The sequence below is a fragment of the Adiantum capillus-veneris genome, chromosome 9 (genome assembly GCF_014529385.1).
Source record: "Adiantum capillus-veneris isolate H3 chromosome 9, ASM1452938v2, whole genome shotgun sequence".
NCBI lineage: Eukaryota > Viridiplantae > Streptophyta > Polypodiopsida > Polypodiales > Pteridaceae > Adiantum > Adiantum capillus-veneris.
Window position 1 is genome coordinate 55,888,892 of NC_140939.1, and position 144,179 is coordinate 56,033,070.

The 144,179-nt window shown below is 45.0% G+C and overlaps 2 protein-coding genes and 2 pseudogenes across 7 annotated transcripts in view; 3 read left to right on the forward strand and 1 right to left on the reverse strand.

The window, feature by feature from the left end:
• Positions 1-10,431: 10,431 nt before the first annotated feature.
• Positions 10,432-95,470, forward strand: LOC147450509 (filament-like plant protein 4). Of its 6 annotated transcripts, none has more exons than XM_086519733.1 (8): positions 10,432-10,549; positions 11,416-11,509; positions 11,969-12,034; positions 85,411-85,557; positions 85,823-85,997; positions 86,098-88,456; positions 88,973-89,033; positions 94,463-95,470. In XM_086519733.1, the coding sequence occupies exons 4-8, from the start codon at positions 85,447-85,449 to the stop codon at positions 95,081-95,083; spliced, it is 3,327 nt and encodes a 1,108-aa protein (XP_086375859.1). In that variant the 5' UTR covers positions 10,432-10,549; positions 11,416-11,509; positions 11,969-12,034; positions 85,411-85,446; the 3' UTR covers positions 95,084-95,470. The 6 variants fall into 6 exon arrangements, with proteins under 6 accessions (XP_086375859.1, XP_086375857.1, XP_086375856.1 ...); XM_086519731.1 differs by lacking the exon at positions 10,432-10,549 and adding an exon at positions 10,556-10,774 and having other exon boundaries at positions 11,400-11,509; XM_086519730.1 differs by lacking the exon at positions 10,432-10,549 and adding an exon at positions 10,556-10,774.
• A 15,566-nt stretch (positions 95,471-111,036) lies between these two features.
• On the forward strand, positions 111,037-112,792 carry LOC147450510 (uncharacterized; annotated as a pseudogene).
• A 107-nt stretch (positions 112,793-112,899) lies between these two features.
• LOC147450511 (uncharacterized) lies at positions 112,900-114,676 on the forward strand (annotated as a pseudogene).
• Positions 114,677-134,785: 20,109 nt separating this feature from the next.
• The window catches only part of LOC147450512 (uncharacterized), an 11,007-nt gene continuing 1,613 nt past the window's right edge, over positions 134,786-144,179 (reverse strand). The window contains exons 2-4 of the mRNA XM_086519736.1: positions 136,251-137,135; positions 135,318-135,686; positions 134,786-135,231 (exon numbers count right to left, since the gene is read on the reverse strand). Of these exons, the coding sequence (XP_086375862.1) occupies positions 135,384-135,686; positions 136,251-137,135 (1,188 nt within the window). The 3' untranslated portion in view covers positions 134,786-135,231; positions 135,318-135,383. The remainder of the gene's footprint in view (positions 135,232-135,317; positions 135,687-136,250; positions 137,136-144,179) is intronic.

A 144,179-nucleotide genomic window follows, 5' to 3' on the forward strand; every position in this document is an offset into this window, starting at 1 on the left:
AAGGCAGGTGACCTTCAAGGTGTCAAGGCTGAAATGATTAAATGGACAAGTAAGAAAACACGATATTGGATATGCGATATGTTTAACCTTGCACTTCAGTATGGCATGCCTCATGATTGGAGTGCAAATTGGATCAAACCTTTGCACAAAGGAGGAGATGTAAACAATGTGAACAACTATCGCACTATAATGGTTGGTTCTTTGATGGCAAAGTTATTTGGATGTATCATGGAGATGAAGATAAGTGAATGGGCTGAAAAGAATGGCAAACGTGCGCTTGGCCAAGCAGGTTTTCGAAAGCATCATAGCACTATTGATCACCTTGTCACTCTTCGAGTTCTTATGGAAGCGTCTCGATTGAAAGGAAAAAAGTTGTATTGTTGCTTTGTGGATTTCAAGAAAGCTTTTGACATGGTACCGCGAGGAAATCTTTGGAGACGTATGCAAAGCCTTCAAGTGCCGAGAGAATTTATGCATGCAGTCTTTCGCATCTACCAAAAAGTGATATGTCGATTACGTATGGGAGATGGAATTTCAGAATTTTTTGCAAGCACTATTGGTGTCAAACAAGGATGCCCACTTTCCCCAACCCTCTTTGGGCTACTCATTGATGAATTGGAATACATGGTTCTTGATTTTATGCAGCAAGAAGGCATAGAAGAGGTTAAGATTGGAAATGCGGTGATCATGCTTTTGCTTTATGCCGATGATGTAGTGCTCTTGGCACATACCTTAGAAGATGCACAAAAGCTTATGAGTGTCTTGGAACGCTTTTGCCTACATAGCGGGCTGATCGTGAATGGATCCAAAACCAAGGTTATGCTTGTAAAGACCCTCAATGACGAAAATCCATGCATTGTATACAACAATGAGAAACTTGAAGTGGTAGATCACTTCAAGTACCTTGGCCTTGAGGTTCCATCCAATCATAAATGGAAGGATTGTGCAATGCGTCGCTTGGAAGCCGGAAAGAGGGCTTATTATGCATTTGAGAACATGTGCAATGCAGGAGAGATCAAGTGTTGGGCTCTCAAAAAGTACCTCTTTGACACATTGGTGACACCGGTGCTTCTTTATGGAGTGGAGGTGTGGGGTGGAAGCATCGGGAAGTCTACTTGGAAAGAGTTTGAGAATGTCCAAAAGCGTTTTCTCACCAACTTTCTCCAAGTCAAGACACAAACACCCTACATGCTCTTACTTCTTGAGTCCGGATCGCTTCCCATTGAGGTCTTGGGCATGGAAAGGGTTGTGGAGTACATGCGTAAGACACAATGTAGCCCTTTGCATCGACTTCCTAGAATCGCATATGAAGCAAGTCAAAAGGTTCAAAAGACATGCAAGAGCAAAATACTAAGTTCGGGGTGGATGCTTGATATCAAGAAATGGTTTGGAAGATGGGATGCATGTCACTTGGTCAAGGATGCGTCGATCGACTCCCAAGTTAATGAGGCCTTCTTACAACGCCAATGTATCATGGCTTGGGAGAAATCTGGGGGTTCTCGCTTCAGCTATTACACCACACACGTTGCCCCAAACTACAAATCTCTCTTCTTCTCGCAACGAGATAACCGAACCCCTTCCTACATCCTTGAGCCCATCCCGTTGAGTGCGATCCGCACCATTGCCTCCATTCGTCTTAGCTCCCATTCTCTACGCTGCGAGACAGGACGTTGGGGCACTGGCGAGGAGTGTCATCGACTTTGCACCTTATGCCCTCGTCAAGTGCGAGAGAGTGAGTACCACACACTACTTGAGTGCTCAGCTTTTGACCACATTAGGTCCTCTTTTCCCCATATATTCAGCCATGAGCTCTCCCTACATACCTTCCTCTCCCAACCACGATGTGGACTCTCTATTGCGACGCTCATTTCAGCCATTTTTGAGCATCGAGAGTCACTTATGAACTCCACTCACACCACGTGACATGTTCATTTGGTCCCATAGGTCATATTTGACCTCCCAGGACGATAATAGAACTATCTATCTATCTATCTATCTATCTCTCTCTCTCTCTCTCTCTCTCTCTCTATGCGTGTGTGTGTGTGTGTGTGTGCGTGCACATGCACCGCATTCACGAACTCACAATTTGTATCATAGCGAATGGTGGTCTCAAAGAGCATGACGGTGTCGAGAGCTTTGAGGTGGTAGCTTGTTCGCTCTCGATGGTGGAGAGATCAAGAAAGCTCCCACTATATAGCATGGCTCCTAGACCTTTGCCCTAGTTGGACTCCCTTTCCACACTGCCTAGCCCGACCGTGCCCTTGTCTAGTCCAGCCTTGCCGTTGTCCTAACATTACTCCCCCCTTAAAGAAGAGTTTTTGTCCTCGAAAACAAAAGTGGGGAACTTCTTCTTAAGAGCACTAATGTTTTCCCAAGTGGCGCCTTCCTCAAGTCGATCTTTCCGCTTGATTAAGGCTTGTTGACGTACATGATGACGCGTACGTAAATCATGATAGTCAAGAATGCGTTCAGGTTCATGCGATAAGGTAGGAGGTTCAACAAAATCAACCAAAATATGCTGGTCAATGACATTGTCGTCCCCATGTGACCGCTTACGTAAACGGCTTACATGAAACCCGGATGAATACGAGAATATGTAGGTAGCAATAATTTATAGGCACGATCACCTACTCGCTTGAGTATTTTGAAAGGCCCACAATATCGTGGGGATAATTTAGGTGTTGGCCCAGTTTTCAGACTTTCTGAATGTTCTGGCACACGTAAAAATACTTCCTCCCCTTCCTCAAAGGTAACTTGCCAACGTTTCTCATCAGCGTACTTCTTATACCGATTACTGCGCTTGTCGGACATTCTGACGAGCGAGTTTCAACATATCCATGTGGTCTTGGAGAAAATCCTTAACCTGTTGGAGCTTTTCGGTTGCCAACCCCAAAGTAACAGGTGACCTAGGTTGAAACCCATACATGAGCATGAAAGAACTAAATCCAGTTGTGACATGCTTAGCACTATTATAGGCAAACTCGAGAATAAGTAAATATTACTGTTTCTTGCTAATGTATGCTCTTAGCATATCCTCTAGCACTTGGTTAACTAGTTCAGTCTAACCATTTGTTTCTAGATGATCGGTTGTACTGAGGTTTAGTTGTGTACCCAATTGTTTGAAAACACAACCCTCCAAAAATGATTGTTAAACTTGGGATCACGATCATTGACAATGTTACTTGGCAAACCATACAACTTGTATAGATTGTCCACAAATAACTTGGCTAGTTCTGGAGTCTTAACCGTTATTTTGGTTGGAATAAACTTACATAGTTTAGTCAACCGGTCGACCACCCATACAGAGTCATGACCTCGTACAGTGGTTGGTAAACCCACAATAAAGTCCATAGAGATGCTTTCCCATTTTCCATTGGGAATCTCCAAAGGATGAAAGAGTCCTCCTGCTTTCAGGTGCTCTGCTTTGTTAACTTGACATTTTTGGCAATGCAAGACATAAGCTTGAACAAAGCCATGTAAAACTAGCCATGTAAAACTGTCGCCGTACGAGAGCGTAAGTCTTTCTAATACTCGGGTGCCCTGCACTTGGACTATCATGACATTCATAAAGAATTTGGCATCAGTTGTCTGTGTCCGTTGGTACACAAACTCTCCCCTTATGGAGTAGGTACCCATTGTCGATGGTGAAATGCTTCCATCGTTGTAGTTCATCACTCAATAGAGGAGAACTATGTGTGGAGGTTAACGTTACACTACTCTCATTGGAGTGAGAAGGATCCCTCATTTGTACATGGCTCCACACTTTGGAATATGCTTCATCATGCTCATATTTGCCCTTTAGAGAATCCAAAAATTCACTACGAAGTTCCGTGAACAAGAGAGAATTGATCTCCGACATGCGACTTAGAGCGTCAGCCACCACATTGTATCGTCCTTTACGATATCGGAGCTTGGCGTCATATTCTTGAAGAATCTCGCTCCACCTGGCTTTCCAACCCTTCAAATCCGTTTGTTGTGCGAACCATTTTATGCTTTCATGGTCAAACACAATCTCAAACTGAGCACCATACAAATAATGCCGCCATGTTTTTAAGGCAGACACTATTGCATAGAGTTCGCGCTCATAAGCAGAGTAGTTCTGTTGAGCTGCATCAAGATTCTTACTTTCAAATGCAATTGGCTGTCCGTCTTGTAACAGGACTGCTCCACTAGCACGATCACTGGCATCCATTTTCAAAACGAATGGTTTTAAAGAATCTACAAAAGCTAGTATTGGAGCTGTGGCTAATGCATCCTTGAGCGTATCGAAACTGTGCTGTTGAGCGGGTCCCCACTGAAAAGCTTTCCCTTTGCCTTTTAGTTGGTCCGTCATGGGAACATCAATATTAGCATAGTTCTTAACGAACCTTCGATAAAAACCTGCAAATCCTAAAAAATATGTAACTCCTACACATTTTTAGGAGAAAGCCACTGCCGGATTGTATCTACTTTGGATTGATCTATATATAGCCCATTAGCTGAAATAACATGCCCAAGATAGTGAATTTCTTCTTTCAGAAAATCACACTTAGATTCCTTGGCATATAATTTTGTTGTTCGTAACAATTCGAACACCTGTCTCAGATGTTGTAAGTGTTCTTCTTCAGAAGCACTGTAGACTAGAGTGTCATCAAGAAGAACGATGACAAATTTGCCCAAATACAGCTTCAAGACACTATCCATAAGTGTCATGAATGTTGCGAGTGCATTGGTTAACCCAAAGAGCATAACCAAAAATTTGTAGTGTCCAAACCTTGTTCGGAATGCAGTTTTGGGTATATTAGCAAGTCCAATACAGACTTGGTGATAACCTGAACACAAGTCTATTTTCATAAAAATACGAGCATGAGTGAGTTTGTCGAACAACTCATCCACACGTGGCAATGGGTACTTGTTCTTTACCGTAACCGCATTTAAGCCACGGTAGTCTACGCACGTGCACATATTGCCGTCTTTTTTCTCCCCTAATAGGATAGGAGAAGCCCATGGTGAAGAATTGGGTTGGATAAACCCTCTGCTAAGGTAGTCAGCAAGTTGACGTTCCACCTTAGCAGCTTCAGAGTAACTCATATGGTAGGGCGGTTTACTAACAGGTTTACTGCCTGCAACCACATCGATGCTATGTTGCACCGATCGTGTCGGAGGTAATCCTAGTGGAAAATCATTAGGAAAAACATCATGAAATTCCTTTAATAAATTTTGTAACTCACTAGCAAATTTTGCTTGTTTGGAAGTAGCCATTGGTGGAAGAGATGAGAGAGAAGCATGCGGCGTTGAGGAATGTTCAACAGATTCAATGTTAGAGAGAAAATGAGACAATGAGTAACACAATAAAACTTGATCTATTTCATTATCTGAAACGAGCTGCATAAGCTCAGCTGTACATATCAATGGTGAAGAAGGTACATCTTTCTCTCCTAATAACAACACATGTGCGCCATGGGATTCAAACATCAAGCTGTTGTGCTCATAGCTACGCTTCAGTGATGGTCCTAGGCTATGCAACCACTCCCTACCAAGGACCACGTCTGTCCTCTCCATGTTCATAACCTGAAAATCCAAGGATATGGAGTAGCCTTGTACTTCCAACGGAACAGCTCGGACTTGAGTATCCCAGATTTCCGTATCACGTCCATTCATCGTTGCTACCTTGTAGCGGTGGGTACTTGGAGTTTGAGGCAATTTGAGTTTTTTCACCAATCCGTAATTGATAAAATTGTGAGTAGCACCGTCATCTACCAAGATGCGCACCTTGTGCCCTTGCAGAGATCCGTGCATACGTACTATCTCATGTGGTCCGAAGGTCTGTTGCCACATGAAAGATATGAGACAACATTCATGCACCACCTCGGTGTGTGTTACTTCCATTGTAGAGAATCGTGAGGAAGACTCAAGAGGCAGCAGTTGCACCATGTGCACTGCTTTCTCCTTACCATGAGCAGCAGATTTCCCCTTGGGACAATTCTTTCTGCCATGACCGCTTCCTAAACATTGAAAACATAATTTCTCTTTCTTAGCTTTGTCAAAGTCCTCAGGAGAGAGAGGACCTCTGGACCCCTTGGGTTTTTTAGATGCTTCTGAATTGGCTACTATAAATTTCCTTTTATTGTGCCCATGCTGTGTGCGTGTATTACCATGTGTATTAGCAGGCACATGATTATGATGTGATTTTCTTTCATCTGGATCATCGTGAATATGTGCTTTCACTATGGCTTCCTCAAGTGTTTTAGGGTCTTGGGTCTTGACGTGGTTCTTAAGATCTGGTGTCAGACCATGTATAAACCCCCGTACTTGCTGAAAGGTATCTAAGCCTTCCAACTTGAGGATAACATCCCGATAGTGAGATATATATTCAAGTAATGATGGGTATTGACGCATGGAACGCGTGTCCCAAGCCGTCCAATTCCGATCTGCCTCATTTGTAGGCAAGAATTCTTTGCGAAACATAGTTTCAAAAGTTGCCCAACTCTGTGGTATGATATTCTTCTCCTTGAGAGACATACACCATTTGTAGGCCTTGCCTTTCAGAGTTAAACTTGTTTGTAGTGCTCTGACTGCGTCCGGAGTACGCCGTAAGGCGTGAATTCCATCCCACTTGCTGAGAAAGATATTCACTGCATTCTTATTGCGGTCTCGGTTTTCTCCCTTAAAAGTCGGTGGTTTGGTGTTTTTCAACAACTCATCCACCTCTTTTGCAGTGAGAGTGTGCAAAGCATCGGCAGGTGGACCTTGTCCATGATCAGAAGGGCCTTGCCCCTTTGTAGCAACGTGCTCATGCACGTGCATGTCAACAGGACCCTTGGACTGCTGTTGCATTAATTGGATCACTAACGTGGATAATTTAGTGACGTTTTCATTTAAAGATTTATAATTTCCTTCCACGACTGATATGCGTGTTTGAAGTGCACGAAATTCTTGAATATCAAGCAGTTGATAAGTGTCGTCACCTGCCGTAGCGTCAGGGGCACTCTCCGTGAGAGCATCCGGCCACGAGCCATCATTGGCAAGATCAGGCGTAGTTTGCTCGAAATCAAAAGTCATATTGATATCTGAATCCATGGCGACAAAGTGCAGTGAAAGGAACAACAAGAAAAATACATGATGTCGACAATATGTTCCGTAGATGTAGGATGTACCGCAACCGGTAAATACCGATAAAGAATCCCGTTGATATCGGTAATTAGCCTTGCTAATTTCGTTTGTGCTCCAATTGCCGCTGAGGATGCAATCTTGCTCCGGGTTCCAAGAAAACAATCCAATAGTGTAGGTGTGTTTGCCTTGAGCACCCGTACTGCACTGGTCTATGTATTTTGGATAATTTGAAGACAACTTGAATGAAGTTACGAAAAAATAATATGTAGTATACGCAGCAAAACTAGCAACTTTCCCTTTGTATTTCCTAGCCTTGCCCTTGAGCCACGGACTGCCTTGGCTTGTCGGTATGCCAAGCCTTGCCTGAAGTTTCACAAGAGGGAGGGGGGGGAGGGGGGGGGGGGGGGGGGGGGGGTTACCCTACTGTGGCTACCGTCCCTTGTTTGTGAAAAAACTTAGGGTGCCCACTAACCCAAAGGGTTGGGTGCCCACTGAGTATGAAAAAGAAAACCTGCACGTCGATGGCTGCTTCACCGTTAGCGCGCGGTGCAAGAACCGTTAATCCCGCCTTGGGTGTGGCTTGAAACCACCTGCCACAGTGACACGAAATGCTCAGAAGGCCCTCGCGATGCCGTCAAGCCCGAGAGGGGGGGATTCGGCACAAGTCAGGTTTCGGCCCTTCTCCTCGCTAGTGGTGTTGCCCACCCCATCCGACTTTGTCGTCCTCTTCATAGGGGATGAGCTCCATGCTGCTCTTGACCCCGACATGCAAAGCATGCAAAGCTTTGTGTGGCTCTCCAACACCACGCCTGTCCTTTCCCAAAAATAGGAACCTTGCTCTTGATACCAATGTTAGACAAGGGAAACTAGAACCTTGGAGTCCACCTCCCAACCACCCACTATATAACATGGCTCCTAGCCCTTTGCCCTAGTTGGACTCCCTTTCCACACTGCCTAGCCCGGCCGTGCCCTTGTCTAGTCCGGCCTTGCCGTTGTCCTGACATTTACTTTTCATTTGAATATTTATTGATCACAACACAAATTATAAGCATGATGCTAATTTAAATTTGGTTTTTAGGATATCAAAGTTGAGTTGCTTGCATCATTATTTGGGGACATAGTTTAAGCATTTTGATTGAAGAATTGCTTTCTATTAGACAGAGTAGATTCTTTGTAGATTTGATCTTGTTGATTCCATATACGTGGCTATACATATGAAATTAGGTTCGAAAATAGGACACATGATTGTGGTGATTAATTTGTGAGTAAATTTTTTCACGGTAAGCATGGGATGTCAAAAAAAAGATCTTTTGCTGCTTGAGCGGCACTAGATGCCTTGGTTTATTTTATCCAAAGGGGAGTAAACGTTGCTAAATTTGTATGCTTTTTCAGGCTCGGATTGGATCAATTGTTTTGATGAATATGTTTTGCTTATGCACATCTTGATTTAGCCACTTCTAGTGGTTGTGTTGATTATAGATAAACTTTTCATAACTATAACTACGTATGTTTTCATCAAACATCTTGTAGTTGATTTGAGTGTTGGAGAGTAGTCTGCCACCTCTATCTGCATTAATAGTTAGAGCACATCCATATTTGGACGGAATCCAACTTTTCATGCTTAAACAAAGCACATTGAGGTGCATTCCCATTATATCAGGAAGAGACTCTCTTGAGGAGAGATCACCATGGCTTGTGTGCCAATAGAGAACAACCTTGGTGATCTCTTTGCAAAGGCTTTTCTTTGTGAAGTTTGAAGCCTTTTATAAAGCTTTTGGCTTACTCTCCTTTGCAAATAGTCTTTTGATTACGTACGGATCTTGTTCATGGTGACACTCCCAGGGAGGATTCCTTACCATATTAAGTAATGATGTGTGTAAACATACTTGTAATCATTGAGGCTTTTATTCTCTTATTAGAATATCATTGGATTTATAAAACAAGCCTTAAGAAGGGAGCTAGGAGTACATTTAACACCGACTTAAATTTGCTTTGATATTTTAGCTTGTAAAGGAGCACTTTCATTTAAGAGCCTCACATGGTCCATTTCATTCAATTGTTTTAGAATGCCAAAGTAACCCTTCACTGAAAATTCTTTGATATTTTAATTTGAGAAAAAGCACTTTCATTTAAGAGCCTCACATGCTCCATCTCCTTAGATTGTTTTAGGATGCAAAAGTGACCCTTGACCTTTTTATTTCCCATGCATTATATATACACTATGGCTAACTTATAGTACTGCATGTTGTGTGCCCTTGAGCTTCTCCTTCTCCAAGCTTTGTGTGTGCATTCTTGCAACCCTAAACGCAATATGATTAGGAGGGTGTACGTAAAACAATGCCCTTGCTCTATATGTATTTCTTAACATGCCATTTAAGCTTGTCTTACACATGCTATGATGCTAGACTCATCACCCAAGTGGAGTTTGTGATTAACGTTGTTTAAGATGTATATGCACAATAGAAAAATTAATAAATAACTCTTTTTCCTTGTTGACGACTAATTGATGAATCATTTTGATTCCTTATAGGAAAACATATGTTTCAATTGAGTTGTTGAAATTGCATGCCCACTACATGACATATGAGATCAATATCTCTACATGGTACTAGGATTGACAAAAAGAGTGCTTCTTATGGTTCCTTTGACTTACCTTTATTACATGTGATTGCATACTTCAAAGGGTTTCAAATAATCGCAACTCACATTGATGTTGCGTTTCTCTCGCTTTCGAGAATGTGTGGAATGGAAAGAGAGGCCACCATCCGATACAATGGTCATTTCCATGTGCGAAATTGCTCCTACTAAACTAGTCTTGAAGACAACCAATGGTGGCCACACTTCGTGGTCTCTTTCTGTCTCTTGTAAAGGCTAGAATATATGGAGTGAGGATGAGGGTATTGCTACCCTTAGGATTTAGGGCATGGTCACGCGAGGCTTAGTTATCTGTAAGTCTCGACAGGCCTGACGATGGCAGGCATGACAGGTCAGAAGGCGATGGGCAAATGCGTGTAGTGAGAGAGAGGGTGAAGAGAGAAACAAGGGGCTGACCGGCAAGAGACGGGCCAACTATGTTGAATTTCCAGCTATGCTGAAAATGGCATAGTTAGCCTACGAAGCCGGTGGACTCCTGCAAAAAGCTGTTTCGCGTCAACGGTTGTCGGCTCAGCCTACTGAAAACTAAGCCTCGCGTGACCACAGCCTTAGGAATGTGTCGTGGGCTAGGCTATTGGTCTTGACTCTGCAGCCTATTGACTATCCCATGGGGACCAGCATTAAGATCATGTCTGAACGCTTCGTCTCTACTCTAAACAGCCGTGAAGGAGACTTGAGTCACTCCACTCACTCGAGAGAAAGAGAGAGCGCGAGAGATGGTGGAGCCCTCGTTCACAACCACCAACAAAAGGGTGGTCGCCGCTGGTCGGGGGAAAGTACACAGCCTCCACAGCAAGCTTTTGTAAGGAGTTTCTTCATCGCCCACACACAGAGAGAGAGAGAGAGAGAGAGAGAGAGAGAGAGAGAGAGAGAGGTGGCCGCATGCTTTTGTGAGAGAGAATGCCTTGCGGCGGCTTGCGCTGTGTATGTGAAAAAGAGAGCTCACTACTTACTTAGTAAGTCTCTGTGTCAGCGTGCTGCGGCAGCTCCCGCAATGCCAAGCCCGAATCTTTCAGCTGTCTACAAGGTGCATTTTCGTTCTGCTTTCTCCTGCGGTTTCTTTGAGCCTTTTCCAATCGTCTGTTGTCTCGAAAGGAGAAAGTTGTGGAGGGTCGATCCATCTTTGATTTGTGTGCAGCTGAATGAGGACCTCTACTTAATGTGGGAGTTTGCTGAACTTATTCGTGGAATTTGCGCGCGCACACACACACACACACACACACACACACACACACAGAGAGAGAGAGAGAGAGAGAGAGAGAGAGAGAGAGAGAGAGAGAGAGAGAGAGAGAGAGAGAGAGAGAGAGAGAGAGAACAACTGCATTCACAAGCAGCATTGTTTCCGGGTTCTTTGGGGCGTTCCAAATTTGCAGCACTCATAGATGACTTTGTTGCTTTCCAGCAGACGGTTTCGCTTGGGGGTTCGGATCTCTTGAGAGATCCTATAACACCATTTTTGCACGTTTATTTGCTTTGTCCATGCTAATATCTTTGCCAACCGTTTGCTTCATTTGGAACGGGCAACATTTCTTCTTGCCAATTTTCTGCAATAATGGCACAGGGTGTAGGCACATGCACAAGAGGATTATTTGGGTTAAGGACAGTAATTTTATGCATCAATTTCTCCTTTCAGCTCACCCAGTTTATATCAGTGTTCTCCAATGACAGGACAGGGTGTATGTGATTCAATGTGAAGGAGCAGTTGAGCTAAGCCAGTCTTTTTTGGACTCAATGCAGCATCAATCTTCCTGAGACAAGGCACGTGCTGGGCTTTTTGGCCTGTCCAAGTACCAAAGATATCTTACCTCTTTCTTTTCTGTGTATAAAAAATCATTTCGTTATGAGAAAGTTAGGTGATCTCCAGTTAACCGTTGGCTATATAATTTCGTTATTTCAAAACCTTGTTCTACGTATCGCACAGTCTGCATTACATTTCCAATCTCCGCTCAAAGCCTAGGCACAAGCGAGCTTGAAAAAACGCAGCTGAGGCTTTGGCGCTCGACCGCAGCGTCCGTTTTTCTCTCTAAATTCGCAGCGTCTGTCATGCTAGAAACGTTGGAAATGGTGGTACTAGCTCACTGTGCTGGTGACACCTCTTGTGGGGGTTATGGAGTTGCTTGTGGCTTGCTTCGAGTAGGAGATGCACTAATGCTCATGAACTTACCCAAAGCAACATAATAGGGGGCTAATCTTTACACGGTCTTGCTTAAATTGCAGGAAGCTGCATGTATTTCTTCACTGTCAAGGAAAAATGCATGATTCAAGGTCAACCAGACGTCTACACCTGGTGAGTATTTACTTATACTTTCTTATAAATTAACAATTGCTGGCTGAAGGGTAATGTAACTGCTATTTTAGCCTATGCTATTGTAGCCTATTGTTCAAATATGTGATGGCCCGAGATAAGGTACTCCAGCAAAGCCTAAGAGAATGTAGCTTGATGTGAAAGAGATCTTTTGAAACAGCCAGCAAATTGAAACATAGAAGTGAGTCAATGCCACATGTAGACCTTCTATGTGTGTCATCTGGACATGCTACTATTACTTTAGAGCTAAGGGAAGTCTTGAAAACTAGGGGATCTTGGTTTGGCACTCTTGCAAAGTTGTTCAAAGGCAATGGATCCATCAGATAGAAGATATCTACCTTGCATAACCCTCTGGCAATTTCTAACCTCTTAGAATTGAGTTCTAGGGGAGCAGCAGCTTGGTCAACTCTTTCTGGCCCTCTCACATCTCTTGGGTATTTTCTCTCCCTCTCTCTCTGTCACAAACTAGTGACGTGGCTGGCCCCCGGACACACCCTCAGGCACACTATCGTGCCATGGCACGTGCATAATGTGAAAATAAGAATATCTACTCACTTTTAATGTTTATGATATGTGGGACCAAATGCGACAATATACATAGTGTGATATATGCGAAAATAGATGCCACGGTTGGAGTCATATACATACCTTGTTGGGCGGACGAGGCCCTAGACATGGCACTATGCCATGCTTTTTCACATAAATATATGCCTATTTTGCTTTAGGAATGTACAATTGTCAAGTGTATCGAAGTGGCACGCTCGTTTTGCCTAGAAAGTTCAATGCGGACAATCTCGGCCAAAAATAGCAGGTTACGTGCGCGGACGTAAAAGACGTGTCCAAAGTGATTACCAAGTGGGAAAACGAGGTTCAAGATCAAATTTGAGCCCAATGGGATTTTTCCACAAATTTAGGGATTTTTTCCACCTCGTTTGGGCTTTTTACAGATGAAAAGGGTTATTTTTGGTAAAAAATGGCTAAAAATGGCCTTAACATGGTAAAAAATAGCTCAAAATGCCACATCAACGATGGTGTCGTCGTTGCCTAAGTTGTGTGGGAAATTTTAGAGCCAAGAATGAGCTCATTTGGGCACATGAGCAAGGAGATGTAGCCATTCCTTTACAGGGTGCTAGTGCAGTCCCGTACCGATTCCACTACATGGTTGAGGTTGTGAGACCTCCAATTAGGGTTTTCCCTCCTCAAATAACTACTTGGGCTTCTCCAATAAAGTACTGAAGCTTCCATGAAATGGTCACGACGAAGAATCGAAGCGTATATTTAGGGTTTTTTAACAGGTTGAATGAGCACGGCATTTGTGCAATTGGGAGCGAGGCTACATCTAATCTTCACACACACAAGAATTTTGCGTTGATCTTGGTTCATTTTCAAAGTGGAGATTTCATGGCTGGAGTTTTGTTCTTTTTTAGTGTGTTTTTGGCTTCAAATCTTCTACGTCTTGCTTGATTTTGCTACAAATCCTCATAGTCAGAGGCTCGACGCTTTCCTAGTCGCACTGCGCACTTCTTGACACATTTTTGGTGAACCCGACGGGAAGTAGGCTAGGGTGAGGGTTCAAAAGCTTCATTGAAGGTCTCAAAACAAATGTTTAAAGCTTTGGAGCAACAAGAGCGACAGGGGGTTTGGTTTGATCCAGTCACAATGCAAATGTTTCAAGCTTTTGCAGTGTTTATGCAGCAGCAGCAAGCTGCGGAAAGGATGGAGCTTTCCTCAACCAAAGCGCTTCAATCTGTGGTGAAGAAAATGGACCAATTTAAAGGAAAAGATGTAACAAAGTGTCTTTGTGGATATGTAAAGGAGATGGAGCTTCACCGAGTGCCCGAAGCAGAGATGGTGCAAAGTTTTGAACTTGCTGTGGTTCCTGAGATCAGAGAGCATGTAAGGGGAATTAGAAATGAGCATGGGGCAACTTGGGAAGCATTCAAATTAGCCTTAAAAGAAGAGTATTTCATGGAAGACTCCGAAAGGATGACAAAGAGGACATTTTTAGAGTGGGTAGTTAGGCCAAAAGAGGGTCTTTCGCCTACGGAACTGCTAAGGGGATTTGAACGCCGATATGATCAATTGTCAAGGACTGAAAAGGCTACGCTAAACTCGGAGAAGACATAGCTCTTTTTGCAGGCCGCAGGTAAAGAGATTTAAGAGAACTTAGAGCTACTACTTGAGGATAAAGATGCAGAACAAGGCTTAAAGACTAATTGGAATGAAGTTGAAGATGCCATTTTGCTGCTAACTAAGGGACAACGACGAAGAGACAAGATGATAGTCAACCCTACTCTAAGTCCCAAGTGTTCCCGAGAGTCCTATAAAGCCTGTTATCGTGGTTTTAAAGAGTGACAAGTCCATTCTAGATGATATTGTCAAGGGAATGCAAGAGCTCAAGTTAAAACTTATAAGGCTAGAAGAAAAGGGGTAACCATCAAGACAATCTACAAGGCAAAGACCTCAAAACAAACAAGGCTTTGTAAATAGATGCATATGGTGCGATAGTACTGACATGGAAGGAGGGATTGTGAAAGTTATAAAGACGCTCTGACAAAGGAGCTTGTTTTCTTCAAAGTTGGCAAAAATCCACTTAAGTGAAACAGGTAAGCTCTTGGGGACAAACTTTGGCAAAGGCAGGATGAAGAAACTAGTTGAGGACATGGCTACTAGCCATGCCATCTCAATGGTTGAGGCAGCCGCCTATGGATTAAAGGTGGATTCTATTAAGAAAAAGGGATCAGTCAAGGTTGGAGAAGAGGAATCTAATGGTATTGGAGAGCTATCACCATGCGCTATAGAATCTGCTATGAAGGGTAAAATGACTACAGAGGTTTTACATGAAGCTGGAGACTGTAGTCGGCTAGAAACAGGTTGGAACGACCCTGTAGATTCTTTGTTAGTGCATGCGTACATTGCCAAATGTCAAGCAAATGAGGCCATTGTAGAAGAGAAACGTAGGCTGGAGAATGGGGATGAAGGGCCTTCAAAGCGGGCCACGAGGAGTGGAGGTAGAAATGATAGTGCCTCCTAGATCTCCTTCCTCGTAATAGATGCCTGTCTCCGAAGTGCCTATGCAGGAAGCCTCTAAAGAAAAGAAGAAAGAAGCAACGAAAGCTAAAGCAAAGGGTCCGGCCTACAAGCTATAATTCGACATAGAGGCAACGACAGATCTCAAAAAGGTTTTGGAAGAGAGAATTCTAAACAGTAAGGTGGAATTTACCTTGGGTGAGGTCCTTGGTATAGCAAAGCGGGAATTCCACGAAGAAATTATTGATATCATAAAGAGGAAGCGACAGTCTCTTACTGAATGTGTCCATGTACAGGGTGAAGGAGAGACTTTAAATGCACAGGGAGTACAAGTCTATGGCGAACAAAGTGATGAAACTATTGTTGGATGCTACAAGTTTAGGGGAGCAGTAAAACACGTTCGCTTCTTGGATGATGAAGATGAAGTCGAGACCACTCACAAGAGTTACTACTTAGGCAAGAGCAACTACTGAGACCTTGGTAAAAGTGGGAGACTTAGAAGAGCCATACATTGCATTGATAGATCATGGGTCAAAGATTAACCTCATGTCAAAGAGTCTTTATCAAAAAGAAAAATGGCCAATTGATATAAATCATGGATGGACGATTCGTGCAGCAAACAACTCATCAGGGGAGCTGTACGGAGTTTGTCCAAATGTTAAGGTGACTATAGGGGATGTGAAAGATGACCAAAATTTCTTTGTATAGGAGATGTCCACATACCTTTTTATCCTTGGGCAGCAATACATCACTGCTACTCGCATGGAAACCAAGGTAATGGACGATGGGTCAGCTTATGCTAGGATAAGGAGCAGGGATGGGAAGCGTTCTGTACAATTCCTTACTGTTTGTGTGGACCATGAAAAGAACCGTGAAAGTCTTAGAGAGCAACCCTTGCCAAAGACAAATAAAGAATTGAAGGACTACAGGGATACGAGGGGTTTTGGCCATGTACCATTGTAGAGCGGGATTACAGTGGTACAAGAAGAGAAAGGTTCTCGCATGATGTATATGCAAAGGAAACATTTTCTACAGGTCTTATAGGATATCAGACTATGGATCTATCGCTTTTATAGAGTGTGAGGACTTAAAGCGGGGTGAACGACGACATGTAAATAGTGTACAAAGAGGTTTGAAGATGAATGGTTTGCTAGAAGATGATGAATGCATTGCAGGTGTGTTTGATGAGTGTTTGTTTGTGGATACTATGCAAGATTTGGAGTCTTTAGTGGATTGCAATTTGCGTATGGGAAGTGAGGTCGTGAAAGTATGCTCAATAGAAATGTACAAGGTCATTGAGGATTTAAAAAATGCTCAAGGTGTTGATGTACGAGTGGAGACTAAGTATAAGTCTGTGGCAAAGAAAGTGAAACCAGTGGCATTACTTCTACCAAAAGATTGCACAAATAAGATGGAGCAAGCTGCTTTGCAACCTAGCCTTCGTGGCCCAAGTAAGATTGGACACAAGTTCACATAGAATTCCTTGAATGAGTTAAAGGTTGGTTGCGAGAACAGTTTGACAAAAGCTGAAAAGATATGCTTTAAAGGCATGCTTGCCAAACATGGAAAAGCTTTTGCATTTGCGCCTTATGAGATAGGGTGTGTTGATCCATCCATTGTTGCTCCAATGGTGATTTTCACTATCCCTCATATACCTTGGAACTTGAGGCCTATTCCTGTTCCAAAGGTTCATTTGTCAAAACTCATTGAGTTGCATAATGAAAAGATAAAGATGGGTATTTTGGAGCCTTCTTGTGCTCCATATTCAAACAGGTGGTTCACAGTTCCGAAGAAAAATGGTTCTTTACGCTTTATTCAGGATATGCAACCTGTAAATAAGGTGACAATCAGAAATGTGGGTATAGGACCAGTTGTCGATGAGTTTGCAGAGGCATTTGCAGGAAGGGCAATATATTCTATGGGAGATTTGTACTCAGGGTATGATCAGTTCCAACTAGCAATGGAAAGCAGAGACCTGACTACCATGAGGACACCCTTGGGTTTAGTAAGAATATGCACCTTACCTCAGGGGGCAACTAATTCAGTTGCACATATGATGAATGGTATGAACAAAGTCCTACGTGACTTCATACCGCAAACTACAATGCCTTTCCTTGATAATGTGCCAATCAAAGGATGTGATGTAAACGATATAGATGTGGCTATGGACTCGAGGGGGTGCCGCAAATATGTGGCAAACCATATCAATGATTGTGATAATATCTTGTTAAGGTTGGAAGAGGTGAACCTTACCTTGTCTGGCCAAAAGTTAGTGTTTGGTGTGAATGAAGTTCTTATTGTGGGACATATGTGCGGGCCATATGGTAGATGGCCTTGTCAAACAAAGATTGATGTAATTCAAAGAATGAAAGAGACATGTATTAATGTAACTGAGGTTCGAAGGTTCTTGGGTGCATGTGTGTTCTATGTTATTTGGATTCGACATTATGCGCTTGTGGTAGAACCTTTGTATCAACTTTTGAGAAAGAACCAAAAGTTTCAATGGAAAGAAATGCATACCCATGCCATGAGAAAATTAAAGAAGTTGCTGCTTTATGTCTCCAACTTTGAGGAAAGCAAACTATGAATGTGGAAGATATGTAATTGTGACAGTGGATACTAGCCCCACAGGAATTGGATGGGCGATTGGGCAAGACAATGATGATGGCAAGCGATATGTGGTGAGATTTGGAGCAAAAGTCCTAAGTGCTCGTCAACGCAACTATCCACAGGTAAAAAGAGAGTTATGGGGAGTAGTCACAGCTTTGAAATGTGAAAGAGTATTTGATAGGGGCAAATGTAATAGTGGAGACTGATTGTCTACCCCTTCTTGGAATGATCACAAGCTGCTCAACTCTCGACATTGCTATGTTGAGATGGATTGCCTACATAAAGTCCTCGAATCCAAAATTTAAGCAGATTGCAGGGAAAGATAATCCAATTGCGGATATGCTTTCAAGAGCAAGGTATGAAAATGAAGTAGACATGGTTTATCGAGGGCGATGATGTAGGCACACAGTTCTATAGTATCTCTCATGCCAAGGGTATCATGTTTGCCTGTCAAATGTACTTGAGTCATTTACAGAGGACCTATATCAAGGTGACTGGTTGCTCATTGGACGCTATCTGAGCACTTTGACAAGGCAAGAAGGGTGGTGTAACAGACTTGGACACTCCAAGTCAAGAATCAACCGCGACAGCTTGTTTTGAAGTGGTTATTTGGTGCTGTCGCGGTTGATTCTTGACTTGGAGTGTCCAAGTCTGTTACAGGTGGAGTGATCAAGAGTTCAAAAGAATACGGAGAAAGGTCTATGGATACTTTTTGAAAGATGGGTACTTATGGAAGCGTCCAAAACAAAGAAATGGAATGCCGATGAGAGTCGTGAATGATAAGGACGCTCAAAATGAGCTTATGAAAAGTTTCATGAGAGTCGTTACGTTGAACATAGAGGTGTATGGGCCACCTTTACTAATGTGGGTATGTATAAAGATGTATCTCACTTTGTGGAGTCCTGTGAAACCTGTCAAATGTATTAAAATGTACGTCATCGTGATGGGTTGCACCCTACTTACCCATTGGCCATGCATTACAAGTGGGTAGTAGATCTCGTTACAATGCCATTGGGCTTATGGCAAATGAGGTACATACTGCTTACACGGGAAGATTTAACCAACCAAGTTGAAGGTCATGCTCTAAGAACGAAAAGCACAGAAGGGGTATGTAAGCTTCTCTTGGATGATGTAATTAGCCGTTATGGCTGTGTTGGGAAAATAACAGCGGACAGGGGTTAGTTGGATGCTGACAAAGCAAGGGAGTTTTTCTCTAGGTTGGGCATTAAACTTGCTCTCACTACTACTGCATATAATCTTGAGGGAAATGGTAAATCAGAGCGTGGGCATCCTCCTATTATTAAAGCTTTGGCTAAGGCCTACAAAGGTAAAATGGGAGAGTGGCCTAGGTTATTGCCTTATGCTTTATGGGCTGATCGTACAACTCATAGCTCAGTTACTGGTTATATGCCTTTTGAGTTGATGTATGGTCAGAAACCTATAATGTCAATCGAGGATGTAATTCCCACATGGAATGTATTGCCTTGGGAAGATGGAATGAGTAGGGAAGACCTTGCTTTGTGCATACAACAATTAGAAAGAAGGCCTCAAGATATCGAGAATGCAATAGCACTATTAAAAGGTGCAAGGTTAAAGAATAAAGACAGATTTGATAAGAGGCATAGACTCAGACCTAAAGCTATTGAGGAAGGTGATTGGGTGTTGGTGTATGACAGTAGTCTTGACAACCAGCATTCAACAATAAGAAAGCTTTCAAAGAGATGGTTTGGTCCTTATGTGGTTCAGCATGTACATGGGAATGCGACTTACACCTTGCATGAATTAGATGGGGCAAAAATGAAGATTCCCATCGCAGGGAAAAGAATCAAGTTATTCAAAAGAAGAGGTGATACAGATCCCTTTGATTCATAGGAAAGTTAGAATGAAGGCTCTGATGAAAATTTTATGGATGTGGATGAAGAACAAGAGGATGATGTGCTAGATTTTGTTGTGAGTGATGATGAAATCGACATGTATATGGACTTAAATGAAGACTGAACTTGCTGCAAAAAGATATGTGTGGCACATGCCGGAGGATGTGCAGGGTTTCGAGGGGGTGGATGTCGTGCCATGGCACGTGCATAATGTGAAAATAAGAATATCTACCCACTCTTAATGTTTATGATGTGTGGGACCAAATGCTACAATGTACATAGTGTGATATATGCGAAAATAGATGCCACGGTTGGAGTCATGTACATACCTTGTCGGGCGGACGAGGCCCTAGACGTGGCACTATGGCATGCTTTTTCACATAAATATATGCCTATTTTGCTTTAGAAGTGTACAAATGTCACGTGAATTGAAGTGGTACGCTCGTTTTGCCTAGAAAGTTCAATGCGGACAATCTCGGCCAAAAATAGCAGGTTTCGTGTGCGGACGTAAAAGATGTGTCCAAAGTGCTTCCCAAGTAGGAAAATGAGGTTCAAGATGAAATTTGAGGCCAATGGGATTTTTCCACAAATTTAGGGATTTTTCCCAGCTCGTTTGGGCTTTTTACGGACAAAAAGGAGGTATTTTTGGGTAAAAAATGGCTATGAATGGCCTCAACATGGTCAAAAATAGCCTAAGAATAGCTCAAAATGCCACATCATCGACGGTGCCATCGTTGCCTAAGTTGTGTGGGAAATTTTAGAGCCAAGAATGAGCTCATTTGGGCACATGAGCAAGGAGATACAACCATTCCTTTACAGGGTGCTAGTGCAGTCCCGTGCTGCTTCCACTATATGGTTGAGGCTGTGAGGCCTCCAATTAGGGTTTCCCCTCCTCAAATAACTACTTGGGCTTCTCCAATAAAGCACTGAAGCTTCCATGAAATGGTCACGACGAAGAATCAAAGCGTATATTTAGGGTTTTTAACAGGTTGAATGAGCACTGCATCTGTGCAATTGGGAGCGAGGCTACACCTAATCTTTACACACAAGAATTTTGAGTTGATATTGGTTCATTTTCAAAGTGGAGATTTCATGGCTGCAATTTTATTCTTTTTTAGTGTGTTTTTGGCTTCAATCTTCTACGTCTTGCTTGATTTTGCTATGAATCCTCACAGTCATAGGCCCGACGCTTTCCTAGTCGCACTGCGCACTTCTTGACAACGCTGCCCAGATATTGCGCCGACAGGCTGACATGTGGCACTGTACGAACGCCGCAATTTTTGCTGACTGCTCCGCAAAACGCGCTGGGCTGTTGACGTGGCAGAATGTACGGAATTCTGTAATTCGCGCTAGCTGCTTTACATTGGTAGATTTTGGGGATAATTGCTTTTGAGCTATAAAGCTTTTGAATTAGAGATTTTTGGGGCTCTGCTTTTGGGCATCCCTTGTAACCTTTATAATGAACCCAAGGGGGCTCACTCTGCAAAGCATCTGGACGCAGTCTGAGAGCGAGCACCCGCAAGAGTTGTACTATGCTCAAAGATTAATATAAAAAGAAATACCGAAAGGGACGTCAGTCTTTGGGGCCAATATCTCTAGGCACGGAACTACACCGGGCCGTGTCGACTCAAGTGTGAATGGTGAACTGTTTTGAAGTGAATATCTGCTGTGTCGGGTAGAAACTTGACTTGGGTGTTCAAGTTTGTTATAGTGGCATCAGAGCATAGAAAGATTTTTCTTCTATAGAGGATCCGATCCTTTTTGCAGCGCACACAGCTTTTGGGAAAGAATCTTCGTGTCCCGACCCCGGACTTATTAGCCACTCCCACCCTTCATACATCGCGCATCGGACGCACTCCTGTCTTCATCGCTCTGTCTTACAGGGCATAAAGTCATAAAAAATCCCAGATTACACATGGGTTCTCGTGAAGGATCTAACAGAGATGACACCTCTCAGTACGAAGGCAAAGAAAAGTTGAAAATTCGGCACGGGAACTGAAGAAAAGAATGAAGATTTGGGCATTATTTTTTTTCGGACAAGTTTGCCAAAAAGGAGTACATACGTCAACTGCAGATTGACATATGTGTGAACAGATTGATTAAGTACTCCAGGGACCCGAGATTGGAGAAACATCTGAAGAATTACCCGATTGATAAGATTTACTCGAGATGGCGTGTGGCCATTGCTTCTCCTCTCAGGTAGGAAGGAAAGCGAAAAGACAGACGAGTGCAGAAAAGTGGAACCTGTACTCACAGAAAGACATGGACAAGCACTCTTGAAAAGAAGCACTTCTACAGAGCCAACCAATATGACTTCTTCGAAGACAAGAGCAAGAAAACAAAAGAATTTAAAGAAGGTGGAAAGTCGATTAAATTTGAATCCTTTTGTGGGTTCCGAGATGCTCAAACATGGTGGTCCACTCTTCTTCTGAGGAAGGAAGCTCCAGTGACATGGTTGAAATTCAAAAGGCTCTTTATTTTCTTCTTGGCTGACTCGGGAGTATGAACGAGATATACAAACTGCTTGGAATCATCTTCGGATGACCAAGGGAGATTCTTTGGATGCTCATTGCGAGAGATTTTGGAGCTCTTTTCTACAAGCCTCTTCATTTAAGAAGGTCTCGCTTAAAGAACAGATTGAGCGGTTTTGCTGCGGACTTCCTATAGAGATCCGAGACTACTGTTTGGAACACAAGTCAAATTCTATTCAAGAGTTGATGGGTCATGCGAAACGGGGTTTTGCGATACATTCGGGAAATTGACTTATCCCACTGATGAGATCTTGACTCAGAGAACCCAACAGACCTCTCACAATGAAAATAGAAAGAGAAAGAGTTCCCATGACAAAGAAAAGAAAGATACACTGTCAAAGTCGACAATGCGGAAGCATAGAGACCAAGGGGAGTGAGCACGAGAGAGAGAGAGAACGAGAGAGTCTCCTGAACCAATCAACCTTGGCTATGAATAATTGAATGTGTATACAATGGAGGCAAGGGGTTGTTTATATAGCACCCTCAATAAATTGCCCTACCCAAGACTTTGACAAATAAGTAAGATAAATACCTAAAAGCCAAACTAAATAATGGGATCACATTGGGTAGTTTACTTGAGATGCCTAAACTTTAACACCCTCTGTGCAGCTCATAGTGGACATCAATAGTGAGACCAAGTCGATGAAGAAGCTACCATGGACCATAGTTACCTGGAACGCGGAACAGCGTAACCGCGAAACGTTTCAAGGCCGAAACGTCTCACCCTGAAACGCTACGTTTCACCACGAAATGTTTCAGTCCAAACGAGAGCACAGTGAAACGTGAGAGCGAAACGTGCGTTTAGCGACTTTGAAACTAAAACTATGGTAACCTGTTGTTAGTGAAACGGCTTGTGTTTCACTTGGTGAGCGAAACGTTTCAAGGCCCGAAACGTTTCACCTGTCCTGCCTGTCAAAACGCGTTTCATGGTGACATTGACGCGGAACAGGAATGGCAACGGGATCCCCCGCGGAACTGGGGAACGATGAGGGGTCTGGAACGGGAACGGCGCGGAACGGGAGGCATAAAAACACCCAAATAATGCAATTTTAAGCTCTGTGTGATTGAATAATAGTAGTGTCAGAGTACTTTGACTCTAATACTCACAAAAAGCTTGATTTGAAGACCACTCAACCTTACTATGGCCAACGTGTGTCGTATAGACTTGAGAGCTTGAGGGGGAAGGGATGTAGAGAGAGAGAGAGAGAGAGAGAGAGAGAGAGAGAGAGAGAGAGAGAGAGAGAGAGAGAGAGAGAGAGAGAGAGAGAGAGAGAGAGAGCGCTTAAAAGTGGGAGACTCGACTCTCGAGAGAGCTTGAGAGAGAGGGGGAAAGGGAGAGAGCCTTGTCGACTCTACAGTCTAGAGTCTAGACTAATGAGGCTAGAGCTTGAGAGTCAAGACTCGAGACTCGAGAGGGTAGAGCTTGAGCTTTGACCCTTGAAAGCTTGTGTGCACTGTGAAGGTAAGGGGTGGAGGGAAGGGCATTTAAGAAGGGGGAGCCTCACAAGATAAAGCTCAAATATCTGAAAATCTGCCATTTCCAGCCGTTCCGGTACCAAATCCCCCTGCAGAACGTCTGGCCGTTCCGGGCCATGAAAACCCTCTGGAATGCCGTTCCGGCATTCCCAGCCCACAGGGGGGCGTTCCCTTGTAACTCTGCCATGGACACCCCAACACCGGCTGGGATACTGGTTACTCCGTGGTGTTACTCTCCTCAACTTTGTACCTGAAAGGGAATGCCATCTTGAGCATCTGTTGCCTTTGTAGAAACTTTGAACCAGTAATCCCCATTTGTGAACTATGAACACATCACATCCAAAATATAAAACTCCAAGATAATGAACTGTTGGAACACATCTTGGCCATAATCTGACCAACAACAATGGATTGGTGCACTCATCCATAGTGTTTTAGACGTTTGATTGGTTCCCTGCCAGATGCATGTGCATTGAACTCCGACCTATAGGTCCAAACACCAATAACTTGAACTCCAACACAAGGGTCCAAATTAATTATAGGGAGCATGTGGTTGCCCCTCTCTGCCACTCACAAGTCTTTCTCTGGTTGAAGCTAGTGGTGACACCGATTTTCATGTGTAAGGTGCAGCGGAAGTAAATGCTGAACTTTGCTCAAGATGAGTGCTCCGAAGTGTGCTCAAGGGTTCCTTTTACTTACGGAAGGGAGAGCCTTCCGTTCCTTATGTGAGAGAATGCAAATGGTCACAAACAAAGTGGATAAACACTGTGAATGAAGGTGCTGAGACTGAGAGATAGAGAGAGAAGAATACGACACCAGAATGATACGACACCAGAATGTTGTTAAACCCTCCTCCGAAGTAGTGTAACAAGGAACAGGGCGAACACAGCCCAAACGTTTCGAAACGGCGTTCCGCACGAGTCTCATTCCCGAAACGGAAAGGCGATCTGTTGCGGCGGGGATCTGTTGCGAGAAGGTGAGATCTGCGAGGTTTGGGGGCTGCAGTACGGAGTCTGACTGTTGAAAACTGAAAACGCTGATGCACTAGATGGTTCTGTCGCCGGGAATGTGCAAAACGCTGAGGTTGGTCTGCAATGCAAACGCGTTGGGCTGATCTGCTGCTTGATACAAAAACGCTAGGGAGTCTGCTATGATGTGCTGTCGCCAGGCTTCATTTGCAACTGCAAAACGCTGGGCTGATCTGCAAATGCTGGAAACACTGGCTTCTTTGGTGGCTGAAAACGCTAGGTTGCTTGCCGGGGGAGTCTTGTTGAGAAGGTGCTCTGTTGGACACTTGGTCCCTGCTGCCTCTTCTGCTAGAAAGTGCTAGCGCTAGGTTTTCTTATATATTGGCTTGGCTAAATTGCCCTACCCAGTTTCCCAACAAAGTCACTTATTAATAATAAGTGAAAAAGGGCTAAAATAGGGAAAATAGGTCTGTGCACTGTAAAAATGCTCCTGATGGGTTCCGATGGTAATCTGATGCTCATGCTGTGTGCAACCAGAGGATATGCATCTACTCTAAGTGCCTGGACATGCACGGTCTGTGAACAGACTCACAAAAAAGCCAAAACACTTCCTAAGCTAGGCTAACTGAACCCTTGTCATGATGTCACGTGACACATCCAACCCTATGTGTCCGTGGACAAGCTACAGCATAACAGGGTTCAGTCAGCCCAGTCAGTCTAGCTTAGAAGTATCTGGCACTTTTTGTGAGTCTATTCGTAGACCATGCATGCCCAGTCACTGAGTGTAGATGCATATCCTCTAGTTGCACACAGCATGATCATCAGTATTCCCATCAGAATCCATTAGAATCAGTTAGGGGATTTTTCCAGTGCATTTAGCCTATTTTACCTATTTTTGGCATTTTTCACTTATTATTTTTAAGTGACTTTCCAACAAAAGTAGGTAGGGCAATTTTGCTAAGAAAATATACAAGCAAACCCAAGTTAGCACTTTCTGGCAGAAGAGGCAGGAGGAGCTCCCCACTCAACAGGCATCTTCTCTGCAAGAACCCCAAGCCTGGCGTTTTCCTCTCCCACTGTCTTGGCGTTTTTGGTCTTCATCATCGCCTACAATAAGCCCTAGCGTTTCCAGATTGGTGTCGCCCACAGTCTCTCTAGCCCATGGTGTTTTCAGATTTGCTCCATTGCCAGCACCCTCACAGTTTCAGGGTTTTCACTAACGCTACACAGGTGAACCAGCTTTTTCATTTTCAGCCATTAACAAAGTCAGTGCAGCAGCGTTTTCAGCCTTGAAGACGACAACAGATTCAGCCCTAGTGACTTGCAGAAGATCCCCATTTTCAGCCCTCAAAAACGCATCGAAAACAGTCCCAGATTTTCAGCCATAGTGTGTTTATGGACAACAGTTAGAAGACCACAGATTTCAGCCCTAAAGTCGTCAAAGTCGTCACCATCGTCGTCACCGACATAGTTCCAAGTTGCATCAGTCCATTGCATCGTCATTGTACCACTTTGTGCAATCAATAAGTAGACCACTCTCGCCGACGAGAGTGGGGCCTTCGGAGGAGGGTTTTACAACGTCTCTGGTGTCGTATCTCTCTTCTCTCTATCTTTCAGTCTCATCCACTTGCACGCACAGTGTCCATTCACTTTGTTTGTGATCATAGCACTTTCCATTAAGAACGGAAGGCTCTCCCTTCCATAAGAACTAAAAGGAACCTTGAGCACAGTTCGGAGCACTCATCTTGAGCAAAGCGCAAACAATCATTCCGCTGCACCTAACATTGGTATCAGAGCTTTGGCAGTGTTCTGTATCACTCAAGGAAAGAACCACAACATCACAAGAATTTGTTTTGCTTGTTGCGGTCGCACGAACCCAAGTTCGCTTGGACGTGTCAATTCCTAATCATGTTTTTGAAGAGTGACAGGAATCCCAAGAAAGAAGGGCTTGTCCAACCTCCCCTTGTGTCTCTTTTCACTCATTGAGAGCGGACCGTGCACTTAGTGGCCGGCCAATCGACGTGAGGTGGGAAAAAGAAACCTTGTTGTGAGCGCGCAAGGCCGCCAAGGGGTGCGCCCGCAGAAAGGAGTAGAACTCGGGTGAAGAGAAGATCTTTCTCAAACACGGTTTGCAAGCGAAAGAAAACCTCAAGAACCTCAAGACCGTCAAGAACCCAAGTTCCTCGTGGACTTCAGAACCAAAGATCATAGTGTATGGTCGTCACCCGAAGCGGAATGGATACTTCGCATACAGGTGATGAGCATGAGAGAGGCTACGAAGAATTTTCCCCACCTGGAGACTTTTTCGACCCTCCCTCTTCGCCATCTACGCCACCAAGTGTACCAAACCCTATGGAGGCAATGGTCAAGCAGATGATGGCCATGATGGACAAACAAGAAGCAAATCGCCTTGCTAAGGACCGCGAGCAAGAAGAAAATTGCCTTGCTTTAGAACGCGAGCGCGACTCACGCAAAGAAAGAAAACAACAACGAAAGGCGGAAGAGGCTGCACGAAGCGCGGCCTTGGAGATTGAGCGTGAGGCTCAACGAGAACTACGCACTCAAGAATTGATACGACAAGTACTTGCCTCGGAGTCCGACCCACCCAAAGATCGTGGGAGTTCATCAAGTGGTGCAAGCCACGACGCGGATTCCAACCATCGAGTCACAGAGAAGTTGACTTTCAGTAAGTATGATGGTAAGATGGATGCTACGATTATTCATTCTTGGTTGCATCAATTTAATGCTTATTTTGCAACAACTAAGAAGACAGGAAATAGCAAAGTTTTGACGGTAGCTATGTACCTTGCAGGTGATGCCATTAATTGGTACCACGCATGGCAAGAGGCACAGTTAGCCGCGCACCTAGAGGAAGCCGACGAATTCACGCCTCTTTCCTTCAATTGGACTGATTTCTAAGACAAGCTCAAGGCGCGGTTTATGCCACCTCAGTTCCTTGCATGATTGAAGGACGATTGGCGCTCTCAAGAAAAATGGTATGCCAGTCATGTCTTTTTCTAATCGTGTTTTGCAGCTAGGCACTCAATTACGCAAGTCGGATAATGAGCGTAAAGAGGCTTTTCTCTTTGGAGTGGACGAGTATATCAAGTACGATGTCGAGGTGGTCGATCCAATCGATCTCAACAAGGCGGTAGCGATTGCTCTCGCACAGGAGATGAAGCACAACAAGGGAAAGCCTAAGGAGAACAAGACTTCCACAAGTACCTCGCAAACTTCTCAGAACCCTCAGAACGGTAAGACTGGTAAGAATGGTAACTCTTCTAACCAATCTTCCAACAGCCTATCAAAAAAGAATTCTTCCAATGAATCTAAGGGTAAGGCTAACACAATTGCTAAACCTAAGCTTACTCCAGATAAAAAAGTAGCACAAGGAATTGTAGGAGGATACATCACGTCGGAAGAGCAAATCACTTATTCTAAGGAAGTTCGTTGTTTTCATTGTCACATTAAAGGTCACATAAAAAGAACATGTCCTAAGCTTGAATCTAAAGAATCCACATAACCCACTTCCTCTGTCAATGCAATAAATGATAACACGAGTGTACCCCAAGTTTCTCATGACTCTCCCATTGATGATTCTCTCATTAAATGTTATGGTCGTACGTCGGGGTAGCGTTTTGTCATATTATTTGACCCAGGTAGTATGCATGATGTGATCATCCCTCTCTTGTTGAGAGAGCCCGCCTCGAAGTTAGTCCGAGATCTCCTATCGAGGTCTCTGGCTTTGTTCCTGGTATGGACGCTCTCATCACGGAGGAGTGCCTTGATGTGTTTTTTGCAATTCAACAAGCTGCCTTTACTAGAAGATTTGTTGTTTCTCTTCTCTCAAGATGTGATATGATTTTGGGCATTCAATGGTTTCGTGATAATAACCCTCTCATTGACTTTGAGGCTATAATGTCACAAAGTGATGACGTGGCGGACAGTAGAAACCCTAATTTCTGCCAGAAACCCTAAAATTCCTACAAATCCTAATTTTTGCCATAAACCCTAATTTCCGGAAATCGCGGAGGCGGATTATTATTTAAAAAATAAAATAAAATGATACGGCACAGAAAGAACAGAATGATAAAAACGACGACAGGTCTGAGAGTTCGAGAGCAGTTGAGGAATGTGGCAGAAAAGGCAGATAGAAAAGCAGAACTGGTACCACATGACGTGGGACTTGCACCGAATCTAATGAATGAAAGTACAAACTATGCCGCTTTCGAGGCAAACTGAAGGATCAGGAAGCTCTTTTGAAGGAGCCAAGGTCAACTTCTTTTCACTTGGAATTGGCGGCTCGATTTGGAGCTACGCCCGACAGACTGCCGCCACAGGCAGAGGTAGTTCGATTGGCACCCGGATGGGATGTTGCCATTACACCGAGCATTGGAAAACTTCGTTTGCAATGACAGGGGTGTTCAGGGCACGTGAGTGACGTTCTACTCGGGATCCCTTGGTACCACAAGAACTACGCCGTGGTTGACTACCGGGCCGAGAAAGCGACTTTGATAAATGAAGGGCTTAGAGATTGTGCTTGATGAACTTCAGTTTTCTTACTCATTCTTTTGGGAGAACTGAACGATGGATAAAGGTTGAATATGTTTTGACTTGAAGAAAAGAACGCCAAGATTTTTTTTTCTCCACGCTCATGCCGATTGCTTTTGAGAGGGCCTGAAGATTATACCATTGATCTGATATCTGGAAGCACGCCACCGAATCGGCCACCTTATCGTGTGAGCCGAGTACAGAATGAAAAGATTATGAACTCAGTGAAAGACCTCTTGGAAAAGGGTCTTGTCTAGCCTAGTACTTCACCGTATTGCTCTCCAGTGTTGTTGGTTTTGAAGAAAGACGGATCTTGTAGAATGTGCATCGATTATAGCACTCTCAACGAAATCACCATCAAGAACAGATTTCCGATTCCTAGGATCGATAATATACTCGACAGGTTACAGTGATCCTCGTGCTTTAGCAGGATTGACTTGAAGAGTGGATATCATCAGATCAGGATAGCGCCAGGAGATGTCTACAAGACAGTTTTTCGGACGACTTTTTGGTTATTTGAGTTTTTGGTGATGCCTTTTGGCTTAACCAATGCTCCTGCGACATTTAACCGGATGATGGATAGGATTTTTCGAGAGTACAGGCTATTTGTTGGCACTTTCTTTGACGACATCATTGTTTTCTCCAAGAATGAGGCAGAACACAGAGATCATCTGCTTCAAGTCTTTCAGGCATTACGAGATCACACATTAGTGATTAATGCTAAGAAAAGTGAAATTTTCCTACCAGAGATACACTTTTTGGAACACATTGTGTCAACAGCACAGCAGGAGTGCAAATGGACCCGGCCAAGATAGAGACTATCCGTGATTGGCCCGATTTGAGGAATGTCCATGAAGTTAGAAGCTTCTTGGGACTGTTTTCGTACTACAGGCGGTTCATACGAAAGTTTGCAGAGGTTGCTTTCCCTTTGCATACCTTGACACAGAAAGGAGTACCTTTTTCGTGGGGACCCACAGAGGTGACTGCCTTTCGGACATTGAAAGAGAAATTCACTACAGGACCAGATTTGACTTTGTCGGACTTGCAGAAGTCATTTGAAGTATTTTGTGATGCTTGTGGTTGTAGTCTGGGTGCGGTCTTGATGCAAGAAGGCCATGTCATAGCTTACGAGAGCCGTTTGTTCTCTAGGCCGGAGATGACAACACAGATGTATGGGAAAGAGCTTTTGGCGGTTATCCACGCTCTTACTCAGTGGCGGCATTACCTACTCGGAGCGGATTTTACTGTCTTTACAGACCATCAGAGTTTGCGCTACTTCTTGTCACAGAAGCAACTTTCGGAAAAGCAGATGCGGTGGGTGAACATCTTGTCACAGTTCCACTTCCAGATTGTCCATGTGCAGGGACAGAAGAATGTGGTGGCAGATGCTTTGTCTCGGAAACCGTTGGTTTTGGCTATTTCCGCGATACATCATGGGAGCTTCGAGGATATGGTCGATCAGTGTGCCACAGATACAGATTTTGCAGATATTTTCACACGGATATGGGATGGGGAGATAGTAGCTGGATACTCCCTTCGGGAAGGCTACTTGATGAAAAAGACTATGTTGTGCGTTACATAGTCGTTGAGGGAAAAGGTTATGACTGATTGCCACTGTCCACCTTTTACGGGTCACCGCGGCATTGCTACCACCATGAAAGGGGTAGAGAGAGATTTCTTTTGGCGGAGACTGAAGAAGGATGTGGTAGAGTTTGTGCGCAGTTGCTTGGTATGCCAGAAGGTCAAGTTTGACAGGCATAAGGCACAGGGATTGTTACAGCCTTTACCCATACCCACCCGTCCCTGGGAAAATATTGAAATGGATTTCATTTTTTTTGATCTCCCGAGAATACAGAATGATCACGATGATTTTCCGATTACATGGCACGCTTGAGACGATTGTCTCCGACAGAGACCCCAGATTTATGAGTTTGTTTTGGAAGGCAATTTGGGAGAACATTGGCACGCGGTTGCAGTTCTCGTCATCGTTCCACTTGCAGACTGACGGGCAATTTGAGATTGCCAATTCAGTGATTTTAGATTTATTGAAGTCTTGTATCTCGGATCAGAAGACTCAATGGGAAAAGAACCTATCTTTGGTGGAATTTGCCTACAATAACACGATACACTCTTGGACGGGGAAGATGCCATGTGAGATTGTTGAAACTGCTGCGAAGGTTCCATGCTTCGTGAGCACGAAAGATTAGAAATTTGAAGCGGATGAATATTCGCGAGATTTGGATACGGCTTTTACCAAGGTTCGCGAGACTTTACAGAAGTCTCAAGAACGACAGAAAAAGGAAGCGGATCGCCATCGTCGTGACTTGAAACTGAAGGAGGATGATTGGGTGCTCTTACTTTTGAGAAGGCACGTCTAAGAAAGAAAAAGGGAAAGGAGAGGCTTTTTCCAAAGCTTAGTATGTGATACTACGGACCTTTCCAGATTACTGACAAGATAAATGATGTCTCCTTCCGATTGAAATTGCCAGATACTTGGAGGATTCACAATGCATTGCATGTGAGTCTCTTGAAACCTGTTAAGGGTGATGTGCCTGATGATGGGGAGCCTGATGAGCAACCCAAAGTGGAAGAAAACGAGGAGATCCTTATTCCTGAACAGATTTTGGCACATAATGATACGAAGAAAGGTAAAGTCTAAAGGCGGTTCTTGGTTAAGTTCAAGAACTTTCCTGCATTTGATGCGAAGTGGATGGAGGAGGAGGACCTAGCAGATACTCCTCGGATTGTGAAACTTTACCTCGATGTTTTGGTTTAGCATAGTCTACTCCAAACGGAACCCAGAAACTCAGCTTGGCCGAAGATCTGGTGCAATGGGATGCACAAGAGGGGAGTTACTCCGCTCCTTTGTCAACAGATGCCTCGATTTTGATACTAAAGTCACTGATGTCTCTTTGAGCTTCAGGGATATTGAGAGCTGACAGTATTCTGCTAGATGACTTTATGAAATGGAATTCCTGATTATGATACTGATTTGTTCTTGACTTCTTGTGAGTGCAGGAACTGATAGCCGAAATGACTGCAGCATTTTGGTCTGATTGATCTCGAATGGACATGGTTGCAATAGGGGTTAGTCAATCGGACATCGATGAGGTCCCGATTGGACCTAGATGTGATTGCTAGCTACATTGCCGATAAATCATGGTCTAAGATCCGAATGAATGTTGAATGTCATGTGATGTCCTGTGATGTGACTGTCGATTTTGTACATGTGCTAGATGTGTATTCCTAGTACGTAGGTACTAACAGTCAGTGTCTTCTAAGACGGTTTATGGCTTTTGTCGGTTTTGCAGGCGTAATCGCGGTCGATTACAATGCTTTCAAGAGGGGTGTATGTCACAAAGTGATGACGTGGTGGACAACAAAAACCCTAATTTCTGCCAGAAACCCTAAAATTCCTGCAAACCCTAATTTTTACCAGAAACCCTAATTTCCGGAAATCGCGGAGGTGGATTATTATTATTATTATTTTTTTTGGAAAATGATGAGCGACGCAAATTTCGCTTTTTCTCTACTTAAATGAGAAAGAGAGAGAGAATGCTTTTGCTTTCTTGTTTTGACTCTCTGTGAGAGAGAGAGAGCAATTGCTTTTGATTTGAAGCTTTTGGGGCTCTGCTTTTGGGCATCCCTTGTAACCTTTAAATTAGTGGTGAGGGCCTCACTTCTCAGAGCATTTGGACGCAGAGTCTGAGAGTGAAACCCTAACCGCTCTCTTGTACTTTGATGATTGATATAAAAAGAAATACCGAAAGGGGCGCCAGTCTTTGGGGCCAATATCTCTAGGCACGGAACTCCGCCGGGCCAGTGTAAATCTATTGTGATCTGTGAATTGTTTTGAAGTGGTTATTTGGTGCTGTCGCGGTTGATTCTTGACTTGGAGTGTCCAAGTCTGTTACAGCTAACACTTTCACTCTCAATGTCAAAAGCGATTCTCCCATTGTCATTCATGGAGAAGACATTGTTCATTCTCCATCTCTCATTTCTAATATGCAGGACAAGATTGAAAGGATTCAGGAGCAGGAGACTTTCAGTCTCTTTTTCTCCACAGCATGACACACAAAATTTGCATGATTATGAGAAGCATGATGATTTGAATGATAATGATTTGCATGATGGTTTGGATGACAAAGATAAGCATGATGATTTGCATGATCAAGATGTGATTTCTCACAAGTATGATGAGTTGCATGAAGAAGATGTGATTGTTCACCAGGATGATGTGTTAGTGGATGCTTTTTCTAGCGAAGCTAACCTCGTTGCAGATTCGATCAATCACGAAGGATCGATCTTGGCTCTCGAGCCTAGGTCCAAAGAACCCCCTCAGGAAGGATCAATCTTGGCTCTCGAGCCTAGGTCCAAAGAACCCTCACAGGAAGTATTATGTGTTCGCATGATTGATACGCATGCATTGTTCGAGTGTTTCATTCGTGATCGTTTCCTATATTTTAGTCAGCATTTTTATGTGATCCCTTTTACTAGGCATGCCATATTGTATGTTGAGCATGTTTCTCTCATGGATGAGCACGAATGTATGCGGATTGTTCATGAAAAGCTGAAAAGTATGTATGTAAGGAAGTCGCATTCCATGTCTCTTCCTTGGCACGACATAGTTTCCGAACGAGCACATGAAAGTATGAGCACCAAGCGTGGGCATTTCCATTGTGTTTTGCCACAGTTGGTTTCTCTAGATCATAAGAGAAAGATTCGATCTCATTGTTTGTATGTGTTTGATGAACGGGTTGTCACTCCGTCTATATGTTCATCTATAGTGCATACACAGTCTTTAGCGAAGATTTTTTCCACTCACTTTACATGGAATGGGTATGTTCATGTTTTTGTGTTGGAAATGGTTTCAGGAATTTTCAGCCATGGAGATTCTTGAAGAAGAACGAAGCATGACTTTTGACGAAGTTGAAGCATTGAAGGAGCCACAGAAGACTTTGTGTCGCTTTCGGCGCGGCCCAAAGAAGCAAGCGTCGCAGACCTTTATGAAGTTCAAGTACCGCACGACCCACACATCAGAGTGGGCCGGCGAAGAGTCCCTTCCAGGATTCCGGATGCTATTGGCGATCTCCCTCGACGCCATACAGTTCGGTACCAGTACCTCACTTTGAAAAGGAGGGGATGTCACGTGACACATCCAACCCTATGTGTTCGTGGACAAGCTACATCATAACAAGGTTCAGTCAGTCCAGTCAGTCTAGCTTAGAAGTGATCTAACACTTTTTGTGAGTCTATTCGTAGACCGTGTATGCCCAGTCACTGAGTGTAGATGCATATCCTCTTGTTGCACACAGCATGATCATCAGTATTCCGATCAGATCCATTTGAATCAGTTAGGGGATTTTTCCAGTGCATTTAGTCTATTTTATCCATTTTTGACATTTTTCACTTATTATTTTTAAGTGACTTTCCAACAAAAGTAGGTAGGGCAATTTTACTAAGAAAATATATAAGCAAACCCAAGTTAGCACTTTCTGGCAGAAGAGGCAGCAGGAGCTCCTCGCTCAACAGGCATCTTCTCAGCAAGAACCCGTAGTACCCCCCAAGCCTGGTGTTTTCCTCTCCCATTGCCTTGGCGTTTTTGGTCTTCATCATTGCCTACACTAAGCCCTAGTGTTTCCAGATTGGTGTCGCCCACAGTCTCTCTAGCCCTTGGTGTTTTCAGATTTGCTCCATCTCCAGCACCCTCACAGTCTTAGCGTTTTCACTAACGCTACACAGATGAACCAGCGGTTTCATTTTCAACCATTAACGAAGTCATTGCTGCAGCGTTTTCAGCCTTGAAGACGACAACAGATTCAGTCCTAGCGACTTGCAGAAGATCCCTATTTTCAGCCCTCAAAAGCGCAGCCAAAACAGTCATTTTCAGCCATCGAAAACAGTCCCAGATTTTCAGCCATAGTGTGTTTATGGACAGCAGTTAGAAGACCACAAATTTCAGCCCTAAAGTCGTCAACGTCCGCACCATCGTCGTCATCGACATAGTTCCAAGTTGCATCAGTCCATTGCATCGTCATTGTACCACTTTGTGCAATCAATAAGTAGACCACTCTCGCCGACGAGAGTGGGGCCTTCGGAGGAGGGTTTTACAACGTCTTTGGTGTTGTATCTCTCTTCTCTCTATCTCTCAGTCTCATTCACTTGCACGCACAATGTCCATTCACTTTGTTTGTGATCATAGCACTTTCCATTAAGAACGGAAGGCTCTCCCTTCCATAAGAACTAAAAGGAACCTTGAGCACAGTTCGGAGCACTTATCTTGAGCAAAGCGCAAACAATCATTCCGCTGTACCTAACACATGAAGTAGCTTGTCCACGTACACATAGGGTTAGATGTGCACGTGACATCATGTGACTAGAAGGCGGGAGTCCGTGCCAGTGTAGTCCACCACCACACCAGAAGCCTCCTTGCTGTCCTTCCCTGAGTCACTATCATTACTCTCCTCCGGTTGCTTGCTTTTACCGTTGTCCTTTGTAAAGTCTTTGTCTTTGCCTTTGGATTTGCAATCCTTGGCTAAATGACCTCGCTTTCCACATTTGTAACAATGGTACTTTGTCCTCTTTCTGGAATCTGAAGCAGCAAGTGCTTCACCATTTGCTTCACAGTCACAGAAATCTGAATTTTGTCTTGAGTTACCAACACGGCTTCCTCCTCAATGAGAAAAGAGCTAAGATCATCAAATTCCAGCTTTTCCTTCGTGACTTGTAGCTGTAGTGTCCTGGCCACTGTTTCATACTCTTGAGGCAACTTCGTGAGAACCAAAGCAGCTAATTGGGTACACATCAGTGCACTCTTCATAGCTGATAGTTGATCATGAATAACTTTAGTCTTCATAAGAAATGATTGCATGGAACTTGCTCGAGGAAAGTGGATGGTAAACAACTGTCCAAGAAGGGTGACTGCTCACATCATAGAATCCCGATCAAACATACCTACGAGCTTGGACCACATTTCGTTGGTCTAAATAGCTGGAGAAAGGTCCTTTGTAAGAGATTCTGCAATGGCCGACATTGCCTTCGCATTAGCCGTATCCCGATCGACACAAGATTTGAGAAATTCGTCATCTTGAAGGCGCGTGTACCTGTTGTGGGAATCCCATGTGGGACGAGGCTCCGAGCCGTCGACAACATCCCATAATTCTTTCCGTGAGAACCAGAGTCGCATAATCAAATTCCAATGAGCGTAGTCCCGTTCAATTTGTCGCTGGCGCTTGAGTAAGGCGGGGCCATGTGAAGTTGCAAGATCTGGAACTCTGAGAACCTTCTTACACTCCAAAGTTGGCCGCACAAATCAAGCCGATAAAATCCCCACTTTCCTTGCCTTTGCCAAGCCGTTCCTCTGCTATCCCTCCAAAGCCTCGCCTCCTTCGTCTTCCACACCTGGCTGGTCCGATGCCCCTCTCTTAGGCTCCGGGTCACCAAAACAAGGAGCCAAAATCTCCAACGATAGGCCCTGATTCAACCTGCAACACTTTAGTTGCTGCCCCTAGCTTGCTGCTAATAGTGTTTTAGAATGCTGCTGAAAAACAAACATAGGGCACCCTTGAGCTTGATGGCATCTCAAAACTTTGGGGAGTAAAGGGGGGGTCGTGGTATCGCTGTTGGCTCTTGCTGCCTTGCAGCGCGTGTTTCGAAACGCACGGGCAATGGAGGGGAGAAGGCGCTGCCTGACTGAGTAAGAACACGCAGCTAGGCGCAGCGTCTCAGAACGCAGGAGAGGAGACAATAGGGGCTGACGGTTGAGCGTTTTGAAACGCTCGCAGGAGCACTGTGGGGGGAGACCGACGCTGACTTGGGGCACTTGCAAACAACGAGCGTTTTAGAATGCCAGTAGGGAAGGGGTGTCAATGGCGCTCTTCTGTTCTTTGCTCATTCAAGCCTAGGCCTTCAAGGATCATCGAGATGCTCTGATACTATGTCAAAGTTGACGATGCGGAAGCGTAGAGACCAAGGGGAGAGAGAGAGAGAGAGAGAGAGAGAGAGAGAGAGAGAGAGAGAGAGAGAGAGAGAGAGAGATGTTGGGGTATAAAGCCCAATGTGGTCGCCCAAATAAGTGGGCAGGCCGCCAGGTATGTACACATATTCTTTTGTTAAAACCTAATAAGAACTCACTATGCTCTACACATTACAGTAGAGCGAGTTCACCATATCGTCGTGCTCTTCTTCTCGCACTCTCTCTCGCGTCGCACTTCCGCTCGTACTCCTTCAACTGGTATCAGAGCTCAGATCGAGGCTCGGGGCAGCACTGCAGGAGGCTAGAGTCACCAGCTCAGATTGGAGTGAAATTCGACAGGCGAACACACGGCCACCGTTCGGCTTCGACAAAGGTCTACGCAGGCCATTTTCGACTACGTGGTCTCGGCGGGTGCAGATCCGACTCTGCAAATTTGGGGTTTTTCGGCCTACGATTGCAGGTGCTGAGGATATCGACACTCCTAGAGTGTTGATTTGTGGCTGTCTACACATCGAAGCACGGCTCACAGTTCTTGGAGGCGTGTCACATATGACACGGGCGCTATGACACGGGCGCATCTACACAGACTGTAGGCGACATCCACTAGTTCATCAGGTAGCTTGTGTTTGCTGCTTGATATTCTAGATTTCATCCTGACATTGCAGGTACTTCCACATGGGATGTATTGTCAGAGATGATGTATGTTTGTTGAGGGTTTGCTGGCTGTGAGTCACGCAGCAAACAACCGCCGCAGCGGTTACAGCATACAGTGGGAAATTTGTGGATGTATGACTTTGTGGGAAGTCTATGTACTGTCAGATTTACTGCAGCCTTTGTTGAGGGTCGAGTGAGGTTTTATTGAGTTCGGGGATTCTCGAATGTTGTGATCCTTTCGGTGATACAGGTCTTGGAGCGATCCCTCGAGCACCCTTAGATAGGCAGCTAGGATGTATTGACTGTGAGTTAGACAGTTGGGATTGCATCTTTGCTTTACTGCCGTTGAGGCATTGTCGCAGTCTATGCTTACAAGACAGTGACAGGACAATGAGAGACAGTACAGGTGCAGGACAGGTTTACCCGCAGCTTACAGTGTCAGAGAGACAGTGTTTTTGAGCTGTTTTTGAGTACACCAGAGCCATTTTACAAAGGAGACTTTGCCGAAATTTATGCAGAATCTGAAGCTTTCTTGGTTCATTTGACAGGTTGATATTGGTTCAGAGGTCAGTTTACAGGGGAAATTCTACCGAATTTTTCCCAGGAAAGTAAACCACTGTGAAGCGTAGCTATGGCTGGATCACAAGACACTGCTCTTTACAATATCAAGAAGCTGGATGGAACCAATTTCCCATTGTGGAAGAAGCAGATTTGACACGTGTTGGTACAAAAGAAGCAGATAAAACCTATAAAGCTCAAGGGGATAAAACCAGAAGATATGGACGAAGATGAATGGAGCGAAATGAATGAATTGGCACTTTCTACCATTATGCTGACTTTGGCAGAAAGCGTTTACTTGAATGTAGCAGACGAGATGTCGGCTTATCAAGCATGGTTAAAGCTGAGTGATCTTTATGAGAAGCAGAGTGCAGCTTCACAGGTATACTGGCTTAAGAAACTTGTTGACTTGAAGATGAAAGAAGGGACACCTATGTCCACTCATCTGAATGAATTCAACACAATCTATAGTCAGTTGTCAGCTCAAGGTGTCAAGTTTGATGAACCTGTTAGAGCTATGTTCCTGTTGATCACATTGCCGGAAAGTTGGGACACTTTTCGCACAGCTTTGAGTAATTCTGCACCTCCAGATGGTTTGAACATAGCAGGTGTAGAAGGAAGTCTGCTTACTGAAGAAACCAATAGAAAGACAATGGACAAAGGCAAAGGAACAACCTTAGTTGTCAAGGGAAGGACCAAAGAAAAGTACAAAGGTGGAAAGAGGAATCAGTCTCGTAGCAAGTCCCGCAGTGCTAAAGGCAAGAGTGACATAGAATGCTACCATTGTGGCAAGAAGGGTCACATGAAAAGAGACTGCAGAGAATGGAAAGCAGAAAAAGGCAAAGAAAAAGCTGAAGACCATGGTGAGAAGAACAAGTCCTCAGTGAAGATTCAAGAAATAAATGTGACAAACACTGTTGCAGAGGATGACAGTCTAGTGTCAGGAGACATCTACTTCTTGAAGAATACAATGGACTCAGCTCTTCTTACAGCATCTAATGGAAATGCACTGAGTGACTGGATTATAGACTCAGGGGCATCACTTCATGTGTCTCCAAACAAGGTGTGGTTTACCTCTTATGTGACCACTAAAGATCATGTTCGGCTAGGCAATGGCCAGACATGTGAGATCTTAGGTGTTGGAGATGTACAATTGAAGTTTCAGAATGGCTCTTCTTTCACGCTGAAGAATGTGAGACATGTTCTCGCAATTACAAAGAGCTTGATAAGCACAGGTTTACTTGATGATGCTGGCTACGTCACCACTTTTGGACAGAACATGTGGATGATATCCAAGGGTTCTATGACAGTAGCACATGGAGTAAAGTCTGGAGGACTTAACATGATTTATGTATCAAATGTCTCTAAAAATGTAATCAATGTAACCGAGCAGCCGAACGTTTCTTTGTGGCATAGCCGGTTAGGACATATGTCCAAGAAGGGAATGGAAATCTTGTCTCGTTCTGGTTATTTGCCTGGCTTTTCATTTAATGATTTTGAATTCTGTGAACATTGTTTGTATGGTAAGCAAACACAGCAGCCACATAAGCATAGAAGCAGTAGAAGAGATACATAGTTGGCACTTGTTCATAGTGATTTGTGTGGACCTATGCCTAACCTATCTCTAGGGGGAGCTTCTTACTTAATGACATTTATAGATGATTACTCGAGGAAAGCATGGGTTTACTTTCTCAAGCACAAGGATGAAGCGTTTAGTGTTTTCAAAACGTTTGTGACACTTGTGGAGAATCAGAGTGGCAAGAAGCTTAAATGCTTACGCACTGACAATGGTGGAGAGTATGTTTCAAAGGCCTTTCAGGACTTTTGTGAGTCAAAAGATATAAAACGTGAACTTACTGCTCCTTACAATCCTCCTCAAAATGGTGTTGCTGAGAGGATGAATAGGACCATACAAGAGAAGGTCAGAAGTATGTTGTCTAATGCACAGCTGCTAAATGGGTTTTGGGCTGAAGCTGTATCAACAGCTGTTCATCTTGTAAATAGATCTCCTAGCAAGGTTTTGCAGAAGGATTCAGTGCCAGAGATTGTATGGTCAGGCAAAATGCCCTCATACAAGCATCTCAGAGTCTTTGGCTGTGAGGCATATACTCACGTTCCAAAGGAATTTAGGAACAAACTTGAGGCAAAGAGTAGAAAGTGCATCTTTCTAAGCTATGGTAATTCTGGTGAGATGGGGTACAGACTTTGGGATCCTGAATCCAGAAAGGTTGTCCGCAGCAATGATGTTCACTTTAATGAATCCAAATATCATTCTAAACCAGAGAGGGTTGAGAAGATTAGAAGAGTTGTCTTCCAAGAAGATGGACCTGCACGTGCAAGACAAAATGTCAGGGCTCAAGAGGAGCAAGGATAGGATAGAGTGGAACCACAGGTTATGGCTGAGCCTGAGCCACCTATTGTGCGTAGATCTGGATGTGTCACGCGACCTCCTGATAGGTTTGTTCCATCTATGAACTATGTCATGTTGACTGATTGCAATGAGCCTTCATGTTACAAGGAAGCAGTGCAAATGAAGGACTCCGGGAATTGGCAATTGGCCATGCAGTCAGAGATGACAGCTCTGCATAAAAACAAGACATGGAAGCTAGTTAAATTACCACAGGGCAAAAAGGCTCTACCTTGTAAATGGGTTTACAGGTATAAGATCACCGCTCATGATAGTCAGCCAAAGTACAAAGCAAGGCTTGTTGCCAAGGGCTTAAAGCAAGAACAAGGCATTGACTTTGATGAAGTCTTCTCTCCGGTGGTCAAGATGACTACATTGAGATGCTTTCTTGCATTGGTTGCCATATTAGATTTGGTGTTGCACCAAATGGATGTCAAGACAGTGTTCTTGCATGGTGATTTAGATGTGGAAATTTAAATGCAGCAGCCAGAAGGGTTTGTTGAGAAAGGAAAGGAAGATTGGGTATGCCAGTTGTTAAAGAGTCTTTATGGCTTAAAACAATCACCGAGGGCATGGTACCATAAATTCCACAAGTTTAGGCTTTCTCAAGGCTACAAACGTAGTGAGTTCGATCACTGTCTATATACAAAGAAGGCTAAGGATGGTAGTTGGTTGATCCTTATTTTGTATGTGGATGACATGTTGATTGCTGGCAAGCACTTGGAAGAAATTTCAGCTTTGAAGTCAAAGATGGCAAAATCGTTTGACATGAAAGACATGGGTGAGGCAAGTCATATACTTGGTATGCGCATTGAGAGAGACAGATCAAAGAAGTTGATTTGGTTATCTCAAACAGAGTATATTGACAAGGTTTTGCAACGTTTCAATATGGAGAAGGGAAAGGCATTGAGTGTTCCATTGCCACCATATGTGAAACTTAGCAAACAAGATTGTCCTGTGTCTGAGGAAGAACAGGCTGAAATGGATAAGATTCCATATGCGTCTGCAATGGGTAGTTTGATGTATGCAATGATTGCTACTCGCCCAGACATTGCATTTGCAATGGGAGTAGTAAGTCGATACATGTCAAACCCAGGCAAGAAACACTGGGAGGCAGTGAAAGGAATATTGAGATACCTGAAAGCTACAAAGAGTATGCGTATATGCTATGGGAGTCAGGAGCTAAGTGTAAAGGGTTTTACAGACTCAGATTATGCAGGTGACTTAGACAACCGAAGGTCTACGTCAGGGTATGTCTTTACATTGGCTGGTGGAGCAGTATCATGGCGTTCTAGATTACAAGATTGTGTTACTCAGTCTACTACAGAGGCTGAATATGTTGCAGCATCAGAGGCATGCAAAGAATCAATTTGGCTTAATCGACTAGTAACAGATTTGGGAATCAAAGAAGATATGCCTGTGTTATATTGTGATAGTCAAAGTGCTATACAATTGGCTTGCAATCGAGTTTATCACTCAAAGACAAAGCATGTGGATGTGAAGTATCATTTCATCAGGGAAATGCTCTAGGATAAGCAACTTCAGCTTGTCAAAGTTCACACCACAGAAAATCCTGCTGATCTACTTACAAAAGGACTTCCCTCAGAGAGCTTTGCGCATTTTCGCAAGCAGTTAGGTGTAGGGTAGTACATCACTTCTCTACATCTCTTGTATATTAGCTTGTATAGTAGCTTCTCTCACACTTATAGTACCACATTGGACTTTAAGTGGGAGGTTGTTGGGGTATAAAGCCCAATGTGGTCGCCCAGGTAAGTGGGCGGGCCGCCAGGTATGTACACATATTCTTTTGTTAAAACCTAATAAGAACTCACTATGCTCTACACATTACAGTAGAGCGAGTTCACCATATCGTTGTGCTCTTCTTCTGGCACTCTCTCTCGCGTCGCACTTCCGCTCGTACTCCTGAGAGAGAGAGAGAGAGAGAGAGAGAGAGAGAGAGAGAGAGAGAGAGAGAGAGAGAGAGAGAGAGAGAGAGAGAGAGAGAGAGAGAGAGAGAGGGACTCCTGAACCAATCAACCTTGGCAATGAATAACTGAATGTGTATACAATGGAGGCAAGGGGTTGCTTATATAGCACCCTCAGTAAATTGCCCTATCCAAGACTTTGACAAATAAGTAAAATAAATACCTAAAAGCCAAACTAAATAATGGGATCACATTGGGCAGTTCACTTGAGATGCCTAAACTTTAACATACACGTCCCCCACTGACTCTTAGACGAAGGGCTATCTATCTATAAGAGGGGAAGTGTTTTGGTTGCGGGAAATTTGGACACATCTCCGCAAAGTGCCCCAAAAAGGCACAGCAAGAACAAACTGAAGACAAGCCAGAGAGTTCTAGAGCAGCAGAGGAACGCGACAGGCCAGAGAGTTCTAGAGCAGCAGAGGAACGTGGCAGAAAAGGCAGATGAAAACAGAACTGGTACCACATTGCATGGGGCCTGAACCGAATCAAATGAACGAATGTACAAAACTTTGCCGCACTTGGGGCCAGTGTGACATGAAACGTTTCGTGGTTTCGGTCGTTTCGAGGTTTTGAAACGTTTTGTTTCATAGTGTCAAAAACATGAAATAGGTTTCATAAACGACATTAAATTATATATTAATAAAATATGATAAATATGTATACAATGTAGCACACATGACTTTAGACTTTAATGTCTACAAGAGAGAGAGAGAGAGAGAGAGAGAGAGAGAGAGAGAGAGAGAGAGAGAGAGAGAGAGAGAGAGAGAGAGAGAGAGAGAGAGAGACGTGCTCACTGCTTAGAAGCGACTTCAAGCGAGCATGATCAAAGAGACGTTCAGTATTGATGAAAGTTAAAACACAGCCACTAGTTTCATGAATCATAACTAATGCATCATTGATTCATTTAGCAAAGTACTTCTATTGAACAAAGTTTCTGGAAAAAAAGCCCCAATTTTAAACGTTTCATAAAAAATGCCTGTCCGTTTCATGCGTTTCGGCAAATCGTTTCATAGGTTTCGGGGTTTCATCCGCATGAAACGCGTTTTTATGTCACAGTGCTTGGGGCAACCTGCAAGTGCAAATCGCTGGGCTGATCTGGTGATGAAAACGCTAGGTCTTGGCTTCTGCTCCAAAAACGCTAGGTCTCCTGGGAGAGGAGGGGGGGGGGGGGGTCTGTGAGAAGTTGCCTGTTGAGCGTGGAGCTCCTGTTGCCTCTTTTGCCATTTAGTGCTAGTCTAGGTTTGCTTATATACAAACTTACTCAATTTGCCCTACCTACTTTCTAACAAAAGTCACTTAAAATTAATAAGTGAAAAATGTCAAAAAATAGGTAAAATAGTCTAAATGCACTGGAAAATTCCCCTGAAGGATTCTGATGGGAATGCTTATGATCATGCTGTGTGCAACCAGAGGATATGCATCTACACTAAGTGGCTAGAGGATATGCATCTACACTAAGTGGTTGGGCATGTACGGTCTACGAATAGACTCAAAAAAAGTGCTAGATCACTTCTAATCTAGACTGACTGGACTGACTGAACCCGTGTCGTGCTGTAGCTTGTCCACGGACACATAGGGTTGGATGTGTCACGTGACAGGATGTCGTGGTATTTAGTCAATACTATGCATGATGGAGCTGATGGTTATATTGTCTTGTGGGTGACTACCACGGGTGTATACCTTGCACTTTCCTTCAATCCTTGGTGTCGAAACCTCATCAGTTGAGTAAGTGAGGTTACTCGAATGTATAGAGAATCCCCGCTTAGCACGCCCCATCAATTGTTGCATGGACTCGGACTTTTGCTCAAGGCAGTAATCTCGGATTTCTTTGGGAAGTCCACATCAAAACCGCTCGATTTTCTCCTTGAAAGTGACCTTCTTGAAAGAACAGGTTGGAAGAAAAGCATCCCAAAATCTTTCACAATAAGCATCCAAAGTGTCACCCTTGGTCATCTGAATATGGTTCCAAGCGGGTCTCACATCTCGTTCGTACTCCTGAGTCAACCAAGAAGAAATAAAGAGCCGTTTGAACTTTAATCACTGAGTCGGGGCTTCTCTCCTCAAAAGAAGAGTGGACCACCACGTTCGAGCATTTCCTTTCAAGAATGATGCTGCCCTTCTGATCTTGGAGTGCTCTGAGTAGCGCCCTCCGGAGAATGCTATATCAAACTGTTGAATGAAAGCTAAAGCCTTGGGAGCATCTTGGAATCCGGAAAAGGATTCAATCTTTACTGACTATCCACCCTCTTTAAATTCCTCGATCTTTTTGTCCTTGTCTTCGAGAAAATCATATTGGTTGGCTCTATAAAAGTGTTTCTTCTTGTATATAACACGTGATCATCGGAGTCTGAACTGTCAGAGGATGACTCCTCATTAGAACTGACGGAAACGGGTCGGGATTTGCTCTTCTTTGCCTTTTTCTTGTTCTTTTCAAAACTTTAATTCTTGCTTCGCTTCTTGCCCTTTCTGTCCTCTTCGCTCGAGTCGGAAGAGGAAGAGCTATCCAAATTGTCAGAAGAAGAAGAAGAAGAATTGGGTCGTCCTTTTGAATCGTACATGCTTCTTTTGTTTTCGTGCATTTGCAAAAGAAGATCGACGGCCCAAATAACCGGGGTAGTCAGTCCCCTTGTTGCGCTTCAATTGTTTCTTTGACGTCTTCTTCGCTTCCAAAAGTTGATTGATTCATTTTTTGACGACATCATTAAGTTCTTCTTGAGTAAACATCCTTGGGGTAGGAGGTTGCTTGAGGGCCGGTTTTATGGGTGAACCCTGACTCAATGGCTTTGTGTCAATAAGTATGCACTTCATCCATCGGGTACTGGGTCAAAAATTTGGCATACTGTGGATCCTTTGCAAATTGAAGCATCTGCTTTGTGCGACGCTCTCAGGTTCTTACAACAACTCGACGTCCTATTCAGTAATGAAAATTTTACAGAAGAATCCAAGTTGCTACGAGTCATCTCTTTTCTCAAAGATAGTGCCTTGATATGGTGGGCTGCCCTAACCAAGAAACCTGACAATCTGAAAACTTGGCATGATTTTAACCTTGCTTTCTACCCAAGTTTCCTTGCTGAGACCTTTGAAGTAGACATAATTGCAGCCTAGTCTTGCCTCAGGATGTTTCCCTCGGAAACTCTTCCAATATACAACTAAAGATTTTGGGACGCTTATCTATCAGTTTCCACTTTTTAAGATTACTTTTGCAAAACAAATTGAGAAGTACATTGTGGAGTTCCAAGTGTTTTGAAGTGTTAAAACTGTTGCTAAATGTGTAGATTGTAGTTATCTCTGTGTTTCTGTCGAAGTGATTACGCACACGGTTTGAGACGTGCCATAAGCCAGATCCGTACTTCTTCACACCAACTCGAGCTAGAGACAAACAAATACAAGAGAGTACCACCAAAGGAGAGGATTTGTGAGGTATATGAGCATGAGTGAGAGGCAGAGGAGCACTACATCTACCACCTATTATGAGATAAAAGGATGCTTCCATTGCTTGTTTAGAGAGGGCTTTGGACCATTGGCCAGGGTTATGACCATAGATGTATGGGGCTGTACCTCTTAGAGATACACAGATTCAGAGAGATTCTGTTTAGAGGTCAACACCCTAGTGAGAGAGGGTCTGCATAGAGACAGATCACGATTTCTTTAGAGCCCCTGCTCAACAGTAGCACAACAGAGACGAGACACTACTTGCTAGAGAGGAGACATTACTTGATAGAGCTGTCCAGCTAGGACGAGCTAGACGTCCCAGGCTATGAGGACAAAGTTACTCGGAACGCGGAAAGGGAGTCGTGACGAGTCCCCGCGGAGTGGGGAATCGGTAGAGGAGTCCGGAACGGGAAGCTCGAAACTTGAGACATTAAAAACACGCAAATAATGCAATTTTTAGCTCTTGTGTGATTGAATAGAAGTAGAAGTAGAGTCTAACTACTCTTAATACTCACAAAAAACTCGATTTGAAAGACCATTCAATTTTATTGTGTCAAACACGTGTTGTGTAGACTTGAGTGCTAGAGAGGGAGAGAGAGGGAGGACGATGGCGAGCAGAAGAGGGGGGCGGGGTGAACAACAGCAGCGAGCGCTTCTTTTGGTGTCCTCGTCACTTGATTGCTTGAATTGTTGCTAAAGGACTCAGAACATTGAGGTTTTAGAAGATATGGAAAATAATGGATATGCTCTTTCTATGCCTCATGTGAATATGGTTGATGCTACTCTGCTTGATTCTCTTGTTAAGGAGCCTAAGGTGTGCATGGAAGGTAGTTTACCTATAAGCATGGTGTGGTTGAATTGGTGGATGGATGCTTAGTGAAGAGTGGGGATAATGAGATGGATATGCATGAGGATATGAAAATGGCTAATATTAAAGTTGAATATATTTTGGTTTAGATGTTAAAGGCTTTCTTGCATGCTATAGTAATGAAAGGGTGTCTTTGTGTGGTATCTGCTGAGAGTACTTTATCCATAAAGAGGATTTGGATTCTACATATGATCTTTGCTTTGATATTGGGAGAGGGAAAATTGATATGGTTGGTGTTTTTCCATGCATTCTGTGATTATATTGTATGGCCTTTTGATTCAGGTGGACATCTCATGCTCTGTCCACCTCATGCTATTGCTGAGCATGAATGCTCTAGCAGACTGGGAGTTTGGCAAACTATGTTAGGTGCATTTTGGTGGAAATCCCGTTTTTTGTAAATTTGTACATACGGACATGACGTCCAATGTCAAAAGGGTGTATAGGCTTTCTTTATGTGGATTTTGAGCTCGCTTTAGCAAGCACATGTACATGCAGGACAAGTCACTAATGTAGTGCCAGCTGTCGGGTCATTGTAAGTGCGCGTAAGTGAGATTTTTGAAGTGTCACTTGTATATAGCTTAAAATCATGAAAAAACATAAAAAAATTCAGCCAAAGTCCAAAAATTTACAGGTTTTAGCTTGTTGTGTCTCCTTGATGGTTTTTGATGCAGTTTTTGTCCTCACCTTGTCTTCTCTACGTGTAGTGGTATCGGAATAGCTCTCTGTTCGCGTCAATTTTGCATGTAGCGGCGTGTAGATTCAATTTTGGTCATCTTCAGCTTTCTCGCCATTCATTTTTTTAGCTTTCTTCCAAGCTTTAAAGTGTCCCAATTGGAGTTGTGCTCTTCAAGTTATGACTAGTTCTCTGCAGCATTATGGCTATGGCAGCCTAGCGGCAAATTGTGTGTAGACAGATTGGGAGGACATGTATCTATGAATTGTGGAATTGATGTTGAAGTTGTGGGTTTGTGATGTTCAATTGTGAAAGGGGAGGCCCTTGTCTTCATATGCATTGGTCGGCGTGTGTTGTAAATCTGTGCTTTGATAGGGTTTTGCTTCTATGTGCTATGGTCCTTTGGGTGGGCGTGTGCTTGTAAATTCCCAAGGGAGCATAGGTCTTTTGGTTGGGGTGTACTAAAAGTGGTTTTGGTATATGTTTTGATGTTGAGGTTGAAGTATTAACACTCTTGGGCTGTAAAGCTATAGAGGTGTTCCACTTTTTCTTTTGTCCAACGCCTCTTAATTTTTGGAAGGCATTTTCAAGAACATGGCTTTAGGAGAACGAACGCATGTGGTTTTCGAAGTATCATCACAGATTTCCAAGACATCCCCGTCATATGTTCCCTCATTACCAAGTGCACCCATTTATGCAACGGATGGGCACCATCACCATTATTATATTACTCAACACCTCCGGTGGCAAAATCAGGTCCAAAACCTTTTAAGGATGGTGGTGCTATCGTTAAAATTTTGACCTTTTCAAGCGTCCGGGATTCCCACAATGCTCTCAAGTTTTTGCAACAGTTTGATGTCCTTTAGTAACGGAAAGTTTACCGAAGAATCAAGTTGCTATGAGTCACTTCTTTTCTCAAAGATAGTGCTTTGATATGGTGGGCTGCCATAACCAAGAAATCGGATAGTCCAAAGACCTGGCATGACTTCAAGCTCGCTTTCTACTTAGGCTTGCTTGATGGGACATTTGAAGTAGATATAATTGCAGCATGGTCTAGTCTCAAGATGTACTCTTCAGACACTCTTTCAATTTACAATCAAACATTTTTGAACGCCTATCTGCCGATTTCACCTTTTGAGACCTTACTTTTGCAAAACAAATGAGAAGTACACGGTGAGACTACCTTTTCCACTGCGAGATTACTGTATAGGAAAAGTGGTATCAAATATGCGACATCTTATGTCACATGCAAGAGTGGCTACCACATTATGAAGAAAGAATTGGTATTCACTGACCCTTCCCAGAAGAGAAATCCAAATCGCTCCTCTATCCAAGATACCTTACATCCAAGAGCAAGTACAATTTCCAGCACTTCTCGAAGGCTCATTTCTGAAGAGATGGCACGATAGTGATAAGAAGAAAGGTGTTACGAATGTGGTCTTCACAGACACATTGCTTGGGACTGCCCAAGAAACCCCACTAATAAAACACCCTCTACGTATGAAAGCACGGGAAATAAGAAGTCTTGACCTTCAGTTGGATTGATTTCTGACTTGATAGGTGTTCTTGTCGTTGATGCATCCAATGAACCATGTAGAGTTATGGGAAAAGTCAAAGATCAACATCGTGCAATTGAGGACAATTGCTTTGATTCTAGGAGGTGGTATGTGATAGCGTTTCTGCATCGAGGTCATAGACGCATCTATCCATGCGTTCGTTTGGCCAGTCATATGCTCACTCGCCCTAGAAAGGTGGTCCATGCTAATCTTTTGGTCAAAGAGAGAATTCTCTGTGCCATGTAGTTCTCTATGTGGTGTTTGTATCTGAGAACATGTGCGAGGACCTGGACATTTTGATTGACCTTTGAGTCTCGGACTAACTTGTTTGAGTTTTACAGAAACGGACCGAGGGGCCTAAAACCTAGAAGAAGAAGAAGAAACAGATAAATATCAACTTATGAAGACTTGCCGAGGGAGCCTAAACTATAAAAAGGGACCTCACTTATAAAAGTTGCGAAGACCATGATGACGGATATCCGGATTTTGTGTTGGACGAACATCCGGATTTTGCGTAGACTACTGACGCGGCATATATTTGGAATTTACGTTGATAAAGACGTGGCATGCTGTACGGATTTCTGTAACTCTCGTTGGCTGTTTTAGCAGTTTTAGTGCTAGCTTTTGAGACAAATGCTATTGAGTTTGAGTGCTTTTAAAATTAATGCTTTTGGGGCTCTGCTTTTAGCATCCCTTGTAATCTTTATAACTGCCCACATGTCACTTTTTTGAGGACATCTAGACGCAGAATTTGGGAGAGAGTTGTACCGTTGCAAAATAATAATAAAGAAACACCGAAAGGGATGCAAGTCTTTGGGGCCAATGCGTTGTCAAGAAGTTTGTGGTCTTGCCAGGAAAGCACTGGGCTTTTGGCTGTGAGAGTTTGTGAGAGAACTCCAAAAACTATATGAAAGAGTTATACCATAGATGCCATAAAGTCTAGGATTTGGAAGAAAGTGCAATCAAAGAAGCCCTACTCTTTCTCTTTTGCACTCACACACACAAAGAAAGCACACAAAAGAGAATATCAAAACAACACAAAAATGAAAACATAAAGGCTATGTTTGTATGGTATCATGGATAATATGAAAGGATTAATAGATGAGTTAATGACGTTCAATCTTTGGCGACCAAACAGGCTATGAATTGTCCTTTGGAATTGTAATTTTGTGCTTACCATAATATATATGTTTTGTCTATTGATTGGGATTAATTGTGTGTATAAATTCTTTTGGTTCATAGCAAAATAACTACATTTGTGTCAAAAGAAAAGTTATAGTTTATAAGAGGTAGTATGATGGGATCCGATGAAAGAAGTATTTCATTGAGCTTTTCTGGGCCAAAGAGAAACACTATACGTTGTTGAAAGTGTATTCTACAGTTAATCCAAACGTTAATTACAATAGATCGCACAGAGTGGAAGCGATAGAAATTCTCATCATGTGGATTATGCATCTACGATAACTCTAGTATGTGCAAAATGTAGATATGAGAGAAGAGAAGAGAAGAGAAGTTTCCCTCCCAAGCCCTATTCTTGCTCGTAGGCAATTCGGAGAGAGATGTACCTGTAGTAGCGGAGAGAGATGTGCCTTGTGCACTAGTATTTCTTCACAAGAAGGTTGTTGATAGAGCATTGTTGCTTGAAATTTGAATGCCTTCAAGAGAAACAATTAGGACACAAGAGAGATAAAGATAGGAGTAGAGGTAGAAGTAGTAGAAGACGTGGAGATATAGATTGGGCTTGAAGATGAAAAACAAAAAAATCAACAAAATAACAAAGCAAAAAAAAACACCTTACTTATCAACCCCTTCGAGAGTATTTGCCAATTTGATGAAGATGACAAGAGATAGAAGACTTCGGCTTTGATTGACTAGAGTTGATGTTTACAAGGATGCTTTCAAGTTTAGCTAGTCTTCCTCAAAGGTAAGTGTAGGACTAAAGGCTAAGTAGACATGAATCTTCTCATTCCCTCTTGAATGGTTTTAAAGGAAGAAGAGGTCTCCTTTTGTAGGTGAAGGGAACCCCTAAGGGTTACACAAGAAAGAGAAGAGCCAGTGTGAATATGAATTGACAAAGTTTGAAATGGATTGTCCTTGCATGATGTGGACAGAGTGGGGTCCATCATTTTGATCATATTTTCTCAACCGTAGCTCCAAATAAAAAAGGAAAAATAAGGACAAAATATTCAGCTCATAAGCTACGATCCTCATTTTATATACTTTTTTAAATTCGGATTGGAAGCTTGTGTAAAAAAATCATCAAAATAGTGTACATTTCTGGCAGCAAAAGTCTTCTTGTGGTCCCTTTAGCTTAGACTTTCATTTGATTCCAATGGACACCTCATGCAATATGAAAGCATAACATTGCTCTTTGACAAAGTTTTGTAAACATCCTTGCAATAATGCATTAAAATAGAAGTATCTTTGAAAATCATGCAAGCTAGTGTCTCATTAGGATTTGATTCCTTCTTGGTAGCTATTAAAAAGAAATATAAGAAATAGATGAAAAGTACATAGAATATATATATATATATATATATATATATATATATATATATTGAAAGTTATGCTAGATAATAGGATCTAATTAGGGTGTGAAATGATAATTAGATAGTAAAAAGAAATAACCAATGCTTTTTGCCCCAAGTTAAAGAGACAGAACTATTGATGCTTTTTCTTACAACACTTTCTAATGGTAAAGTAAGAATATGTTACCCTTAAGATAAATATTAAAATGAAATAGAAAGATGATTATTATTTTTAGATATGCATATGTACATTATAGGAAATATACTTATGTATCTAAAAAGTTGCAAGATAGATATTGTAGCATTCGTTCCCACTATGTACGTGTCACGCGTCTTGGCTCGAAACTCCGCCCTGCCATGTCATCTTCTCTCTCGTTTCGAGTTGTTTTGAAGTACTAAAAGTGTTGCTGTAAGGTGCAGCGGATGTGAATGTTGAACTTTGCTAAAGATGAGTGCTCCGAATTGTTCTCAAGGGTTCCTTTTACTTACGGAAGGGAGAGCCTTCCGTTCTTTTAGTGAGAGAGTGCAAATGATTACAACAAAGTGGGTAAACACTGTGCATGAAGGTACTGAGAGTGAGAGATAGAGAGAGGAGATTACGACACCAGAATATTATCAAACCCTCCTCCGAAGGTCCACTCTCTATGGCGAGAGCGGTCTACTATTGATTGCACAAATCTCTACAATGCAATGATCTTGCAGACAATGTCGACGACGATGAGAACAACGATGAGACGGATTGAAAGTTGAAAACGCTAATGGCTAAAATCTGCAAATCTTTTTATTTCCCGAGAAAAAGATCCTTCTATTAGTTAATAAAACTGTCCATAGGGCTACAACCTCCTCTATAAGAGAGGGCTATAACAATCATGATGGGGAGACTCTTCCAATAAAAAAACAACATATGTACAATGAGGCTAAATCAAGACATGGAAGGAGGTAAAAGCCATATAGGTGGACGATAGTGCCATCTGAGCACACCTTGGACCATGGTGAAAAAAGGCCCAGGACGCCAGAGTCGAAGGAAAGCCTCTTTGCGCTCCCGCATGTGCTCGGAACTGCCCTGTAGTCTCTCGAACTGTCCTCTGAGAGTATGGATCAGCTCTAGCCAAAGATCCCGAACAGTCTCTGCTGGCGGTAGAGGGCGAGCCTCGAAGATGCGGAAGCAACGGGCCCTCCAGATGAACCAAAGTGTCAAGCCACTGATGAGCTCCCAACACTCCTCTCTCACTGTACCACTCCTGTGAAGTAAGCTCTGTAGGCTGGAGTGTAGGTCGACCCCCCTGCATCACTATCATCGTGTTGGTGGAAGATAGCTCGAACTACAGCTCGCGCTCGCTGTTGCTGTGTTAGCCCCGCTAAGCCATCTCACCCCTCCCCTCTCCCCCCCAGCGTTGCTCGCTGCCCCCCCCCCCCCCCCCCCCCCCCAACGCTACCTTATCCTCCGTTGGCTGCCTCTCGCCCCCCTGCCTGCCCGCTGCCCTCCCTCGTGTTGCTCTTGTTCCTGCCCGTCCGTCCGCCCTCAGTCCCAGCTACCACCGCCCGCTGCCTTATCCCTTGCGCCCGTTCGTTGCCTGCCCGCTTGTCCCAGTCCGCTTCCCCTCCCCCCCGCCTCGGCCCGCTAGCCCGCCCGGCTGGTTCCTCCTCATCGGCAACTCCCTGCAATTCGGCATTTTCGGCACTTGTTTCAATTCTTTGGAGCAGTGTTTGGCGCCTCCAATTGCAACACCCTCCCGTCGCCCCCTTCTTACGCCACAACAGTAGACACAGATGGAGACTCCAGCTTCGCCATAGAGGGACTCGCCAGAAGCCCCCTGGCCCGACCCCGCTGAGTCCACCATTCGACTTGCTCTCTCGCCTACAGAGCAAGCGAGCCTTGCCGCAGAGGTAGAGCGATTGCAGGCGACCTCGGTCATCTGCAAGATTCTCGGCACCCGACCTAGTAGAGGAGAGCTGCAAGACCTTCTCCAGGCCTGCCTTCTTGCAGAGGTGGGCAAGATCTTGGATGTCCAGATTCTCGGACGGGATCGAGTTTGAGTCCTCCGAGATGGCGTCCAAGGTCATTGCTATGAGTCTACTGGCCATCCGAGCATCACGTGCCCACTTTCGACAGTGGCGACATGGTTTTGACCCAGCTTTGTATGTTCTAGTAGAGGAGGCAGACATCCCCATCTCAGTCTGCTTTCCGGGTTTACGGAGGGAGTACTTACCACTTCTTTCCAGGATTGGTTCCGCCATTGGGACTGTCTTGGGGACACCTCGTACGGCAACATCAGTAGCTGCCAAGGCGGATGGCAATCCCTGAGTTCGAGTTTTGGTCAGAGATACCCACACGCTCCCGAAGGTTATCCTTTTACCTCGGGTGAGTGGGGGTTGGTTTCGACAGAGCGTGTAGTACTCGAGCCTCCCGAACTAGTGCTTCATTTGCCGATAGATGGGCCATCTAGCGAAGGCCTGGCCACGGAGGAGGCCAGGCCACGGAGGAGGCCGCGACCTGCACCACAGCCTCAACCCCATTCTGCCAGGGCTGGCCCACAGCTACAGCCAGTGGCACAGCGCACAGATGCAGAGCCACCCTCCGATCTTGGGGCTCCAGCGGAGGAGGGGTGGCAGCAGGCCCGTGGCCGACGACGCCAGGGGCCACAGCGTTAGCCTGGCACTCAGAGTGGCCCTCAGGTGCTTACTCAGCAGCAGTGGGTTCCTACGGGGAATCTTTTTGGTCCTCTTGAGCAGGAGGAGATCCCTGCGCTAGCCCCCACCTCCGCTTCTCCCTCGACAGCGGCTCCCCCCTCCTCTTCCTCATCCTCCCCGCCTTCTACTCCCGTCGCCTCTCCACCTCGCCCCTCTACCTCTGTCGCCCCATCTCGCCCCTCTTCTCCTCCACTCTCCCCAGCTCCTTCTCTCCCTCCTCTTGATCCAGTTTCACAGTCGGCCCAGGAGACTGGTCCTTCTCCGGCGGCTAGGAGGTCTCTTGGCAGCGTCTTTGCCGCGAGTCGCCTAGCGAGAGAGGGTCAGCCTTTCTTGCAGCCCCCTTTGCAGATTCAGGCATTCTCCCTTGCAACTATCCCTCGTGGGCTGACGAGCATTGACATCCGACGCCGCTGGGACTTCTTCGACTACGGTTTCACTCGTTTTCTCGGCGATTCCGCAGCAGACCATGAGGCAGCCTGCTTTAGGGTCCATGTTTTGTTCCTCGCCGCTAGGGGGACAGAGGCCTTGGACTCAGCAGTTGGTTTCTCCTTCCCCCTCTGTGGTAGGGCCGACACAGAGTGGTCCCTCGACTCAGTGGTGGGATGGTTGCATATATAGGTCTCAGAGTTCTCTCAGCACATGGGAGAACTTGGAGTTACAGATATGCTGCAGACTTTGTGGCCATTGGCCAAGTTTGCGGTGACACCCCCAGACTTAGCAGGATGTAGGCACATTGTGGTGTACTTCTTTGCTGATACGCAGTGTTTGCCTTGCTATGTATACATTCATGAGGACTCCTGGACAGAGGAGGTTGCTTTACGCACGGCTCGCTCTGCTTGGGCTTGGGCTAGGCACTCACTACAGTCATGCCTATCTAGAGGACGCTCGGATGCGGATTACTCCCCATCCAAGCCTGCCTCGAAGATAGCCCGTCTTGCTGCTGCGGCAGCATCTGTTCTCTCTCGCTCCCCATGAGGATCGTCTCATGGAACGTGCAGGGACTAGGTGGGCCCCAGTTTCAGCGATTGCGGGGCCGATTGCGTCAGGAGCTTCAATGTTGCCTTGTGGGAGGAGAGATTGATCTCCTTATGCTTCAGGAGCACCATCTGAGTGAGAGCCGCATTCGGCGATGTGGTCAGATTTTGCGTGGACGATATGATACCTTTTGGTCAGCTGCTTTTGTACCTGAAGGCATCCAAGGTGGGGTATGTATGACTATTGCAGACTCATTGCAGCAGGCCATTGTGGGCAGAGGGATTACTGTGCCACGCAGGGCTCAGTGGATTACTATGCAGGTTCAGGGTGGCCTTGTGGGCTTCCTGAACATCTATGCGCCCAATGTGGCGAGTGCTCGTGTATGGTTTTGGTCACAGATTGTTGAGTCTTTGCCGCAGGCCGATCATTGGTGCATAGGAGGGGACTTCAACATGTTGGAGGACCCTTCTGACAGGATTGGTGGCAGCCATGCTACTGTGCATGGAGTCGAGTTGGCAGCTTGGGAGAGGTTGTGTATGACTTTGAGGGTCTCGGATACATGGCAGCACTCTGGTTTTGTGAGGCCCGCAGACAGTCTTGCCTTCTCTAGATCGGACCGCAGAGTGGGAGGAGTGAATCTATCGCGGATAGATCGCTTCTACACTAGTGACCACTTCAGTGACTTGGGGGGTTCAGTGGGTATCCTGGCAGGGACTTCGTTCTCGGACCATGCACTAGTGATCCTCACGGTGGCAGACAGACAAAGGATTGGGAGCACGATGCTTCGCATCCTAGAGAGGGTCTTGTTGGACTCAGCACTCAGAGAGAGGGTAGAGGCTCTCTCGACAGAGGGTATGGACAGCCAGGTTTCACCTGCAGACAGAGTGGCCTCAGGCCTAGCTCAACTTAGCCATTTTTTTCTTCAAGAGTCTCTGGCTCGCCGGGTTGCAGCGAGAGAGGCGGAGCAGCGTCTCAGACGAGGCATTGCTTACAGAGGATGTAGGAGCAACATCCAGACAGTCCATGGTTGGAGGAGCAATTACAGCAGGCTCTACAGGAGCTTGCTAGCACAGAGGAGAGGCGTCATGAGTTTGCCTTTCACCGACAGGCATCTAAGTAGACTCAGGTGGGTGACAGAGTGACTGGTGCTTTTTTTGAGACAGTGGGACCTCGGCACTCGCATGCCAAGGTCCTTCTGTTGAGGAGGCCCGATGGGTCAGTTGCTTGTGAGACAGTGGGACCTCGGCACTCGCATGCCAAGGTCATTCAGTTGAGGAGGCCCAATGGGCCAGTTGCTTGTGAGCCCGAGGTTATGTGTGCAGTTGCTACTGACTTTTACCGTGAGTTACTGTCGGCTGAGCCTCAGTCAGAGCGGCAGGATGTATGCAGGGAGTAGGTTTGGGCACAGAGGCCATGTCTTGTGACAGAGGAGATGCGCCAGAGGCTAGAGATGCCACTTCAACTTGAGGAGCTGCACACGGCTCTTAGGGCCCTCCCTCGTGGTAGCTGTCTAGGTGGGATGGATTGACTCCCAGCTTTTTCTTGGAGTACTGGGACCTGCTTGGCCCAGATCTTTGTAGTGCTTTTCAGTACATTTTGCACACGGAGTGATGCCTGACAGCATGAGTGAGGGCCTGATCTACCTCATTCCCAAGGAGGGTGGCTCCTTGGATGAGATTCGACAGTGGCGCCCTATCACCATCCTCAACTCAGCCTACAAAATTCTTGCCAAGGCTCTGAGTTTGAGGATTCAACCACTTTTAGAGAGCCTTATACATGGGACTCAGACAGGTTTTGTCAAGGAATGCAGTATCCTTGACAACATCTTTACTTTCTGGGAGGCTTCTGCCTTGGCACGGTTCCGTGGTGAGGACCTTGCGATTCTTCTTCTTGATTTTGAGAAGGCATACGACCGAGTTGACTCGGACTTTCTAGAGGGCACTCTCCGCAAGATGGGCTTCTCAGATGCTTGGATCATAGGGGTGTGAGCTTTGTACAGACAGGCTCACAGTCAGGTGCTTTTGGCAGGAGGGAGAGGTGAGCGCTTTATGCTCACACGCTCGATCAGATAGGGTTGTCCTCTTGCCCCCTTTCTCTTTCTGTTCTATGCGGAGGCGATGAGCAGATTTTTGGTGTCACAACAGGTTGGTCTTCGGGGCTTAGCACTCCCTATTCGGGGAGATGAGCTACTGGACGCTGAGTTTGCCGATGACTCAGCCTTGTACTTAGATGGCCAGGAGGCCAATCTTCACAGCTGTGAGCAGGCTTTAGAGACCTTCTGTTGTGCATCGGGCGCACTGATCAACTAGAGAAAGACAGTGGCTTTCTCGGTTGGTAGTGCTCCTGTGCCAGATTGGATGTCAGGAGAGGGTTTCAGGTGGATTCCCCCCGGGACTGCAGTTAGATACTTGGGTTGTCAGGTTGGTTTTGACTTGTCTCTCGAGCAGCAAATTGCTCCTCTTCTCCTGTCCATCAGGAGAAAGCTGTTACATTGGAGCTCAGCACGACTTTTGCTGGCTGATAGAGTAGTAGTTGCCAACCAGGTGCTATTGGCGACTATGTGGTACATCACTTTCTGCTTGATCTTCTCGAGTTCTTGTATCAGCCAGGTAGAGAGGCTGATCAGGAACTTCCTTTGGTCAGGACGTGACACTGGCTTGGTCGGTCATCACGCTTCCTTGTTCTCAGGGAGTGCTTGGGATCATTGATCCAGCACAGCAGAGCAGAGCCCTTCTTGGGAAAGTCATAGTTAGAGGACTTCTTCCAGGTGAGGAGCCCTGGAAGGAGTTCTTGTTGCAGAGGCTTCGTGCCAGGGTGCCTCAGTGAGGAGGCCCTTGGCAACCTTCGACCATATGGATCTTTACAGAGATGCGCCGAGTTGGTTTGAGCAGGAGACTGGAGGACCGCTTCGCTGTGAGTTTGCTTCGTTCTTGGGAGCTCTTACGGCGTGGCTTGGAGCAGCGACAACCGATGTGTACGGAGGAGCGCCTACGACAACCCCTCGTCTGGAACCCCATGGTTAGCACTCAGAGAGGCCACTTGGTTGGTAGTCGGCCTCATGTTTCTTGGGGTCCCATGGTAGCAGGTCCAACGCGCTCTCTAGGTGACTCGCTAGAGTTCACAGGTTTGTCAGAGGAGGTGGAGGGTTTCTAGTTGCAGGGCATGAGAGGGGTGCAGAGCATGTGTCAGGACATCTCAGAGTCAATTCCAGCTGAGTGGCTCACGCCTCTCGAGCCAGTAGCACCCCGGTGGATGGGAGCCTTCACACGATTGGAGGTTCTCATTTCAGTCGTGGCCTGCTCAGAGACTGTCCCAACCCTGTTCTTCGAGCTTCAGGGTGGGGGATGATTACATCGAGTTGCAGTAGAGGCCCCGCAGGTAGCAGAGTGTTGTTTTCAGAGGATCCGAGTTGTGGGCATCTGTGGGAGGACTTGCGTCATAGACCTTGACCCAGCCGCTCTGGAGACTGGACACTGGAGGCTATGGGCTTGGGAGTGTTGTCCACTGGTAGGAGTACAGTGGGATCCTGGTGAGTGGCTATGGAGGGACCCCTTCTCTTCTGCAGACCACCCAGGAGTCCCCTTCTTTGAGTACAATTTTCGACTTGGACATCATATACTTGCAGCACAGAGAGAGGCCCGCCCCGTTGCAGCACATCATTGGCAGGAGGAGGGCCTCACAGTCGAGTTCTTGGCAGCCTTTTGGCAGAGGCTGTGGGACTCTAGACAGTCGAGGCGCGTCACTTTGTTTCAGTGGGTGGTTGCACACAGAGCTACAGCAGTAGGGAGCTGGCTTGTGCATAGTGGTCTCTCGGCCGCATGTGCAACCTGTGACCAGTTGGTGGAGAGTCAACGTCATTGTCTTTGGGACTGTCCCTCGGCCCGGCAGGTGTGGCTAGGAGTTCTTCGGTTGATGCCTACTCTCTCCACGGCTAGACAGTACACTTGGGGGGTAGCGGCTTGGTCCACTCTCACGGGCCCGGCACTTCAGTCTGAGCTATCTTCCACCAGCAGGATGATAGTGATACAAGGGAGGCGTCCTACACTCCAGCCTGCTATAGAGCTTACTCCATAGGAGTGGTGCAGTGAGAGAGAGGAGTGTTGGGAGCTCATCAGTGGCCTGACACTTTGGTTCATCTGGCGGGCCCGCTGTTTCCGCATTTTTGAGGCCCGCTCTGTGCCGCAAGTAGAGACTGTTCGTGACTTTTGGCTAGAGCTGATCCATACTCTCAGAGGACAGCTTGAGGGTCTACAGGGCAGCTCCGATCTCATGCGGGAGCGTCGTGAGGCTTTCCTTCGACTATGGCGCCCTGGGCCTTTCTACACCATTGTCCAGGGTGTGCTCAGATGGCACTACCGACCACTTGTGTGGCTCTTCCCTCCTCCTATCCCTTGATTTAGCCTCATTGTATATATGTTGTTCTTTCATTGGGAGAGTCTCCCCATCATGTTTGTTGTAGCCCTCTCTTGCAGAGGTGGTTGTAGCCCTACGGGCAGCTTTCATTAACTAATAGAAGGATCTTTTTCTCGAAAAAAAAGAAAAGATAGCTCGAACTGCAGTGATGGGTCCGTGAGAGTGGACCAAGTAGCTGCCTCCCAAGTGTACTGCCGAACTGTGGAGAGGGTTGGCATCAGCCGAAGGACATGAAGCCACACCTGCTGTGCCAAAGGACAGTCCCAAGATAGTGACGTTGACTCTCCACAAGATGGTCACAAGCTGCACATGCGGTCGAGAGACCACTATGTACAAGCCAACTCCCAACTGTTGTAGCTCTATGTGTAACCAGCCACTGGAACAAAGTGACTCGTCTTGGCTGTCTGGAGTCCCACAACCTCTCCCAAAAAGCTGCCAAGAACTCAGTTGTGAGACCCTCCTCTTGCCAATGAGGTGCTGCAGCAGGACGAGCCTCTCTCTGCGCTGCTAGTATGTGACGTCCCAGTCGAACAGTGTACTGAAAGAAAGGGACACCTGGATGGTCTGTAGAGGAGAAAGGGTCCCTCCACAGCCACTCTCTAGGATCCCACTGTACTCGTGCCAGTGGACAGCTCTCCCAAGCCCACAGTCTCCAGTGGCCAGTCTCAAGAGCTGCTGGGTCGGGAGCTATGACACAAGTCCTCCCACAGATGCCCACTACGCGAATCCTCTAAAAACAGCACTCTGTCACTTGCGGGGCCTCTACTGCAACTCGGTGTAAGCGTCCCTCAGCTTGTAGCTCGAAAAACAGGGAGGGTATAGTCTCTGAGCAAGCCCGAATTGAGATGAGAACCTCCAGTCGCGTGAAGGTTCCCATCCATCTGGGTGCTGCTCACTCGAGAGGTGTGAGCCACTCAGCTGGTATTGCCTCTGAGATGTCCTGACACATGCTCTGCACCCCTCTCATGCCCTGTAGTTGAATGCCTTGAAGCTCCTCTGACAAGCCTAAAAACTGTAACTAGTCACCTAGAGACCGTGCTGGACCCTCTGCCATGGGACCCTAGGAAACATGAGGCCAACTACCAACCAAGTGACCTCTCTGAGTGCTAACCATGGGGTTCCAAACAAGGGGTTGTCTCAGACGCTCCTTCATGCAAGTAGGCTGACGCTGCTCCGGGCCTTGCCGCAGTTGCTCCCAGGATCGGAGCAGACTCACAGCGAAGCGGTCCTCCAGTCTCCTGCTCAAGCCAACTCTACGTATCTCTGTGAAAACCCATCGAGTCGAGGGTTGCCATGGGCCTCCAGCCTGAGGCACCCTAGCACTAAGCCGCTAAAGCAAGAACTCCTTCCAGGGCTCCTCACATGGAAGAAGTCCTTTGACGATGAACTTCCCCAAAGGAAGTTCCTGATCAGCCTCTCTACCTGGCTAATACAAGAACTCGAGAAGATCCAATAAGAAGTGATGTACCACATAGTAGCCAACAACACCTGGTTGGCCACTACAACTCTGCCTGCCAAAGAAAGTCGTGCGGAGCTCCAATGTAACAACTTCCTCTTGATAGACAGGAGGAGGGGAGCAATCTGCTCCTCGGGAGACAAGTCCAAACCAACCTGGCAGCCCAAGTAACGAACTGCAGTCCCTGGGAGAATCCACCTGAAATCCTCACCTGGCATCCAATCGGGCGTAGGAGCACTACCAACCGAGAAAGCCATTGTCTATCTCCAATTGATCAGTGCGCCAGATGCACAACAGAAAGTCTCAAGAGCCTGCTCACACCTGTGTAGGTTGGCCTCCTGGCCATCCAAGTACAAGGCTGAGTCGTCTGCAAACTCAGCGTTCAGTAGCTCATCTCCCTGAATAAGGAGCGCTAAGCCACGTAAACCATCTGCTGCGAAACCAAAAACCTGCTCATCGCCTTAGCATAGAACAGAAAGAGAAAGGGGGCAAGAGAGCAGCTGTGTCTGACCGAACGTGTCAGCATGAAACGATCACCTCTACCTCCTGCTAAAAGTACTTGACTGTTTGCACGTCTGTACAAAGCTGACACCCCTCTGATCCAAGCATGTGAGAAGCCCATCATGCATAGAGTGCCCTCCAAAAAATCCCAGTCAACTCTATCGTAGGTCTTCTCAAAATCGAGAAGAAGAATCACCAAATCCTCACCACGGAGCCGCGCGAGGACAAATGTCACGTGACACATCTAGCCCAGAGTTACCCGGAACGTGGAACGGGAACGGTGACGGGCCTCCCTGCAGAATGGGGGAACGGGAATGGGCCTGGAACGGGAACGGCGCGGAACGGCAGGGTAAAAAAACACCCAATTTTTTTTTTCTTTTTTAGCGTTATGTGTTTGAATACAAGTAGTATTAGAGTCCTTTGACTCTAATACCCACAAAAAACACGATTCGAAGACCATTTAACCTTATTATGACTTGATTGGGATGTGAGGCGCCCAGAGTACATAGCCAGATGAACAACAATGAGCAAACACAATGCCCATAGTACATACACAATGCTCTCAAATAATTGCAAGAGTAGTAGTCAGAGATAACACTTTGGAATTAATTATGGCTAACATAGTAACAAGCCTCAAGGGCCGCCAGCGGCCAAGGTGCTACAAAAAAACCAAAGGGGGGCAAAGTTCAAACCAGACTTCAGTGACCACAATACCAAAAGAGTGAAGGTGACAAATACCATAAAGATGCTAGTAGCTACAAATGGCAAAGAGGGCAAGGCTCAAGCAGCCATACAAAAAGGTGGATAAATGGCAAAGACTCAAGACTCAAGAGCCACTAGCCTGAGAGGCCTCCCAATCCGTAGTAGCGCACATCCTCCCATTCCTCATCATCGAGGTCTAGGTCCGGCTCGATCTCAGCCACAGATGAAGTACCTGGTGTTGGTGGATGTGCATCTCCACCCGCCTGAGAAGCCTCTTGCTCCATCTCCCACTGTGTAAAAGGATCTGTCTGTTTGTTTGTACTCTTGCAAAGCATTTTCGAATTTGCGCTGACGAAGACAAGATCATTAGCCTTCTCCACTCCAAGCCGATTTCTCTTCTTGGAAGCAATGTGGCTAAAGGTACTCCACAATTGCTCCAAGCATGAGGTACTAACTGATTGGCTGAGAATACGGATCGCCAATCTCTGAAGCTCAAGGCCATCATAGCCATAGTCCTCCCACCAAAGCACTGAACCTATTTTCGTGCGATCAATCTGAGCATCTGGACTGCCAAATGACCCCCGCATCTCTCTGTATTGTCTCAATTGATCCCTGACAATGCGTCGCCCATCTCTGTCTAGAACCATCTTGTTTAAGATCTCTGTAAATTTGGTTCATGACTTCCCTATCTGTCTCTTGCCCTGCACCTTGGAACTCTGGATCCACCATGTACGCTGCCCCGTGTAAAGGAGAGGCATATGAATTCCACCTCGAGTTGCAAAGCGCATGGATCTCCTCATATCGCTCTGCGCTCGGCTCAAGCTGTGCAAGCTGCTCAATCATGCGGTCCATTGCCTCATAAATCTTGCCAATGCAAGGATCCATGCCATCCAGAACTCGAAGCAAATGAACCACCGGTTTTACCTGTGCATCTAGACTCTTGAGCTCCTTCTAGAACTCAAGATCCTCTGCCTTATCCTTGCACAAAATCCCTGCAACTGTCTTTGCATAGGGGGAGGTGGTGAACTCATCACTGATGAAAACCTGTCGGACCGCATTTTGACATTCAGACAGCCTGCGTACAAGAAGAAAGTTGAATGCGAAGCGGGTATCTGAATAATTTAGAAGCACTTTGTCGCCCGACCTCTTGAGGTACTCACTCCGAACCAAGTTGTGATTGTTGATGAAAGTAACCATCTTCATTGCATCAGCAATGACTGGAGCAATCCAGTCTAGCTTGCCGATGTCTTTTAGAAGGTTGTTCAAGCAGTGTGCCATGCAAAAGCACACTGTCACATGCGGATAGTGGCCCTCTATGATAGCTGCTGCTGCCCTGTTTGATGCCTCCCCATCTGTCACAAAGGCCACCACGTGTTGCTCACCGATGGTTTCTATGGCCGCTGTCCACTCTGCAGAGAGGACATCGGCGGACTTGCCACTCTCAGTGGCATCATGAGAGTGCACAAAGTACATCTCTCCACTGGAGTATGTGACGAGACCATGGATAGATCTCTTCCTTGTATCGCTCCACCCGTCAGCAATGAGGGAAACTCCATGTTTTGCCCAAAGACGCTGAATGTTGAGGGTTGCTTGCTCCACGATAGCCTTCTCTCGATCGACCAAGGTGGTTCGGAGAGCCTCTGAAGATGGCGGCACATAGCCGGTGCCATACTCTCCTATCCGTTGCACCATGACTTTCCAATACTCCAACCTATTTCGATCAAACATAGAAGAGGTTAGTATCAAAAAAGTGGAAACGACGATAACGGAAGAAATGAGAGAGAAGATTGATGAATCATAAAACAATAAACATACCTCGCTACGACAAATGGGATATGGTCGTGATAGAAGAATCGGGCCACGGCCGCATCCACCTCTTCCTTCTTCTTTGGGTCCCAAGAGGTGGCAAGGGTCTTTTGGCGACGAATTGGACCTTTTGAAGATGCACCAACACCTACACCGGGTAGAGAGGAAGAAGGGAAAATGAGGGTCTTTTGATCAATACCTTTGCGTGCCGGCTTGTCCTTTTCCTCGAGCTCCTTCCTCTTCTCGATGGTTACGTTGGCACAAAATTTCACCTCCTGTCCCGGCACTCGAAGAAAGTGTGCCCTCACTTTGTCATGCCCCCCTTTCCGCGTGTAAGAGCATAGCTTGCATCCCCATGCACGAGAACCTTCCGCCGCCGACAAGGTGCCCTCCGAGGTCACTTCATCCCACCACGACCATTCCTTCGCCTTTTGAGTGTTGCCCGCATGAACGGAGGGGGTTGAACGAGAAGAAGAGGCCATGGATGATGGATTATCCGTGAAAGAGAGAGCTTGATCTTGAACTTTGAGAGAGAGAGAGGGCTTGAGAGAGAGAGGCTTACCGCTTGGTTCCGTGAGAGCTTGAAAGAGAGCTTGAGCCTTGAGCCCTTGAAAGTTGAGGGTTAGAACTTAGAAGTTAGCCCAAGAGAGAGAGAGATTGAGAGTTTGAGCCTTGAGGCATGCCGCGGCGCCACACTATGGCTTGAGAGTTGAGAGCAAGCTAGGGAGAATGAGCTTGGCTTGAGAGTTGAGAGCAAGGCTCAAGCAAGGGAGAATAGGCCTTGAGGCTTGATGAGTGTGTGAAGAATGGGGGAGAAGGTGGGGCATTATATACTTTTTTCACTGCTGAAAATGGCCGTTGGCTGCCCAAGAGTCATTTTTTAAAATTTCAAAAACTGTCGTTGGGGCCGTTCCGTCCCGTTCCGTCCTGTTCCAGTCCGTTTCAGTGACAGCTTTCAGCCGGAACGCCGTTCCGTTCCGACGCGTTCCAGAAACCTCCAGTCGTCCGGAACGCCGTTCCGGCGTTCCAAGGCCCTAAAATGCCGTTCCCCGGTAACTCTGATCTAACCCTAGGTGTCCGTGGACAAGCTACACCATGATCAGGGTTCAGTAAGTCTAGATTAGAAGTGATTTGGCACTTTTGTGAGTTTATTCGTAGACCGTGCATGCCCAGTTGCTTAGTGTAGATGCATATCCTCTGGTTGCACACAGCATGATCATCAGTATTCCCTTCAAAATCCATCAGATTCAGTCAGGGGAATTTTCCAAAGCATTTAGTCTATTTTCCCTATTTTTGGTATTTTTCACTTGTTATTTTTAAGTGACTTCAAGGCAATTTTGCTAAGTTTGTATATAAGCAAACTAGAGCTAGCACTATTTGGTAGAAGAGGCAGCAGGAGCACATGCTCAATAGGCACCTTCTTAGGTGGACCCCAAGGACTTCTAGCGTTTTTGCTCCACAGCAATTTGGCTAGCGTTTTTGGACAAGACACCAGATCAGCCAACGATTTGCACTTGTAGATTCCGGTGACAGCAGGACCTCAGATCAGCCCTAGCGTTTTTGCATCTACAGAATCCCGGCGACAGAAACACCAATTTCAGCCCCTAGCGTTTTTGCATCTGCCAGCAACCTCAGCGTTTTGCAGATCTATCGCGACAGAATCAGCCCTAGGACCAGCGTTTTCAGTTTTCAGCAGTCAGACATCGCAGATCAAGTCCCGAACCTCGTAGATCTCACCTTCCCGCAGCAGTTCCTCGCCGCACGGTCAGTTCCCGCAAGGTTTACAGTTTCAGCCCGGAAAACGCAGATTTCAGCATCTGCGTTTTCAGCGCGTCGTCGTCGCATCGTCGCCATCGACATCGTCACCGACATAGAGTTAGAATTCAGCAGATAGAAGATTAGCAGATTTCAGCCTATAGCGTTTTTGGACAGTAGATAAAAGATTGCAGATATCAGCCCTAGTGTCGTCGTCGTCATCACCATCGTCATCGCCGACATAGCCTAGACTTGCATTAGTCTCATGCATACCATTTGTACCAGATTGTTCAATCATAAGTAGACCACTCTCGCCGACGAGAGTGGGGCCTTCGGAGGAGGGTTTTACAACGTCTCTGGTGTCGTATCTCTCTTTTCTCTCTATCTCTCAGTCTCTTACACTTGCACACACAGTGTCCATTCACTTTGTTTGTGATCATAGCACTTTCCATTAAGAACGGAAGGCTCTCCCTTCCATAAGAACTAAAAGGAACCTTGAGCACAGTTCGGAGCACTCATCTTGAGCAAAGCGCAAACAATCATTCCGTTGCACCTAACATTGGTATCAGAGCTTTGGCAGTGTTCTGTATCACTCAAGGAAAGAACCACAAGAATCACAAAAATTTTTTTTGCTTGTTGCGGTCGCACGAACCCAAGTTTGCTTGGGCGTGTCGATTCCTAATCGTGTTTTGTTGAAGAGTGACAGGAATCCCAAGAAAGAAGGGCTTGTCCAGCCTTCCCTTGTGTCTCTTTTCACTCATTGAGAGCGGACCGTGCACTTAGTGGCCAACCAATCGACGTGAGGTGGGAAAAAGCAACCTTGGTGTGAGCGCAAGGCTGCCAAGGGGTGCGCCCGCGGAAAAGAATAGAACTCGGGTGAAGAGAAGATTCTTCTTAAACGCGGTTTGCAAGCGAAAGAAACCCTCAAGAACCTCAAGAACCTAAGTTCCTCGTGAACTTAAGAACTCAAGACCCCCAAGAACCCAAGTTCCTCGTGAACTTCAGAACCCAAGACCACAAGAACCCACGACTTCAGAATGGTCATCACTCGAAGCAGAATGGATACTTCGCTTGGAGGTGATGAGCATGAGAGAGGCGAAGAAGAATTTTCCCCACCAGGAGGTTTTTCCGACCGTTCCCCATCTATGACATCGATTGCTCTAACTCCACTAGAGGAGTAGGAGGTGTATTTTATGGAACAGAATTTACAACGCAAAGCAAGAAATGCCGCAAGAATGGCAGCCATAGCACGTGAGCGCGAGCAAGCACGCTTGGAAGCCAAAGAATGACAAGCCAAATTTGATCGTGAATTCGAAAAAAGAAAAGCAGAAATGGAACGTAGACACGCAGAAGACGAAGCAGAAAGACAAGCAGCGAACAAAGCAAGACAAGCAGAATTTGATCGCGAGATCAAATCAAGAAGGGAAGAGTTCTTGCGACTGTTTTCTCAAGCTCAGGCACAGATGCAAGAGATTCGGGAAAAGGACACTCTCTCAGTCTCTTCTTCTCCAAGGCATGATACACAGGATTTGCATGATTGTGTGAAGCATGATGATGATTTGATTGACAATGACTTGCATGATCTTTTGATTGACAATGATAAGCACAATGATTTGCATGATGATAAGCATGATGATTTGGATGACAAAGATAAGCATGATGATTTGGATGCCAATGACAAGCATGATGATTTGCATGATCAAGATGTGATTTCTCACAAGCATGATGAGTTGCATGAAGATGATGTGATTGTTCACCAGGATGATGTGTTAGTGGATGCTTTTTCTAGAGAAGCTAACCTCGTTACAGATTCAATCAATCACGAAGGACCGATCTTGGCTCTCGAGCCTAGGTCCAAAGAACCCTCACAGGAAGTATTATGCGTTCGCATGATTGAGACGCACGCATTGTTCGAATGTTTCATTCGTGATCGTTTCCTGTATTTTAGTCAGCATCTTTATGTGATCCCTTTTCCTAGGCATGACATATTGTATGTTGAGCACGTTTCACTCATGGATGAGCACGAATGTATGCGGATTTTTCATGAAAAGCTGAAAAGTATGCATTCAAGGAAGTCACATTCCATGTCTCTTCCTTGGCATGACATAGTTTCCGAACGAGCACATGAAAGTATGAGCACCAAACGTGGGCATTTCCATTGTGTTTTGCCACAGTTAAATGCTCTAGATCCTAAGAGAAAGATTCGATCTCATTGTTTGCATGTGTTTGATGAACGGGTTGTCACTCCATCTCTATGTTCATCTACATTCCATACACTGTCTTTAGCAAAGTCAAGATTTTTTCCATTCACTTTATATGTAATGGGTATGTTCATGGTTTTGTGTTGAAAATGGTTTTAGGAATTTTCAGCCATGGAGATTCTTGAAGAAGAAAGAAGCATGACAATCGACGAAGTTGAAGCATTGAAGGAGCCACAAAAGACTTTGTGTCGCTTTCGGTGCGGCCCAAAGAAGCAAGCGTTGCAGACCTTTATGAAGTTCAAGTACCGCACGACCCACAAATCAGAGTGGGCCGGCGAAAAGTCCCTTCCAGGATTCCGGATGCTATTGGCGATCTCCCTCGATGCCATACAGTTCGGTACTAGTATCTCACTTTGAAAAGGAGGGGATGTCACGTGACACATCTAACCTATGTGTCCGTGGACAAGCTACACCATGATCAGGGTTCCGTCAATCCAGTCAGTCTAGATTAGAAGTGATTTGGCACTTTTGTGGGTCTATTCGTAGACGGTGCATGCCCAGTCGCTTAGTGTAGATGCATATCCTCTGGTTGCACACAGCATGATCATCAGTATTCCCTTCAGAATCCATCAGATTCAGTGAGGGGAATTTTCCAGTGCATTTAGCCTATTTTCCCTATTTTTGGTATTTTTCACTTATTATTTTTAAGTGACTTCCCAACAAAAGTAGGTAGGGCAATTTTGCTAGGTTTGTATATAAGCAAACTAGAGCTTATTTGGCAGAAGAGGCAACAAGAGCACATGCTCAACAGGCACCTTCTCAGCAGGACCCCAAGGACTTCTAGCGTTTTTGCTCCACAACAATTTGGCTAGCGTTATTGGACAAGACACCAGATCAGCCAACGATTTGCACTTGCAGATTCCGGCGACAGCAGGACCTCAGATCAGCCCTAGCGTTTTTGCATCTGCAGAATCCCGGCGACAGGAACACCAATTTCAGCCCCTAGCGTTTTTGCATCTGCTAGCAACCTCAGCGTTTTGCAGATCTATCGCGACAGAATCAGCCCTAGGACCAGCGTTTTCAGTTTTCAGCAGTCAGACATCGCAGATCAAGTCCCGAACCTCGCAGATCTCACCTTCCCGCAGCAGTTCCTCGCCGCACGGTCAGTTCCCGCAAGGTTTACAGTTTCAGCCCGGAAAACGCAGATTTCAGCATCTGCGTTTTCAGCGCGTCGTCGTCGCATCATCGCCATCGCCATCGTCACCGACATAGAGTTAGAATTCAGCAGATAGAAGATTAGCAGATTTCAGCCTATAGCGTTTTTGGACAGCAGATAAAAGATTGCAGATTTCAGCCCTAGTGTCGTCGTCGTCATCACCATCGTCATCGCCGACATAGCCTAGACTTGCATCAGTCTCATGCATACCATTTGTACCAGATTGTGCAATCATAAGTAGACCACTCTCGCCGACGAGAGTGGGGCCTTCGGAGGAGGGTTTTACAACGTCTCTGGTGTCGTATCTCTCTTTTCTCTCTATCTCTCAGTCTCATACACTTGCACACACAATGTCCATTCACTTTTTTTGTGATCATAGCGCTTTCCATTAAGAATGGAAGGCTCTCCCTTCCATAAGAACTAAAAGGAACCTTGAGCACAGTTTGGAGCACTCATCTTGAGCAAAGTGCAAACAATCATTCCGCTGCACCTAACAGCAGAGGCCTCCCAAAAAGTAAAGATGTTGCCAAGGATACTACGCTCCTTGACAAAACGTGTCTGAGTCCCATGTATAAGGCTCTCTAGAAGTGGATGAATCCTCAAACTCAGAGCCTTGGCAAGAATTTTGTAGGCTGAGTTGAGGATGGTGATGGGGCGCCACTGTCGAATCTCATCCAAGGAGACACCCTCCTTGGGAATGAGGTAAATCAGGCCCTCACTCATGCTGTTAGGCATGTCACCCGTATGTAGGATGTACTGGAAAGCACTACAAAGATCTGAGCCAAGTATGTTCCAGTACTCCAAGAAGAAGCTAGGAGTCAAGCCATCCTCACCTGGACAGCTACCACGGGGGAGTGCATTAGGAGCCGTGTGCAGTTGCTCTAGCTGTAGAGGCAGCTCAAGCCTCTTACGCATCTCCTCAGTCACAAGACAAGGCATCTGTGCCCACACCTGCTCTTTGCATGCATCCTGACGCTTTGAATGGGGCTATGCAGACAGTAAATCACGATAGAAGTCAGTAGCAACTGCACGCATGTCCTCTGGCTCTGAAGCAATTGACCCGTTGGGCCTCCTTAACTGACTGACCTTGGCATACGTATACCGAGATCCCACTGCCTCAAAGAAAGCGCCCGTCAGTGTGTCACCCACCTGGGTCCACTGAGATGCATGTCGATGGAAAGCAAACTCATGGCGCCTCTTCTCTGTGCTGACAAGCTCCTGGCGAGCCTGTTGTAACTGCTCCTCCAACCAAGGACTATCTGGATGCTGCTTCTGCATCCTCTGCAAGGAAGCAACGCCCCATCGGAGGCGCTGTTGCTCCTCTCTCACTGCAGCCAGGCGAGCCGAAGACTCCTGAAGAAAGAGCCGACTAAGCTGAGCAAGTCTTGAGGCCACTCTATCAGCAAGAGAGTCTTGTAAGTCTAAGCTCTCTGTCCAAAGAGAGTCCACTCACTCTTTGAGCGCAGAGTCTAGCAAGACCCTCTCTGGGATGCGTAGCATCATGCTCCCTCTCCTCTGCCTATCTGTCTCACTGTGAGGATCACTGGTGCATGGTCCGAAAAGGAAGTCCCAGCCAAAATGCCAACAGTCCCACCCAAGTCACAGAAGTGATCACTAGTGTAGAAGCGATCTATCCGAGATAGATTCACTCCTCCCACTCGACGGTCCGAACGAGAGAAGGCCAGGCTGTCAGGTGGCCTCACAAAGCTAGAATGCTGCCACACATCTGAAACCCGCAGTCATACAGAGCCTCTCCTAAGCTGCCAACTCATCTGCATGCACAATAGTATGGCTACCTCCAACCCTGTTAGCTGTCCTCCAGGCTCTAACATGTTGAAGTCTCTCTCAATGCACCATTGCTCTGCCTCTGGCAGAGAATCTACAATGTGAGCCCAAAACTTTGCACGTGCGCTCGCCACATTGGACACGTAGATGTTTAGGAAGACCATCAGGCAACCCTGAATCTGCATAGTAATCCACTGAGCCCTTCCTGGCATAGTAATCCTCCTGCCCACAATGGCCTGCTGCAATGGTCATATATACCCCACCCTGGATGCCTTCAGGTCCAAAAGCAAATGACCAAAAAGTCTCAAAGCGACCACGCAAAATCTGACCACATCCCCGAATGATGCTCTCACAAAGATGGTGCTCCTGCAGCATAAGGATGTCAATCTCACCACCCACAAGGCATCTCTGCAGCTCCTAACGTAGCCGACCCCTCTGACGCTGAAACTGGGGCTCTCCTAATCCCTGCACATTCCATAAGACGATCCTCATGTCAGTGAGAGAAAACAGATACTGCCACAACAGCCAACCTCACTATCTTTTAGGCCGGTTTGGATGGGGAGTAATCCGCATCCGAACGACCTCTAGACAAGTGCGCAACAAGTGACTGTCCCGCCCAAGCCTAAGCTGAGCGTGCAGCCCGAAGGGCTACATCCTCTGTCCAAGAATCCTCATGTACAAAAACATAACACGGAGGGCACTGAGTGTCAGCAAACAAATACACCACAATGTGCCTGCAACCCGTTGCATCTAGAGGTGTCATGCTGAACTTGGCAAGAGGCCAAAGTGTCTGCACTAGATATGTCACTGCTAAGTCCCCTGTGTGGTGTGAGAACTTAGTAGCTTGGGTCTGGAGCCAATCCAGGACTGTGTGTTGGGTCCACTCTGTGATATGCCTACCACACAACGGAAAGGAGAAACCCATCGCTGTGTCTAGGGCCTCACTGCCTCTAGCTGCAAGAAAGAGGACGTGGACTTGAAAGCTGGCCTCCTCCAAGTCGGGAGAGGAATCACCAAGAAACTGAGTGAAGTTGTAGTCGAAGAAGTCCCAACATCTGCGAATGTCGAAGCTGGTCAGATATGTGGGGACAGCTGCAAAGGGAGAAGTGAGCACCAAAAAAGGCGGCCTCAGGTGAGGCTATCCCTCTCGAGCCACACGGCTTGTAGCGAAAGCACTACCAAGAGAACGCATCGCTGCAGAAGTGTGTCCAGTACCCTGAGTCTGAGGAGGAGTGGCGGAAGGGTCAGAAGACGAGGCTGTGGGCCCCATTGGGGATAGGGAGGGGCGGGGGGCGAAGGTGGGGGGGGGGGGGGGGCGATAGCGGCTGAGGGAGGAGGAGGCAGTGGTGGAGGAACAGAAGTGGACGGGGCCTCCTCAGGAAGGTCCTGCTGAAGGGGGTCAAAACGGTTCCCAGTCGGGGAACCGAGTGCTGCTGAGCTGCAAAAGGTCGGCCACTAGGAGGAGCAGTGGGGTGAGCTCTCCCTTGGCTGCGGTCGGGCACCTGCTGTCAACCATCAACTGGCTGGTCAGTGGTCTTTGTCGAAGTACCAGCCTGTGCATCCTGTGTACCTGGCTGCTTGGCATGCTCAGCCTTGGGAGGCTGCGCATGCGCTGTGGGTCGAGGTCTCCTGCGAGGACAGGCCTGTGCCATATGGCCCATCTGCCTGCATATGAAACACTGGTTCGGGAGACCCGAATACTCCACACTCTGTCTAATCCATCCCCCACTTACCCTAGGCAGCAGTACTACCTTGGGAGGGAGTGCGTGTCACGAACGAGAACCCGCATAGTAGGTAGACCTGCGGCCTTGGCCACAACTGAAGCTACCGTGTGTGGAGGCTCTAGAACTTTCTCGAACATGGAACCATTCCTTGGTAGGAGGGGATGATACTCTCGCCTCATGCCAAGGAAACAGACCGAAATCGGTAAGTTTGCCTCCTCCTCGAGCACGTCTATAGTAGGGTCAAAACCGTGATGCCAGCGTCGGAAGTAAGCTCGAGCTGCTCTGATGCCGAGTGGGCTCATCGAGATCACCTTGGTCGTCATATCTGCAGACTCGAACTCGACCTGGTAGTACCCTCTCCCGAGGATTTGGACATCGGTGATCTTGTCCACATCGGAGAGAAGACATGCCTGTAGTAAATCCCGAACCAATGATCTTACAGATAACCGAAGTGGCTTGCAAGCGCTCCACTTCGGCCATCAAGCTTGCTTGCTCTTCTGGCGAAAGAGCAAGTCGAAGGGTCGGCTCCGCGGTGTCGGGCGAGGGGGCTTTAGTGGAGTCCCTCTGAGGTGGAGCAGAAGCCGCCATTCTCTGTCTGTTGTTGAGTCGAGGAAGGCGAAAAAGACGCAAAGCTCCCAGAAGGCCGTGGGGACAGACTCCTGCGAACGGGGGGGGGGGGCTGAGGCGCAGAGTTCTGCTGAAGGCGGGAGAGCTACGGGCGGGCAGGCTAAGGGCTGAGGCGGGCTAAACGCGGGCTGGGGCTGGTTGAGGCAGGCAGAGGCGGCGGGTTGGGCTGGATGCGTGCTGGCAGGCAGCGTGGAGTGAAGGGCAGGGCAGCGCGAAGGTAGCAAGGGGGGCGGGGGGGGGATGGCGAGGGAGAGGGGCTGAGGGAGCGTGCGTAGGGGAAGGGGTGAAGGCAGTGGCAGCAAACTGTTCGACGTTCTTGCTTTATCTTCTTCCCAACCGAAATCGGAAAATCTTGTATCTGTTGAATTTTGACTCTATGTCGTTGACGACGGCGGTGCCGACAATGCGACGACGACGCAGACGCTGAAATCAGCGAATAGCGGGCTGAATCTGCAAACGTTGGCTGATCTAACATTGCGGCGAGAATCTATTGCGGGAAGGTGAGATCTGCGAGGTTTGGGGGCTGCGGTACGGAGGCTAATTGCTGAAAACTGAAAACGTTGATGCAAATTTGGGATCTATCGTCAAGGAACTGCAAACGTTAGGGCTGATCTGCAACTCCAAAAACGCTAGGGCTGATGGACATTTGCTGCAAAAACGCTATGGATTCTGCTGTCGCCAAGCTGATCTGCAAGTTGCAAATCGCTGGGGCTGATCTGTACTTGAGAAAAACTCTGGTCCTTGGTGGCTGAAAACGCTAGGTTGCCTGTTAGGGGGTCTTGCTGAGAAGGTGCACTGTCACACTTGTGGTCTCTGCTGCCTCTTCTGCCAGAAAGTGCTAGCGCTAGCTTTCTTATATATATCCTTAGCCAATTTGCCCTACCCAGTTTCCCAACAAAGTCACTTATTAATAATAAGTGAAAAATGGCTAAAATAGGGAAGATATGTCTGTGCACTGTAAAAATGCTCCTGATGGGTTCTGATGGTAATCTGATGATCATGCTGTGTGCAACCAGAGGATATGCATCTACTCTAAGTGTCTGGACATGCACGGTCTGTGAACAGACTCACAGAAGTGCGAGAACACTTCCTAAACTAGGCTGATTGAACCCTTTTCATGAAGTAGCTTGTCCACATACACATAGGGTTAGATGTATAGTGACATCCCCTTCTTTTTAAAGTGAGGTACTGGTACCTGGATGAATCCTGGGAAGGACTATTCGTCGGCCCACTCTGATGTGTGGGTCGTGCGATATTTGAACTTCATAAAGGTCTGCACGGTTTGCTTCTTTGGGCCGCGCCAAAAGCGACACAAAGTCATCCATGGCTCCTTCAATGCTTCAACTTCGTCTATAGTCATGCGTCTACCTTCTTCAAGAATCTCCGAGGATGAAAATTCCTGAAACCACTTCCAACACAAAAACATAAACATACCCATTCCATGTAAAGTGATTGGAAAAATTATAGTCTTCTTTAAAGACTCTGCATGCAATGTAGGTGAACATATAGACGGAGTGCCAAACCGTTCATCAAACACGTGCAAACAATGGAATCGAAACTTGTCTTTCTGATCTAAATCTATCAACTGTGGCAAATCACAATGGAAATGCTGATGCTTGATGCTCAATCCTTCTTGTGCTCTTCCGTATACTGTGTCATGCCAAGGAAGAGACATGGAATGTGAATTCCCTAAATGCAAACATGTCATCATTTCATGAATAATCCGCATACATCCATGCTCATTCATGAGTTAATCGTGTTCATCGTACAATATGGCTTGCCTATGAAAAGGGATCACGTAAGGACAGTGACTAAAATACAAGAAACCATCACGAATGAAACACTCGAACAATGTGTGGTGACTAATCATGCGCACACATAATACTTCCTATGGGGGGTTCTTGGGACCTTGATTCGAGAGTCAAGATCCGTTCTTCGTGATTGATTGAATCTGCGATGAGGTTAGCTTCACTAGACAAAGTATCAACTAAACCATCATCCTTGTGAACAATCACGTCTTTATCATGCAAATCATCATGTTTGTGAATAATCACATCTTTATCATGCAAATCATCATGTTTGTGAATAATCACATCTTTATTATGCAAATCATGTGCGTCGTGCTTTGGAGAAGACAAGACTGACAGAGTCTCCTTCGCCTGATGCTTTTCAATCTTTGCCTTCACATTAGAAATGAGAGATGAAGAATGAACAACTTGCTCCCCACGAATGACAATGGGAGAGTCATTCTTGGCATTGAAGGTGCACGTATTTTCCGTCCAATCAATGAGAGGGTTATGCTCACGAAACCATCGAATGCCAAAAAGCATATCACATCCTGAAAGAGGAGAGACTACAAATTTTCTGCGGAAGGACGGTTGTTGAACAGTGAACAAAACATCAAGACACTCTTGCATGATGAGAGAGTCCATACCGGAAGCAAAGCCCGACACTTCGAAAGGAGATGTCTTGCTAACTTCCAAGCGGGCTCTTTCAACAAGAGAGTCACTAATCACATCATGCATATTGCTTGGGTCAAACAATATGACAAAATGCTGACCCTTAACATGACCATAACACTTAATGAGAGTCATCAATGGGAGGATCATGAGAAACTTGGGTCACACTCGTGTTCTCATTTATTGCATTGACAGAGGATGTGGGTTCTATGGGTTCTTTAGATTCATAAGAGTCAAGCTTAGGACATGTTCTTTTTATGTGACCCTTGATGTGACAATGGTAACATCGACCTTCCTTACTTTGTTCTTCCGACGTGATGTATCCTCCTAAAATTCCTTGTTCTACCTTTTGATATGGAGTTAGCTTAGGTTTAGCAATTGTGTTTGCTTTACCCTTAGGTTCATTTGGAGAGTTCTTTTCTGAGAGACTAGAGGAAGATTGGTTAGAAGAGTTACCATCCTTACCATTCTTACCGTTATGAGAAGTTTGAGTGGTACCTTGAGAAGTCTTGTTGTCCTTCGACTTTATTGTGCTTCATCTCCTGCGCGAGAGCAATCGCTACCACATCGAGTACCTCGACATCAAACTTGATATACTCGTCCAATCCATAAAGGAATGCCTCCTTGCGCTCATCATCCGATTTGCGTAATTGGGTACCGAGTTGCAAAACAGGATTAGAGAAAGACATAACTGGCATACCATTTTGCTTGAGACTGCGCCAATCGTCTTTCAACCGTGCTAGGTACTGTGATGACATAAACCGCGCCTTGAGCTTGTCTTGGAAGTCGGCCCAATTGAAGGAAAGGGGCCCGTCTTTGTCGGCTGCCTCTAGGTGCGCGGCCAACTGTGCCTCTTGCCATGCGTGGTACCAATTAATGACATCACCGGCAAGGTACATGGCTGCCGTTAAAACCTTGCTATTTCCTATCTTCTTAGTCGTCTCAAAGTGCATTAAATTGATGCAACCAAGAATGATTAATAGTAGCATCCATCTTATTCAAGGTGAGTACCTGTAGGACTAACTCTTGCATGTGCTGGTCTCTCTGCGCTTCACGCTCTAACTCCAAGGCCGCTCGTTTGTCTTCGACCGCTACTCGTTGGGCTTCGCGTGCTTGCTCACGCTCAAGCTCAATAGCTGCCTTTCTTTCTTTGGCCGCCGAGCGCGCACGCTCACGCTCACGCTCACGCTCCAAGGCTACCCTTTTGTCTTCAATCGCCAAGCGTGCTTGCTCGCGCTCACGCTCCAAGTCGGCCTTTCTTTCTGCTTTTCTTTCTTCGCGCTCGCGATCCAAGATTGCTTTTCTTCTTCGCACTCGCGCTCCAAGGCAGCGCGTTGCGCTTCTTGTTGTAACATCATGTCCATCATCGTCTTGACCAAAGCCTCCATAGGATTTGGTGCAATCCTTGGCGTAGATGGGGAAGGGAGAGGGTCGGAAAAACTTCCGGGTGGGAAAAAATGCAACTTGTAGATCAGCGTGGCGACAACAGAATCCATAGCGTTTTTGCGCAGATGTCCCATCAGCCCTAGCGTTTTTGGAGTTGCAGATCAGCCCTAGCGTTTGCAGTTCCTTGACGACAGATCCCAGATTTGCATCAACGTTTTCAGTTTTCAGCAATTAGCTCCGTATTGTAGCCCCCAAACCTCGTAGATCTCACCTTCCCACAACAGATTCTCCCCGCACGGACTGAAATCTACGAATAGCGGGCTGAATCTGCAAACGCTGGCTGATCTAACCGTGCAGTGAGAATCTGCTGCGGAAAGGTGGGATCTGCGAGGTTTTGGGGCTGCGGTACGGAGGCTAACTGCTGAAAACTGCAAACGCTGATGCAAATCTGGGATCTGTCGTCAAGGAACTGCAAATGCTAGGGTTGATCTGCAACTCCAAAAATGCTAGGACTGCTGGGACATCTGCTGCAAAAACGCTATGGATTTTGCTGTCGCCAGGCTGATCCGCAAGTTGCAAAACGTTGGGGCTGATCTGCACTTGAGAAAAACGCTGGTCCTTGGTGGCTGAAAACGCTAGGTTACCTACGGGGGGGGGGGGGGGGGGGGGGGTCTTGTTGAGAAGGTGCATTGTCAGACTTGTGGTCTCTGCTGCCTCTTTTGCAAGAAAGTGCTAGCACTAGCTTTCTTATATATATCCTTAGCAAATTTGCCCTACCCAGTTTCCCAACAAAGTCACTTATTAATAATAAGTAAAAAATGGCTAAAATAGGGAAAATAGGTCTGTGCATTGTAAAAATGCTCCTGATGGGTTCTGATGGTAATATGATGATCATGTGTGTGCAACCAGAGGATATGCATCTACTCTAAGTGTCTGGACATGCACGATCTGCGAACAGACTCACAAAAGTGCCAGAACACGTCCTAAGCTAGGTTGACTGAACCCTTGTCATGAAGTAGCTTGTCCACATGCACATAGGGTTAGATGTGCATGCGACAGTTGCCAAGTGTGTGTATTGCAGATATCTCTGTGTTTCCGTCGATCCCTCATCGGAAGTGATTACAGAAACCCTTGCATGGTCACGGCTCGTAGCGGCATGGAGACCTTTATCAATTCAGAAGGCAAGGAAGTTCCCCCTTCGGATCCTCTCATGAGTCCTCCCCCTATTCCTCCATCCTTGCCACCAACTCCCATGGATTCCATGATGCGGATGATGATGGAGATGATGATGCGGCAAGAGGAAGCATGCCGACAAGAGCGTGTGCACGCGGAGGAGGCACGTCGACAAGAGCGTGTGGAAGCGGCAGAGCGAGAGGAACGTCGATTGGCGGCCGAAGCCGAGGCTTGTAAACGGGAGCGCAAGGCAGACGTCGAGGCTTGTAGGTAGGAAAGAAAAGCCATGTGTGATCTCATCACAACTTTGACGGTCTGATTCGATACTCCTTGAGCTGGATGAGTGAAGTGCGTACGTGACATCCCCCCCTGTTAAAAGCGAGGCGCAGTTGTCGAACTTCTATGTGTACTTCTGATGCTGACTGATGAATGCTTCTGATGCTGTGGATGCACAAACCAATGCAGAGTCCTCTGAAACCAGGGACTGATGGTACTGCCAGTGTTGTGGGTACTGTTGGTGATGCAGACACCGTGTAAGGGTCACTGTCTAGTCTTACTACTATTTCCGAATATCAGCGTGGGCTCTATACCAGATAGTGTTGACTTTGCCTGCTGTAGCAAGAGCTGTTCCTCGAACACTGACTGTGGTGAAAACATAACCGGTTCTGATACTGAGGTTTGGTTCCGGAGTCCTTTCCAAAGGTTCAATGATGAGGGAAATGGGTGCACACTACATGCGAATGCGAATGCAGAAGAGGTTAGGATCTTGTCTTCAACTCCTTCTATATCCGCATACAAAGCTAGGAGATCTTGGTAGTCAAGATCTAGGTTGTCGTGTATCTGATGTCGATCTTCCTTCAAAGGCATGGCAATGAAGATGGGATTTGGTATGTCCGTGGTCGGGACTCAAAGATTCTTCAGGAAAAAAACCTGAGAGAGGGGTTCTCGGGGTTCTTTGGTTCTTCCTTGAGTTCGCGAAATCGAAGCATGTACAAAGCTCTGATACCAATGTCAGGTGCAACGCACATAGAGCTTTAATACCAATGTCAGGTGCAGTGGAAGAGAATAAGGATTTGCTCGAATCTAGTATTCCGCACACAAACACAAGGGACACTTCACTTCACTTGAAAGAACTGAACTGAAAAAAAGAGAGACACAAGAGAGAGAGAGAGAGAGAAAAGAGACGACACAGGGATGTCAGGTCCCAACCCTCAAGGGCCCCCTTGCTCTGTTGCCAGAGCAAGTACTTTCTTTATTCTTGCACAAATGCTACTACAATGACTGGATGCTGATGCTAATGGGTATTGATGCTGTGGTACTTGATGACGACTATGTCGACGACGACGGTGGCGACAAAGGTGTCGTCGTCAAGATAGGGATCTGCGATAAGGATGACGAAGGTGTCGACGTCAAGATAGGGATCTACGATGTTGATGACGACGATGGTGTCGACGACGACGGCGTCAAGGCTGAAAACTGAAAACGCTAGATGCTATGCTATGGATCTGCTACTGTGGCGAAACTGCGGGGTTGATCTGCAACCGTCGAGTCGTGCAAAGGCTGAGAATGCAAAACCCTGGCTGATCTGGGCTGGAATTGCAAAATGCTGGCTGTCTTGGCTGAAAACTGAAAATGCCAGGCTGATCTATTGCTGGTTGGTCAATGCGGCGAGGAACTGCAACGGGGAGTTGCGGTCCGGCGAAGGTAAGGGCTGAAAACTAAAACGCTGGTGGCTGAAAACGCTGAACTGCTGATGCTGAAAACGCTAGGACCTGTGGGTGCCTACCTGCTCTGATGCAATTGCCTACCCTATTGTGTCGTGCTTCTTCTGCTTCTACTGAGTGCCCAATGGGTTTCATTTGTAGGAATTATATGTTGGGTAGGGCAAGCTTCCCAACAAACTTACAAAAAGAATTCCAAAAGTCACATTTCATCATGCAGGCATTTTACCGCGTGAACCACCTCTTATAAGTCATTTTTACTGAAAATGACTTTTGGAATTCTTTTTGTAAGTTTGTTGGGAAGCTTGCCCTACCCAACTTATAATTCCTATAAATGAAACCCATTGGGCACTTAGGAAAAGCAGAAGAAGCAGGACACAGAAGGGCCCGCACCCGCAGCAGAGTAGGCAGGCACCCACAGGTCCCAGCGTTTTCTCAAGATCAGCCCAGCGTTTTCTCAACAGTTCAGCCCAGCGTTTTCAGCCATCAGCCACCAGCATTTCAGTTTTCAGCCCTTAGCTTCGCCGGTCCGCAACTCCCAGCGATAGATCAGCCTGGCGTTTTCAGTTTTCAGCCAAGACAGCCAGTGTTTTGCAATTCCAGCCCGGATTAGCCAACGTTTTGCAATTCCAGCCTAGATTAGCCAGTGTTTTGCATTCTTAGCCTTTGCACGACTCGGCGGTTGCAGATCAGCCTTGCAGTACCGCCACAGTAGCAGATCCATAGCAGAGTATCTAGCGTTTTCAGTTTTCAGCCTTGACGCCGTCGTCGTCCACACCATCGTCATCATCGACATCGTCATCATCGACATCGTCATCGTCATCGTAGATCCCTATCTTGACGACGACACCTTCGTCATTGTCATCGCAGATCCCTATCTTGACGACGACACCTCGTCGTCATCAAGTACCACAGCATCAACATCTCAACATCCAATCATTGTAGTAGCATTTGTGCAAGAATAAAGAAAGTACTTGCTCTGGCAATAGAGCAAGGGGGCCCTTGAGGATTGGGACCTTTTCTCTCTCTCTCTCTCTCTCTCTCTCTCTCTGTCTCTCTCTCTCTCTCTCTCTCTCTCTCTCTCTCTCTCTCTCTCTCTCTCGTGTCTCTCTGTAGCAGGGCTACAGTCACTTCACAGGACATACAGTTGGACAGTGGGTTACACTGGGACTGGTTCACACTGGACGGACCTTGGTTTGGGAGTGACACGTGGTAGGGTACCTACCTACGACCGACGGTGGTCTAGTGGACCTCGTGGCCAGGTCACCACATGGCTGACATTTATGAGCCGTTGGTGGTTCTTTACGGTGGTACATATGAGTAGTAGCGGTTGGTGATCATCGTCTTCTTCTTCACCTTTGGTCCATCGTGGGGGAGGTAGCGAGTCTTACACAGAGCACTGCTTCACCATCCCTGCACATCTGAGCCTCGACACCCCATTTGTACCTGTGAGTCCTGGGTTGGAGTTGAGTGTGCTGCCACGCCAGAGTCTGTACATGGTTCTTTGAGCTAGTCGAGTCCACATGTTCTAGTCCACTGTTGTGTCTCTGTTGTTATCCATTGTTTCTGTGTTGTTATCCGTTGTTTCTGTGTTTCATTCTGTTTGAGAGAGTTTTCATTTGTTTGAGTGAGATTTTCACGCACATTGCACTGAGGGGCACCCACACTGTAGAGAGCACGACACATTATCCGCGCTACACTCTCTCTTTTATTCAGTTCAGTTCAGTTCTTTCAAGTAAAGTGTCCCTTGTGTTTGTGTGCGGAATACTAGATCCGAGAAAATCCTTATTCTCGTCTGTCGCACTTGACACCTAACTAGGGAGGGGGTGAGTCCACAATGGCACATCAAACGCCGGAAGTGCTTGCCTCATGAGAGTTAGAGAGCGGCTCGAGAGAGAGAGGGTTGCCGCTTGATAGAGAGGAGATAGAGGGAGCTTGAGAGAGAGAGAGAGAGAGAGAGAGAGAGAGAGAGAGAGAGAGAGAGAGAGAGAGGCTTAATTATTAATTGTAAGGTGCAGCGGAATGAATGTTTGAACTTTGCTCAAGATGAGTGCTCCGAATTGTCCTCAAGGGTTCCTTTTACTTACGGAAGGGGGAGCCTTCTGTTCCTTTAGTGAAAGAGTGCAATGGACACTGTGAAGGCAAGTGCATGAGACTGAGAGATAGAGAAGAGAATACGACACCAGAGACGTTGTAAAACCCTCCTCCGAAGGCCCCACTCTCTATGGCGAGAGTGGTCTACTTATGATTGCACAAATCTCTACAATGCTTGGACTTGCCGACAATGTCGACGACGATGAGGACGACGACGAGACGGGCTGAAATCTGAAAACTCTAAGGGCTGAAAACTGAAAACGCTGAGGTTTCTTGATGTTCCGTTGCAGTGAATCTACAAAACGTTGGGTGATGATGCAGATGCAAAAATGCTAGGGCTGAAAATGGCTCTGTTGTCACCAGATGGCCTACAACTGCAAAACGCTAGGTCTCTTGTTGAGTCTTCTGTCGCCACGGATCTGCAAAAGCAAAAACGCTAGGTGGTTGCTGTGGAGCAAAAGCGCTAGGTTTTGGGGTTCTGTTGAGAAGTTGCCTGTTGAGCAATGGTGCTCCTGCTGCCTCTTCTGCCAATTAGTGCTAGTCTAGGTTTGCTTATATACAAACTTACTCAATTTGCCCTACCTACTTTTCAACAAAAGTCACTTAAAAATAATAAGTGAAAAATGTCAAAAATAGGTAAAATAGGCTAAATGCACTGGAAAATTCCCCTGAAGGATTCTGATGGGAATGCTTATGATCATGCTGTGTGCAACCAGAGGATATGCATCTATACTAAGTGACTCGGCATGCGCGGTGTACGAATAGACTCACAAAAGTGCCAGATCACTTCTAATCTAGACTGACTGGACAGACTGAATCCTTGTCGTGCTGTAGCTTGTCCATGGACACATAGGGTTGGATGTGTCACGTGACATTAATAGAGAGTCGAGACTCGAGAGACTAGAGTAGATAGACTCTAGACTCTAGAGGGAGCTTGAGAGAGAGTAGAGGGAGCTTTAGAGCTTGTCACCAAGGCCCAAGTGAGCTTGAAAGTCAGGCTTGAACTAAAGCACAATGATAAGTAACACTCAAGAGCTTCTTAAATTAAAAAAAAGCCCATAAACAAGGGGTAAAAGGGCCCCAAAGCTCTCCAAAATTAGGCCATTTTCTACCATTGGATTTTAATAAAAAAACAAGCCGTTGGCCCTCCCCCCCCCCTCCTCCCCCAAAAAACCGGAACGTCGTTTCGGACGGCCAACCTTGCGACTAGCCGGCAAAGAGCCATCCCCTGCCGTCCCAGTCCCTATGTTCCCCGGCCCTAGGGACTTGTTCTCCGTTCCCTTGTTTCTATGCTTGACAGGGCACCATACAACGGTTGCTTGTGTGGTTCATTGGTGACTGTTGTGGCATACAATAGCTTCGACTTTGGCTTGATTTGTCACATACGTATTGCACTTGAGCCACATGGACAAGCATTGCTACATGTCAACATCTGTCTTAGTCTAGTATAGCTTAGGATCTAGCCTGGCAATTTTGTGAGTCTCTAGAAGGGCGTGCATAGTTGCATACCCTCACTTGCACAGTGCAACCACTTAAGCATATAGGCATATGAACAATAACTTAAGTCATTTATTAACAAGTGATTTTGACATGGCATTTATCAAAAGTAGGTAGGGCAAATGGCAAAAATACCTATAAAAGAGTCACTTGGCCTTCAGTTTTTAGGATATCATAACCCACTACTTTCAGAGGCATCCAATGCCCACAACACCTAAACACCCAGCGTTTCCATGACCAACAACCCAGCATCGCCAGCCTCAGCATCAGATTCAGCCCAGTGTTTTTGCATCAGATCAGCCATAGCGTTTTGCATCAGCATCAAGATCCGCCCAGAATCAAGCATAGCATTCAACATTTCAGCATTGTGCAAGTAATCAAAGTGAGTACTTGCTTTGGCAACAAGGCAAAGGGACCCTTGAGGGTGGTTGGGACGTGACATGCAGTGTTGTCTGCATTTTCTCTCTTTCATTGTGTTCAGTTAGTTTCTCTTCAAGTGAAGTAAAGTAACCTTGTGTTTGTGTGAAGTCCTAGATCTGAGCTAAAATCCTTAAACCCTTCCACTGCACCTGATATGATCATCTACAAGCATACAATTCTTGGGAGATCCATTCTTTCGAGTCCTTGCTTGGCGGTTTCTTACTCTAGAGGGGACCGTGACTTGTGGATTGCTTTGGACACACCTATGCGTTTGTCAGAGGAGGACACACGAGGTATGGCCGTGATATTAGCATATGGGATCTTGATGAGAGTCTCCCTCTCCCTAGTGTTAGCCTCGCACTCATCTAAAAAAGCATCACCGGGAAAATCCTCAAGATGTCTACAGATACATCCCCCCCCCCCCCCCCCCCCCCCCCCCCCCCCCCCCCTCTCTCTCTCTCTGTGTGAAAATTCATCATCTGCATGTCATGAGATACAACGAATGGTATCAACCATAAACTGGCTGTGGATATGCATGGTAAGTATACAAAGCATGGGCGTGGTGGTGTGGCGGAGTGCACGAGGGCTGTGGAAGGAGCTCTAATCTTTTGGTGCCCAATGCATGGTGAAGTACAACACTGTAATGACTCGTTTTATTCACCATGCTGTGTGTGGGAGCTTCCATTGCAACATGGTACAGGTTTGAAGGTTTAATTTGATTGCTTGCGTTATTGATGATTGTGAACTACAAAGGTGCTGTCCTTTCTGTGTGCATTTCCTTCTTGGTTAAGATGAACCTCCTACATGGCAAAGCAGGTCAAGCATCTCTAAAAATGGTGAAAGCAGGTTAGTAGATGAGAATTACACAAATCAAACCTTATTTTTGTTAAAAGAGCTTACAGTGTGGATTACGACAAAATCCGAAGCACAATGTCTGAGCTGTAAGCACTTTTGGGATGATAGGCTTTGTCCTTTGAAACTCAGCAATAGCCATTTGCATTCTACTTTCTGTAAAGTAAACTTCCCTTAGCCTCTCATTAACATTACTTTTCTGTAAAGTAAACTTCCCTTGGTCCACAGGAATCGTGCTTCTCTTTGCTTTGTCAACATTAAAGCATGGACAGAAGAAGTTGGCCTTGGCGGAAGAAATCTTCAGAGAAGATTCTAGGCCTGGTTGATTCTGCAGAGGCATCACCAGCACATACAACAAGGCTTCTGGATGAACAAGTAAGGTGTTGTGAAGCTCAAGCTGGTTGGCTGTGGACTCTTTTCCTCAACATGTTCGTGGTTGTAATGTATCGGTGACTTATGTGCATTTTCCTTGCCTGCCTTCCTTGTTACTTTAATTCTTTATAATTTGGATTCATGATTCATGAATGCTTTGGTGGTTCTTTTTGTGTGTTGTGGATGTAAACAGCCACATTTTTCCTTGCATGCCTTGTTTGTGAGAATCTGCTTTTTTTCTTATTGGGAGATTGCTTCTTGATTGTAGACAATGCCAAGAGATCAGATGGGATGTTTTGCGGATGAAGGGACTGCTCAATGGCAGCAATCAGAGGATAAAGTCGAGCAGTTGAAAGAGAGACTCTCTGTAGCTTTGCTTGATACTTCAGCCAAAGATGTCCTCATCAAGCAACATGCCAAAGTTGCTGAAGAGGCTGTCTCAGGTGACAAATATATAAGTTGAAGAAATGACAAATGTTTTACTACAGCTTTTTCACGTTCTAGTGTCTCATGTTGTTGTATTGTTACTTTCGATTCATCCAGGCTGGGAAAAAGCAGAGCAGGAGGCGCTAAAGTTAAAACAGGACCTGGATTCAGTAATGCAGCAAAAACTTGCTACAGAGGATAGGGTCTCACATTTGGATAGTGCCTTGAAAGAATGCATGCGACAGCTTCGGCATGTCAGAGAGGAGCAGGAGGCCAAGATACATGATGCCACCATAAAAAATTTGAGAGATTGGGAAAGGACGCGTGCTCAGCTAGAAGAAAGGCTGGCAGACATGGAAAAGAAATATTTGGATGCAGATGCCGAAAATAAAGCTATCTCTAAATTGCTTCAAGAAAGGGCTGTTACAATTTCTAAGATAAGTGAAACGCGCTCTTGTGCAGAAAACAACATAAGTGCACTGCAGAGTCGTCTTGAAGCCATGGAACGAGATTATAGTACTATGAAACTTGACTGTAGTCATTTAAAGAAAGAGTTAGAGACCCGCAATGAAGAGAAACTTTCAAGCCGAAGGTCCACAGAGGCAGCCAACAAACAACACCTTGAAGATGCTAGGAAGATAGCCAAATTGGAAGGAGAGTGCCAGCGTCTTCGGGCCCTGGTTCGAAACAAGCTTCCCAACTGTGGTGCATCAATGCAGACAAAATTGGAGGCAGATAGCTCAAAGTTCAAAAATGATAGCAGTAGAAAGAAAGTTTGCAAGGGTGCTACTCCCTTGAGAGAAAGAGAGGAAGATATCAAGCTGCACAAGCAGCAACAAGAGTCACCAAATGGTGGCAAGGATGTTGAGGCTCTATCAAACCGTCTTAGTGCAATGGAGGATGAGACACGAAGGCTGAAAGAGCTTCTAGCCCGAAGGGATGTTGAGCTGCAGCATTCGCGGCTCATGTGTGCTAGGACAGCTAGCAAGTTGTCAAGTGTTGAAGAGCAGCTGGATTGTTTATTACATGATAAGGGCCCACAGAAATATTCTGGAATGTCAGCTCTTGATAAGCACATTGAAGCTGCAAGAAGTTTCACTGTCAGTTGTGAACCTAGCCTTGCTTCTGTCTCGGAGGATGGACACGATGATTGTTCAGATGCCTGGGCATCTGCCCTCATTTCAGAGCTTGCTCACATCAAGATAGAAAAGGGCACTTCTCAAGAAACTGGTTTGGATGTGCCCAAAATGCCGCATGACAATGCCATTGAAGTGGACCATCCTGTACCGTTAGCAAACAATGACACTGACTGTTTAGAGCCAAAGTTAGCACAGAAAGACGTAGAACTTTATGCAGCCAACCAGCTGTATGAGCAGAGTGGTGACAAAATGAAATTTACTGAGAAAGAGTTGGCGACTGTGCAATCTCAAAATGCGGCACCTGATTTGAGCCTGGAAGCTGTACCCTACCAGTTTGATGCAATCCTTCAAGCTCATGACAATGAAAATGAGGAGGATGCTATTTTGGGTAAGATGAGAGAGGCAAGTGGTTTTACTTGCCATAGAAAGGGGCAGACAGAAAAGGTTCTTGTTGGTTTCAAGCAATCACCAGTTGCGCCTAGTCTAACTTCAGCTGTAAGCATGCTGGTTGAAGTTGTTAAAACCCTTGATGTCATGGTGCCTGCTCCTGATCTGTTCTGCAAGAGTGATGAAACTAAGGCAAAAATCCAAAAATTTGTTACAGAAAGCCAACTTTTTCTTCAAGGAGCTGCTGACATTGTACAGATTTTGGAGAATATGGCTTCAATACTAGGTGATCTTGTGGAAATCAGACTTTCAGAAAGGAATATACCCTTGTACGCAACAAATAGGACACTTTCTGCAGACAGAGTACCTTTAAGCATTCAGGACAGTGACGCTTTCAGCAGTATTTCTGACACTACTGAACCAGTTGTGTTTGATGAACAAGCTAACAAAGCCATGGGTACTGGTATGAGCAGAATATGTACAACCCTACTGGAACAAGAGGTTACAAGATTGGAAGGGGAGCTTAGGAAGGTTCAGGGTGAAAAAGTTGCATTGGAAACTCACATGAGAATGGAGTTTCAGCGTTTTGAAGGTTTACATGATCAGGTTGCTCAGCTCCACGCAGATAAAGTTGAGTTGGAGCATTTGGTAGAGGTTGTCAAAGACGAACTTGATCATTTGAGGATAAAGCTTCACCGAGCAGAACAGGCTGAGTGCAGTTTTCAGGAGACGCTCTCATCTACTGAGTTATCCAGGAAGCTCATGGATGAGCAGCTCCAAAGCGTAGTCTCCGCTAAAGCAGAAGCAGAGTCACAGTTGGAAATGATCAAAATCGAACATATTCAATTGCAGGATAGAAAAGGAGTCCTAGAGAGAGAATGTGCTGAAAAACACGAGAAGATTACAGGACTGGAATCAAAGTGCCAGGAACTTGCAAAGCAGCTTTCTGAGTATGTCTCATGGCCTATCTCTTTCAAAGTTCTGTGCTGTATGGCATGTATCAACTTACCAAAAACATCCAAGCTCAAAGTCGTCAAAACAGTTAGTACTGAGAAAGTGCTGCTTCTTAACTGCAGTCAATATAACTAAGATGTTTATCATCTGTATCTTGTAATCATGAAGTCTTATAGTAGAAAAGTAGCATGAGAGAAAGGAGCTTAATATATATCATTTCTCGATTGCATGCATCGAACTGCTCATCTGTTTTCTGCACATTGACTGGCTCATGATGCAGTTGAACGTAGCAATGAAAGGCTCCTCGTGACCTGCTTATATTAGCCTAGTTCTCTGCAATATCATTCTCCGATAACACGAAGCTAGTAGACAGATATCCTAGCACTACATACTTCAGGTTTTCATATGAATATTATTCAATCACATGCCATGGCTTCACGAAGCAGGTTTATGGCTATGCTCATCTTTAGGTGTAGCTTTATAAATGCTAATATGTATTTTGGGCCTTGCAGGAGCAGTGCATTTGTTTGCTCAAAATGCAGCACTACAAATGGTGGGGAAACGGCACACAAGGTACGCACTATGGCTTTATTGCTCCGCCATGTGAGTCTGTGAAATTCTTTAACCCTTACTGGCAGGTTTCAGTCAAAGATCAAGTGTTTTTTTTAAAAAACAAGAAATAAGATCCTTTCATTAGTTAAGAAAACTGCCCGATGGGCTACAATCTGCCCCTGCTAGAGAGGGCTACATCAACATGCGGGGAGGCTCTCCCAAAAAAAAGACAAGATATGTACAATGATGGCTAAATCAGGAGATGGGAGGGAGAAACAACCACATAGGTGGACGGTACTACCACCTAGGTGCGCCAAGAACCATGGTGAAGGAGGGCCTTGGGCACGAGAGTTGCAAGAAAGCCTTGCGGTGCTCCCGCATGTGGTCGGAGCTGCCCTTGAGTCTCTCAAACTGGCCCCTAAGTGTGTGGATCGGCTCCAGCTAAATGTCACGGACAGTCTCCGCAGGTGGGACGGGTCGAGCCTCAAGACGCGGAAACAACGAGCTCACCAGGGCCCGTGAGTGTGGTGGACCAAGATGTAGCACCCTAAGTGTACTGGTTGGCTGTAGAGAGTGGAGGCAGTACCTTGCCGGTGATGCCATCAATTGGTACCACGCATGGCAAGAGGCACAGTTGGCTGCGCACCTAGAGGAAGTCGACAAAGACGCATTCCCTTTCCTTCAATTGGGCCAACTTCCAAGACAAGTTGAAGACGCGGTTTATGCCACCACAGTACCTAGCGCGGTTGAAAGAGGATTGTGTAATCTCAAGCAGAATGGTATGCCAGTCATGTCTTTTGCTAACCGTGTTTTGCAGCTCGGCACCCAATTACGCAAATCGGATGATGAGCGCAAAGAGGCTTTCCTTTTTGGGTTGGACGAATATATCAAGTTTGATGTGGAAGTCTTCGACCCCGCGGATCTCAACAAGGCGGTAGCAATTGCTCTCTCCCAAGAGATGAAGCACAACAAGGGCAAGCCTAAGGAGAACAAGTCGTCTCAAAGTACCTCCCAGACTTCTCAGAATCCTCAGAACGGCAAGAATGGTAAGAACGGTCACTCTTCTAACCAATCTTCCAATAGTCTCTCAGAAAAGAACACTCCAAATGCACCGAAGGGTAAAGCTAACACAATTGCTAAACCTAAGCTCACTCTAGATGAAAAGGCAGAAAAAGGAATTTTAGGAGGATAATCACGTCGGAGGAACAAAGCATTTATTCTAAGGAAGGTCGTTGTTTTCATTGTCACATCAAGGGTCACATAAAAAGAACATGTTCTAAGCTTGAATCTAACGAAACTAAAGAACCCACAGAACCCACTTCCTCTGTCAATGCAATAAATGAGAACAAGAGTGTGACCCAAGCCTCTCATGACTCTCCCATCGATGAGTCTCTCATTAAGTGTTATGGTCATGTGAGCGTCAGCATTTTGTCATATTGTTTGACCCAAGCAGTATGCGTGATTTGATTAGTGACTCTCTTGTCGAAAGAGCCCGCTTGGAGGTTTGCAAGGCATCTCCTTTCGAGGTGTGTGGTTTCTCTCCCGGTATGGACTCTCTCATCACACAAGAGTGCCTTGATGTTTTGTCCACTGCTCAACAATTGTCCCTTTGCAGAAAATTTGTAGTCTCTCCTCTTTCAGGATGTGATATGCTTTTGGGCATTCGATGGTTTCGTGAGCATAACCCTCTCATTGATTGGGTGGAAAATACGTTCACTTTCAATGCCAAAAGTGACTCTCCCTTTGTCATTCCTGGAGAGTAAGTTGTTCATTCTTCATCTCTCATTTCTAATGTGCAGGCGAAGATTGCAAAGAATTCGGAAAAGGAGATTCTCTCAGTCTCTTCTTTTCTAAAGCAGATAAGCAAGATGATAAGCATGATGATTTGCATGATCAAGATGTGATTACTCACGAGCATGATGATTTGCAAGAAAAAGATGTGATTGTTCACAAGGATGATGGTTTAGTTGATGCTTTTTCTAGCGAAGCTAACCTCATTGTAGATTCAATCAATCACAAAGAACCGATCTTGGCTCTCGAATCGAGGTCCACAGAACCCCCACAGGAAGATTCAATTAATCACGAAGAACCGATCTTGGCTCTCGAGTCGAGGTCCAAAGAACTCCCACAGGAAGTATTATGTGTTTGAATGGTTAGTCAACATGTATTGTACGAGTGTTTCATTCGTGATGTTTTTCTGTATTTTAGTCACCGTCCTTATGTGATCCCTTTTCACAAGCATGCCATATTGTACGATGAGCACGATTCACTCATGAATGAGCATGATTTACTCATGAATGAGCACGGATGTATGCGGATTACTCATGGAAAGATGAAATGTTTGCATTCAAGGAATTCACATTCCATGTCTCTTCCTTAGCATGACACAGTTTCCGAAAGAGCACAAGAAGGATTGAGCATCAAGCATGTGTATTTCCATTGTGATCTGCCACAGTTCATTGATTAAGATCAGAAAGAGAAGTTTCGACCCCATTGTTTGCGTGTGTTTGATGAACGGTTTGGCACTTCGTCTCTATGTTCATCTACATTGCATGCACAATTTGTTCGAAAGACTAGAATTTTTTCAGTCACTTTACATGGAATGGGTATGTTCATGTTTTGTGTTGGAAGTGGTTTCAGGAATTTTCAGCCTCGGAGATTCTTGAAGAAGGTAGACGCATGACTATGAACGAAGTTGAAGCATTGAAGGAGCCATAGATGACTTTGTGTCGCTTTCGGCGCGGCCCAAAGAAGCAAGTGTTGCAGACCTTTATGAAGTTCAAGTATCGCACGACCAACACATCAGAGTGGGCCGGCGAAGAGTCCTTTCCAGGATTCCAGACGCTGTTGGCGATCTCTCTCGACGCCATACAGTTTGGTACCAATACGTCACTTTGAAAAGGAGGGGATTTCATGTACACATCTAACCCTATGTGTACGTGGACAAGCTACTTCATGACATGGGTTCAGTTCAGTTAGATTAATAAGTGATCTGGTACTTTTGTGAGTCTGTTCGCAGACCGTGCATGTCCAGACACTTAGAGTAGATGCATATCCTCTGGTTGCACATAGCATGATCATCAGATTACAATCAAAACCGATCGAGAGCAGTTTTACAATGCGTAGACCTATTTTTCCTATTTTAGGCAATTTTCACTTATTATTTTTAAGTGACTTTTGTTGGGAACTGGGTAGGGCAATTCAGCAAGCCAAGTATATAAGAAAACCTAGCGCTAGCACTTCTTGGCAGAAGAGGCAGCAGGGACCGGACATCCACAGTGCACTTTCTTAAGCAAGACCCCCCCCCCAAAACAAAAGACAGCGTTTTTGCAAATGCAAGCCTATCGTTTTCACCCAGAACCAACCCTGGCGTTTTTGCATTGCAAATGAGCCCTGGCGTCAGTAGGACTAGCAGACCCCTAGCGTTTTTGCATCAGCCTGGCATATCAGCGTTTTGCAGATTCACCGCAACGGAACCACCAAAGCTGCAGCGTTTTCAGTTTTCAGCAGTCTGACATCGCAGTAGAACCCCCAAACCTCGTAGATCTCACCTTCCCGCAACAGATCCTCGCCACACGGTCAGATCCAGCGTAGTTTGCAGTTTCAGCCCGGAAAACGCAGATTTGAGCATCTGCGTTTTCAGCGCGTCGTCGTCGCATCGTCGCCATCGACATCGTCACCGACATAGAGTCAGAATTCAGCAGATAAAGATTTGCAGATTTCAGTCCTTAGCGTTTTCAAATTTCAACGTCGTCGTCCTCATCGTCGTCGACATCGTCGGCAAGTCCATTGCATTGTAGAGATTTGTGCAATCAATAGTAGATCGCTCTCGCCATAGAGAGTGGGGCCTTCGGAGGAGGGTTTTGACAACATTCTGGTGTCGTATTCTTCTCTCTCTATGTCTCAGTCTCATGCACCTTCATTCATAGTGTTCACCACTTTGTTTGTGTCCATTGCACTCTCTCACTAAAGGAATGGAAGGCTCTCCCTTCCGTCAATAAAGGAACCCTTGAGCACAGTTCGGAGCACTCATCTTGAGCAAAGTTCAACATTCACTTCCGTTGCACCTTGTGACCTTACACTTGGCATATCCATCCATCTGCTCTATCAGCATCCATCCAGTTTGCATTTTGCTTCACACCATCCAAGTTGTGGCAGCACAGGTTAATGTTTGCTACTAACTAACAAAGGCGTCGTTGATCTAGATTGCAGTCCATTGCTTGCAAGTAGCTGCATCATGACTATTCATGTCACTCGGACATTTCCTCATCAACCAGAGAAGCCTCTCTCTCTTAGAAGTAGCCATGGAGGACATTATTTATGAGGCCATTCATTGGAGACCACCTTGTGGTATGCATGGAGCTTGGTACCCGTACCTCACCTTCAGTAGAGGACTTGCATGTCCGAACAAGTCTATTTATAGTCTTTCCTAGTTTTGGAATCCTCTTGGGTAAATGGTTTTTACTTGTGTTTGACGGTTGTATTTACATTTCGTTGGATATCCAACAACACAAGCATGTAGATTTAGGCTAGGGGAACGTGTTGGGTAAGTTCCAAGGTCTCATGTCAATCACATCTCTGGTTAGTGAGTGACGACCTTAATTGTGCCAGATATTCACCAAGTGTACTTTGCACAATTGGAGTAGCCATTGACCTTATGAATTTCGAGGTAATTCAGCCCAGTTTAAGTAGCCCTTCCGTCACCCCCTACATAGCCTCTCTGTGGCTTTTCTTTTGCTGCAGTAGCCCTCCCGTGGCCTAGCGTTTTTGCATGAGATCGCAAACACCTTTTGGAGTAGGCTTTTCTGCAACTCCCATGTTAGATCTGTCTCTGTTGCATGCATCGCCCCCAACATCTGCGTCCATTTCAGCCCTGTGTTAATGCTAGATCTGCTGTATTTTCAGCGTTTCAGATCTGCATATTGCAGCCAACATTCAGCCCTTGATTCCTCTCGTTCAGGTGTGCAGTTCAGCCCCAGACCTACCCCTTGGTAACAATCTACAACCCACATTGAGTCAGATCTAATCAGCCCCGGAGATGCTTCATCTTGAGAGGAGTTATTGTACATACTACATTTTATTTATGCAATCTAGAGCAAATAGTACTGGTAACAGAATTGGGGGCCCTGAAGAGAGTTGGTACCCCATCTATGCATCTTCCTCTCTCTCTCTCTCATGCACACAATGTGCACACAATAGTATATACAGAGCATGAGTGTTCTCCGATGATTTTTGTGAGCAGATTGAAAACAAAAGGCTATTGAAAATTTACAGCTTTCCAGATTGTTTTCGAAAAAACGAAAGCTCATTGCAGTCGATATTAATGTTAATCTTAATTTCTTTTGCCTCCAACGTGGAACTTTTCTTAATTTTAGTACACGTGGCTTGCTGAGTAAAGTGTGTTTCAAACTTAAGAGTGATGTATGTGGATGATATGCTTGTTTGAACAGGAGCAGGAAATAGCTGATAAGCTAGCAGAGTGTCAGCAGACCATTTCACTTCTTGGGAAGCAGCTGAAGACGTTCACCTCTTCAAGGGAACAATTCAATGGCTATCATGATTCATCAATTACTAAGTTTGAAGTGTACCAATCGCCAAAGCAACTCCTCCATAATGCTCCAGCACATCATTCAGAAGGTAGAGGCCTGCTGGAAGTCTGTACAGGGAGATCCACCTACCAACAGGCTAGGATACGTGTGCGTGCTCCAAAAGAGACGGATTGGGAAGTGCAAAGGGATAGTAATGCATCAGATGCATTAGACTCAGAGCTAATGAGCCTGTCAAAGTCAGGGAGGCCGCTTCTTGAGCTTTTTGGGAACAAGACCCCGGCACACGAGCACTATATAAAAGCTCTTGAGCAACTGACAAGCTCTTCTGAGGATGAATTTACAAGGCCAAAGAGAGTGGAGCCTTTAATGGCTGCAAAGAGTAGCACGAAACCTCCTCTGCACAGAAAGAAGAAGAGCCAAAGGTCATACACAGGAGTAGACATGTCGAAGTCAATGGACGATACAAGTGCAGAGAAGGTCAACACCTTCACTAAATTCTTCTCAAGGGCAAAAAACGCGTAGATAGCGGTTGATTTGCAGATCTCTTGACTATGCCTTACACTCTATAGTCAATTCGGCAAGTGCAACAAAGCTTGAAGATGAGAAAGCTGGTTTTTGAATCTCTGTATCCGCTGTAGGCTATGGCACATTGACAGAGTTTTACCTTGCTCTGAGCTGAGCTTTTTCCTAATGTGTGAGCACATTTCTTTTTGTACTTCAAAATGTGAGGCCATGCAGCCTAACATATACAAATGTATTCCTAGTGTTATATAACACCATATCTGTAGCGGTTGATGATGTAATCCGAACTGCTCAGATTTGTAAAGCATATAATCGTCATCATCTTGATTTGTACTCTTTACTCAGCTACCAAATTATTGCAGTTCCAAATGCTGTCTTGCAGGCATATACATTTTCTGGTGTTGGACTTGAGTTTAGTCAGTACCTTATGTTCTGGTCACCGGAACGGCACATAAATGTGATGTATATTATCTTTTTACTGCAAAGAACTGCTGAGAGGGGGTAAAAATATAGACTTTGAAGAGTGAAAGGAAGAGATTTCTTTTGCTTTAGTATTCATACTCGCATTCAATTGTCTGGAGTATCAGGTCTTAAACTTAAGACCTGGTTTAAGACCTGATACTAAATAAGGAACTGGGATAACCAATCTACCACACTTTTGAGAGAGAGAGAGAGAGAGAGAGAGAGAGAGATAGAAATAAAATGTTATATTAACGTCTTCAAAAGGCCAAAGTGACCTATGAGACCAGAAAGTTACAATGTGGTGGATCTGATACAAAGTCAAAGTAACAAGATGGCAAAATGACAGAATGACAGAATGACAAAATAAAATACTATGGAATCCTAAACTGCAAGGTGTGGACTAAGCAGCTAAACTACTAGTTGGGATAGGTAAATCACAGGAGATCCAGCATCGGTCGTTGGCGGATCTCATCAATCTCCTCCATGGTCAGTAGTCTGACCGGGCGTCGTGCATGTCGAGCCAAAGTGATCCGAATCCTCTGATGCAACCTCCGCCGATGTTGTGTAGTCCTCCGTAGTCGTGGGCGTCTGGATCTCCCTAGCTCAGTCGCTCGGTCGATCAGTATGCCTCTGATGTAAAGCGACGGGCTCTACTGTGGTAGTAACTCCTCCGGGTGTCCAGGGGCAGCTCTAAAGAAGTTTGTGATTTGTCTCCGAGACAGGCTAGCCTCTCCTCTCATCAGGCTCTCTGTGTGTCTGCGTAGCTCGAGGAAAAACAAACCCAAGCATCTCCGATCCTCGTACCGCATGACTCTAGCGAATGGTCCAAAGCCCTCTCTGAACAAGCAATGGAAGCGGCCTCGTATCTCGTAGTAGATGGGGCAGTGGCATGTGTAGTGCAACTTTGTCTCAGGCTCGATGTCACACAAGGGGCATGTCCTGGCTTGTGCTGGTATTCCGTTGTATCTCCCGGTCTCGATCTGCAGCTGGTGTGAAGATGTGTGAATCTGGCCAATAGCACATCGTATTCCATGAGACAAGTGGGTGTCCATGTATCTGGGCCTCGTCACAAAACCATCCTCCGTAAGCTGGAGGAGATGCTCTCTGTAGAAAGCCATCTTCGTGCCTAGCTCTTGTGCTGGCTGTATCCATGTCCTCTTGGTGTCTAGCTGAGTCAAATCCTGGCGAATGAGCCTGGTTATCTCGGACTGTGTAAGAGTCAGAGAGGGCGCATCCAATGAGTACTGGAAGGGGGGCAATCTGTCTATGCTGAACCCATGCGTCTGAAACCATGATGTCATCTCCCCGTACCAGCATGCGGTATCTCCCTGCATGGCTAACTGTCGAGAGGACTCAAGTGCAAGGCGTGCATATCTGTCTCTGGGAAGTTCCCATATGCGGTGCATGAAGGAGATAGATCTGGTGAGCGCCTCAATCACCAGTGGGGGGGCAGCTAGCTTTGCTCGTACAATAGCACGTGGTATTGAAGCCTTGGCTCTAATGAGCCGCGAGATCATAGAGACCAAAGGCTTCTCCATGTTCCCCCATCCATCATAGAGAGAGAGAGAGAGAGAGAGAGAGAGAGAGAGAGAGAGAGAGAGGAAATGAAATGATGAAATGAAATGAAATGTAATATTAACGTCTTCAAAAGGCCAAAATGACCTATGAGACCAAAAGGTTACATGTGGTGAATCTAATACCAGGTCTGGGTACAAAAAGTACAAAGAACCGAAAAGAAAATAGTGGGTAGGGGTGGGGTGAAAGCTGATACAAGGAAGACAGGGGGCGGGGGTTTGTGTGGGCTGATACAATGGAGCTCTCTGACAGTAGAGACATCAATATCCAAAAGGGTGTAGAGGTTCAATGTCCTCCAAGGTAAGTACTCTATCGGGACGGCTCTTAGGTCGTGCCTGTATGGTATGGATGTCTATCGCAATCTGCGTCGATGACGAGAGGGCCCCCTCATTCGTGGGCGACGAACTACCCCAACTCTATCGCCCGATCAAGCTATATGCGTCTGGTGTTGCTATGTTGTGGGGATTTCTCGAACTCATCTGTCTATGACTGAAAGAAATCTGTAATCTGTCGCTGTCGCTGGTTCTCTCTCGTTGTGCCCCTCTTCAAGAGGTCCTCTCTGTGTCTGCGAATCGCCAGTAAGTATAATCCGAGGCATTTCTGATCTTGGTATCTCATGACTATAGAAAGTGGTCCAAAACCCTCTCTGAATAGACAGTCAAAACGGCCTCGTATCTCATAGTATACTGGGCAGAGACATATGTAATGTAGTTTTATCTCGGGCTCTATTTGGCACACCTGACAAATCCTGGACTCAACGGGTACTCCTCTAAATCTGCCTGTCTCGATCTCTAGCTGATGTGAGGATGTGCGTATCTGACCAATGGCACATCATATCCCGTGGGATAGATGAGTATCCATGCATCCTGGTTTGATCGCAAAACCATCCTTCGTAAGCTGGAGAAGATGCTCTCTATAGAAATCTATCTTTGTACCCAACTCATGTGTAGGCTGTATCTATGTCCTCTTTCGTATCCAGCTGAATCAAGTCATGCCTGATGAGCCTGGTAACCTCTGCCTTAGTGAGGGAGATGTAGGGTGCATCAAGAGAGTACTGAAATGGGGGTAGCCGATATCACCTCCTCGAGTGATTACTTCTCCCGATATTGGGATCAATATGCAGCATCATTATATACAGTACCTGGGCAACCACCATTACCAGACCCTCTAGAGCCATGTCCAACCACTAGTACCTTCTTTACCACTGAGATGGTGAAGAACGCCATTGATAGGATGAGGACTAGGCGAGCATATGATCATGATGGTTTGGTGGCAGATCACTTGATACATGCTAGAGATTTATTGTCAGAGGTTCTTGTGCGGTTGTTTAACCGTGTCATGTGTGAGGGACTACTCGAGTCTTGAGGTTATCTACAATTGTACCTCTCTTCAAGGCAGGGAACCCCACGGTGCCATGGAACTACCGTACTATTATGATAAGGCACACATTGGCACGGTTGTATGCATCCATTCTTGAACAACAACTGAGTAAATGGGCAGAAAGTGAGGGCATACTAGCAGCAGGACAGGCTGGATTCAGGAGGGGTTTCTCCACTTTGGACCATATTCTTACACTCAGAGCCATTATTGCGGAGGGTCGGGCACATGGGAGATGAATGTATTGTTGCTTTGTGGACTTCCGCAAAGCATTTGACATAGTGCCGAGGGCCAGATTGATGCATAGGTTACTGCAATTGGGAGTACCCACAGAGATCATATGGGGGATCATGGCTTTATACGGCTCAGTGACTGGCCAGGTATGCACCCTTGAGGGGATTTCTGACATTGTTCATTCCATTATTGGAGTGAAACAGGGGTGTCCTTTGTCCCCTACACTTTTTGGTATGTATGTAGATGAGGTCTCTTACTACATTGACAGAGAGGGTGACAGAGGCGCTTAGCTAGCAGGGACATGGATGCCTTTATTATTATATGCTGATGATATTGTGTTAATATCAGAGTCGCCAGAAGGCATGCAGAGACAGTTGGATGCATTGCACAACTTTGCAGAGGATAGTGGACTGTCTGTGAACCTTGGTAAAACCAAGGTTATGGTGTTTAACACCACATCACAGTGGGTCAAGAGATCGGCACCTACACTCGTATATGGTCAGGACACTGTGGAGTACACAGATGAATATACATATCTGGGGGTGGTATTCACGGGACCGAGGTTTACTCTGAGGAGAGCAACAGAGACTAGACTGTCCAGAGCCTATGCGGCATTGGGAGGGCTAGAGAGGATGTGTTCGCAGGTTCAGTTTCAAGAACCACGAACAAAGCTATGGCTCTTTGATACTTTGGTTGCTTCAGCTATGCTTTATGGGGTCCAGGTTTGGGGACCATCTATGAATCATGACAGTTGGAGGAACATGGAAAGACCCTTGGTATTTATGATATCTTGGATGATTAGAGCCAAGGCCTCCGTACCACATGCGATTATTCGAGCGGAGGTAGCCGCCCCTCCTATAGAGATTGAGGCTCTTACCAGATCAGTGTCCTTTATGCACAGTCTATGGGATACACATAGAGGCAGATATACTAGATTGGCTCTTGAGGCCTCTAGACAGTTAGCGATGCAGGGAGACGCATCATGTTGGTATGCGCAGATGATCTCATGGTTTCAGAGGCACGGTCTCAGCATGGATAGATTGCCTCCTTTTCAGTATTCCTTGGATGCACCCTCCCTGCCAGTCACACGGACGGAGATCACTAGACTCATTCGTCAGGATCTTATACAGTTGGACACCAGGAGGACATGGGTAGAGCCGATACAGGAGTTGGGCACGAAGATGGCTTTCTACAAAGAGCATCTTCTCCAACTTTCGGGAGATGGGTTTGTGACTTGTCCGAGCTACATGGACACTCATTTGTCTCATGGTCTACGATGTGCTATTGGTTAGATTCACACATCCTCACACCAGTTGGAGATTGAGACGGGTAGATTCAGAGGGATACCACTGGAGTCTAGGATATGCCAACTATGCAGTAGAGAGCCAGAGATAGAGCTACACTACATATGCCACTGCACTGTGTATTATGAGATAGGGGGGTGCTTCCATTGCTTATTGAGGGAGGGTTTTGGACCCCTAGCTAGAGTCGTGAGGTACCAGGATCAGAGATGCCTTGGCTTATATCTACTTGAGTTACACCGACATAGAGATAGTCTGTTGAAAAGACATGGAGTACGACAGTCACAGAGACAGATCACAGACTTCTTTGGATCGAGGGAGCCAGGACACCAACCACCAGCACAAGGTTGTACCCTCATTCATACCAGAGGCACCCTCATTGACAGGGCGACTGAGCTCGGGAGATCGAGATGACCACGACCGAGACACAGGAGCACACTCCATCGATGGAGACTCCAGCAGAGGATCAAAGGCATTCTAGCACGACACCCAAATTTTCATAGAGGGCCTATTCTACATTTTCACATTTCACACTTCATTTTCAGTTTTCATTTTTACTTTCAGTACTTTTTGTACTTGTACTTCAGACATTGTATTAGATTCACCACTTTGTATCTGATGGTCTCATAGGTCATTTTGGCCTTTTGAAGACGTTAATATATCATTTCATTTCTCTCTCTCTCTCTCTCTCTCTCTCTCTCTCTCTCTCTCTCTCTCTCTCTCTCTCTCTCTCTCTCTCTCTCTCTCTGCCCACCTGCAGAACCCACGCCACCCTCTCGCTGCCCACCTGCGCCACCTTGCAGTACCCCCCCCCCCCCCCCCCCCCCCCCAGCCCTGCTCTCAGCCAGCAGTAGTCATATAGTCATGGCCATCCCGGCCTCTGCTGCAGCACACCCTAACCAGCTTGGCTGAACCCACGTCTCTGCTGCCCTGCCGAACGCCCCCCCCCCCCCTTCCCCTGCCCTCAGCCTGCATTGCTCTCTACCGTACAGTCCCACATTGGTATGAGGTTCAACACTTGGTGACCCACACGAGCGCCCCTCCTTCACCCCACCCTCCCATCATGGCACCCCTTGATAAGAGGGAGGTGGAGGAAATGATAGCTCTGGCCATCTCCCAGGTCAAGGAGGAGGCCGACAAAGCACTCAACATAGAGATGCGCAAGTTGTCGGACAAAATTAAGCAATTGGAAGAGGAGAGGAAGCAAACGGAGGAGCAGATTAAAGTTCTCACTGCAGAAAGGGATGCATGGAAGCTAGCACACGCAGAAATTCAGCAGGAGTTCACTAGAGAACTTCAGCGCATGCAAGAGGACATACATCATATGAGAGGGGTAGCACGAGAAGAAGGTGAAATCTCCCAAATAGAGGAACTCAAAGGACTGAAAAAAGAATGCATAGCAGAGCTCAAGGAAGACATGATACAGGAATTAGATGCAAAGCAAGGGAATTGGATCGAGGTAGTAAAGAAAAACATCAAGAAAGAAGTGCAGGAAGAGAATGCGAAAGAAGATGTGATAAGGGTTCAGGACTGTGCGCTCCTTGCCGCACTGTCGAAGCAAGGGACTTGCCAATACACCATATGCGAGCCACAAACGGCTCCAAGCACACAACAAGCCTAAACTAGCAAGCTCAAGAAAACAAAGGGTGTGTCACTCACCGCTCTACGCTCGCCTTCGTGGTGGATTCCTCGCCGCGATGAAGAAGAAGCTGCAGTCGTGCCGCGCTCAACCGCTTCGCCGCCGTCGTGCCTTCGTAATGCTCGATCGCACACACACTCTCCCTCTCTCTCTCTCTCTCTCACACACACACACACAAGGAGGTGAAGAAGAAGAAGATGGAGATGGAGCAAGAGCACTCTTCAATTGCACAAATGAGAGAATGAGTAAAAATTAGGTTTAGTTGGCTTTTATAGGAGCTCACCCCATTCACACTTGGGCGCCCATGCTTAACCAACTAATCCCTTGAATGTCCAAGTTAAAGTGCGCCTCTCATCGACGATCACTCTACCTTTCCCTATTGGTCCGACAAGCCCGGTACCTGACTCTACCAAATACATAATACACGTCCATCGTAGGCGATAGGGTGTCCGTGTGCCGTGAGGGTTAACATGCCCCCCTTCCTGATGTAGATTCCGTCCTCGGAAGCTATTGAGTTGAAGCTGGTTCGTCGAGGTGGAAGAGCATTTGAGATGAATGTCCTTAGCCTTCTTCAGTCACTGCAAAATCAAACAGCATTGGCACAGTAATTGCATTCTCTTAAAAAGCATATGCAGTTTTAGGTAGACAAATTGATTGGTAAAAGAATTTCAAACAATTTGGTAGCAATGAACATTAAATTGCAATGTAATCAAATGCATAAACAGATGTAAAGGTAAAAAATTAAACAAGTCTGGGGTCGCTAATTTGACGGTCGAAAGGCACTAGAGATCGAATATTAATACCATGGGTAAGCTTCTTAATTTTCTGTGGTCAATTAAGTTGTTTAATCGCGAGAGCCAAGTATTCATGTTCGAGGGCTGACTAGAGGCTATATCTAGAAAACCTTGTAGTTAAGCTACCATAAAAGGAATTTCTCATGAAATCATCGCCTGTCTGATTACTTTTTCTTTGACCCCCCAAAGTCTTTTCACATTGATTCAATTATGATGTGTGTGCTTATTTTGTATGCCTTGGGTTTTTTGCTTTTCAAGGAAAAGCGCCCACACTGGGAACCTCTAGGGCTCTAGTACCATAGGCGATACATGTGAGTGAAGTACCAAATCAAGCCGAGATTTCTCTTCCAGCTTAAAATGTTACATTGTGGCACTTTGATTTTTTGCTTGTTCATTTTCATCATTTTAATTTTGTAACTTTGGGGGGTCATATAACATTGTTACACTCCCCAGGCTCATCACATTAGTAAACTCCCTTTATAATACTTAAGCTAAAGGTCGATAGGGTTAAGCCCACTAGAAAGCCCTAGTACATTTCATACAATGCTGCCTAAATCGGATTAAGAACCTAAGTAACCATTGCTTATTAGGAAGGCATTCCCCATGGTATTAAGAGAAGATTTCTAATACCTAACTTGGTCAAACTAGCTTAGTCGGACTGCTTGATTTTTAAACCTATACAAGTGATTATGACAAAAGATTGCATTGAATTAAATGTTTGATACTAAGCCAATGCGCTGAATATTATGCTACCAATCACAATCAAAGCAGACAATCATAGATGCAAAAAGATAAGGGCAATGCTAATGGACAAAAAACACCTGTTTGTGTCGATGGTCGCGCTTGATTTGAAGTGTGAACGAGAGAAAGGTTCCATGAAGGTCCAAATCCTATCAATAGCAACACGCTCCTGTACACACTAGGAAACAAAAGGAATACCTCCAGGAGGCACATTAGTGGGAAAAGAGAACTTTGCTAATCACTCAACTCTAAAACAGAAACACTCCTATCGTACTAATCTTACCTACCCTCCATCATTCAAGTGATGAGGATCAAAGGTGTTTTATGGCATAGGTTTCTGTTTCACTGTACCAGATGTGACATGTGTAGGTCTGAGTCAATGTTTTGACTTTTAATGTGCATACTCGTTTGCTAATTGCTCTTGCTCTTTATTTTTATATTTTTTTTGTGAGTATAAAGCTTTATATGTACATTCCCTAAGATCGGAGATTGAGAGGTCAGGGAAAAAGGTTGAGAGGGAAACAAATGAATGATGACTGTCAGCAAACACTCCCCCCTTCCTTGGGTAGATCATACCGTTTGAAATGAGCTTGTCACCCTTTGAAACCAATTGTTCCAGTTGGTAATAGGTGAGGATTTTTGCCATTAGTTTTCTATTACCCTAGGTGCCTTGTCAAGCTGCAAGGGTGGTAAGGTACTCTCCCAGGATCGAACTTGAAGTGGTTTATCAGGTGATTCTTGAACACTGGGAGGTGTGGATTCTTTTGTAGCTTCATGGAGGTCCACTACTATAGATGGAGGCTGTGTAGAAGCTTTTACCTCTATGGATGTATTACATGAGGAGCTAGAAGCTTCATGGGACTCCCCCCTTCCTGAGCTAGGTGGAACAAATCGTTCTTTCTTTGGTACCCAAACTAGCTCGGGAGCGGGTGTGTAGCATTCTGTGATTTTTTTCTTTCCACGATCATTGATTCGTTTTGGAGCTACGGGATTGGGCTCACTTGGGTCAGGTGATAGGTAAGAGCACAATCTACGTTTTGGCACCCAGATTTGATCATTTCCTTGATAGTAGCCTTGGACTTCCAATAGTCGTTTAGGGATCCATCGCAACATTTTCTTACTTTTATTGGAGCGAGTGGTACGTTTCTTACAAGGCTTCTGTTTTTTAGCACTAGCTATGGTCACTAAAGAAGCTTTAGGGACCCACTTGTATGTTTTCTTCGTTACATTAGGATGAGTCTTGTCGGAAGCGATATGCATTGCTTGTAGCATATTTAAGGGTATAGGCATTTCATCCCCCTCAGGTGTTACCCAGGTCGTCCCCCTATTTCCCCAAGTGTCTATGGTTGATGCTAGGTGGACCCAATCCACATTGTCTGATTCCGTCATACCCGGTAACACATCCATGTAAGGAGAATCTTGGCCAATGTCTGTATCCTTCTTACAAGTGTAACAATATTGTAGTGGGGCCGAGTGAACTGTGGTGTCAGAGCGATGATCAATAATGGTTTTACTCCCTAAGGGGTGTACCTTACCAGTCACCAAATCCACTCTAAGGACAGAGTCTTGGAATTGCAAATAGACATGATTTTTAGACCAATCGTGAACCATTTGTGCTTCCCTCATGAATGGTCGTCCTAAAATCATTTCATATGACATAAGGTGTTTAGAGAAATCCATTACAATGAACGTATGTCGTACCTTGTGTCCTAGAACTTTGATCTTAAGATCCTTGAGCATCCCCATAGGTTTGGCTATGGTACCATTTGCCATCTTTACCACAATGTTAGTAACACTGAGGCGGGGTTTTCCCATGGATTCCCAACAATCTTTTGTAACGATGCTAACTCCCGCACCACCATCAAGAATTCCCTTTATAGTTAATCCCTTGGTAGTGATGGGTAGGGTCGCATTAGACTCGTCGCCTTCAAAATACTGCCCTAATTCGTTAATGGGTACCTCGATCACAGACTCGTGTCCATCTAAGTCAAATGATTGCACATGATTTTCCTCATTAATCATAATCGAGTCACGCCTATTTGGTTGCGCAAACTGCGGTAATCCCGTTCGTAGCTCTCCATTAAGGAATGCTCGAAGTGCAAGGAATAACTCAGGATCTCCATACAGCTTTGCTATGATCGTGGTTCGGACCTCAGAAGACATGAAGTCCACTAGTTTGGCAACATTCATTGGCGTTTTGCAGGGTGTAGGTCCTTGACTAGGAACTGGTGAGGATGGAATCTCATATTCCTCAATGGGATCAGGTATACCTTCGTTAAACATCCTTTCCAACAAGAAGGGTGTATGCTCACTTTCTGATGTCCCGTCCTCACTCCCTTCTTGGATGATACTAGATATGGCTAACGGTCTATGGTTCATGTGGGGTGGATGAACTTGCGTGGGAAACACTGTGTCATGAATTTTGACCTGCATGGGTTCTGGTTCTAGTTTCCTTTGAGTCTCCTCCACTAAACCTCTTAGATGTTTCACCTGCTCAATCTCGTCTACTGGGTTTGGGTACGTCCCAATCTTCTTTTTACGATTCTTCCCTTTTTGCCCCTGCGGTTTATCTTGGGGGTCTTGGATTAGATTTGGAAACACTTGTGGTGTTTTCAGAGGCTCTTTATGGTTTTCTCTTATTCGGTTTTCATTTGGTTCCATGTTACGGTTTTCTTTGTCGGTCTTTCCCTTTGTGGTATTGGTTCTAGTCTCCATTGTCTCGACTGAATCTGAATCATCCTCGAGGTCATTCATATACACGGGGTCATCTCCTGTTCCTATGTTTGTTTTGGAACTTGGCTTTGAATTTTCCGTATTCTGCGACTTCTTCCTTCGTGTCTTCTTTTTCTTTGCTTGGATAACTGACGCGGTATCTCTCTCTTCGAGGATATGTCCTTGCCCTTGAAGCATGGACCGTGTAATCGCATAAGCGGGTGCGACGGGTGGTATTGGCGATGTCACACTAGCAATTTCGACCAAATTCAGGGGTGTGATTTTAGGCGCATTTGGGTTATAGGGGCATTGGGCAATCAAGTGATCTATGCCACAACGATTACATGTGAGTATTGGCATTGCAGACGTGCTCCCTTGATTCATTTGCATCTGTGCAGCATTCTTTTGCAGCCTAATAGGGCACTCCGCTACTCGATGTGGTCCACCACACTCGTAGCATTGAAGAGGTGGCCTTCTAGCCTGGGTGTTGATATTTTGACCTCTGGATGCGAGAGCAGCAGCTTGATAAACCGGCTTGACTTGTCCCCAACAATCTTCCATGTAGTATATAGGACACTCTTCCAATGTATCAAGTCCGTAGGCAATACTAGTGTCTATTTCCTCCTCACAACCATCTGCATAAGCATTAGATGGCTCGCAACCCACTTGGTTCATAGGGGCGACTCTTGGATGCGGGGGCTGCGGTCCTAGCACAGGAGGTGGTAGCGGTGTAGCTTGTACAACATTTTGAGATCTAGGGACCATGTGTTGCGGTAGTTGCTCAACAGGTGGAGTAGGCATCAATACAAGAGCTCGAGGTGCATCCGTCCAGGCTACAGGTGGTCTATTTGCCATCATACGTTTGATCATTAAACAATCCTTAGCTTGGTGACCATACCTACCACATGCGTTGCAAGTTCCATTAAATTTTACTCTAAACGTAGGGCACTCACTAGTGCTATGTGGACCTAAGCAAATGGAACACCATTGTTGCTCCCTTCTTGGATACATGTGACTATTTTGAGGGGGTCGATTATCCTTAAGAGACTCTTGGATTGCCTTGGTGAGGTCTGTCAAGAATGTCTCAAATACCTTTGGCTCATTGGCAATGGGCTTTGCAGTCATGGGTTCATACTCAATGGCTTGTGAGCTAGTGGATCTCGTGTCAGTAGACACCCTCATGCCTGCTATCATCAAGTTGTCCTCTAATTGGATTGCATTGGCAGTGACATCTTCCCAGGTTGTGATACCTCTAATCACTAGTCCATTATAGATTCCTTCATTCCTCAACCCTCGGATGAATCGATCAAGCAGTTGGTTATTGTTGAAGCGCTCATTTATAGGGCAGCGAGAGTTTAAGTGCTTTAGACGACTAATGAAGTCCCTTACTGACTCTCCTTCCTTACGTTCGGCCTTCTGTAGCTGAGATGCTACACCCCAAAGCACACCTTCTCGTATGTACTCCTTTAGAAACAACCTTCGAAGGGTAGGGTAGATTGTTTTCTCGTCCACCCTTAGGGTTCTATACCAATCTCCAGCCTTCCCACTTAATGTCAAGCTTAATGCATTGCACTTATGTAGCTCGTTGCGTTCCCCTAAGGAATCACATACTTGTTCAAACACTTCAATGTGTTTTCTAGCATCTTCGTCCCCATTGAATTTTTGCGTGAGTTTGGCAATTTGTACTGCCTTACTTCTAAGCTCTCTATCAGATGCGTGACACATATTTTCCGCGATAGATCGACCTATGGTTTGAGCAAACGCTGCCAAGTCACCTATGTGAGGAGGTAGGGCCGTTGGAGGTACTCTTGGAATCATATGTGGGAGAGGAACGGGTACCGGTCTTGGCATATGTGTGGATGATGCAGGATATGGAACATAACCGGGCATAGGTCCACTCGGATAAGAGCTAGGGAGCGGCACTCGAGGAGCATAAGCAAGTGGTACAATTGGAGGTGTGGGGGCCATGTGTGCATAAGGGGCTAGAGGCACATATGGTCGAGGCCCCATATTAGGTACTACGACACTAGGTAGTGGCACTGCGCTAACCGTAGATGTCATAGGTACATTCTCTGTCAGGCTTATCCCTGGAGTGAGCATTGGGTTTTCCTTAATAGAGGGTTGAGCCAAGTTAGGGAAGCTAAAGTTTTCGCTCGGAGGCTCAGATTGCATAGAGACCCCAGGTGAAATGACGTAAGATGGGTCCATGGGGCTCATTAGAGGAGTCTCCATTTGTGATAGAGTAGGCTGTTGAGCCTTGCTCGTATCCAGAAATCTCATGGGGCCAGTTGAGAGTATATTTACCCCTCGGTTTTGCCTTTCTGATTGAATAATGCCATGGATAACATTACAGATCATTTTCTGTTGATCTTCGATGCTCGTGGCACTAGAAGTGGATTGTACAATCTCTATCCATCCTACATGGTAGGCGTGGCCAGAGTGTAGATCCGTCAACACCTCAGTGTGGAGGTCGTATGTCCAATGATCATTAATGAACAATCCTTCTAGAGTCAACGTGTTAACGGTTTCTTGTGAGGTAGAAGCAATGTTGCTCCCCGTGGTTTTACTTGTCACCAACGGTACTCTAGAGGGAACTTCTGAAGGAGGCAGCTCAACAGGGCCTTCTTGGTAAGAAGTTGGTAGGATATCCACATGGACACTCTTTGGGGGTGTGGGGTCCACGTGCGATGTGAAAGGAGAGTCCACTTCCCCACCCCCTTCGTGTGCTTCATTTGCATCAGGTTCCGAGCGAGTAGCTCTACCTAATGTTTCCATGAAACGGCTAAACATACTAGTACTAGGCTGTGGAGCTTCGGGAGGTGCATGGCCTTCTCTCTCAGTGTTTTGGGTAGGGTATGCTTCCATGATTTCTGAGTCGGAGGAGGAATCACTAGCGGCTATTTTAGGGTCTTGGGTGGTGCTACCTTGTGTCCCCGCTGAGAGTCTAGAGCTTATCGTGGATGGGTAATGGGTGTCCGTATGAACAGAGGCACCCTCAATATGCTCGTGTTCTAGCACCCGCCCAGAGCGTAAGTGCATGTGCTTTTGATACCCTAAGGTGTCAAAAAGCTGCTCTAGGAGGCCTTGTGACTAGTTTTTAGCGTGTTTTTTGTTTGTTTTTTTGCTAGATTTTTTAGAGCGTGTCGTGGAATGGGCCGTGTGATAGCTCGAAACGAGCGTATCGGTCAGAGGGTCGTGCCGTGCTTTACAGCCCTCCGTTTGGTCACTCTATGCCCTCGGAATCCCTAAAACTGTCAATTTCCAATAGGGAACTAGGCCCAAACTAGAAAGTCTAAGGGTGCAAGTGGGAAGAGAAAGGAGGAGAGTGGAGGACTTGTCCCACATGCTCTCATTCTCTCTTGAGGGAGTAGGGTATATATATAAGAGTGAGTCTAGTATATATCATAGGACTGAGACCTGGGCCTGGGCTTGGGCTTGGGCTTGGGCTTGGGCTTGGGAAAATGATCCCGATCCCGATCTATCTTTTATACAAACCAACCCGTCCGTTTTAAGAGTCACGTTTTTTATTTTCGAAAAATTTCGCCGCCCGCTCACTCGCGTTTTTAATTTCCGAAATTATGATTATTATTATTTTTTTCAGAATTTTTTTTTTCAAAATTTATTATTATTATTATTTTTTTTAAAATGCAAAAAATACAGAATTTGAAAACGCAGAAATTGAAAATGCAGAAATGCAGAAAATTGAAAAACGCAGAAATGCAGAAATTGCAGAAATTGCAGAAAAAACGCAGAAATGCAAAAAATGCAGAAATTTAAAAAAAACGCAGAAATGCAGAAAATTGCAAAAATTGAAAACGCCGAACTTGAAAATGCAGAAATTGCAGAAATTGAAAAAACGCAGACAATAGCAAAAATTGAAACTTGACAGCAAATGCAGAAAACGCAAAAAACAGAAATCTCCACACACTCCTTCCCTGCCTTTCCTACGATAGAAATTGCACCACAAGGAAGCGTAAAGTGCTAACCGAGCTTAGTGTAGGGCATATCCCGGGCAGCGGCGCCAAAAATGTGCGCTCCTTGCCGCACTGTCGAAGCAAGGGACTTGCCAATACACCGTATGCGAGCCACAAACGGCTCCAAGCACACAACAAGCCTAAACTAGCAAGCTCAAGAAAACAAAGGGTGTGTCACTCACCGCTCTACGCTCGCCTTCGTGGTGGATTCCTCGCCGCGATGAAGAAGAAGCTGCAGTCGTGCCGCGCTCAACCGCTTCGCCGCCGTCGTGCCTTCGTAATGCTCGATCGCACACACACTCTCCCTCTCTCTCTCTCTCTCTCTCACACACACACACACACACACAAGGAGGTGAAGAAGAAGAAGATGGAGATGGAGCAAGAGCACTCTTCAATTGCACAAATGAGAGAATGAGTAAAAATTAGGTTTAGTTGGCTTTTATAGGAGCTCACCCCATTCACACTTGGGCGCCCATGCTTAACCAACTAATCCCTTGAATGTCCAAGTTAAAGTGCGCCTCTCATCGACGATCACTCTACCTTTCCCTATTGGTCCGACAAGCCCGGTACCTGACTCTACCAAATACATAATACACGTCCATCGTAGACGATAGGGTGTCCGTGTGCCGTGAGGGTTAACAAGGACACACTGGAAGAGGAGAAGCTACGTTATGCACCCAGGCTAAACGTGCGTATTACTGGACTCCCAGAAGGGGCTTCACCTGATTCAGATGTGCAGGAGTTTTGTCGGAGCATGGGATACACGACCATGCCATTCACACGGGTCTGGAGGGCAGGGAAAGATGCAACTAGATCTAGAGCTCTTATTTTACAGATGCAGTCTCAGGAGGACAGAGTTGCTTTCTTTCGAAAGCGAGCCATACTACGTGGGAGGCCCAGCGAGACCATATCTATGGATGAGGACTTGACCAGGATGCAAATTGAGCATAGGAAAGCATGCATGCCCCAGATCCTACAGGCCAGTAGGGAGGGCAGAAAGGCCTTCTACCGTGATGGTAGGGTCTTTATCGATGGTCGCCCTACTAAATAGGGCCACGTGGCCTATGAGACATCAGTACCACCGGAGATATTGATTAGAGGAGTAGTATGGAACTGCAATGGCTCTCTATGGACGCGGCCAGACATGCTAGAGGAGGTCATGGAGGGGCATGATTTCATATGTATCACAGAGACTCATGAGAGCCTGGAGAGGGGACTACCTCGTATTACCGGATTCCAGTGGGAGTCAGCTTTCAGGCATACTACACGCCAGAGTACAGCTAGAGGGTCGGGGGGAGTGGCTATTTTATTTAGACATACTCTACAGAGTCACATTCAGATCATGAGCAGGGATGAGGAGGCTAGATATATATGGGTACGTCTAGAGATATCACATCAGAGATGGATTTATCTAGCCATTTGCTATTTTCCTCCATGTGGATCTAGATACGTGGGTCAGGAGGGTGCTGGACAGGTCAGAGATAGTGACTCCCCATACGCGTCTCTATCGGAGGATATCCTACATTACTCCACACTCGGAGAAGTCTTCCTCATGGGGGACTTCAACGACCGCACCCAGACCAGACAGTGTGGGATATATGACATGGAGCAGCCCGATATTATGAGGACTCTTGACCCGGAGGAGATGGGGATCGACAGATCTTCAGACGACACAGGCCAGGATACCACAGGATATGGTAGATACCTTCTAGAGTTGGGCAGTAGACATCATCTCGTTATTTATAACGGGATGCATCGATGGTCAGATTCTACCGGACTGACTTGCTTCCCACATGGAGGAGGGGGGAGCACTGTGGATTACATCTTGGGACCTCTATCTGCTGCACACTTATTACAGTCATTCAGTATTGAACGCTGCCCACTGGGAGCTGACCACACCTTTCTTAGCTTTGCACTCTCATCCTCCGTCTCACTTGACACTCCACCTCCTACACACTCACACCACGATCCACTTTACTCATGAGCTCTCACATGTCTACATTGATCATCTCCACTCACGCTTGCTCTCCCTTGACCCTCATGCCCCACTCGACACACTTACCACACAATTCACACAGATTCTCCATGATTCAGCTCTTCATAGTTTTCCTCATAGCACTCACACACACCCATCTCGAGTGGGGTCTATGCCACAGAATGGCTGGTATGATGATGATTTCCGGGAGCCCCGCAGAGGTCTTCGCGCAGCAGAGGCTCGTGGCGAGATCACACACAGACAGGCACAGAGGCGCATGCAGTCCCTTATCCGCCGTAAAAACGGGAATAGGAAGAACGCCAGTATTGGGAGTTATATCACTTGCTCATGAGTAGAGATAGTGGAGAGGCCTAGCGACGCATCCGCGAGCGAGGGCGCTCGACACCTATACATGATCCTCACCTTTGGCATGATTATGCAGAGCGCCTCTACCAGATACCAGGGCAGCCACCTATACCCACACCACAGAGACCACGGCCGATTACAGCATCATTCTTTACATCTCATATGGTGAGCAGAGCCATCTCACACGTCCAGCATGGACGAGCCAGAGATCAGTCTGGATTACAGGCAGAGCATTTGATTTATGGGAGAGATACCCTAGCACCACTTATTGCTCACCTCTTCAACAGGGCTCTAGTAGAGGGATTCCCGGACTCGTGGACAGAGCATACCATTGTGCCTATCCACAAGTCAGGGGATGTTATGGACCCGGGCACATATCGCACTATAATGATAGGGCCCATGCTGGCCAAGTTATATGGAGCAGTATTGGAGGAGGCATTGAGCACTCTAGCCGAGACGGAGGGTCTTAGAGCTCCAGGCCAGGCAGGATTTCGGCGGTCTTTCTCTACCATAGACCATATCTTCACTCTTAGATGTCTGATTGATCAGACGCGAGTGAAGAAGAGGAGATTGTATTGCTGCTTTGTGGACTTCCGCAAAGCTTTTGACACAGTACCTAGAGAGAGGTTATTCAGACGACTGATGGATCTGGGTGTGGGTGAGGAGATGATTTGGGGGATATATGCATTGTATGAGCATGTTTCTGGCAGAGTCAGATGTCCAGGAGGTATATTAGACACTCTTCTTAGCACCATTGGGGTGAAACAGGGGTGCCCTCTTTCACCTACACTATTTGGACTCTATATTGATGAGATTGTGGACTTCATTCAGCACAGAGGAGGAGATGGAGTGGAGATAGGCGGGGCTACAGTACACATATTGCTCTACGCGGATGACATAGTGCTAGTAGTAGAGTTTGCTGAGGGGCTACAACGACATCTTTGAGCGCTTGATGATTTTTGCTTACAACGAGGGCTTTCGGTGAACCTTGGTAAAACCAAGGTTCTTATCTTTCATACTTCAGCACAGGTCAGGAGGCAGAGTGCATTTATAGCAGCAGGAGGGAGCATTGAGATTACAAGGTCATATGTTTACCTTGGCGTGACCTTCACAGCAGCATCAAGGGCATTCTCGATGGCACAGGTAGCTAGAGACAGAATCACTACAGGGTATTCAACACTGGCATTGATGGAGAGACAGTGCTATCATGCACACTTTCAGGAGCCCCGTACAAAGGGGTGGTTGTTTGATACACTGGTCACACCAGCACTTATGTATGGGGCTACGATATGGGGACCAGGGCTAGCTGCTTCTGTATGGACTCTAGTGGAGCGACCACAGATACTCATGATCTCTAGACTCATTCGCAGTAAGCCCTCAGTACCACATGACATCATTCGAGCCGAGCTTGCTGCACCACCTATGCTGGTTGAGGCACTTTTTCAGACTATATGCATGCTGCACAGACTTCAGAGCATGGACAGAGATCGTATTGCATACGGAGCCTTCTCGGCATCACAGGACATGGCATTTGTAGGGGATAGGACCTCATGGTATGCTCAGACACGGGATTGGTTTTCTTCTCAAGGACTGGATATTGATAGACTGCCGCCACTACAGTACGACACTCAGGCCCCCACCTATTCCCTCACACGATCTGAGAGGAATAGGGTCATTAGACAGGAGATATGGCACACCTACATTTAGAGGACATGGGTTGACCCAGGACATGAGCTACCATCGAAAATGCTACATTACCGCGAGCATTTTCTATAGCTATCAGAGCAGGGGTTCATTGAGACCCCCTTATACATGCAAAGATATATGCCACATCACCTTCGGGTGGCCATTGGGCAGCTTAGAGTGTCCTCGCACCACTTGGAGATTGAGAGGGGCAGAGCCAGAGGCATACCCCCGAGATAAGCGTATATGTCCCATTTGTCATATAGAGGTGGAGAGCGAGGAGCACTTCATGGTGAGATGCCCAGCTTACTCAAAGCTCAGAGTTCAGTTTGTCATAGAGGATACACTCCAGCAGTGTATAGCGAGGAGTGACCAGATCCAGCTAGGCCGCTTCCTGACCACTGCTTTTAGCATGCGTGAGCACATTCTACAGCCACTACAGCAGGGAGGTGCGAGTACACAGTGGACTATTACATAGTTCTTCCAGCGAGAGGTGTCTAGCCAGAGACCTCCGACTCACACGAGCGGGCTCACGCTTCAACAGGCCGACACCCAGAGAGCGCGTCGTAGACCACGAGTCCCTGGCTATCTGAGACGGCGACCACATCACGACGAGGTATTGAGGATACGGGCACTACATCAGCACCACCTGGAGATGAGGTATGCATCTACGCATTGGACCACCAGGCTGCAGGAGGCTCTTCGACCACCCTCCCCTATGTATGACATTCTCCACCCACCCCCTATAGTATGCTTTTAGCGAGACATTGCCCACCATCATGTGGCCTTGTATTATATTGTGTAGTCATTTTCTGCTGTGACAGAGCTACACACATGTGCCTATACTGCTATGCTGCACACATAGGGTAGCCACTATCCGTGGAGTCGGAGCTACCACCCACTCTCATACTCATTCACAGTAGGCACAATCGGTTTATTCTTTCTTTTCTCTCATTTTACCGACACCCAGATCACCACTTTTGTATATGATTTGGTCTCATAGGCCAACTTTGGCCTTTAGTAGACGTAAATAAAGCTTTCTCTCTCTCTCTCTCTCTCTCTCTCTCTCTCTCTCTCTCTCTCTCTCTCTCTCTCTCTCTCTCTCTCTCTCTCTCTCTCTCTCTCTCTCTCTCTCTCTCTCGTGCACACTGATCGACCGAGCGACCGAGCTAGATCTTTAAGGTCTCTTGGAATAGTTTCCTACGACGTTAAAACTCTCTTCTTCTTCTTCTTCTTCTCTCTCTCGTGCACATTGATCGACCGAGCGACCGAGTTAGGGAGATCCAAATGCCCACGACTGCGGAGGACTAAATATCATCGACGGAGGCTGCATCAGAGGATTTGGATCACTTTGGCCCCACATGCACGACGCCCAGTCAGACTATTGACCATGGAGGAGATTGATGAGATCCGCCAGCGATCGATGCTGGATCTCTTGTGATCTAGCTATCCCAACTAGCTGCTTAGTTCACACCTACCAGTTTAGGATTCCATAGTATTTTATTTTGTCATGTTGTTACTCTGACTTTGTATCAGATCCACCACATTGTAACTTTCTGGTCTCATTGGTCACTTTGGCCTTTTGAAGACGTTAATATAACATTTCATTTCGTTTCATCTCTCTCTCTCTCTCTCTCTCTCTCTCTCTCTCTCTCTCTCTCTCTCTCTCTCTCTCTCTCTCTCTCTCTCTCTCTCTCTCTCTCTCTCTCTCTCTCTCTCTCTCTCTCTCTCTCTCTCTCTCTCTCTCTCTCTCTCTCTCTCTCGTCCTCGTTGCACATGCTCATCTCACTTTAGCTTGGCCTCATCTCGCTTTGGCTTTGGCGGTCATCTTGCTCTCCCCCTCATGTAGCTCTCACTTTTGCAGCCATGTCTTATACTCCCATCACCATGGTTTACACTCCCATGTCTTTGTTGGTGCAGCCAACAAAGTAGTATTTGGTCGCATTGAGCGCTCATCCTGAGTTATCACCGTAAATCACTTCCGTTGCACATTACATGCGTCTTGAGGGGTGTGATGTACATTAAGGGATGTCTTAGTAGGTTCCTTTTACTTCATAAGAGTTCCTTTTGCTTCATAAGATATGCAAATCACTTCAGAGTGATATTGATTGAGGGTTTTGTGAGTGACGACAGAGAAAGAAGACTAACGCTAGATTGGGGTCCCAAACCTCCCTCCAAGGGTCCCTCTCTCTATCACTAGAGAGGTATTTGCCTCCGATAGCACAAATGCTAATACATTGGATCTAGATGATGAGATGTTGATGGGATTTGGTTGTGGATGCTTGGATCTGCGAGGCTAAGGGCTGAAAACTGAAAACGCTAGGCTTGAAGGCTGAAATCTGAAATCGTTGAGTGATATACAAGCTGAGGATAAAAACATTAAGTTTGAGGGTGTTTCCAAAAAGCCGGGTGACAGGAAACGCCATGAGTGTTGATGGTTGAAAATGCTAGAGGTTACTGCTGCCTTTGGCCTGGCATCTAAACATATGCCTCTATGGGGGGGTCTTATATACCATCTGAAAGCTGGGTCGAGCAGTCAGATGTCAAGCCCCACGACTTCATAAAATAATGTTGAACTGTCACTTATTAATAAGCTAAAGAATCCTTAATAAGAGGTGCTTCCCATGCAACTAACTACCTAGGCATGATATTATACTAGACTATCTTCCGAGTGCCTACATATAGCAAACACCGGATGTGCTCATGTGCAATAAGAGAGTATGCAACTACGCTAAAGTGCATACATGCACGTCCTATGTACTAGCTCACAAAGGTGTCATAACACTTCCTAGGTCGTCCTTAACCCTAGGTGTAGGAGTTACAGCTTGTCCACATGCACATAAGGTTGTACCCTAGTGATAGGTGTAATGGTGATGTTGTACCCTAGTGCCGCTAGAATTGCATCCATTTGTGGTCCCATTTCTTCAAGCGTAATTCCTAGTTGAGCTACCCATTCCGGTGAAATTGGCCCTAGCTTCTCCATAAAAAAATATTAAGGCCTCTTGATCTTGTACTTTGTCTCACGCTTTGCAGAGCTTGGTACTCTCATCCCCATGGCCTAAGGTCTCCCCACAAAATCCATAACAAGTCCTCTGCCTTTGTCTTTTCTTTCTTTGCTTGCTCATCTGTCGCTTCAAAACTCTTTGGTTTATCCTTTGGCTTCTACTTCGATTCTTTCTTTGGACACTTAGCTAGAATATGTTCAACTTCTCCACAACCACAACACTTGCCCTCTTTGAAGTATTATGCACGTTGCTCTACTGTCAACTTAGGCCCTATGGATTTCTTCTACTTCTTGCCTTTCTTCTTCTCCTTGAAAAAGTCTTTCTCAGATGACTTGGACATTGGCTTGCCCGTTGCATAAGTCAAGGAGCCTCAATGCATGGAGAGATTGTCTATCGCATGTTCCATGAGTTGTTAAATGCTCTTGAATTTTTGTGTCAAATAGTATTGTTGGATCTATTTGAGTAATCCACAACAATAACGCTCCATCTGCTCTAAAAAAGAGACCTTCCAACAAAAAGAAGCAAGCGCCAAAAAGATACCCCAAAAACATTGACTAGCTTTTATTGACGTTGTGTGCATCAATGTACAATTGTAATGGAAATGGCCTATGAACTTTGAGAATAGCGGAATTAAGAGAATTAGAGTGAGCCTTTTTGTAAGACTACTTTGAGAACATAGAGGGTGAACTTAATTAGCGGTAGCAACATAACCATAGTACTTAATTAACTTGGCATGAATAATACTTTTACAAGAGAGAGAGAGAGTTTAGAGAACTTGACAACAGTTGAGGATCAGATTTATGTGAAGCCGGTCCCCCTCCAATGGGCTTTTGTGTTATAGATTCTCCCATCAAGAGAGACTTGGTATAATACAATCTTTGTGTTACTTGTGACCTAGGTGATACAATGAAGATGGAAAGCTTCATGCATCATGATCATAACTTAGACTTTGTAAAAAGCATTAACCATCCCTAGTCTCAGTCCCAAGGCCTCAAACACCTTCAAAGGTGGAGAGAGCTAGTGGGGAATGAGGGTAGGAAAGAGAAAGAAGAAACATTCATAGGAGAAAGAAATGGTTTCTCACTTATCATCGCTCTTCTGCTTAGCATACATAATAGCATAGTAATGAAGATGGAGAAGATGGCAAGCTTAAGCATTGGAGCATGGCTCTTGGTTGGATTTGCATTCCATAGCCAAGAGTGTTGGTGTAGGCTCTCAACTTCTCTACCAACTTGGAGAAGGAGATGAAGCTCTTGCACTTTACAGACCCGCACACACACACACACACACACACACACACACACACACACACACACACACAGTATAAACCCCCCAAGCTAGCCCCCTCCTTGCTTTGGTCGACCCCCTCTTCTAGCACCATCTTACACTTGATTGGACCTCCTCAAACCTGGCCAATCACATGCTTAGTGCATATCAAGCAAGTATGCTAGCCTTGGGACAAGTGTCCCCCTTTCCCCTTTGAGAGAGGACTTGATAAATGCATAAACAATTAATCGAATTAACTAAGTTATCATTGGACCCCTTGGGAGGCTAACCAATAGGCTGTGTGTGCTCTCTCTAGCTCCTACAAAGAGGGCTCGCCCCCTCATGAGTAGGGATATCTTTGACTCTTTGAACACCTTACCCCCTCAAGCACCTTAGTCATGGAGCACCTTAGCACCTTAGTCATTAAGCACCTCAAGCACCTTAGCCATCAAGCATGAGAAGCACCTCAAGCACCTTACTCAGGAAGCACCTCAAGCACCTTAGTCAGCAAGCACAACAAGCACCTCAAGATTGGGCCGGGTTCCCACCTCAAGCTCAACCCTAGCTTGCCTAAGGTCAAAGGACTTTAAACACTAACCTTTGGAGGTATTTAATGAAGCTAACCCTAAGGACTTTAAGCTCCATTAGCTAGCCTTGCTCTTTGACATGCCATCTCTCATTTGGACCCCTTTACCATTGGCCCCATGTTGAGATAGATATTTAAGAACGTGTCTATATTCTAACCCTTGTTGCCGTTTGTTCTCCCATATTAAATGGTCAAGTTTAATGTGAGAAAATCATTTGGGTTGGTTAGATATTAGATTTTATGACAACAATTCTTGATTTCCTTTTGTTGCAGGATGAGTTTGATGCCAATGTGTATCAAGCAAAGACACTGTTGAACGCTTGCTTGCTTGAGCAAAGCTACCTCGATCACCATGAGTAGTGAAAAAGTTGGATTGTGACTAGGGCTAAAAGAGTCATTAAATGAAGAGCTCAGCGAGCGCATGATATCGTATTGATGCTCTGCTCCACCCCTAGGTTTTTGATTGTCTCCTTGCCCTTCTTCATGCCTCCCTACAACCCTCCTCTACTGACAGTCCCTTTTCCCTCCCCCCTGGGGGGTCTCTCCATGGCATTGCATGACACCCTCTGCAATGGATTCACTTCCAACCCCTTAATCTCGTATGCAACTCCCATGGCATCCTCAAAAGCAGCCTTGCCAAATCGATCAGTTCCAGTGCAGGTTAATATCCATCCCTCAGGCACCAACCCGGTGCAAACCCAATTGCTTCCAACAGGAGAACCTATCGAGCCTAACCTAGCATCCTCCAATGGGGTAGCCCATACTCTCTTCCATGCATCACATGCAAGAAGCACAGCTCAACCCTGCCAGGGATCCATGTGACTATCCCACCTATGTCTTATGCAAGCGATAAGGGGTCCCCAGGACAGATTCTTTGACCCTCCTTTTTTACCTACCCAATCGAGTGTACTAGGTAAGAACTTCTTGTCACCAATGTTTCAACACAATTTTTGGAACATGCATGAAGGAATACCTCATGGGAATACTAAGCAAATTCCAAGGCATTTCATCAGGAATCCCCATCTTCCCCCTCCAGACTAGTTTGAGGCTACTCACAACAGTTCTCATGGAAGATTATCTTCCCAAAATGCACCCCCTTCCCCTAATTGTGTGGAATCTCAACTAGCTTCCAAAGAGGCTGATTGTGTAACCATTAACACACAGGATTTGAATTCATGGTTTAACCAACTCATAGACCGGGTGGTTATTGGCCTCTGTCATGGCCCAAGACCATTCCTGGAAGCTTTGAAGAATTGGGTTGCTACCAATTGGGAAAACGGGAACTTATTCCCACAACACATCCAATATCTTCCCAACTATTACTACCTATTCTTCTTTGACGATGCAAATAATGCTCTACAAGTAATTACAAAAGGCCAATGGATAATAATAGACACCCCTATCTTCTTCTTTAAGTGGTGCAAAGGTTTCAACCCAAAGGGGGAAAAGCCTTCCAAGGCACCTGTATGGGCGGATTTCCTTGACCTACCTATGGAATAGTACCCATGGCTTAGGAACATAGGAGGGGTTATAGGCAAGGTGTTAGGGCAAAAATCCAAGGGTGGGATTAACCCCAAATGGGACCCCTAGCTACTCATAGGTGTAGACCTGAACAAAGACCCTAAGACAAAAGTCCCTAAGATGAAAGGTGCTTTTAACAAGGACATCTTATAAATGAAAGATTTCCCAACTCTCCAAAGAGAGAAGCAACATCAACAATCTGAAAAGGCTCATAAACCAAAAAACTCAAGGAAATTCCAACAGGTCAATAGGAGAAACTCAAGCAGAATTAAAGAAGGAAACCAGGATTGAATCAAAATGCTAGGTTGAGTCTGCCCTTGATCTCTGGAGTCATGACAGAAACTCAATACACTGAAATTTCTGTTGATGTATGCTCGTTCGTGTGTGTGTGTGTGTGTGTGTGTGTGTGTGTGTGTGTGTGTGTGTGTGTGTGTGTGTGTGTGTGTGTGTGTGTGTGTGTGTGTGTGTGTGTGTGTGTGTGTGTGTGTGTGTGTGTGTGTGTGTGTGTGTGTGTGTGTGTGTGTGTTGTGTTTGGAGCATATATTAGTTCGAAGTTCTACATCCACTATTGGGCACTGACAACGTTGTTGTGGTATTTAGTCAATACTATGCATGATGAAGCTGATGGTCATATTGTCTTGTGGTTGACTACCATGGGTTTATACCTTGCACTTTCCTTTAAGGGTGAATCTGAGCTTATCTTGGATTCATCTACGTATATATAACTATTTTGATGTTTTGTTGGAAGATGTTTTGAACCTTTCTCTGTACATTTTAGACATTCCCAAACAATCTGACAAGGATAAGACACCAAAAAAGGGACATAATGTGCCCCCACAGCTCCAACATTCAGACCCAAGACAATCAGGTCCCTCTAAAAAGTCTTGCTGATAAAGCCAAAGGCACTTCAGACTCTCAAAGTGAAGGGGAGTATATCCAAAGCTCTCAACATGGGCACCATGACATAACAAAGGAAGAGTTGCAATTCGCCAAAGAACTTGAGAAGCAAGATAGAAAAAAAAAAGCTAGAGATGACAAGTTCACCAGCACCATCTGTTGACATCCTAATGGCCCAAGCTGAAGAAGAAACTCTATCCAAATTTCAAGTACCCAAATCCAAAAGGAAGGTAGAAAAATCTTCTGACCCAAATAGAGCCTCAGTATCTATGGCTAAACCTAGTAAAATATTGTCAAAATGAAGTGTCCTAACCTAAAATAGATTACTCTCAACTGTAAAGGCTTAACAGGTCTAGCAAGACCCATGGATATCAAAAATTGGATTCTTGACCTTTCTCTACATCGTGACTATATATGTTTGCAGGAACTTGAATCAATTGGAAAATACTAGGAGATCAATCTCGCAGACTAGGCTCTGGCTATAAATGTCATACAACCAACCATGCTAATGGAAGAGGTGGGCCAGCTATTGGAATTGCTAACAAGTGGGCTAACCTCATTACCAACTCTCAAATATTAGAGAAACGCTTTTGGGTTTCTGTCACATTGTTTGAGCTTATTAACTACGTTGTTGTGAGTGTTTATGCTCCTAACTCCCTAACTGAGAGATTTTATTGTTGGCACGAATTGGCATTTACCCCAAAATATTCTAATTGCAAGGATTATAATATGGTAGAAAAAAGAGCAGACATATCAAGATCGCTTGGATAGGTGATTTCAGGGTCTGAAAAAACTCAGTGGGTTGATATGGTTGATGCTTTAAACTTGCTAGATGTATCTAAGGACTCTAGTTTCACTTGGAACAATAACCATCTTGGAGAATGCTTCAGATCTTCCAAGTTAGAGAGAATTTATATGTCATTTAATTTTTTTATAGGATCATTCATTGGTCAATGCCTTCTTGATGCTCTCTTATCATAAAACTATATTGTTTGATCTATTGAGGGCAGATTCTGCTTTTAAGGCTGGTTGGCCTCACCTAGACCAAACCTTGTTTAATATTCAGAGTATAAAAGAGAAAATCAAATGCATTATGCATGAGTCATTCCATATGCATCAGTCTCCTACTAAAGCATGGGAAGTCTCTTTTTAAAAGATTCAAAAAATTCTCACTAACTATAAAAGACTAGTTAAGGAAATAAGAGCAAAACGAAGGATGATGGTATTAGATGAGATTTCTCTTTTAGAAAAATCTTTGACCGGTGTTGATCACCCTCCTGCCACGCTTACTGAGCTTAGGGTTTCACTTAGGCAGGAAGAGTTCCTGGAAGCAAACAATGCCCTTGCTTTCACTAGAGAATTCTGGGCTTGCAAAATAGACATACCAACAGAGGCTATGTTTCAGGTTTTTTTTTAAGGCTAAAGACTTTATCCATCCCTTGAAAGATAAAGCAGGTAACCTGGCTAAGTTGTAAAAGGATAATCTTACCATAGCCAGACAGTTATTTACCAATATATTCTCCAAGTCTACCAAAAGAGATTGGAATTCAAGAAGCAAGGGCACAAATAGCCCTAATCAGAGGGAAAATTGTGACCCCAAAGTGGCACAAACCTTTGGATCATCCTGTCTTTGAAGGGGAGCTCAGAGAATCTATTGATAACTTCAAGGCTGGTAAATCCCTTGGACTGAATGGTATACCTAATGAATGTCACATTCTATACAAGGATTTGCCGACACCTTACCTCCTTTTGGTGTGGTAAGAAAGTATTAAAAAGGGAGCTCTACTTGCCTTTGTCAACACTGGGGTGGTCAAACTCCTCCATAAAAGAGGTAACAAGGAGGACCTCAGCAATTGGAGACCCATAACATGTCTGAAATCCTTTTATAAAATATTTTCTCTTTCCTTTTCTTGATACCATCATATCTTCATGGGAAGGAATGGAGCATGCAACTGAATTAGATCAAGAATTTTTGTTCTTGAAAGTTGACTTTGACAAGGCTTATGATAGAATAGAATGAGACTTTATTCTCCAATCTCTATTTGACATGGGCTTTGGTAAAAGATTCATCGGATTTGTGCATGCATTGTTTGGTAATGCTTATGCTCAGATTGCCATAAATGGGGATCTAACAGACTATAGTACCCTTAGAAGATCTGTCAGACAAGGTTCCCCTTTGCTCCTCTGCTTTTTGCAATTGTGTCAAATGATGTGGATGGCTGGTTAGAAAACAAATGCAAATTGGAAAGCTTAAAGGAATTAAAATAGTTGGCTTAGATGTAGATCTATGCCTGCAAATGTTTGTTGATGATACTAATGGCGTGTGTAAAGTGGACCAAGAATCTATAGATGCTTTTATGAAATGCCTAAACACTTCCTGTCTAGAAAGTGCGTCCCAAATAAATCACCATAAAACATGTGTCAAAGATTCTAATGGTAAAATCCCCTACTCAATTACTATAGTTTGCTGCCAAGAAATACCATGGTCAAGCTTTTAGATTTTTGGGGATTTCCATGGGCTTCAAGGTTTCCATGTCACAAAAATGGGATTGGGTCTTAGATAACTTTAGAGAGAATTTATTTAAGTGGCTTTCCCTCCAGTTCACTCTATCAACTAGAACCTTTGTTGTCAACCATTACCTGCTCCCTCCTTTAATCTATTTTCTTTCTTGTATGAAACCTTCAAAAACCCAGGTCAATCAATTTATTTCCCTAGCAAGGATATTTCTTTGGGGTGGCTCAAAACGTACTCAAAAACTTCCCAAGAAGATTTTTGCCCAAGGTTTCCCGTGATGCATTAAAGAAATTAAAAAGATGACTAAGATTTTTGACTTCATGTAGTCACTATTATGTATCATTTTTGCCATCACAAGTTGTAACAATTTCAATGTTTATGCCAATCCAAGAACTACCGACTTGTCAATTTTTTGTGAGGTAGTGATGCAATGTTGAAAGAGACTGCAATACCCATGGCAAAGTCCATTTTCATGTTGGTTGCACCGACACGTCTATTGATGGCAGCTAGAGACATGAGTGGACTGTGAAGCTATATGTGTGACTTTTGCTTGCAAGCTAGTAACATAAGAACTTCTTTCCTCCCTTTTGTAGGTCTATTCTTAACTTGCAAATAGATTAGAGACGAAGAACGCTAAGGTGCAAAGGTTGCATGAGAATTGCGGTGTGTGATTGTAGGTGCAACCTACTCAAGGCTTTGCAAGAATATTGCTTCCAGCGCTATGACAAGGTATTCACAAGCAAGAAGAATCATACGAGGGCTATGCAAGCTCCAAATTACGAAGAGGGTGGGCTCTAAGAGGACCTCTTTATTTGCCATTTTAAGGGAGTCAAACCTTAGTATTAAGAAAGCAATCAAGGGACTACTTTTGAATTCAAACAGGCAAAACAAGTACTTTATTTGAATTCAAAATTTTCCCCTTGCACACATGGCGTGCACCTATTTTTCAAAATTTTAATCACCTTCATAATCTCATGGCAAATAAAGAGGCCCTCCTAGATCCCATCCTCTTCCTAATGCAAAAGCAGCTATACGTTACATGTATAGTGCGGCATGTTTTCTATGGGTAGCCAATGATTATTTGTAGGTCTTGGTTTGTTAAGGTTTTGACAAAACTGGGTCTGTGGGTGATGGCATGGGATCGTGTTCCAACATGTCACTCTCCTTGCCTTGAACATCCAAGTGATGCTTGGCTAGAGAGAGAGAGAGAGAGAGAGAGAGAGAGAGAGAGAGAGAGGGAGAGAGATGAGGCTGTATCTAGAGGAGTGGATCCATTGGCTTCATGGACACGTTATCGATTGAACCTGGTTCTTAGATTACCCTTAGGGAGAGTTCTTAGAGGATGGGATAGAGGCAGATCATGGTAAGGATTTGCTTTTGTGTTTTGTGAAAATAATGCTATAACTTTTGTTGAATGTGATAAATTTTTGTTACAGTGGCCAATTAGCCTGAGCATTCTCTTTGCCCAAAAACAAGCAAGCAGACAAATGGGAGAGATACTACATCGAATACAAAAGGTAAAGAGCTTGCAAGAAGTGGCAAGAAGAGGGAAAGGATCACGGTAGATGAGTCATAGGAGGAATCAAAAGAAGAGGAGGATGAGAGAGAGAGGAGAAAAGGAAGGGAGAAGGATACTCCAAAAACGACAACTTCGATCGCCACACATACTCCAAGCAATCGAGGCCCTCCAGGTAGCTGAGCCCCTCCAAGGTGTCAATGGAGAGCCCCTCAACTCAGTAGGAGGTTGAGTATCATGTGAAGGCATTGGATGGTATGGTTAGGGAGGGACCATATTATAAATTATAGCCTTTCTAGAGAATTTAGCTTATAGAGGGTGATACTTAGTAGCAAGGTTGTATGTGCAATCTCTATGCACTTGGATATTGACATCTTTCCTTAATCTTTCTATTCAAGCCAATATTAATCATTAGTGATATGAGCTTGAAAATCATATGAGCACCCTCACATAAGTTTCTTAACCAACTTTCATGCCCGAAGTCATTAGAAGGGTCCCATGTGTATAGCGCATTTGGTTTTCTTCATGTCTTTGTAGAAGTTTGTGAGACATTAGAACCAAAAATAGCTAAAAAGGGATTGTTTGCTAATCACTTGATTAAAGAATAGGCAAAGAGAATGTTGATACATATTAAAATATGACATTTAGTTTTCCTTAACTTTAGCTTTTCTTAGATGGTTTTGGCTAGAAACATTTGAGTGGCCTTCTATTTTGTTAGAAACCAGTAAATCTATGGGCAGTTTGGTCATTTTTGAGGATAACATAAAAGCTTAAGCATAGAGTATAAGGTTGTTTTTTACATTTTCGAGAACTTTAAATCGTTTTATGCTGTGATGGGCACTAAAAACTAGACCAATAATGAGGAAACATGAACTACAGAGGTTTTTACATTACCCTTTATTTTTTCAAAAGTATAGTTTTCTTGACAATTTTTTTGTCCTTTTGTCTGTTTTTTCTAAGTTTCAATGGTTGCTTCTTAGCATCACTTCTTGTGTTTTTTGCAATATGAGAGAAGATGGACTTTGGAAACCTATGTCTTTTCGTATAAATGATTGTGGATAACCATGCTTCCATTTTGTAAAGGTGCACCTAGAGTGAAGAGGACCAAACAAGATGCACTACAAAACCATTGGAGAGGTCATACCTTGCATACAAAGTGACAGACACTGGATGGCTAGCTAGAGTACATCATGTTTACTTGGCCAAGGACATGGTGTTGAACTTAGATGACTATCCGTATCTACATTCATTTTATAGGTGAAACATGTGTGCTCTCATACTTTGTCCAACAAAAAAGAATGCTTTTAAGATTATCCTTTTTTTGGTGAAAATTTTGTAGATGTCTTCCCATCTGCAGAGCTATGGATTGAAAATCTATAGAAAGCTTGAGTGGCACATTCAAATCAATTCATAAAAGAATTATAAATGTTATGTATACAGACAAGCCACCATCATTTACAAAAACAATTGGTTTGTTTGTGTATTTTATAGAATTGAAGATTCCAAGCAGAGAGGGTGCACAAGGAGAGCTGGAGGACTTACTAGTTCCAACTTTAGGATCACTAGATTGGGAAGCCCCTGATATATGGACCATAGACAACTTGAAAGCTAAAATCAGAGATGTTATACCAAAAGCAATGAACTAGGAAGGATCTTAAGGAGGATCATACTTCAAAGGTTTATACTTGTTCATGTCTTTGTGGATGTTTCAAATCTATGGATTTGCAAAGGACAAAGACCATGTGGTTGAATACAAGGTTGTTGATGGTCAAAGTGGACAATGTAGCTAGAAAATATTTGAGTTCCAAAGAGATTTTTCACATTGATGACACTATTAAGTGTAGGGTAAGTCCGAATTCTATGTCAATCTCCTATCAAATTTCTTTGCAATCCTCGGTCTTAGTGTATAATTATAGAAGGTGGAGAGGAAAGCTAGGCAATTGGATTCCTCTTGATTTTGAGGATCTAAAGTTTGAACTAGAAATCAAAGTCAAACCGTTCAATGAGGATTGTCACTACAAATTAGAAATTACGAGATGTAAGGGATTCACTTGAGTTGCTTGATGAAACTACTTCCAAATATAGATTTAAAGTTGATGGTACTATTGTGATACTATTGATAATACGCTCTAAGGTATCACATGTCTTCCTTCAAATTGTTTCTTTTGAGCCAATGGCTAAAAGAAGCTAGCTATAACCGATGTAATCTTGACTTATCTATCAATATAAACATTTTTGACTTCTTCTAAGTGTCTACTATTGATGACTTCATAGTGTTTAAGAAGTTTCTTGGTTCATCATAGATTAAAAAATTAAAAATGAAGTGTGGTGTGCAAGCTCAAAGACTCATAATTTGTTTGTATTCATAAGAATAGGTGTACAAGGGTCTAGTCATACATTTACAAGATTCAAACTTCATTACATGAAAAATGAAGGTTTCATTATAATAATCAGTGCTTCCTCAAAGAAAATGTACCTGTCTCCTTGCACGAGGAGATTTCTTATCCTTTTCTAAATTGACTCTTTATCTCTTTGACTTGTTTTTGTTGGGGACATAGCTAGCTCACGAAGTGGTGATTTTGGTTACTCCCGTGATTAGGGAGAAGGCCCTTGAGGTGCTGACATTGGTGGATCCTATGTCTCCTCTTTATGTGATTTCTTGGGAGACTTTTTGGGTGATTTCATGAAAGATTTCTTAGGTAATTTCTTTGGTTACCTTTTTACACTCTTTTTAGTTTTCTTGGGTACTTGAAAGGAAACTTGAGAGGTGAAAAAATCTTCCCCTCCTTCTTTGCAGAATGGGGCCTGTGTAGTTTAAACTTTATTGTGAATGATAAGGCATGCTCTTGCATCAGCTTTTTGTGTTGGAGTCTTTTGTTTCTTCTTTCCTTTCTCCTTACTTGGGCTTCCCATTCTTTCCATTTGCTTTCCTAAAAATTGCATATCTCTCCAATCGGTTGAAGATGATAAGACTCCAATGTCCACTAAATGAACCAAGGCAAATTAGAATTTTGCTCAAACAAATGAAAACACCCTAAAGATGGATATTCTATCTTTCAACAAAGGGATAGAGTATTATGTTACTGACCAACATTTTAAATCCTTTGAAAAAGCTTTAAAGATTCTCATGCTTCTTGAAAAGACATTGTGTGACTAGTGGATCAAGCACAAATGATTTCTTTGGAAAATCCTCAGGTAAGTCCCTCACTAAACTTTTGGGAAACATAAAACCAAGCAAGCATAAGAAAATGTACATTTAACTATTTAAATGCCATAAAAAATTCATGATACTTACTTTAAAGCACAAAAGAGAACATTGTCAAAAATCTTGAGATTGGCATCAATGAGTATACTCCCATCTTCATGCAAGATACTAAGATATTCGGCACATCCCTTGGCATAGAAATAACAATAATGATTTTTCCAGTAACTTTCTCAAAACTTTTGAAATTAGAAGCCTTAAGCACTTCAATTTGATCACAAAGGATGTTCTCTTCTGACATTCTCTCTCTCTCTCTCTCTCTCTCTCTCTCTCTCTCTCTCTCTCTCTCTCTCTCTCTCTCTCCATCCCTCTATCCTTCAAGTTCTCTTCTTGTACTTCCATGGCCTCCCTTGTTGGGCATAGGTGAGACATCCTCTATGAAAACATTTGACTTTGATGACTTTCTAGCAAGGGGAATGTGTACTATCTAGTAGGCCTCACATGTTTACTTAGGATAGGCTCCAAAAATTTATCAAATTTGTACCTAATCCTACTCACAAGAACAAGGTCTTTGCTCATAAGAGTTACTCTACGTGTAAAAGTAGTAGTTACATGTAACCATCATTCATGAAGTCAATAACAAAAACCTTTTTTGCCTCCTGTAGACAAAGTAAAACTTGTCTTTTCCCTCTAATTGTTTTAAGTTGAGTAGTTTTCATCATTCTAAGTAGCCTTTGAATGTCTTCCTATCTCCATGAGTTATTTGACTTAATAGCTGACCCTCTTCCTGCCATTGCTTTTCTTTGGAGACGTTGGCACAAAAGTGGACTCTTTATCATCATATGCTCGACGGGCGTCAACCTCAATAGGTGGCATATAGACCTTTCTTGCGGCTTGCTTGTGAAGAAAATAAGGGAAAACTTGAATTTCTTCCGCTTTTTAGGTCAAAATTTGAAGCTTTTGCCGGTAATTAGACTAAAACTTGTAAAAATTTCCAGGTTTTCTTAAAGGCAAGCTCAAAATCTAATTGGGATTTTAGGATTTCATCCGGTTAAAATACACAGGACCCGGTTTTTTTCTAACACTGCAAAGAACTTCCAAAAGGGAAGAGAGAAGGTTAGGGAAGTAAAGGAAAAGGCCTAAAGCAACCTCGAATGATGCAAAGGATGGGAAACGTGAACTCAAGTCTTGCTACTATGGCATTGTTTGGGATTTACCATCTAGTGGAAAACAACCACAATATCTCTAGAGCTATAGAGGGAGAAATGCACACAATGCATACTCAAAAAGGCCACCAATTGTGGAGAGGTTTGAGAGAAGGGAGAGTTTGATCAAAGAGAGAGAAGGGAGATTTTTAAAGAAGCTAGGCTTGAGAAGTGAGCTATGGAAGAATTGAGGTAATGTTTGAGGGAAGGTTTGAACGATATGCCTAAAAAGAGGTTTGGGGGAAAGAAAGGTTGAAGAAGGGAGAGATGGTCCAATTGAGAGCTATAAAGGAAATAAAGGAAGTATTGAGAGCTACAAAGGGAAGGTTTAAAATATTTGAGCAGTTTTGCCCGAGCAGCGTGATTGGGATGCCTCTCCCATATTCACGGACTTAATAAAGTAATGGCTGGCGAATTGGTGGAATCCAAAGACGGTACAGTTGGCATTGCTTCAAATTCAAAATCTGATAATGGGCGGCCAACATGTATGTTGAGGGATGGAGGTGGTCAAGAGTGTGGAGGCTTTGGACGGTGGTCAATCGTTTGGGGTCAAGCCACAAGTATGGAGGGAAGCATGTGAGGAGAGGTCTTTAAACTAGGCACATGAAGAAAAGTGGGTGGGCGATGGTCTTCAAGCCACACAAGCCACATGTGGTCAATTTATGTCATATGTGAGGTGGATGGTGTGGTTAGTTTCAGAAGGGCATTGTGATTGCATGGAAGTAGCCCTTAAGGATACATGGTGCCAATAGGATGTCAACGCATGGCATTCATAAGAAGGGTTGTTGACCACTCCATATGGAATTTTTAGGAGCATCCTTCAACTTTAGGAGCTTTTGCAAGATAATCAATTTTATATATTCTCGACTTACACGAGGCAATTTCAGGCCTTTGCAAAATCAAGAAGCTACTCCATTGCTTTGTTTGGGTAAACCTTCACAAAGTATGATATAAACCTTAGTATGCACGATGCGATTTTAGGCCTTTTCAAATTCAAGAATCTACTCCACATCGCTTCCTTTGACAAAACCTCTCACACCCTTGGTATCCCCTTTTTCTCATTTAAGTGTGGGCATGTGTGTGTGTGTGTGTGTGTGTGTGTGTGTGTGTGTGTGTGTGTGTGTGTGTGTGTGTGTGTGTGTGTGTGTGTGTGCGCGCGCGCGCTTGAGTGTGCATGTGTGTATGCATGGGCCGCTTTTGTTGTTCGTAAGTATGTGTGTGTGGCATGTATTACAATGGTCATCCAGCCAAGACTCGTGCAAAAGAGAAGGATAAATGTTGCTGGCAAAAATGGCAACAAAAGGTGTGTCCCATAAAGTCCAATGCGACGCACAATATCCATTGGCCAATTGCAGAATGGGTAGGAAAAAGGTTAGCTTGTGCTCAAGCACACTCCAAATCTAATGATAATGCACACCCAAACCAAAGTGTGCAGTTTCTTGAGAGAAACTAAGCATATTCCCAGACATGTCAACCACTCATCCACCATGCGTATGCCTTGGCAAGAAAGAAAGTATGCATAGGTGTGTGATTGGTCGACAAGAGTAAGAGAGAATGCCCTACTCCAGTGAATGATTTCCAAGCGTAGCAAATTCCCATTTGGTTGTTGTCTACCATGCCAAGAAAGGTGAGCCATAACATCTTTCCAAGCAATGGAGCACACAGGAATGTGACTGACCATCTTGTCAAACATAGTCTCCCAAAGCAGGTCTTCTAGTGACCAAAGGCAGAACTAGTAACATGATGACATAATCAAGCAATCATGACTTTCCATGGCCAAGACTATTGTGCAAGAGTAGGCAATAACATGGCCTTCCTCGCAAAATCACGGCGGTGGAGGTCCAAAATATTTAGCCCCAAAAAACGCTTTGGAGTGCATAGCTTCTCAATTGATAACAAACAAAGCCCTTGCTTGTGAGAATTAGTGCACCACAAATGCAATAATACATCAGACATAACCGATGTGAGGCGAGGACGATGCCAATGCAGCAACAACAGCAAGTAGAATTGAACATATGCCATCATAATGCTTTGGACAATACGGAGCCAAACATGTGATTCAGTCAAAATTTCGACTAGTGGCAGCAACAATCACAAGATGCGGTTTCGACTGGTGGCAGCAGCAGTCACAAGATGAGGTTGCAAATCTACCAGATCTTAATCAAGATGAACAAGAGAGCATGATGGTCTAGAAGCACTCTGAGGTTCCTGTAAAATATCTCAAGGAGGAGACAATTGTTCCTGTGGAAGTCTTGACAAAAGAAGAGAGCACCAAGATTCAGAAGATCAAAGTACAAACAAGGTAACGATTATCCAAATAGAACACAGAATGTTGACATGCATCTAGACATCTATTAAAGCTTGAAGAACAAGATATGGACAATCCTCAGCAACAGAAACCTTGTGAACTCTCTTTTGACGATAACCACAAGTTTTATATGGTTGGATGTTATGTAGCAACTTTTGTTGCCACCATTCCTTAACAACATCCAAGATTGCCAAAACATCTTCATACAAACAAGCATAATACCTCTGAAGAGACCTCCAATAAGTATACTTAAACGAGCAATGGTACTCAATGGAAACTAGAGCAAAAAAGCTGACGTTTCCGAAATGGTTTAGGTACAAAATCAGTCCATGCTTAATGAAGTCTACGTCAATGCCCATTTGTCAATGTAGATCTGAGAAAGCAATTGTCCTTCTCCAAGGAAAGGAAAAATCTATCACTTGTACCCGGGGAAGTTGTGAGTGTAGATCACAAGAAGCTCTGCTTCCAAGCATCGTGATTGCCAAACAAATATATGAATAGCTAGACAAGGAGAGATTTTGAAGCTTTGCATAGACTAATGGAGAAAGACTCAAAGATTCTAAACTCAAAATAGTTTTTGCGTGTTGAAGGTTGCCATACCCAAGCTTTCAAGCTCTAGCATTAAACAGAAAGGTTACATTCAAAATTAAAATAAACTCCCTAAAGAATCTCTAAAGACTCTAATGAACCCCACCCCCCTTTTATAGTTTCTCCTCCCTTTCACATTCAATGTCCATGTGTTTGACCACTTATGGTTCGACCTTCAACACGGTGTAAGATGCACCATTTTCGTCCATAGATAAATCAAGAAAAATGGATTATATTTCACGCATACACTTACATATATGCATGTACACGTACATGCATGGGCACACACACGCTCGTTTATGTAGTCTTTCTTAAAAATCTCTCATTGTGGCTAAAAATTTGCATATACTTTTGGATTTTTACAAACCCTCTCCCTCCCTTTGTGGATTAGTTGACACCTCTAAAATTTATGGTTTTACAAATGAGATGGATAGGCAGAGAACAGAAAGAGATCACAAGGACACAAATTTACAAGCATATAAAGATAATAGACAAGAAAATTGGATGAACTGATATAGATTGCTTGATAGATAATTTGTTGAATTGATAAAGTACATGCTAGATCAACATACATATTACAAGCAAATAGTGACAATAAAGATATCTAGATGAATAGTGTATAAAAATTCAAGATAGGTAGTCACCCCATCTAAGTTAAATGAATTAAATAGACAATATGTGTGGAGCCCTAAACTGAGTGAGCGATCTTGATTTGCCGATAACAAGCTTATTACAAGAGACTTGAAGATGTTATGAACCTTCGGTTATTTCATGCTAGATTTTGCACTACTGTTCTGAGCCCTTTTAGGGCACTCGTAATCATATCAATTGAACAATGCTTTTAGGAAATCTAATCATTTTAGCTTTTTTTGTATTGAATCTATTTTGGACTGTGTTGTAGAGATTTTAATTAATTGTCTTTCGTAATGCATCTTAATTAGTGATCTTCTCAAGAGCATGAGAAAAGTAATATTAAGGCTTCATTTTGGATTTCAACTAGTAAGAGTGATGTTGGTATTTCTAGATCATCTTAACCAAATTGAGTAGTTTGTAGTTTTCAGATTTTAAAGAATCACGTCAGCCTACAGAAGACATTATGATGGGTTGCTTGCATATTAAATAAGGGAGCCTTCCAAATACCCTTTGATGATTGGTCTCTTAAGTGAATGCCCATATCTCTTGATTATAATAGAATTGCTTATTAGATAGTGTTTGAAAGGATTGGCTTCACATGTTTTAATTCACTTGATCAAATCTTGAAAACATCTTCACATCTCATATTCGCCGAAGTTGAATAAGAAATTGCATTTGCAAGCCTCTCATATTCAACAAGATGAAGCCAAATGAGAACTAGATATTATCCCTTTGAATAAGAAAAAGTAAAATAAGGATATGACATAAAAAAGCACCATAGATGACACTTTGCAATGGATTCAAGGTCCATAAATAGTGTACAGGAGGAAGAAAAGAGAACATTGGAGAAGCTAAAGGATCTCGGAGAGAAAAAAGAATAAAGGGAAAATCGAGCTAGGGCTAGGATGCATGGGAATCGGAACTAAGCTATGGAGGCAATGGATGGCTACTTTGGTGCAACTTTGAACACATCGGCAACTTTGAAAATACTAAAGATCATTCCAATGGGCGGCTTCAAAATAGCTGCATGCCCTTGCATTACATACATGCGCATCATATAGCTTGCCAAGTCACGAGACACAAATCCAATTCTCCCCTCTTCGTGTAAAAGATTACAGCCTTAACCAACTTGAAATCCTACAGTCAATTCATCATCCTACTCTTAGTCTTTCCATAAATCAACCATGCATCAGGCTCGGATAGGTGCTGAAGTATGGAGAAAGTACGGACCAGACCCTCTCCATCCATCGTATTCCATATGGTTCATTAAGAAAAATCTACATATGACACTTAACCATAGAATGCAATGAAACACCATAGAAGTAGAATCTAGGCAAGGAACACAATGATGAGGCCAAGAATAAAAAAAGAAACCTCACGGCCATAAAGTCCGAAGAACCCAATCATTACTTTAATTGGACTAGGACACGTCTGCTGAGAGTACAGTTCCCTAATCGGACACATCCGGAAAAAACTATGCACGTACTCTTTATGTCGGTTGGGCGGGCATCCAAAAACCAGTAGCAAGAAATAACTTGCATTGCAATGGCTTTTCCATAACATGGCCCTCTTTGCAAGACATAAAAATACAGACATCACTTAAGGAAAGAGATGGTCGCAGTCCGTCTATATATTTTAATGAATCAATTAAATTAAAGTCTCATGGGAAAAGGACATAACAGACAAAAATGTGTTTTCACATACAAGATGCACAATGATTGAGGGAAAGGTTCGTGCTTCTTATCTAACACAGATTAGTGTTGTATATAAGCTGCTCAACTTTACAACTACCTTTTCCTTGCACAGTACGCAGAAATTTGAGTGCTTTTCACAAAAAAGAGCCTGGGCAACTGAAACTCATGTCTGCCTCCATAGCACGCCGACTTCCAAATCTACTGCTTTTCCGACATTTATGTAATGATTAACAAGAACCAAAAGGACTCAGCCTTAACATTGTGTCAGAAACCTGAGGACTATGCCCTTCAAAGGGGCTGATTAGACCCTAACTCCGCCTCTTTCCTCCCAGCTCAAAAGGCCTCATTGCGAAGTCCATGTTGTTTCCCATAGCTTTATCTGCTTTCAAGCATCATCCCGCTTAACACCTCAGCAATTCCAATCAATAGATGCACAAAAGAAGTAGAATGACATTTAAAATTTACCTTTGAGGATTGCGACCTCTGGGCAATGTTCATGCAAGACATGTGAAGAATGAACAGACTACTTAATCAAAATTCAAAAAATGTCCTCCTGCGCTTCCGATGCAGAGAAGAGGGGGATAAAGTTGTAGGCGAAGAGACGCCTCCAATGTCAGGAACCACTAAGGGATCGTCACAATGTAAGACAAAGTCCAAGTCTGGCTCTTTCAGAGGCTTTCCAAAGCCCCAGGGCTTTGTCAACCGAGGGACGCCTGAAGCTGTAGGTGGAGAAGGCATCTTTGGCACCATTGCTGCAACTGCTTCACCTAACCCCTCACTATCACTCCCACTGCATTCTGCTGGCCACTCTACATCCGAAGTTGCGGCATCTGTCTGCACTTGGGCAATAAGAGAACAATTATTCACAGCATAAATGGCAAGTATGTGTCCCTTAAGTGGCTAACAACTACCAGAATACGACAACAATAAGAGGGCTCGCCCATAGGCCCTCTAAGAGGTCATTTGGAGAATGGGCCCTTTCGTAATTCTTAGGCCCTTCTAAAAAGGGCCTAGGGAAGATGATGTAGATTCAACCTGTGATGCAATGCTCCTTCAAAAATTAGAAAGATTCCATGAAAGGAAGGCGATTCAACCAGCTATTTCCCTTCAAAAGGGCACGTTTGTGAATTGAAGGGGGAGGTTGAAGGACCCCCTACATTTGATTGTAGATAATTTAGCGCTCCACTTTTGAAAGGCCCTTGAGCAGCCCTAAGAGCATGCATTTTAATTTTGAAGGGCCCCCTGTTATCACCTTTAGAGGGCCTATGGAAGAGCCCTCTGACCCTCACTAAATTGAGCACCCTCTTCTCCATGCCCCCTCAAATAGTAACAGAGACAAAACCTAACACAAATTTGTCCCTGCCTCCAGAGGCTAAGCCAAAATGCTTAATGCGTTACCTTTGAAGTGCCAAAGTCGGCATAATTGTAAATCGCATCAATATCTGGAAGGTTTAGAATTTCATCAACTCTCCAACCAGGTATTGATTCCGTCAAATACTCTGAGATGCTGCTCCTCCGCACACTTCCACCACCAGACCCTCTCTGAGTCGCCACATCCAACTTACTAAAATCATGAGTGTTATTGTTCATGTCATTGCCCATGCCCCAGTTCGAGAGCTGCCTGCCACCATTGAGGTACATTTGCTGGTTAATGGACGATGAAGGCAAAGAGACCGAAGATGGACCCACGACTTTGGAGGGAAACACCCCAGTGGTTGAGTTTTGTTGTATTTTTTGTTGGGAGGATGTCACAATCAAATGCTTTGCCTGTTGTTGCTCTTTCTTAGCTGATGGGAGTGAAGGAGCGTTATTCAAAGCCTCCTCTCCCATTATGTTGATGATCAATGAAGAACTTGACTGTTGTTGCTCTTGTCTAGCTGATGGGAGTGAAGGGACTTTATTCAAAGCCTCCTCTCTAATTATATTCATGATCATTGAAGAACTTTCTTCAGGGACCAGACAACCATTCTTACTTAGCAGAGGAGTTAATCTTCCTGATTTCTGTTGGTGAGTGTTCTTTGGTGAGCTTAAGTGGCTCACTTGAGTGGCAGGGGAGCTTAATTGGCTAACTTGTGCAGTTGGAGAGCCCACTTGCGACGGCGTGCATGCTTGTATGCTCTCTGATGCATCACTTGCTGTGATCGCTCGAAGCCCCACCCGCACACCGCTTACCAAAAAACGTTTATGTTTTGCTGCCAGAGCATTAGTTGAGTGAATGGAATAATCACAACTGCGGCAAAGAAGAGCCCGATCTTCTAGGCAGAAGAAGTAGCCCGGCTTTTCCTGAAACAAGGAGCCGTAATATGTCAAGATAACATGAAAATTTCAGCAGATCCGCAAGTCACTGGCTCAACAACAAAAGTCAAATCAACAACGGAAGTCAAAAATAAACTTCCATGGTTCATATCTCTCTCTCTCTCTCTCTCTCTCTCTCTCTCTCTCTCTCTCTCTCTCTCTCTCTCTCTCTCTCTCTCTCTCTCTCTCTCTCTCTCTCTCTCTCTCTCTCTCTGTGTGTGTGTGTGTGTGTGTGTGTGTGCGCGCGCACTGTGTACATTTTACACATTTTTAAGTTAACAATATACCAAATCAAATCATAGCAACCACAGTTAAAAAGTCATCAGTATCAACAGATTTCGGCATCAACCAGTCCAGGCAGCAGAGACCATCATCATCCCCCTACTTTCAACAGTTACTATAGAGACCATCATCATCCCCCAAGTTGCAACAGTTTAAACAAACAGAGAGGTCACCATCATCAACCCACGTTGCAACAATTTAAACACACAAAGAGGCCACCCTTTTATATATTTAAAAGGTTTTAATGCAAAAAAACAATCAAGGTTAAACAGGGTAAAGATAGCCTCACCTTTGTTAAATAGGCAGTACTTCAGTTAGTGGAGAACACCACAGCAGCAACTAGATCAGCAAGACAATAGTCTTCGTCAGTAGGGGGTCTCAAAAGTCTGCAGAAACCGCCCAGTAGGGTACCTTTAAGTAATACTCCAAATCCCAAGTATCCAGCAGTTTCGTAAGCCTCAAGAGTAGCATAGAAGCACCAACATCAAGGGGTAGCTCAGTACGCCAGACAATTAATCGGCATCAGAAGCAGCCTCACACATTTCAGCACGGGGGGGAAAAAGGGGGGGAATTTATGGTACCCAATGGAGAGCATGGTAGTGTAGGTATCAGAGGTGCAGAAAGCGGCATAGAGGAATGAGGAGAAAGGGATGGATACGGGTTCGTAAGAGCGTTCAGAGTAGGAGGTTAAAGGTATCTAATGCAAGCGTGAAAACCCACAAAGAAGCCTTAATGATACCTGTTGGAATTAGGGTTGCAGAGAAACACACTCAGTTTGGAGAAGACGAAGGAAGCTCAAGGCAGACAATAGAGTGTGGTACTTAGTGTGCAATGGAAAGATAGATAGCCCTAGAGTGATGGGCGTATATACAATGCTCGGGGGAAAAAACCTCCTAAAGAGGGAAAAAATGCCCCGGCGGTCCTAGTGTGTTCACACACATCACTACCACATGTATATGGTAACAATACCTTATGTTAACTGGTAGTTACAGTTCCCACAGAAAGATCCCAGCCAAATTTCTAAGGTGAGTTCCCACCTAACCATGGCATACGATTAGAGCAGGCAATTTAGTAAATACCAAAGCCAGGCTTAGTGAGCCAGAAAATCTATCCACACATAAAGACTGTCTTTCAGAGGTTTAAAGGAGAGCACCCTCAGTATAGAAACATAACATGCGACGTGTGTGTGTGTTGTTGTTTGGGGGGGGGGGGGGGGGGACGCGCGCAAGAAAAGGGGCTGTATTGTGTGTACATAAGAAACCTCTAGAGATGCACAATGGCCTATCAGCCAGAGGAAGTACAAGAGTGGGCAAACAAGGTGTGAGCTATATATACATCAAGGTGGCCTGTATGATGAATGTAAAAGGACCTATGGGGGTGCATAATGCCATGTGATGTGGCCATGATCTCGAGGGAAAAAAATTGACGATCTCGCCCATCTGTGAAGAAAGACGCATCGACGCTGCTCCGTTGCCCTGGAGGAGCTGGCTGAAGAAACCCACTGACTGCGAAGAGTATGCAACAGCTCCACATGGTCCAAAGCGTGATGCTGCATATTGTGGTGAAAACTATGTCTCGGTGGCAGAAGTCCAAATCATGACCTGAATCTGGTATCATCTGAAGAGTGCCTGGTCTCTATCCCACGGGAGTTAGCAAGAAGACCGGATATGTCGGCAAACCCTGAAAAAAGGTGAGGCCCCGAAAATTGCAAAAGCCATGCAACTGCCCCCACGTCAAAAACCCATTATGTATGCCCACTCTAATCAACAAACAACAAACTGCCATCCACACTAGCTGAGCATACGGACGAACCCAGAAACAATATACCTTCATAAGTTCAGAATAGTCTGAACTCACGAATTATAAGAGGGAATAAAGCACTCATAAAACTATAAAAGCAAGGGACACACGAAAAGAAAAGAAAAACAAAAACAAACAAACTAACTAACTAAATCACTTTGATTGCTTCGAAACAAAACTAGATAAAACAAAACATTATTAACTTAAAAATGTTTTCAAAAAAGGTATGTGTAAAATAAGTTGACGCAACTTACTTGGCTTAAAACAAGTACTCAACTTTAAGCAAAAAAAAAAAAAGATAAGACATCTTAAAAACTTAATCCTCGAAATCAAACTTCACACAACAACCTATAACGGAACACATTCTTAAGTCCTCAGGTAAGCTAAATATGAAATCGAAAAATGAATACTACTACAAACCTACGAAGAGCAAAGAACCAAACTTGACAATATGTGATCTCAACTTCACTGCTTGTCCAAACAGAAAGAATAAGATTATCACCTTTATCATGCATAGCTTGGACAACAGCTATGACATCCCTACTCACGTCGTCAATGCCCAAGAGTAGGTGCAGGTTTATATAGAGGTCATTCATGCTTTGAACGTACTCTACAAAACCAACGAGCTGAGTTTCTATCACCCTCCGGAGGTGATGGGCATACTCAGCCATGATAAAGGCTAGCAATTGTCAAGCTATAGTGAAAATACTAGAAACGCTAAAGATCAAAACAACAACATAAGGTGTTATTAAGTCAAACAATAAGTCGGCTTTTTAGCTCCCCACTTCTATTGAATTTACTACTGATTATCTTGAACATTCCAAAGGTCTAAAAAGGCACAACAATCACTATTTCTGGTACAGTTAAGTTCACAAAACTCCTTGGGATAAATCCCTCCGCCTACAGAACTCGAATTCAAGTACATAAAATCTTGAAAAGAAGGAACGTCAGGGACAAAAAGATCATCTACAAAGCGTCTTACATTGCATAACCCAAAAACAATGCTTCAAAGACTCACACTCCAAAGACATCTCTGATAAGTCAGATCATGATCAATGACTGCCAACCAAGTGCCTACAGGCAATCCAGCATGTGCTATCATCCACATGAAAAAACATATCTTACGGCAAACCCGGAAGGTCCAGATGCAGGACCACAAATGTCGTTGGAAAGCTCGAAGGATGCGCTGATCCTGCCACACCTCTGATTGGCGTGGACGATGAGGGTGATGCCGGGTTTGCAAGAGAAGCCTCCTCCCAAGGGAGACTCTGTACTCAAAAAAGGATAGAGGGGTGTCATCATCGCTTAACGAAGGCCAGTGCCACTCTCTAGGATCCCAGTCCAATTGAACAAGGGACTTGCCTTGCCAAATCCATAGTCTCCAAAGTGGAACCTCCTTAAGAGTGACAACCACTCTGACAGGCTGCCAATGGGAAGTCAGCCTCTGATCAGGTGAAACCTCACCCTGAAAGTCCAATCTGATGTGACGTCCATGATGGCCAATCTCAGCAATGCTAAAGACTAGAGTCCCCTATTAAGCAACAATCCGGTCTCCTGAGATGGGATCAAAGTACACCCACCATCCTTGATGGGAAGGTAAAGTAGTTTGTCCCTCGATCAAGGCACGCCAATCGGGTGTCACGTGACACATCCAACCCTATGTGTCCGTGGACAAGCTACAGCATGACCATGGTTCAGTTTAGTCAAGTCAGTCTAGGATAGGAAGTAATCTGGCATTTTTGTGAGTCTGTTCGCAGACCGTGCATGTCCAGACACTTTACATTAGATGCATATCCTCTGGTTACACAGCATGATAATCAGATCCATCAGAACCCATCAGGAGCATTTTTACAATGCATAGACCTATTTTCCCTATTTTTGACATTTTTCACTTATTATTTTTAAGTGACTTGTTGGGAACTAGGTAGGGCAAATTTACTAAGTTTGTATATAACAAAACCTAGCGCTAGCACTTTCTGGCAGAAGAGGTAGTAGGAGCTTTGGTTCAGCAGGAACCTTCTCAGCAACAACCCCCCAAGCAGTTGACCTAGCGTTTTCTGCAAGGAGATCCAAATTCAGCCTTGGCGTTTTTGCATTGCAAATCAACAGATCCACAGCAAGGCACAGTAGATCCACAGCAAGACACAGCAGAAGTCCCCAGCATTAGCAAATTTTCCACAGCAGAGACCATATCCATCTCAGCGTTTTTGCAGGTCTTCGCGACGGAATCAGCCCTAGACTCAGCGTTTTCAGTTTTCAACAATCAGTTCTCCAGTAGAACCCCCAAACCTCACACACACCTTCCCGCAGCAAATCCTCGCCGCACGGTATCAGATCCAACGTAGTTTGCAGATTCAGCCCGAAAAACGCACATTTCAGCATCTGCGTTTTCAGCGCGTCGTCGTCGTACCATCGTCATCGACATCGTCACCGACATAGAGTCAGAATTCAGCAGATGAAGATTTGCAGATTTCAGCCCTTGGCGTTTTCACATATCAGCTCGTCTCCTCGTCGTCCTCATCGTCGTCGGCAAGTCCAAGCATTGTAGAGATTTGTGCAATCAATAGTAGACCACTCTCACCATAAAGAGCGGGGCCTTCGGGGGAGGGTTTGACAACATTCTGGTGTCGTATTCTTCTCTCTCTATCTCTCAGTCTCAGCACCTTCATTCACAGTGTTCATCACTTTGTTTGTGTCCATTGCGCTCTCCCACTAAAGGAACGGAAGGCTCTCCCTTCCGTAAGTAAAAGGAACCCTTGAGCACAATTCGGAGCACTCATCTTGAGCAAAGTTCAACATTCACTTCCGCTGCACCTTACATTGGCTCTCCCTCCCGTAAGTAAAAGGAACCCTTGAGCACAGTTCAGAGCACTCATCTTGAGCAAAGTTCAACATTCACTTCCGCTGCACCTTACATCGGGTGGAATGGCCTCATCAATCTCTCTCATACAGGTAGTAACCCCTCTGCAGATCCTGTAGGTTGCTCCAATAACCTGTGCCCCGGCCCCCAACCAAGGAAGCATTTGACCAACGGCGTAAAGAGCTTGCCAATCCGTCATCCCATCTAACCCAATCAATGTGAGCCCTCTCACCTAGCTGACGGCCTTCTGCATCTATCACATATGCATTCCATATAAAAGGCTGCCTCGCTACCTTCTCGACTAAAGAAGGCAAGTTTTAGATCAAAGCAAGAAATAAGTCCTTCAAAATCCGCAACAAACAACGCATAAATGGTGGCAAATGGGATGTATCCAAGGGTGCATCTATGAAGATGAATCTGATAGTCGGACGCCAGACATCGACAGCATCTAGCAATCCAAAACGAGAAGAGGTATGTGACAAAGCGTGATGCAAGAACTGTTTCCAAGGTTTTGTCCCGGGAAACAATCCGTGTACTATGAGCTTCACAAGCAATGCCTTGCTCCGCATCTCTCTCTCTCTCTCTCTCTCTCTCTCTCTCTCTCTCTCTCTCTCTCTCTCTCTCTCTCTCTCTCTCTCTCTCTCTCTCTCTCTCGTGTGTGTGTGTGTGTGTGTGTGTGTGTGTGTGTGTGTGTGTGTGTGTGTCTCCGTGAAAAGGGGCTATATTCTCTGTACATAAGAGACCTCTAGAGATGCCCAATGGCCAGAGGAAGTACAAAAGGGGGGTAACAATGTGTAGGCTATGTAAACATCAAGGGGGCCTGGACGATGAGTGTCAAATGAACCACTATGGGGTGCATAACGCCACATGATGTAAAGCGCGATGCTGCATATCGTGATGAAAATTGTGTCTTGCTGGCAAAAATCCAATTGATGACCTTCATCTGGGATCATTTGTAGAGAGACCGATCTATATCCTAAGTGAGTAGCAATAAGACCGGATCTGTCAACAAGTCCTTAAGAAAAGTGTGACCCCAAAAATTGCAAAAATCCATGCAATTGTCCCCCACGTCACGAACCCATCATGGACCCCCACTCTAATCAACATACAACAAACTCCCATCCACACTCGCTACGCATATGCACAAACCCCAAAAAAGTGCAAAACACAGCAGATCTGTCGCGGGGGCGGGGAACAAGGCTGAAAACGCAGCAGATGATGGATCAATTGATGGGCAGCAATGTGAGGACTCGATGGAGTGAAGGAATGGCCGAGAGACAGGCTTGATGGCTGTTGATTGTCCAAGGGGGTGAAAATGGGGCTAGAGTTAGCAAATCCAATCCGCTTCCGGCGAGAGGAAGGGCTAAAAACTGAAAATGCTGGGCTGATTCTTTGATGCCAAAACGTTGGGGCTATTCTGCAAAACGCTAGGCTTTTTAATGGCACTAGCTAATATGATGGAAAACGCTAGGTCAAGAGCTTCTTTTATAGTGAATTTGAGGTACCTGATAGGGAGTGCCAAGTCGGGAAAATGTGCGCACAAGGGAGTCTTTGGGCAATAACCCGTCGTTCTGTGACGTATTTGACAAATGGATTGGACCGACGCATTCCTCTACCCTAGATCTGACCTACGTGCACGTCCGTCAAAACGCTTGTACAATCCATTAATGCAAGAGGGTTCAAAACTCGATAAACTAATCTAATGGACTCGTCCGGACATGCAGGTCTTGCAAACAGGCTCACAAAATTGGCGGTACTAATCCTCCTAGAATTCTAGACACTCCTATTTAGGGATAGGTGCAAAATTGGCTTTGGAAATTGATGAAGCGACTCCACGTGGCACACAAAGCCATGTGCACGTGACGATCATCTCCTCAAACGGTCAAAGTGTGATAGCTCTTTCCACACTTATCAATCAAAGCTAATGCACACTCATATTTCTTATCAATTTACAACAAAGAATTTGCAACTTGGAAGCACGAATTGTATTCATTTGAAGACAATGTAGCGAATATAAGCAAGTACAACTCCAATAACCAAGTAGGTGGGCCCCTAAAGGGTTAGCTTAACCCATCACATATCAGTGCACC

What these genes read in the sequence shown, in the direction of transcription:
- LOC147450509 (XM_086519733.1), top strand. Translation starts at nt 85,447, where the DNA reads ATGGACAGAAGAAGTTGGCCTTGGCGGAAGAAATCTTCAGAGAAGATT. An exon ending in CAAGGCTTCTGGATGAACAA is followed by an intron (nt 85,558 to 85,822) that starts GTAAGGTGTTGT and finishes TCTTGATTGTAG; the next exon opens with ACAATGCCAAGAGATCAGAT. An exon ending in TGCTGAAGAGGCTGTCTCAG is followed by an intron (nt 85,998 to 86,097) that starts GTGACAAATATA and finishes CGATTCATCCAG; the next exon opens with GCTGGGAAAAAGCAGAGCAG.